The sequence below is a fragment of the Salmo trutta genome, chromosome 2, assembly GCF_901001165.1.
Source record: "Salmo trutta chromosome 2, fSalTru1.1, whole genome shotgun sequence".
Classification (NCBI taxonomy): domain Eukaryota; kingdom Metazoa; phylum Chordata; class Actinopteri; order Salmoniformes; family Salmonidae; genus Salmo; species Salmo trutta.
The window spans coordinates 46,522,533-46,658,830 of NC_042958.1; the positions used below are offsets into that span (position 1 = coordinate 46,522,533).

General features: G+C 42.3%; 6 protein-coding genes and 1 pseudogene across 9 annotated transcripts; 5 read left to right on the forward strand and 2 right to left on the reverse strand.

Moving 5' to 3' along the window:
• The first annotated feature begins 10,759 nt into the window (after positions 1 to 10,759).
• On the forward strand, positions 10,760 to 16,697 carry LOC115155961 (CDGSH iron-sulfur domain-containing protein 1). 2 transcript variants are annotated; one of them, XR_003868172.1, is made up of 4 exons: positions 10,760 to 10,972; positions 14,122 to 14,324; positions 14,601 to 15,510; positions 15,621 to 16,697. XR_003868172.1 is itself a non-coding variant. In XM_029703094.1 (3 exons), exons 1-3 carry the CDS (start codon positions 10,942 to 10,944, stop codon positions 14,688 to 14,690), a joined length of 324 nt encoding a protein of 107 aa, XP_029558954.1. In that variant the 5' UTR covers positions 10,760 to 10,941; the 3' UTR covers positions 14,691 to 16,697. The 2 variants fall into 2 exon arrangements, 1 of the variants encoding a protein (XP_029558954.1); XM_029703094.1 differs by having other exon boundaries at positions 14,601 to 16,697.
• A 5,035-nt stretch (positions 16,698 to 21,732) lies between these two features.
• On the reverse strand, positions 21,733 to 29,392 carry LOC115155967 (adenosine kinase pseudogene; annotated as a pseudogene).
• An 8,040-nt stretch (positions 29,393 to 37,432) lies between these two features.
• cnrip1b (cannabinoid receptor interacting protein 1b) lies at positions 37,433 to 47,380 on the forward strand. The gene is made up of 3 exons (XM_029703121.1): positions 37,433 to 38,209; positions 40,333 to 40,477; positions 45,971 to 47,380. The coding sequence occupies exons 1-3, from the start codon at positions 38,037 to 38,039 to the stop codon at positions 46,133 to 46,135; spliced, it is 483 nt and encodes a 160-aa protein (XP_029558981.1). The 5' UTR covers positions 37,433 to 38,036; the 3' UTR covers positions 46,136 to 47,380.
• Positions 47,381 to 49,035: 1,655 nt separating this feature from the next.
• On the forward strand, positions 49,036 to 84,424 carry LOC115156000 (calcineurin subunit B type 1). 2 transcript variants are annotated; one of them, XR_003868174.1, is made up of 7 exons: positions 49,036 to 49,262; positions 69,069 to 69,108; positions 78,103 to 78,279; positions 79,679 to 79,738; positions 79,989 to 80,173; positions 81,793 to 82,731; positions 82,771 to 84,424. XR_003868174.1 is itself a non-coding variant. In XM_029703166.1 (6 exons), exons 1-6 carry the CDS (start codon positions 49,260 to 49,262, stop codon positions 81,838 to 81,840), a joined length of 513 nt encoding a protein of 170 aa, XP_029559026.1. In that variant the 5' UTR covers positions 49,036 to 49,259; the 3' UTR covers positions 81,841 to 84,424. The 2 variants fall into 2 exon arrangements, 1 of the variants encoding a protein (XP_029559026.1); XM_029703166.1 differs by having other exon boundaries at positions 81,793 to 84,424.
• An 86-nt stretch (positions 84,425 to 84,510) lies between these two features.
• pno1 (partner of NOB1 homolog) lies at positions 84,511 to 89,166 on the reverse strand. The gene is made up of 7 exons (XM_029703153.1): positions 88,862 to 89,166; positions 88,331 to 88,480; positions 88,160 to 88,243; positions 87,546 to 87,606; positions 86,884 to 87,001; positions 86,700 to 86,770; positions 84,511 to 85,020 (listed from the first exon to the last, which is right to left on the reverse strand). The coding sequence occupies exons 1-7, from the start codon at positions 89,060 to 89,062 to the stop codon at positions 84,953 to 84,955; spliced, it is 753 nt and encodes a 250-aa protein (XP_029559013.1). The 5' UTR covers positions 89,063 to 89,166; the 3' UTR covers positions 84,511 to 84,952.
• A 201-nt stretch (positions 89,167 to 89,367) lies between these two features.
• dnaaf10 (dynein axonemal assembly factor 10) lies at positions 89,368 to 105,304 on the forward strand. 2 transcript variants are annotated; one of them, XM_029703131.1, is made up of 8 exons: positions 89,368 to 89,703; positions 90,112 to 90,212; positions 92,630 to 92,760; positions 95,907 to 96,008; positions 96,258 to 96,373; positions 100,580 to 100,714; positions 103,840 to 103,937; positions 104,321 to 105,304. In XM_029703131.1, the coding sequence occupies exons 1-8, from the start codon at positions 89,518 to 89,520 to the stop codon at positions 104,526 to 104,528; spliced, it is 1,077 nt and encodes a 358-aa protein (XP_029558991.1). In that variant the 5' UTR covers positions 89,368 to 89,517; the 3' UTR covers positions 104,529 to 105,304. The 2 variants fall into 2 exon arrangements, with proteins under 2 accessions (XP_029558991.1, XP_029559000.1); XM_029703140.1 differs by lacking the exon at positions 89,368 to 89,703 and adding an exon at positions 89,785 to 90,035.
• An 8,228-nt stretch (positions 105,305 to 113,532) lies between these two features.
• Positions 113,533 to 118,090, forward strand: LOC115156009 (nuclear nucleic acid-binding protein C1D). The gene is made up of 5 exons (XM_029703183.1): positions 113,533 to 113,637; positions 114,356 to 114,498; positions 115,982 to 116,048; positions 116,202 to 116,257; positions 117,295 to 118,090. The coding sequence occupies exons 2-5, from the start codon at positions 114,361 to 114,363 to the stop codon at positions 117,691 to 117,693; spliced, it is 660 nt and encodes a 219-aa protein (XP_029559043.1). The 5' UTR covers positions 113,533 to 113,637; positions 114,356 to 114,360; the 3' UTR covers positions 117,694 to 118,090.
• The last annotated feature ends 18,208 nt before the right edge of the window (positions 118,091 to 136,298 follow it).

Here is a 136,298-nt window from a genome sequence, read left to right on the forward strand (position 1 = left end):
TGCTCTGAGAGTTATTCCAAGTACTCCCTGTTCCCAAACTTTGCATGTATGTTCTTATGATTGGATTAGACCTTACATTAGCCCCTGGTACTAGTCTGGATCATTGACTAAACCTTGGATTACCATTTCGTTATTTATTACCCCCAATAGCTTTTCAAATGTATTTTAAAAGTATGTCCCAATTTTACAGGTGTGTATCACAACTACTGATAAGATGAAATGAAGTGATGAAACACCTCAAGTCTCTAAACCAAGGGTGTCAAACTCATTCCACGGAGTGTCTAATGTCTTCTGGGTTTTCCTTTTAAATGTTGACCTAGACAACCCAGGTGAAGGGAGGAGCGAAAACCCCACAGACACTCGGCCCTCTGTGGAATGAGTTTGACACATGCTCTAAACAATGTCCTGGAAAGATGTCTGTAACTGAAGTCCCTGTGCTGTGAGAAGGCAGTATTAGGAAATGACGTTTCTCTTTGCTTCCAAAGCTCTAATTTGTTGAGTCTAGTTTAAATATAAAGTATTTTTCCTTTTTCAGTGGTCCATATGTTAAATCCATGTATTAGTCACACCTGAAGGCCACCTACGGGACGGCCCTTCAAGTTAGTGTTTTGGTATGTTAGTCTGGATCAATACAAAGCTCCTCTTCCTCAGTGTTTACACACTGTGTTTGCGTCTCGTGAATTGAGCCATCAAACATGTGTTATGTAAGAGCTCTGTTTGTACAGTATTGTGTACAGAGATATTGCTTGCCACAGCACAAGGACAGCAATTACTTCATGCCCATACTAAAGCGCTATTGAGTGATTGGCATTAAAGCAGAAGTCTTAGAGTTTTCCCTTACCAGCTCATTACAGTGTTGTTAATGAACAGGAGTTTGATCTCTGATAACAGAGAACATGCTATGCAGTAGCTTCGGTGTTGATCTCTTTAGGTATAATGTCCTAGCAATGCTGCAAACTCTGCCAATAACCCAAAATGAGTAAGTGGTTGTTCAAAGCTGTTTTGTATTGTTAAGAATTATGCAAAATTTGCTCTGAGAATCCGGTTTTATCTTGAGTGAGTTTCTTCTGCTCGAGTCCTGCTGAATTTGAAGGAAAAAAACAGACTTTTATTCTGGAAGGTTTTAGAGGATGGACCTTCTATCATTGATCTGAATGTACACGGAGACCTATAAATATATCCACCAGCAGTCTCTGCTAATGAAATGTCTAACCTGATGGTTATTTACGGTGTGTAAGGCTGCGTTTATACAGGCAGCCCAATTCTGATCTTTTGCCCAGTTATTGTCAAAAGAGCTGATCTGATTGGTCAAAAGACCAATTTAGTGGAAAAAGATCAGAATTGGGCTGCCTGTGTAAATGCAGGCTTAGTGCTTAACTCTCTTGCTTAAGAAAAATGACAGGAAAAGGAACACAAAATATTCTGTGTGCAATGTGTACGTACTGAAATTGACATTTTGTTTCTAAAAGGAATAAAATTGTACAGCTATAGAGATGTGTCAATTGGTGATTCTTGATGCTGTCAGGGAGAGGGGGGGTTTGGTGATATTTGATGCTGTCAGGGAGAGGGGGGGTTTGGTGATTCTTGATGCTGTCAGGGAGAGGGGGGGTTGGTGATTCTTGATGCTGTCAGGGAGAGGGGGGGTTGGTGATTCTTGATGCTGTCAGGGAGAGGGGGGGGTTGGTGATTCTTGATGCTGTCAGGGAGAGGGGGGGTTTGGTGACTCTTGATGCTGTCGGAGAGGGGGGTTTGGTGATTCTTGATGCTGTCAGGGAGAGGGGGGGTTTGGTGATTCTTGATGCTGTCAGGGAGAGGGGGGGTTTGGTGATTTTTGATGCTGTCAGGGAGAGGGGGGGTTTGGTGATTCTTGATGCTGTCAGGGAGAGGGGGGTTTGGTGATTCTTGATGCTGTCAGGGAGAGGGGGGTTTGGTGATTCTTGATGCTGTCAGGGAGAGGGGGGGTTTGGTGATTCTTGATGCTGTCAGGGAGAGGGGGGTTTGGTGATTCTTGATGCTGTCAGGGAGAGGGGGGTTTGGTGATTCTGGATGCTGTCAGGGAGAGGGGGGGTTTGGTGACTCTTGATGCTGTCAGGGAGAGGGGGGGTTTTGTTCAGATGGGAAAACATTTGTGGAGATAATAGGTGTTGGTTGCAACCTATAAGCATAATCACATTTCTCAGAGTATCAAAAAATATAGTTTCTTGCTTCTGTATTTCTACACTTCTGTTTTGTAGTCTTCGAGAAGTATGTTGATTTTTGAGGAAATCTAGTTTCACGTTTTAGTACAAGTGAATTCAGAAAGAGTGGGACATCACAAACTGGGACAGCTTAATCCTGGTGGGTTTATTTCTGAAGAGTTTACGCAGGGCTCTGGTTCTTGTAGTACTGTTACTAGTGCATTTCTGTCTTCTGAGTGACATCTATCCAACCTATTAGCCCAACACATGATGCACATCTAAAATCCTCAGATGTTTCCTAACCACACAAACTGGTCTTGAATTGGGGTACAATTAGGACTATAATAATGGTATCCCAGTTTATGTAAGCTGCTGTCCCAGTCTACCAAATGCAAACTGAAAATATGGATTGTGACTCGGTGTACACAAATAGGTGTGTCGTGCCTCCTGTGAATATGATAACATTATTTTGTGTGATTATAGGAAACATCTTGAGGATTCCCGAAATGTGTTGTGCTATGTTGGATAGGTGTCTGAAGAGATTAGAGGACGGATATGCAGAAAGTGTCCCATTTGATTCTCAATTCAGCCTCAATTCGGTATTTGACGTTCTCGTCTTGCTCTGTGAGTTGGCCAGTTGAAAAAGGCCAAAAGTCAAAACGTTTTGCTTTTAACAAAGAATCTTTTTTATTTCATTCCATTTTCCGCCAAGAGTTGCTGAATCTCTTTTCTACTTTAGTTGGTCAGGTCAATGCAACGCTACAACAGAAGATGTCATTCCATGAGTCAATTGCAACCAACAGGAAGAATTTATCACACAGCAGCAGGCTAGCTCTAGATTTCTTCACACACTACTAACGGGAGATTATTACATGCACCTGTGTGTTAAAACAGACTTGCAACCAAAAACCCCCAAGAATAAACCTGCAGATCAGTTGATCTTGTGTTTTTTACCATGTTAAACATGTTACAGTAGATACCAAACATCTACATCTAGGTTCTCTACCCAATGAAATATCGGAACAGTGAAAAAAAACAAGGCTGGTAATTAATCAGACAATTATTGTAAGAATATAGGATTATATTTCATACAAACCTTTTAATCTTATACAATTATTTAATCTTAAATGTCAACACATTAGAATATAATTGTGACACATTAGAATATAATTGTGACACATTAGAATATAATTTGTCATTTTAAATACTTTGTTTAGACTAATTTAATGAAAACAGATTATATTAAGTCAATCACTTGGCTTGATTTAGTTACCAGTTTTAGATTTAGACAGTTCAGGGATACTTCCTACTGTAATGAAACTGGCAGGGAGCAGGCCTCGAACCCTCGACCTTCTAGCCCGAAGTCCAGCACGCTATCGACTGTGCCCCAAAAGCATGCTCATGCGGCAGAGTCAGTATCCGTGCTTATGAACCCAGGGTCGTTACACTACTTTTGATAGTTAAAGTATAGTAGTAAGGATACCAACACAACTTTACATTCAGAAAATGTGTAAATCAGAGGGAATTACACATCAGCACACTAGGGTTTCCCAAACTCAGTCTGAGGGCCCCCCTGGGTGCACGTTTGGTTTTGCCCTGGCACTACAAAGCTGATTCAAATAGCCAACTCATCATCAAGCTTTGTTTATTTGAATCAGCTGTGTAGTGCTAGGGGAAAAAAAAAAAGATCTTCAGCTCCCTCCACAGATTTTCTATGGGATTAAGGTCTGGAGACTGGCTAGGCCACTCCAGGACCTTAATGTGCTTCTTCTTGAGCCACTCCTTTATTGCCTTGGCCATGTGTTTTGGGTCATTGTCATGCTGGAATACCCATCCACGAACCATTTTCAATGCCCTGGCTGAGGGAAGGAGGTTCTCACCCAAGATTTGATGGTACATGGCCCTGTCCATCGTCCCTTTGATGCGGTGAAGTTGTCCTGTCCCCTTAGCAGAAAAACACCCCCAAAGCATAATGTTTCCACCTCCATGTTTGACGGTGGAGATGGTGTTCTTGGGGTCATAGGCAGCATTCCTCCTCTTCCAAACACGGCGAGTTGAGTTGATGTCAAAGAGCTCCATTTTGGTCTCATCTGACCACAACACTTTCACCAGTTGTCCTCTGAGTCATTCAGATGTTCATTGGCAAACTTCAGATGGGCATGTATATGTATTCTTGAGCAGGGGGACCTTGCGGGCGCTGCAGGATTTCAGTCCTTCACGGCGTAGTGTGTTACCAATTGTTTTCTTGGTGACTATGGTTCCAGCTGCCTTGAGATCATTGACAAGATCCTCCCGTGTAGTTCTGGGCTGATTCCTCACCATTCTCATGATCATTGCAACTCCACGAGGTGAGATCTTGCATGGAGCCCCAGGCCGAGGGAGATTGACAGTTATTTTGTGTTTCTTCTATTTGCGAATAATCGCACCAAATGTTGTCACCTTCTCACCAAGCTGCTTGGCGATGGTCTTGTAGCCCATTCCAGCCTTGTGTAGGTCTACAATCTTGTCCCTGACATCCTTGGAGAGCTCTTTGGTCTTGGCCATGGTGGAGAGTTTGGAATCTGATTGATTGATTGCTTCTGTGGACAGGTGTCTTTTTTACAGGTAACAAGCTGCGGTTAGGAGCACTCCCTTTAAGAGTGTGCTCCTAATCTCAGCTCGTTACCTGTATAAAAGACACCTGGGAGCCAGAAATCTTTCTGATTGAGAGGGGGTCAAATACTTATTTCCCTCATTAAAATGCAAATCAATTTATGACATTGTTGACATGCGTTTTTCTGGATATTTTTGTTGTTATTCTGTCTCTCACTGTTCAAATAAACCTACCATTAAAATTATAGACTGATCCTTTCTTTGTCAGCGGGCAAACGTACAAAATCAGCAGGGGATCAAATACTTTTTCCCCCCACTGTATGTTCATCTATCAAAGGGTGCTGTCAGATCATGAAGTGATTGGGACCATCGTCACAACAACCAGCAGAACTGAAGCATGTCTCAGAGACAAGTTTCTGAACATGTTTGTTTTGGTGACAGTGTTGCTGGGTCCGTTTGTCAAATGTGCTCCAAATATCTTCCAGACTACTGCCGTTTACTTCTAATAAAATAATTTGTATTCTCTTACATCCTGTGTTTTGAAGATTCCTATGGTAGTCCCTGGTGCAGATTCACGAAAAGAATGGTAAATTATCCTCGTTGAACTATCGATCCATATAAACATGAATGAAACCTTGTATGATTTTCTATAGATGACGATGATGATTTACTGTGCATTCGGAAAGTATTCAGACCCCTTGACTTTTTCCACATTTTGCTACGTTACAGCCTTATTCTATTCCCTCCTCAATCTACACACAATACCCCATAATGACAAAGCGAAAACAGGTTTTTAGAAATTGTTAAAAAACAGAAATAACTTATTTACATAAGTATTCAGACCCTTTGCTATGAGATTTCGAAATTGAGCTCAGGTGCATCCTGTTTCCATTGACTATCCGTGAGATGTTTCTACAACCTGATTGGAGTCCACCTGTGGTAAATTCAATTGATTGGACATGATTTGGAAAGGCACACACCTGTCTATATGAGCTCCCACAGTTGACATTGCATGTCAGAGCAAAAACCAAGCCATGAGGTTGAAGGAATTGTCCGTAGATCTCTGAGACAAGACTATGTCGAGGCACAGATCTGGGGAAGGGTACCAAAACATTTCTGCAGCATTGAAGGTCCCCAAGAACACAGTGACCTCCATCTCCAATGTGTTGGAGGAAACACAATTCAACTGACAACCGATGTCAGCCTGTAGGCGCCCAGCCCACCACATGGAGTCGCTAGAGCACGATGAACCAAGGAAAGCCCCCCGGTCAAACCCTCCCCTAACCCGGACGACGCTGGGCCAATTGTGTGCCGCCATATGGGACTCCCGGTCATGGCTGGTTGTGACACAGCCTGTGATCGAACCCCAGGCTGTAGTGACACCGCAACACTGCGATGCAGTGCCTTAGACTGCTGCGCCACTCAGGAGGCCCCTGGCCTCCATCATTCTTAAATGGAAGAAGTTTGGAACCACCAAGACTCTTCCTACAACTGGCCACCCGGCCAAACTGAGCAATCGGGGGAGAAGGGCCTTTGTCAGGAAGGTGACCAAGAACCCTATGGTCACTCTGACAGAGCTCCAGAGTTCCTCTATGGAGATGGGAGAACCTTCCGGAAGGACAACCATCTCTGCAGCACTCCACCAATCAGGCCTTTATGGTAGAGTGGCCAGACGGAAGCCACTCCTCAGTAAAAGGCACATGACATCCCACTTGGAGTTTGCCAAAAGGCACCTAAAGGACTCTCAGACCATGAGAAACAAGATTCTCTGGTCTGATGAAACCAGAAATGAACTCCCTGGCCTGAATGCCAAGTATTACGTCTGGAGAAAACCAGGCACCGTTCATCACCATCCCTACGGTGAAGCATACATGTTTCAGGATCGAGGGAAAGTTGAACGGAGCAAATTACAGAGAGATCCTTGATGAAAACCTGCTCCAGAGTGCTTAGGATCACAGACTGGGGCGAAGGTTCACCTTCCAACAGGACAATGACCCTAAGCACACAGCCAAGACAATGCAAGAGTGGCTTCGGGACAAGTCTCTGAATGTCCTTGATTGGCCCAGCCAAAGCCCGGACTTGAACCCAATCGAACATCTCTGGAGAGACCTGAAAATGGCTGTGCAGCGACGCTCCCCATTCAACCTGACAGAGCTTGAAAGGATCTGCAGAGAAGAATGGGAGAAACTCCCCAAAAACAGGTGAGCCAAAGTTGTAGCGTCATACCCAAGAAGACTCGAGGTTGTAATCGCTGCCAAAGGTGCTTCAACAAAGTAATGAGTAAATAGTTTGAATACTTATGTAAATGTAATATATATATATATATATATATATATATATATATATATATATATTTTTTTTTTTATTTTTTTATATAAATGTAATAACATTTCAAAAAACATGTTTTTGCTTTGTCATTATGGGGTATTGTGTGTAGGTTGATGAGGGGTGAAAAATTCTTTCAATCCATTTTAGAATAAGGCTGTAACGTAACAAAATGTGGAAAAAGTGAAGGGGGTTTGAATACTTTCCGAGTACACTGTACAGGCATTGACTTCAGGACCATGGATAGCACTGGGTCATTTGAAAGTGGTTTCTACAGACCGTACTGAGTACTCCCAACCACACTTTTACCTCTGCACATGAAATAGTTTCTTTCCATATAAGCCAATATGAAAATAACTAGGCCTGCAGTGTATTGCATTGTGGCCAATGGAATGGGTGGAGAAAAAAGCCAGCAACACTCCATATTATTCAGAGCCTCATATACTGTATCCATTCTACAGACCCTACTGAGTATTCCCTATAACACTTTAACTGTGGCACCCAGAATAGTTTGTGCTGTATAAGCCAATATGTATTCCACATATATATACACACAGTTGAAGTCGGAAGTTTACATACAATTTAGCCAAATACATTTAAACTCAGTTTTTCACAGTTCCTGACATTTAATCCTAGCAAAACTTCCCTGTTTTAGGTCAGTTAGGATCACCACTTTATTTTAAGAATGTGAAATGTCATAATAATATTAGAGAGAATGATTTATTTCAGCTTTTATTTCTTTCATCACATTCCCAGTGGGTCAGAAGTTTACATACACTCAATTAGTATTTGGTAGCATTTCCTTTAAATTGTGTAACTTGGGTCAAACGTTTCAGGTAGCCTTCCACAAGCTTCCCACAATAAGTTGGGTGAATTTTGGCCCATTACTCCTGACAGAGCTGGTGTAACTGAGTCAGGTTTGTAGGCCTCCTTGCTCGCACACACTTTTTCAGTTCTGCCCACACATTTTCTATAGGATAGAGGTCAGGGCTTGTGATGGCCACTCCAATACCTTGACTTTGTTGTCCCTAAGCCATTTTGCCACAACTTTGGAAGTATGCTTGTGCTCAACGTCCATTTGGAAGACTCATTTGCGACCATGCTTTAACGTCCTGACTGATGTCTTGAGATGTTGCTTCAATATATCCACATAATTTTCCTACCTCATGATGCCATCTCTTTTGTGAATTCCACCAGTCCCTCCTGCAGCAAAGCACCCCCACAACATGATGCTGCCACCCCCATAATTCACGGTTGGGATGGTGTTCTTCGGCTTGCAAGCATCCCCCTTTTTCCTCCAAACATAACGATGGTCATTATGGCCAAACAGTTCTATTTTTGTTTCATCAGACCAGAGGACATTTCTCCAAAAAGTACGATCTTTGTCCCTATGTGCAGTTGCAAACTGTAGTCTGGCTTTTTTATGGCGGTTTTGGAGCAGTGGCTTCTTCCTTGCTGAGCGGACTTTCAGGTTATGTCGATATAGGACTCGTTTTACTGTGGATATAGATACTTTTGTACCTAGTTCCTCCAGCATCTTCACAAGGTCCTTTGCTGTTGTTCTGGGATTGATTTGCATCTCTAGGAGACAGAACACATCTCCTTCCTGAGCGGTATGATGGCTGCGTGGTCCCATGGTGTTTATACTTGCGTATTATTGTTTGTACAGATGAACATGGTCTTGGCTGATTTCTTTTGATTTTCCCATGATGTCAAGCAAAGAGGCACTGAGTTTGAAGGTAGGCCTTGAAATACATCCACAGGTACACCTCCAATTGACTCAAATGATGTCAATTAGCCTATCAGAAGCTTCTAAAGCCATGACATAATTTTCTGGAATTTTCCAAGCTTTTTAAAGGCACAGTCAACTTAGTGTATGTAAACTTCTGACCCACTGAAATTGTGATACAGTGAATTATAAGTGAAACAATCTGTCTGTAAACATTTGTTGGAAAAATTACTTTTGTCATGCATAGTAGATGTCCTAACCTACCTGCCAAAACTATAGTTTGTTAACAAGAAATTTGTGGAGTGGTTGAAAAACGTGTTTTAATGACTCCAACCTAAGTGTATGTAAACTTCCAACTTCAACTGTATATATATATTTTTTTTATACTTTAATTTAGACAGGGGGTCACTATTGAGACCAGGGTCTCATTCTCAGCCCTGTGAACATGAACACACAATTTCACCTTTATTTAACTAGGCAAGTCAGTTAAGAATAAATTATTATTTACGATGACGGCCTACCCCGGATGGTACTGGGCCAAATGTGCGTCGCCCTATGGGACTCCCAGTCACGGCCGGATGTAATACAGCCTGGATTCAAACCAGGGACTGTAGTGACACCTCTTGCACTAAGATGCAGTGCCTTAGACCGCCGTGCCACTCGGGAGCACGAGGATACAGCCAGTACAGAGAGAGGGTCTGCAAATTGTTGGATCTCTAATTAATACAGGAGCTGAGGTACTGCTTTTTATTTTTTTTAAAGTAGCCAATGCTGGGCCCTTCTGGTATTCAGAGACTCCCATCCAGAAAAGTTATATATATCCATATATATCAAATAATGTGATTTAAAAATATATGATCATATTTAAAACCCATACCGTGCTGTGAACAAGTATTTGCCCCTTTCTAATGTTCTCTAATGCATATTTTTTACACTAAATGTTATCAGATCTTCAACTAAAACCTAATACAACAGTAGATAAAGGAAACCTAAGTGAACAAATAACACAACAATTACATACTTATTTCATAAACAAAGTTATGCAACACCCAATTCCCCTGTGTGAAAAAGTAATTGCCCGCTTTACACTCAATAACTGGTTGTGCCACCTTTAGCTGCAATGACTGCAACCAAACGCCTTCTGTAGTTGTTGATCCGTCTCTCAGCTCGCTGTGGAGGAATTTTGGCCCACTCTTCCATGCAGAACTGCTGTAACTCAGCGACATTTGTGGGTTTTCAAGCATGAACTACTCGTTTCAAGTCCTGCCACAACATCTCAATTGGGATTAGGTCTGGACTTTGACTAGGCCATTCCAAAACTTCAAATGTGTTGCTTTTTAAAAATGTTAATTTAGACTTGATTGTGTGTTTTGGATCATCGTCTTGCTGCATGACCCAGCTGCACTTTAGCTTCAGCTCACAGACAGATGGCCTGACATTCTCCTGTAGAATTATTTGATACAGAGCAGAATTCATGGTTCCTTCTATTAAGGCAAGTTGTCCAGGTCCTGAGACAGCAAAGCATCCCCAAACCATCACACTGCCACCACCATGATTGACCGTTGTTATGAGGTTCTTACTCTGGAATGCAGTGTTTGGTTTCCACCAGGCATAACGGGACCCATGTCGTCCAAAAAGTTATACTTTTGGATCATCTGTCCATAGAACCTTATTCTAAGAGTCTTGCTCTAGCACTAGATCAATAGGGTCTGTAGAATATAGTTGTTTTTTTACATTCATTTTAAGCACCATTTCTCAATGTGCTACACCTTATAATATTATCTATTTTGTATAAAGTAGCAATTTTCTTTAACTTAGATTCTTCCCCTGATGTAGTTATAATTTTGTGACATTATTTTGACATTATGCACTATGCAAAAATGATTGATTTCGTCTCATACACATAGCGTTTTACCACAGACTTTAATTTTGAAGGCAAAGTCGTACAGCCGGTATTCTTAATGTTGCTGCCATAACGCTAATATAGTTAGCTGCGTGTTCACTTTTTCTAACTAATCTAAAATATGTGCCATTTACTACTCAGAATTTGAGCCATACCGATAGTTTGCTACACCTTTTCCACAAAACTGCCTTTGTTCAATCGTATAGTTACAAGCCATGAGTTCCAACAACGTTTCCCTGTCAAAAGGTAAATATGCCATGCTAACTAGCAAACAAGTTGAAGCTAGCTAGTGCTAGCTAGCTAGCTAACGTTACGTGCTTAGCTACGAAAACTGTTGTTATTTAGCAATATTTCAGAAAAATTTGAGCTAGTTTATGACATTGGTTAATGTAATCTGTAAAAGTTTTGACGGTGGCATAATAGCTAGCATGCCTGTAATTTCGTAAGACTGCGACCTTGACTTGTTGCCTCCTGTTTTGGCTAGCCAGGCAGTCACTAAAGAGTTCATAACCCTTTCCCCATAAAAACAAATATTAACGTGCTAGAACTGATGCGTGACAAAATGCTCTGGAAAACGGTTTACATTTACTTTACATCAACTCGCTCGGAAGAGGTGGTTTTAACTAAATTATAATTTTATTTCGACTTTGTTTCTGGAAAACCGTATCAAGCGAGTTAAGGGTTTTGCTCTGGTAATTATCGAGCGCTGCGCCATTGGATATTTTTAGTGGAAGTTATGGAGCTCCCTCTTGTTATTATGGGGAAAAGTTCACAATGAAACGGACATTAAATAAGAGCAATGATACATTTGCATCTGGCCATCACATTAATTTCGATGCCATTCTAGGCTATAATAGCCTGCATTTGATACAATAAATATTTTGGAATGGAATTTTGGAATCACCAGAGTCATTCATTGCAAATCAATTTTTGGCACTTGTGTATCCTACCTGGAGCTGGCAAAGGACTTAATAAAAAGCCTATAACTTCAGTTTATTGCTTATTGCTGTTGTAGCCTTCTGTTATTATGCGATTATTAATGCTCACGTTTAGTTCATTCAATTGGAAGTTATCAATTGTGATCATGGTCACAGCTCGCCTCTATTGAAATTTCCCGAACAGCTGTTGGAATGGTTGCATTAGATTGACAGAAACAAGTCAGTCAGATTAGGTTAAAGTAAAAAGCCAAACACTGGTTGTTGTTGACAAGCTTATTCAGTTCATATTCATATTATTCATATTTGATTCAGTGATTGAAATTAAGACCCCATCATCAGTAGCCTCTTCCAGCATTAATTTATAGGCTATTAGGCAATACAAGCACTTCTTACCTCGAAATCGCCTCGCTATTCAGGTTGAATAAATGAGTCTGTCAATTTGATAAATTGTTCAGTTTAGTAAACATGTTGCCTAGACTATTGTAGGCTATCTCAGGGTTTCCCAAAATCTGACCTGAGATTTTGAGATCCTCTGTCCTGAGACACTCAAACTCATCATGTCGGATGTATTTATAGTTATGCGAAAAAAGGGGTTACAGTTAAATCAACATCCATTGATGGAAAATGATGTGGCGAATTATCTTTTCTCCTGCAACATTTAGAATTTTATGTCGCTACAGGTTAAGTCGACATTCCTTCTTAATTTCGCTCGATAACGTTATAGAAAAGGGTTCATATGAGGCCGAGAAAAGTATTTCTCTGTAAGGCAGGGTTTCCCAAACTAGGGGTCGTGACTTGATTTGAAATGGGGTCGCGAGAGAAAATGTGTGCACGGTTCATAGAACCGGGCTTATGCCGGTATCCTGTAGCTTCTATGTGAGGTTGTAATAAACAGAGCGGTTTCTGTTTTCTTCCAACAAATGTGTCTTTTGAATGGTTTATGCTACAAAATATTATGACCCCACAACTGAAATGTAAGATTCTCAGGAACACATACATACGCGCTCTACTATGCCCACAACCCATTAGAACTGAGTGGACAAGACCAGGTAATAAATCAGACTGGGGTGAAAATAACTTTTACACAGAAGATCTTACCACATCATCTTCTGAACTTCCCAATACCTTTCAGATGCATTTCAGTCACTTCAAACCATACCTCCTTCAGAATGAAATATTACTGTCAATAGTACCAGGAGCCTGCCTCCCGAGTGGCGCAGTGGTCTAAGACACTGCATCGCAGGGCTTGAGGCGTCACTACCTACAGACCCGGGTTTGATCCCAGCCTGTGTCGCAGCTGGCCGTGACCAGGAGAACCATGAGGCGGTGCACAATTGGCCCAGCGTCGTCCGAGTTAGGGGAGGGTTTGACCGGCCGGGATGTCCTTGTCCCATTGAGCTCTAGCAGCTGGCTTCTGAGTTAAGCGAGCAGTGTGTCAAGAAGCAGTGCAGCTAGGCAGGGTCGTGTTTCGGAGGACGCACGGCTCTCGACATTTGCCTCTCCCGAGTCTGTACGGGAGTTGCAGCAATGGGACAAGACTGTAACTACCAATTGGATGTCACAAAATTGGGGAGAAAAATGGGTAATAAAATAAAAATACCAGTAGCCACAGCAGCCATTATGGAATGGCACATTGCATTGAACAAAGGAGCTGATTGGCTGACCCTGCCATTCTAAAATGGCTGTGGTGGCTACTGGTAACTAGCATGAGGATGAAAAGGGCAGTTTTCCAGGAAAACTAGCAGTATTTCGATCTTCTCGATGCATCAGTGTGGATAAAGATAAAATGTGGAGTACAATGGCATGTCCCATCCCTGCATCGAGGTGTTTTTCGACCCCTATCTCGCCCCGGCTCCACGGTGCCCAAATGATTGCGTTCCGACCTCCGTGCATCTCAGTGTAAGCAAGCGTAACGGAAGGGTGGGTATCTTCTGGCAAGCAGCAACCATTCCATTCCATTAAATGTATCAACGTTAAAGCAAGAAAATGTGACTACTGCAAGGTATGGATTCTTTACAGAATCAATGCAATACATTAGAATTTAATCTTCTTATTAAAGTGTGGTTGGAGCCCTACCTGAACTAGATACTGGATCAGAGTCTTAAGTATTTAAAACATGTTTACATTTATTTAACTAGGCAAGTCAGTTAAGAACAAATTATTATTTACAATGATAGCCAACCAAAAGGCCTTCTGCGGGACGGGGGCTGGGATCAAAAATAAAAATGTAGGACAAAAAAACACATCACGACAAGAGAGACACTACAACACTACATAAAGAGAGACCTAAGACAACAACACATGACAACAACACGGTAGTAACACAACATGGTAGCAGCACAAAACATGGTACAAACATTATTGGTCACAGACAACAGCACAAAGGGCAAGAAGCTGGAGACAACAATACATCACGCGAAGCAGCTTGTCTTAAGTTTCTGTTTTTTTGTTTTACAGCTGAATTGGTGGCAGCCATTGGCGTGACTGCAGGAGCTACAGCTGCGGGCATCCTCCTTTTCCAGTACTTCACCAAGGGGTCAGGGATCAAGCCCAAGGTCAACCTGGACCTGCAGAAAGACGACCCCAAAGTTGTGCATGCTTTTGACATGGAAGATCTCGGGGACAAGGCGGTGTACTGCAGGTGTTGGAGGTCCAAGAAGGTAGGCTCGCTGTCGATCTGATACGCTTTGTTTGATTTCCGTTTGGTGGAAATGAAGCAGAGAGAAGTATTAAGAATTGGTTCCTATACATGAGTCATGTCTTAACCACTAGAAATACACAGACACGGCATGGGAAGATGTGGTTGTGAGGAATCAGCCAACTAAAACAGACTGTAGGCTAGTAAGGAAATGTTATTACTTGCATTTTTTGAGCAGGAACAAGGCAAAGAATTTTAAGATGTATGTAGTATATTCTAACAACTTTTCTGGCCCTAGTTTCCCTACTGCGATGGCGCTCATGCTAAACATAACGAGGAGACGGGGGATAACGTCGGTCCCCTCATCATGAAGAGAAAGGAGGCCTGAACAATCAATCAATCAATCATCCATCCATTTGATTCCATGACTGCTGCTGCTAACATACGGATGCCAACAAGTGCTCTTCACTACAGGAAGGATGGCAGAGGTTGACTTGACACGTGTACACTTGGTATTTACTCCCAAATTGAATGGTAACAGTCATTACATTACTCTATGTTAATAACCAAATAATCACTTTTTTGGTTGTAATTTATTGATTGATCGAAGCAACAGGACCAAACAGTTATACAATTTTGTTGAAATTACTTGTAATAATACCTAGAATGATGGTAGATAATTCCAGTGTGATTATCGAGGAAACAGGGCTGTGGAAGTACTGTAAAATAAAGTGCAAGGCTGGTTGTATTTATTTAATTGAGCTTTGGTCTCTGTGCGTTATGTGATTTTAATAATGCAAAGACTTGCTTGTATGTTTGATCAATGTCTGCCTTCCCCATTTTTTTCTTTTTTTTATGCCATAGAGATGTATAGACATCACAACGTTGTATCCGTCCCATTATGGCGTCTGTGAACACAAGGGCAGCGCCATTGAGGCCATCTCCATTTTGAAGTAGTTCATTTTCTTCTTCTACTACTTCTATGAGTTAGTAAACGAACTGAAAAGGTGTATACTCCCATCTGGAGTGTGTTGTTTGAGCAGGTATAAAGCCAGGGTTGGTGATTTTACTGCCACCAGCAGTGTGTTGTTTGAACAGGTATAAAGCCAGGGTTGGGGATTTTACTGCCACCAGCAGTGTGTTGTTTGAACAGGTATAAAGCCAGGGTTGGTGATTTTACTGCCACCAGCAGTGTGTTGTTTGAACAGGTATAAAGCCAGGGTTGGTGATTTTACTGCCACCAGCAGTGTGTTGTTTGAACAGGTATAAAGCCAGGGTTGGTGATTTTACTGCCACCAGCAGTGTGTTGTTTGAACAGGTATAAAGCCAAGGTTGGTGATTTTACTGCCACCTGCACTTATGGAATGTTTACTCCCGAGTATAATTCATTGGCTGATCCTTCCTCATGACTTGGATGGAATTATGTGATCCTTCCTTAACCCATAGGAAGTCGACTACTTCAAAATGGTGAAAGTCCTCAATGGCACTGCCCATGCTAAAACAGACTTTTGGGATAGAAGAGTCCTCTATCATTCTGTATGGTTGATACTCAGGAGTTTTTCCTGACCACGGGACCTGATCAGGGATATCTCTGGACCTTTTATTGGAAGCCATAACTAGGTACTTTACATAGTTGTAGTCCATATAACCATAACTAGGGCCCAGAGGTTTTCCATGGTCAGGTCATGTGGTTAGGAAAAATGTCTGGTCCTACTGAAGCATTGTCAAGGAAACGGTGAGGTTTGATTTGATTGTTTTGATTCAACTTGTGAAATCAAATTGTGTAAATGGTGTCAATTTTCAATGTATTTGGGAGATAAAGGTTCTGCAGGTTTCTTAGTTGGAGATGAATCATTGGGAAGGATTGCTTTGTTGCCCTAAGTTTGTTAACGCTGATGTAACAAGTCTAAACTTGTTCTATACCACATACCAATTGGATTCCTGGGTTGTGTTCAGTAGGCAAGAAACATTTGTGGAATGTAGTGAAACTAGGAGGTAGCTGACTTGAACGTGATAAATACTCAGTTTTGTTTTTAAAAAGGTTTCGCTACGGTTTACCCTACTGATCACAGCCCTGTACTAAACACGTTTAGTAGCTGAATCTGAACTTTTCATGCAGCACTTCTACCAACCAGCTTATTCATTCACACCCAAGGGGTGCACATTTAGGTTTTTGCCCTAGCATTGCACAGCAGAATCAAATAATGAACTTAACATCAAACTTAGATTATTTGAATAATCTGTGTAGTGCCAGGGCAAAAACCAAAATGTGCACCGGGGGGAGACCTAAGAATGTGTAGGTAGTGTCTACTGTCTGTGTGACCTCTGATTTCCACAATATGTGATTTCATCCAAATCCATCACTTATTTATCAATAAAAACTATATCGATGTTCCTCTAGTGCTAGATGGTGTGTTATTTCCAAATGCTGTGAGCCACTTCACACCAAAGTAATGTATTAGACTGAACCTTTCAATTCAAATCAAAGGGACTTAATGGAAGGAATATGAAGTGTGAATATGAAGCCTATTCCTCTCCCCAAGCGGTGTGCTCATTCAGAACTTTGTCTCTGGCTGATGTGTAGGCATTGGTGATGCAGAACTAGATCAAATTCTTTCAAATGTGCTACACTTTATTAGGTACGCCTTGGTAGCCTACAATCATTACAATGGAAATAGATGTGAAAGCGGAGTCTTGCCTTGACGACCAGTTTCAAAACCAAGGACAGCAACAAGTTCTTTTGACCTATGATTTGAAACTTATTGATTCACTTTTAAATCTCTATTTCTGTGTGTGTGCGATTGTGGGCATGGCATGCATGGGTAAATCTGAACACTGTCTTTTTATTACATTTTTAACGTTTTTTTTACAGTTGGTGCAAGTTGAAATATAATGAATGGTATAAGGGTTAATGATAACTACAGATGGAGTTAATTCAACGGTCTCTATATCCAACCCTTAATGGTGCCCCTCTTAGGTTCATTTAGATACAATAAACAAATATTTTATTTTTTATTTAACCATTTATTTTACTAGGCAAGTCAGTTAAGAACACATTCTTATTTACAATGACGGGCCTATCGGGGAACGACAGATTTTTACCTTGTCAGCTCGGGGATTCGATCTAGCAACCTTTTGGTTACTGGCCCAAAGCTCTAACCACTAGGCTACCTAAATCAGATCAATTAATTTTTCTAGTAATTCATCAGTAAATTATCTCTAATATTAATTAGCCAAAAGTCACAACGTCGTTGCGTTGGTTATTATAGTTCTGGTTATTATAGTTCTAGTTCTGGTTATTATAGTTCTAGTTCTGGTTATTATAGTTCTGGTTATTATAGTTCTAGTTCTGGTTATTCTAGTTCTGGTTATTATAGTTCTAGTTCTGGTTATTATAGTTCTGGTTATTATAATTTTAGTTCTGGTTATTATAGTTCTAGTTCTGGTTATTATAGTTCTGGTTATTATAGTTCTAGTTCTGGTTATTATAGTTCTGGTTATTATAGTTCTGGTTATTATAGTTCTAGTTCTGGTTATTATAGTTCTGCTTATTATAGTTCTGCTTATTATAGTTCTAGTTCTGGTTATTATAGTTCTAGTTCTGGTTATTATAGTTCTAGTTATTATAGTTCTAGTTATGGTTATTATAGTTCTAGTTATTATAGTTCTAGTTATGGTTATTATAGTTCTAGTTCTGGTTATTATAGTTCTGGTTATTATAGTTCTAGTTCTGGTTATTATAATTATAGTTCTGGTTATTATAGTTCTGGTTATTATAGTTCTAGTTCTGGTTATTATAGTTCTGGTTATTATAGTTCTAGTTCTGGTTATTATAGTTCTGTTATTATAGTTCTAGTTCTGGTTATTATAGTTCTAGTTATTATAATTATAGTTCTGGTTATTATAGTTCTAGTTATGGTTATTATAGTTCTAGTTATGGTTATTATAGTTCTGGTTATTATCGTTCTAGTTCTGGTTATTATAGTTCTGGTTACTATAGTTCTAGTTCTGGTTATTATAGTTCTGCTTATTATAATTATAGTTCTGGTTATTATAGTTCTGGTTATTATAGTTCTAGTTATGGTTATTATAGTTCTGGTTATTATCGTTCTAGTTATGGTTATTATAGTTCTGGTTATTATAGTTCTAGTTATGGTTATTATAGTTCTAGTTATGGTTATTATAGTTCTGGTTATTATAGTTGTGGTTATGGTTATTATAGTTCTGGTTATTATCGTTCTAGTTCTGGTTATTATAGTTCTAGTTCTGGTTATTATAGTTCTGGTTATTATAGTTCTAGTTCTGGTTATTATAGTTCTGTTATTATAGTTCTAGTTCTGGTTATTATAGTTCTAGTTATTATAATTATTGTTCTGGTTATTATAGTTCTAGTTATGGTTATTATAGTTCTAGTTATGGTTATTATAGTTCTGGTCATTATAGTTCTGGTTATTCTGGTTCTGGTTAAATATAATGAAATTTCATTATATTTAACCAGAACCAGAATAACCAGAACTATAATGACCAGAACTATAATAACCAGAACTAGAATAACAATAACCAGAACTATAACAACCAGAACCAGAACTATAATAACCAGAATTAGAACTACAATAACTAAAACTATAATAACCAGAACTACAATAACCAGAATTAGAACTATAATAACCTGAACTATAATAACCAGAACTACAATAACTAAAACTATAATAACCAGAACCAGAACTACAATAACCAGAATTAGAACTACAATAACTAAAACTATAATAACCAGAACTAGAACTACAGTAATGGACAACTGGAATCTTACGAATAAGCCACAAATTAGAAGGAAGAATTTGATGGACATATAGTTGGAGGCGGCGTTTCAGGTAAAGCTTGAAGAAAGGTTGATTGGTCCAATATCGAGACAGTTTTGTTGTTAGACAAAATATGTTAACTCGTAAAAAAAATTGTAAAATCATTAAAAAAACTACTACAACCAAATATTTTACAGAATTCAACATTTTTTATTTACCTTTATTTAACTAGGCAGGTCAGTTAACCATTCTTATTTTCAATGACAGCCTTGGAACAGTGGGTTAACTGCCTTGTTCAGGGGCAGAACGACAGATTTGTACCTTGTAAGCTCAGGGATTTGAACTTGCAACCTTTCAATTACTAGTCCAACGCTCTAACCACTAGGCTACCCTGCCACCCCACATGTTCAACTCAGAACCAAATCTGCCACTTGTTCCATTCAAAACATTTTAAAGCTTTTACTATTAATTCATTTTCTCCTATTAATTAGAAACACAATTCCAATAAAATTACTGAATTAAGAGATTCATTATTAAATATATTGTTTTATTTAACTAGGCAAATCAGTTAAGAACAAATTCTTATTTTACAATGACGGCCTACCCCGGGCCAAGCCCTCCCCTATCCCGGACGACACTGGGCCAATTGTGCGCCACCCTATTGGACTCCCGATTACGGCCGGTTGTGATACAGCCCGTAATCGAACCAGGATCTGTAGTGACACCTCTAGCACTGAGATGCAGTGCCTTAGATCGCTGTGCCACCCGGGAGCCACAAATATGAGGAAATATAATTACTACTGAATCACACTGAGAATATTACTACTGTTTTGACATTGCTATTGAGAGTACGCAGTATGTTACAGAACATCCTGCCAAAGCAGATAGAATTAGATAGTCACACAACATATGATTTCTCTGAAGATACGAGAAAATATTCCAATCTAGCTTAAACATACATATATCAGTTAAACATACATATACTATCAATACATTTTCTTCAATTAAAAACACAATTCCTAGAAAATGACTGATTTAAGAGAAAATTATTATAAGGTAAATGAAATGACTACTTAATCAGAATGAGAGTATAATATTGTTATTTTAATGTTATTATTATATATATGTTTTTCATTTAATAAAACATTTTCAAATCATTTATGTAATTTTAATTTGTCAGTTCAAGGCATCGAACTGAAACAGTTGACATAAAAAAAAGCATACACATGAGACGTGCTTACTTCTGCCCTAGGCCTCACACACCAAGTCCCACTTTTACAAACCAAACATTTGCACAAGTAAGCACGTCTCACAGAAAGGCGTTTCCACCACCATTACTGGCATAATTGTTATGACACTATACACAGCCTGTTATAACAGTTTGTGTTTTTGACCAACTGAAATGTGTTAATTAGCCAATGTCTACAGGCTACACCTCCTAATGTTACATTTAAATATTTCGTAAAACAGACATAAAAATCACTTCAGACTCAAGGTTGTGACACATTTACAAAGTGCATAGAGGCCTTACACATTTACAAAGTGTACAGAGAACTTTAAGGTTAAGGAATCTGTTCGGTTTTACAACAAATCTGACCTGCAACAACACTTCTCCACTTTAATAAGCCTCCAGTCATAATCAAACAATCAGTAAAGAAAATGAAATCTAAATGATAATGACACTGCCCATCTTATTTTTAGGCACAGTCTCCTTAAAGACCCAGTGCAGTAAACATTAAGTTTTTCATGTGTTTATATCATATCGCACAACAGCTGATGAAACTACACTGTAAAAGTGTGACAACATTTGATCAGTGTTATTTCCTTATAGTTGCTGATTGAAAATCAAATCTACACAGGAACTTCTAAACAACAGGTTTGGATGGGCGGGAGTTTCGGCTTTCCATGGTGACATCACCAAACATGCTGTAAATTAGTTAATAGACCAATAAGAAAGAGAGTTCTAAACCTCTCTGCCAATAACAGTTGGTTTTCAGTTTTCCCCTCCCCACTCAGACCACTCCCAGACAGTCTTTGCAACATTTTAGCTTGACAAATAGTTTTTTTGTTGCCCAAAAGTGATTTTTTTGCACATTTTAATGGAATCTATTACAGAAACCACGTTTCCATCCGCAGTTGTTATGCGAATAAAGTCATACCGTATAAAAGAAAATCACAACAGCTGTTTTGGTACAATTTTACAAATGGCGACAGATCATTTTTTTCGTTCGACATGGAGGGATCGTTTTGTATCGGTAAGATTAATTATGCCAGAAATGGTGGTGGAAACGCCTTTCTGTGCAAATATTGATATAATAACCATCATATGAAAGTAAACTTGGAGTCATGCGATGTTATGGTGTTTGGTCCTCTCACTACCATACAGTTTATTAGGCTACAGAGGAAATAAGTTATGACGAACTTCACAAGTTATGACGAACTGCACTGAGATATTGATGCTCCTTTCCAGCAAATATCGAGGGTTTTATTCTGGTGACATAATGATTGATGCTTGACTGCCATTTGACAAATACAAATATTTTCCATAATAATCTCATCATGTAGGTAGCCTACTTACACTGTATCTGCCAGCTGTTGGCTAGAGAGCACGTGCCAAGACCAGAGTGGACACATTGAACTTTAGATTTTTATTTGGGTTTATGAAAACTTATGTGAAAAAGTACATTTTGTGTACACAATGTCAGTGCTTCCCAACCCTTGTCCTCCAGTTCCCCCAACAGTAAACAGGACTGGTCCTCCAGTTCCCCCAACAGTAAACAGGACTGGTCCTCCAGTTCCCCCAACAGTAAACAGGACTGGTCCTCCAGTTCCCCCAACAGTAAACAGGACTGGTCTTCCAGTACCCACAACAGTAAACAGGACTGGTCCTCCAGTTCCCCCAACAGTAAACAGGACTGGTCTTCCAGTTCCCCCAACAGTAAACAGGACTGGTCCTCCAGTTCCCCCAACAGTAAACAGGACTGGTCCTCCAGTTCTCCCCCAACAGTAAACAGGACTGGTCTTCCAGTACCCCCAACAGTAAACAGGACCAGTCTTCCAGTACCCCCAACAATATACATTTTTATTGTAACCCTGGACCCGCACACCGGTTTCTGCTTGTCAGCTAATCATCAAGCCTTAATGAGTTGAATGAGGTGTGTTTGTCCAGGGCTACAAGCTTCCAGTTGAAGAGATTGAACGGGATCTTAAACACTTACAAATTCGTAACATACCATATGAATTGCAGAAAGAAAATTAAAATTCAAGACGTAACATATCACACGAAATGGGTGACGTTGTACACAATTGTGCACAATTTTCAGGAACCCGTTTTGGCTCGTGAGCACGACTTTCAAAACTACAGTCTGATATGATACAAAGCCTTTATAGCATCTCTTTAACTGTGAATCAGGAAGTATTAAGTAAGTGCCATCAGGCTAACTGAGTCTACAAAGGGCAGTTGACTTGAGCCGAGTCAGTAAGGGAGGCAGTAGAATGTCAGTATAAACAGATCTGGTGTGGGTGTGGCCCAAGCCACCTAGTGAAGGACAAGAAGAACAGGCACAGAAGTCTGGTTGCAGAAAGTCAAGTGAAGGAGGGATGAAAGCATGAATGGATGGATGGATTGGATGAAAGCATGGATGGATGATTATGAAAAAGGGACGGGGGGCCCTGGTTCGGTTAGTTGGGATGGTGAGGGTCAGGGTGGATCGGGTAAGAGGTCAGAGGTTAAGGTTAAAGGTCATCAGTGGAAGTCTGGTTTGTGAGGGAAGGTACATCCTGTGTGTCTGATGGTGACGTTGGCAGCGTAGTGTCCTGCTTTCACACATTGTTCCAATGTCTTATCCTGGACCAACTCTGACAAGAATCCTCCTACAAAGGCATCACCGGCTCCATTTGTGTCCACAATGTCCTTCTGCTCAATCTGCAGAACTTGGAACGTCTCCAACTTGTCACCTCCTTTGGTCATGATGGTTTCGTCCTTCCCCTGAGTAAAGACAACGATTCTCAGTCTCTTCTTGTTGACTTTGGGCAGAGTCTGGGCCTTCCTAGCAATCTCCTTAATGTCCTCTGTCTCAAAGCCTTGCTCTTTTGAAAACGTGGCTGCCTCCGTCTCATTGCCGAACAGCACGTCTACGTAGGGCATGACCTCCATGAGGGCATCTTTGAAGTACTGGCAGATGAAGGGAGCAGAGAGGTTCAGAGTGAACAGCTTGTTGTTCTCAGATGCGTGTTTGGCTACTTTCAGTATGGACTCCAGAGACACCGTCAGGAAGAAGCCAGCGATATAAAAGACTTTGGCTTTCTCCACCAGTTTCCAGTTCTCCTTCAAGTCCAGATGTTTGTCCTTCTTATAATAGTTAGCTGCTGCTAGATTAGCTACCATAGACCTGTTGTCCCCGGTGATGCACACGGCGCAGGTCCCTGTAGGCTCTTCTGTCTGCTCATAGTAGTGGGCGTCCACGTGGACCTCCTCTGCCTTCTGCTTCAGAATCTCCCCAAACTTGTCCTCCCCGATACAGCCGAAGAACGTACACACCTTCTGGGGCTCCTGGATCATCCACTGGGCTACCTTTATAGAGTTCTGAGTAGATCCTCCGGCATGATACTCTACTTTAAACTTGAAAATCTCTTCAAACAATGCTTTGTGCTTGTCCTCCGCCAGAATCTGGTCGTTGGCCTTCAAACCGTACTTCTCCAGGAAGTCCTTGTCCACAACGGCTGAGATGTCTAGAAGGGGGTTCCCCATCCCGAACAGAGAATTAGGGCTGAGTTTGGTCAGGGTTTTCCTCTCTGGAGTTTTCCTCTTAGGAGTTTTCCTCTCTGGAATGTTCCTCTTAGGAGTTTTCCTCTCTGGAATTTTCCTCTTAGGAGTTTTCCTCTCTGGAATTTTCCTCTTAGGAGTTTTCCTCTCTGGAATTTTCCTCTTAGGAGTTTTCCTCTCTGGAGTTTTCCTCTTAGGAGTTTTCCTCTCTGGAATTTTCCTCTTAGGAGTTTTCCTCTCTGGAGTTTTCCTCTCTGGAGTTTTCCTCTCTGGAATTTTCCTCTTAGGAGTTTTCCTCTCTGGAATTTTCCTCTCTGAAGTTTTCCTCTCTGGAGTTTTCCTCTCTGGAGTTTTCCCCTCTGGAGTTATCCCCTCTGGGGTTTTCTTAATTTTCTTGGCTCTTGACGCCATGGTTCTGAAGGAGCACACTGCAACCTCCTTGAGGAAAGATAGGGATATCAAAAGATTGTAACATTATTATTGAGTATATGTTGTAGAATATTATCTCAGTGCATATAGAAAGTCACACATGATCTGTGAATAGATTCCACATCTCTTGTACCCAAATGCAAAATATTACAGGCATTATTTATTTAACAGCCAAAGTCAGCAAAAAAAGGAATTTCATACTTTTTTCAAAGTGTAATTGTTCTCAGTCACATTCTCCCATTTTTGTATTCAACCCAATTTGAATGATTTATAATTTTCCAGCAAAATAATTTATCAACCTTTTTTAGTTGTTTTGGAGGGGATCAATCTCTGTAATGACCTTGTGTTGTAAATGATCTTCGACCGGACTGCCTTTTTGTAATCCTAAAAACACTCTACTTTACCGGCGTCATCCAATATGGACCAAACACACACAACACAACCAATATCTACATGTGTGAGCCCTCTGTTCTTATTCTTTTGATTCCTTTATTTCCATTCTCTCTTGTTTTTCTGTGTATATCTTTCTCTCTCCGTTAGCCACCTTTTGAAATGATTCTTGCTTGCTCCTTTATATTTTCCAGTGACCGAGTACGAGCCAGAAGCGTGGTTTGGCCTCTGTCCGCTCACCTTCGATGAGCAGATCTATGTACTCTGCATTGGAGAGTGGGTTGGGCTTCGAATCGATCTCTTTCAGTCTGGCTAAATACTTTGCTGATTCCTCAATAAGAGACAATACTACATCCTACAGATCTTCCTACTCCTTTTCTAGATTTGCGATTAACTGCTTCTACCCCCAAGCCATAAGACTCCTGAACAGCTAATCAAAGGGCTACCCAGACCCCTCTTTTATGCTGCAGCTACTCTCTGTTTATTATCTATGCATAGTCACTTTAACTCTACCTACTTGTACATATTGCTATTGTTATTTTACTGCTGCTGTTTAATTATTTGTTACTTTTATTTTTTGTATTTTTTTTACTATAAACATTTTTCTTAACTTCTTAAAGTATTGTTGGTTAAGGGCTTGTAAGTAAGCATTTCACTGTAAGCATTTCACCTGTTTCACCTGTTGTATTCATGTGACATCTTAGCCTTTGCAGCATTCTGGTACTTTTCTTTCATGTCATCCACTGTCTGCTTTTCTCTAAAAGTTGTATAGTCCCATTTGTACTTCTGAATCCACTCATATTTCCCTGAACGTACTGTGCAGAGTCTGTCGGTCATTGCCCAGCAGTCTTTCTTGTCATCATCATTTGGTATGTAACAGGGGTACAGACCGCAGTCTAGGCAGTTACTGTACAGCATTAATTCCTTTAGAAGTAGACAAGGCTTTAATTATCTATCTATCTATTTATATATATATACAGTTGAAGTCGGAAGTTTACATACACTTAGGTTGGAGTCATTAAAACTTGTTTTTCAACCACTCCGCAAATTTCTTGTTAACAAACTATAGTTTTGGCAAGTCGGTTAGAACATCTACTTTGTGCATGACACAAGTATGTTTTCCAACAATTGTTTACAGACAGATTATTTCACTTATAGTTGTCACAGGCGTCGAAAGGATTAGACCAAGGTGCAGCGTGTATAGTGCTCATCTTAGGATTTTAATGAACGCACTCAAACAACAAAATAATAGACGCCCAACAGTTCTGTCAGGTACAATCACTAAATGGAAAATAAACACCCACAAAACCCAAAGAAAAACAGGCTGCCAAAGTATGGCTTCCATTCAGAGACAACGAAAGACACCTGCCTCTGATTGGAAACTATACTCGGCCACACATGGAAAATGAAACATAGAAACAGAAAACTAGAACAAATGCCCCTAGAAACAAACCAACCCCAAAACACACAAAACAATCCCCCTGCCACGCCCTGACCATTCTACTATGGCAAATGACCCTTTTCACTGGTCAGGACGTGACAATAATTCACTGTATCACAATTCCAATGGGTCAGAAGTTTACATACACTAAGTTGACTGTGCCTTTAAAATGCTTGGAAAATTCCAGGAAATTATGTCATGGATTTAGAAGCTTCTGATTGATGTAATTGACATAATTTGAGTCAATTGGAGGTGTACCTGTGGATGTATTTCAAGGCCTATCTTCAAACTCAGTGTCTCTTTACTTGACATCATGGGAAAATCAAAAGAAATCAGCTAAGACCTCAGAAAAACAATTGTAGACCTCCACAAGTCTGGTCCAACGCCTGAAGGTACCATGTTCATCTGTACAAACAATAGTACGCAAGTATAAACACCATGGGACCACGCAGTCGTCATACCGCTCAGGAAGGAGACGCGTTCTGTCTCCTAGAGATGAACGTACTTTGGTGAAAAAAGTGCAAATCAATCCCAGAACAACAGCAAAGGACCTTGTGAAGATGCTGGAGGAAACAGGTACAAAAGTATCTATATCCACAGTAAAACGAGTCCTATATCAACATAACCTGAAAGTCCGCTCAGCAAGGAAGAAACCACTGCTCTAAAACCGCCATAAAAAAGCCAGACTACGGTTTGCAACTGCACATGGGGACAAAGATTGTACTTTTTGGAGAAATGTCCTCTGGTCTGATGAAACAAAAATAGAACTGTTTGGCCATAATGACCACCGTTATGTTTGGAGGAAAAATGGGGAGCTTTGCAAGCCAAAGAACACCATCCCAACCATGAAGCACGGGGATGGTAGCATCATGTTGTGGGGGTGCATTGCTGCAGGAGGGACTGGTGCACTTCACAAAATAGATGCCATCATGAGGATGGAAAATTATGTGGATATATTGAAGCAACATCTCAAGACATCAGTCAGGAAGATAAAGCTTGTTCGCAAATGGGTCTTCCAAATGGATAATGACCCAAAGCATACTTTCAAAGTTGTGGCAAAATGGCCTAAGGACAGCAAAGTCAAGGTATTGGAGTGGCCATCACAAAGCCCTGACCTCAATCCTATAGAAAATTTGTGGGCAGAATTGAAAAAGCTTGTGCGAGCAAGTAGGCCTACAAACCTGATTCAGTTACACCAGTTCTGTCAGGAGGAAAGGGCCAAACTTCACCCAACTTATTGTGGGAAGCTTGTGGAAGGCTACCTGAAACGTTTGACCCAAGTTAAACAACTTAAAGGCAATGCTACCAAATACTAATTGAATGTATGTAAACTTCTGACCCACTGGGAATGTGATGAAAGAAATAACTGAAATAAATTATTCTCTCTACTATTATTCTGACATTTCACATTCTTAAAATAAATTGGTGATCCTAACTGACCTAAAACAGGGATTTTTTTACTAGGATTAAAAGTCAGGAATTGTGAGTTTAAATGTTTTTGGCTAAGGTGTATGTAAACTTTTGACTTCTATATATATATAAATCTTTCCAGCGCTCTCCCTTTCAATAACCCCTCAGTGTGAAAGGGAACAACGCCATACTCTTATCCAGTGGAAACGTCATAAAATAGGCCTGTCTGATTACTTCTTATCCCTTGTGCAAATAACCTACAGCTGTGTCTGTCCAGAGCTCACTGGCTTAGGAAACTCTGAAGGCCCAGAATATTTTACACAATGTTGCAAGGAGCTTCAGGCAGACCCAAGTTAATAGTTGACACATTTTTTAAAGTTTGTTGCAGATAGGCCATGCGCTACCAATTGTGTAGCTCAGTTGGTAGAGCATGGCACCTGGATTGTGGGTTCAATTCCCAAGGGGGAAGAGTATGAAAAAAGTATACAAATGTATGCCCTCACTACTGTAAGTTGCTCTAGGCAATAGTGTCTGGTAAATGTAGCCGATGTATAGATTATTTATTTTTATCAGGATATTTTCTACCTGCAGGCTGCAATGTTTTTATTTGTTGGCTTTATGGTCTATTTTCACATCGTTGGCAATGGCAATAGAAGTTACTTCTTAGGTTTGTATCATATTATTCAATGATTTTGCGATACCTTATTATAAATTAAATGAAACTTTTCCATGAAAATGTGCATATGAAAATCATAACTGGCACGAAGATCGGTAGAAATGGTGAGATAAATTGGCAGGCCGACTCGCCCTTTAACCTATTACCTGCAACTTCAGGAGAGTAATGGCAGAATCTGAGAAAGCCAGTAGAAGAGGGCGGAGATCACCAAGACAGATTACGTTTTTTCTTCTTCTAGTTAACTAGATCTCTGGCTCCGTCTTAACTAATGTGTGTCTTATTTCATTAAACAGTGAGCTTAAAGCATCAGACAAGCTCAATGCATATATAGTTGATTTTCTTAAAACAAAGGTTGTCTCTATATATGGAAAAATACACGTTTCGATTGGTCGAAAGAACAGACTACTTTTGGTCGCCAATATTTTTTTTAGTCTTGGACAGCCCTACTGTTATTTTTGCTATGATTTAATTAACTTATTTCAGTAATTTGAGTGTTTTTTGTATAGTTGTCTAGTGTTGGTGGGGCATATTATCCAGTTTTAATGTTATTCCTGAATGATAAATATAATAGTGTATTTTTAACAGAGCTGAGATTTACTTTGAAGTGCAAAGTGTAGGAATTAATACAGGTATGATGTAGACTGACATAGTGGCATTGCAGGAGGATTGGAATTCCTTCAACCAAGAGGTTGTTAGTTCAAATCCCAGGTGAGGAGATGAAGTGTGAACAATGCATAAAAAGTTAGCATTTGCAAACAGTGGCAAGGTAAACCAGAACATGGCCTGCTGTCATACCTTGTCCATAGACTACTTACAGGGTAAGGAAATCAATTTGGATGAAATAACACTTTAATCAAACATACGGTATATCTGTATCTGTACTTAAGAACAAACACCTTCACAAGGCATAAATAATATTTATATCATGAATAATGATAAAGTTGATTGGTACTCACCAGCGTTCTGTTCCTGAGCTATAGCGTTAGTAGAATGAATGATGAGTCTACTGAAGGATGAGAATGTGTGCTCTGTCTTTTATACCATCTTTCTGAAACAGGGAGACAACCCTCTTCTACCTATGCAACAGCTCCGTTGACGTTGGCTCACATGCTTCAAAAGCATGGATGATAACCAGGATGATAGTGGCGAGTGATTACTAAGACATGTAGTTTCGTTTTTGCAGGGTCAATACTAGTAAATGGGCCGACTTGCTAGTCGTTATGCTTTTCTTGCTATATAAGCCAGGTTGAAGGTCGCTGAATCATACAAATTACACAAGTTAATTGGGGCCACTTGGCACACGTCTACAGGTAGAGGAAACAAAGGACTGATGAGTGTGGTGGTGAGGGCGGGGGGTCTTATATGGCTTGGTAAATCAGTTTGAAGGCCACATTGTGAGCAGCACAACATAATTAACATAATTTACGAAACAAACATATGAAGATTTGAAGAAGACTATTTATTTAGCATTCCCCAATTTTTCAGCAGCCACCCAGTACCACAGACACCACCCAGGTACCACAGACACCACCCAGTACCACAGACACCACCCAGTACCACAGACACCATCCAGTACCACAGACACCACCCAGGTACCACATACACCACCCAGTACCACAGACACCATCCAGTACCACAGACACCACCCAGTATCACAGCCACCACCCAGGTACCACAGACACCACCCAGTACCACAGACACCACCCAGTACCACAGACACCACCCAGTATCACAGACACCATCCAGTACCACAGACACCATCCAGTACCACAGACACCATCCAGTACCACAGACACCACCCAGTACCACAGACACCACCCAGGTACCACATACACCACCCAGTACCACAGACACCACCCAGTACCACAGCCACCACCCAGGTACCACAGTCACCACCCAGTATCACAGACACCATCCAGTACCACAGACACCATCCAGTACCACAGACATCACCAAGCACCACAGACACCACCCAGTACCACAGACACCACCCAGTACCACAGACACCACCCAGTACCACAGACACCATCCAGTGCCACAGACATCACCAAGCACCACAGACACCACCCAGTACCACAGACACCAGCTCTAACACCCTTCACCTGTCTAATCCCGGGGGCTTTTGCCTGATGCAGTGTTCAATGTTCCGTGCCAGCAAATGAACGCTACATTAGTAGGATACAAACCGATCATTAACGTGAAAGATAACCTTAATTAAAGAGAAAAAATACTGAGTAACTTGCAAAATCAGAATGGAATATAGAATAAATTATTGTTGACTTGGTTAGAACAAAAATGTGTTTTTCTGCCTTCGAAAATGTGTCTTCTATGTTGTGAGCAACAGGGTCAGCCGCTGAATGGAGAGCTATTTTTGGGGTTAAGTACCTTGCTCAAGGGCACAACGGTAGTGGATGGTGGTAATAACCTGACACCAGCAGCCCTCCAGTAGCCAGTTCAGTCAGGGGTTGGGAAATAGGAATACAGTAGTAGGCTACAACAAAATGTAGTTTAAGAGGGAGTATCACTCTCAACCAGCATGACCACCACATGACAATCTAGTTGCTGCAAGCCTTCCCCTCCCTCAGAAACACACCATGAAATTGAAAAAAAACAAGTCTTTCAAGTTGATGACAGTTGGCCTGACAGTTGGCCTGTTGTTCGAAGAAGGTAGGGCAGGACTTTGGCACATGGTGCAATTAAGTTTTGTTTATTGGAGCTCTCCTTTTTTTCCATAAATCAGATGACTATAGCAGGTGGAGACTCCTTTACCCTGATTAGTTTGTGACTGAACAATACAATTCTAATCTGCCAAGGCCACTATTGGCCCAATCCCAGACCTCAGATGTTTTTATCCAAAGCGACTTACAGTAAGCAGTATGTGTGCATACATTTTAATATGGGTGGCCCCAGCAAGTAAACCCACAACCCTGGTGTTGCAAGATGCCATGCTCTACCAACAAATTAGAATACTACTAAATAAAGGTCAAAAGTTCCAGGATGTTGTCTGTCTGCCATCCAGCACACCACTGCACCTTCACTGGCCAGTCATCCCAACCCTAACCTGAGAACACCACTCCCTGCATCCCTGCACCATGAAAGCCAGGGCCTCAGGTGGAGGCAGGAGTACTCTCACATACAGTACACAAGGGGAGCAATATTGAACCCATATATTTTGAACTGCATTAAAAAAGTAGTACCAATGGTGTTTCAATGGGTGAGCATGCCTTTTGGCAACATTTGGGCTGCAATACCACCTTGATACAGTACATTGGGGCTTCTGTTCTTTAGATATTTCCTCAAACCAGATATATGGAATTGCCAAAATATTTAAATATTTTAAAAAATGTATGTATGTATATATATATATATATATATATATATATATATATATATATATATATATATATATATATATATTTGTTTAAATACACAACAAATATATATAAATTAGAAAAAATACGATAATAAAAAAAAATACGATAATAAAAAAAAATACAATAATTAAAAAAAATACTAGAACAAAATAAAATAATAGTAATCAAAATAACAACAAAAAACTAAATACTAACAAAAAAATTAAAAATATATATATTGGGAATTGCATTCAGACACTAGTTGTGAATGTGCACTAGATGGCATAATTGGTCCTGAAATAAATCTCCTCTTAAACAATATTCATTCCCAGTGCAATAAGAAAATAACATTGGTATTATGTTTAAGGGTCAAGCCAATATAGTTTCCATGCAGTATTGCTGTCTACTATGACCAGTCTGGCCACACAGAATGGAGAAGCTTTGGTGTGTCATGTGTGATGTAGTACACACACGATAGTGTTCATGAACCCAGATCAACTAATCACTTAGTTAAAAGATCTTCTGAAATCCCAGTGCAGAATACTATCATGAGCTACACATGTAACTCAAACTATTATGGAAATTGAGGATTTTCATGTCAATTAAAGATCTTTTGCAGAACTCATTTTAGGATGACAACATCACGGCCCCTTAATCCCAATGGGCCCGTTTTCACAAAGACTCTCAGAGTACTGTAGGAGTGCTGATCTAGGATCCGTTTTCTCTTCTAATTCATAATGAATTGTATATTTTTATTTAACTAGGCAAGTCAGTTATGAACTAATTCTTATTTACAATGACGGCCTACCAAAAGGCCTCCTGCTGGGAAAGGGGCTGGGATTCAAAATAAAAATAAATTCAATAAAAATACAGGACAAAACACACATCACAAGAGAAACAGCACAACACTATATAAGGAGAGACCTAAAACAACAGCATAGCATGGCAGCAACACATGACAACACAGCATGGTAACAACACAACATGACAACATGGTAGCAACACAACATGGCAGCAACACAACATGGTAACAACACAACATGGTAGCAACACAACATGGTAGCAACACAACATGGTAACAACACAACATGGCAGCAACACAACATGGTAGCAACACAACATGGTAACAACACAACATGACAACATGGTAGCAACACAACATGGTAGCAACACAACATGGTAACAACACAACATGGTAGCAACACAACATGACAACATGGTAGCAACACAACATGGTAGCAACACAACATAACAACATAGTAGCAACACAACATGGTAGCAACACAACATGGTAACAACACAACATGGTAGAAACACAACATGACAACATGGTAGCAACACAACATGGTAGCAACACAACATGACAACATAGTAGCAACACAACATGGTAGCAACACAACATGACAACATGGTAGCAACACAACATGGTAGCAACACAACATGACAACATGGTAGCAACACAACATGGTAGCAACACAACATAACAACATAGTAGCAGCACAACATGGTAGCAACACAACATAACAACATAGTAGCAGCACAAAACAGGGTACAAACATTGTTGGTCACAGACAACAGCACAAAGGGCAAGAAGGTAGAGACAACAATACATCATGCAGAGCAGCCACAACTGTCAGTAAGTGTCCATGATTGAGTCTTTGAATGAAGAGGTTGAGATAAAACTGTCCAGTTTGAGTGTTTGTTGCAGCTCGTTCTAGTCGCTAGCTGCAGCGAACTGAAAAGAGGAGCGACCCAGGGATGTGTGTGCTTTGGGGACTTTTAACAGAATGTGACTAGCAGAACGGGTGTTTTATGTGGAGGATGAGGGCTGCAGTAGATATCTCAGATAGGGGGGAGTGAGGCAAAAGAGGGTTTTATGACCAGCGGGTCTTGCGACGGGTATACAGAGATGACCAGTTTACAGATGAGTATAGAGTGCAGTGATGTGTCGTATAAGAAGCATTGGTGGCAAATCTGATGGCCGAATGGTAAAGAACATCTAGCCGCTCGAGAGCTTCCTTACCTGCCAATCTATAAATTACGTCTCCGTAATCTAGCATGGGTAGGATGGTCATCTGAATCAGGGTTAGTTTGGCAGCTAGGGTAAAAGAGGAGCGATTATGAAACCAAATCTAGATTTAGCATTAGCCTGCAGCTTTGATATGTGCTGAGAGAAGGACAGTGTACCGTCTAGCCATACTCCCAAGTACTTGTATGAGGTGACTACCTCAAGCTCTAAACCCTCAGAGGTAGTAATCACACCGGTAGGGAGAGGGGTATTCTTCTTACCAAACCACATTACCTTTGTTTTTGAGGTGTTCAAGGTTAAGGGCAGAGAAAGCTTGTTGGACACTAAGAGAGCTTTGTTGTAGAGTGTTTTACACTAAATCCAGGGAGAGGCCAGTTGAGTATAAGACTGTATTATCTGCATATAAATGGATGAGAGAGCTTCCTATTGCCTGAGCTATGTTGTTGATGTAAATTGAGAAGAGCTTGGGGCCTAGGATCGAGCCTTGGGGTACACCTTTGGTGACAGGCAGTGGCTGAGACAGCAGATGTTCTGACTTTATACACTGCACTCTTTCAGGAAGGTAGTTAGCAAACCATGCCAAAGACCCCTCAGAGACACCAATACTCCTTAGCCGGCCCACAAGAATGCAATGGTTTACTGTATTTGGCCAAGTCATAAAAATAGCAGCACAACATAGAATCAAGGGCAATGGTGACATCATTGAGGACCTTTAAGGTTGCAGTGACACATCTGAGCGGAAACCAGATTGCATACCAGAGAGTATACTATAGACATCAAGAAAGCCAGTCAGTTGATTATTGAAAAGTTTGTCCAACACTTTTGATAAACAGTGCAAAATAGAAATATGGCTATAACAGTTATGATCAGCTTGATCTCCCCCTTTAAATAAAGGACAAACCGTGGCTGCCTTCCAAGCAATGGGAACCTCCCCAGAGAGGAGAGACAGGTTAAAAAGGTCAGAGACAGGCTTGGTGATGATAGGGTCAGCAACGTTAAAGAAAGTATCTTAACCATCTGACCCAGATGGGGTCAAGTTTAAGGAGCTCCTTTAGCACCTCGGACTCAATGACCGCCTGCAGGGAGAAACTTTGTAGCGGGGCAGGGGAAAAAGAGGCTGTTGGACAGGCAAGGAGGCATGGCTGAGTCAAATAGGAATCCTGACTGATTGCTGATTGCCTGCAATGACAACAAGCTCAGTCCGATGATGCTGTGACACACCGCCCCAGACAATTACGGACCCTCCACCTCCAAATCGATCCCGCTCCAGAGTACAGGCCTCGGTGTAACGCTCATTCCTTCGACGATAAACGCACATCTGACCATCACCCCTGGTGAGACAAAACCGCGACTCGTCAGTGAAGAGCAGTCCTCATGCTTCCTTGCAGCATGCCTAAGGCATGTTCACGCAGATGAGCAGGGACCCTGGGCATCTTTCTTTTGGTGTTTTTCAGAGTTAGTAGAAAGGTCTCTTTAGTGTCCTAAGTTTTTATAACTATGACCTTAATTGCCTACTGTCTGTAAGCTGTTAGTATCTTAACGACTGTTCCACAGGTGCATGTTCATTCATTGTTTATGGTTCATTGAACAAGCATGGGAAACAGTGTTTAAACCCTTTACAATGAAGATCTGTGAAGTTATTTGGATTTTTACAAATTATCTTTGAAAGACAGGGTCCTGAAAAAGGGACGTTCCTTTTTTTGCTGAGTTTAGGTTGCCTAGCCACCCTGAGTTTTCTAAATAAAGCAAATTTAATCAAATTCACATTTTCCTCTTAACACAAAAAAATAAGCCTATTTTAGGCTATAAATACATGATGTTACTGCTTCGTTTCCCCTAGCCAGAGGGGACCAGAGTGCATAGGCTTCTCTAGGTTCTCTGCAGCTGTGGTTGTATTCATTAGGCTACAGTTGATCAGACTGAAGCACAGATTAATTGTGCACGAGTTGACAAACCATGAAGTGAATAAAAACTGTTAGGGCAAATGCCAGCTCACCCTGCTGTACAATAGATGGAAATAAATCTCCACATAATGCTACAAATTAAGAAACATATGCTACAAATGATAAACGCAACGTTTGCTAAAAATGAAGAAACGTAAAGCATGCTACAAATGAAGAAACGTAACGTATGCTACAAATGAAGAAACGTAACGTTTGCTACAAATTAAGAAATGTAACGTATGCTACAAATGAAGAAACGTAATGTATGCTACAAATGAAGGAATGTAACGTATACTACAAATGATAAATGTAATGTATGCTACAAATGATAAACGTAACATATTCTACAAATGATAAACGTAATGTGTGCTACAAATGAAGACACGTAACATATGCTACAAATGATAAACGTAATGTATGCTACAAATGATAAACGTAATGTATGCTACAAATGATAAACGTAATGTATGCTACAATTGATAAACGCAACGTATTCTACAAATGAAGAAACATAGTGTATGCTACAAATGATTAATGCAAAGTATGCTACAAATGAAGAAACGTAACGTGTGCTACAAATGAATAAACGTATGCTACAAATGATAAACGTATGCTACAAATGAAGAAATGTATGCTACAAATGAAGAAATGTATGCTACAAATGAAGAAACGTATGCTACAAATGAAGAAACGTATGCTACAAATGACGAAACGTATGCTACAAATGAAGAAACGTATGCTACAAATGATAAACGTATGCTACAAATGAAGAAACGTATGCTACAAATGAAGAAACGTATGCTACAAATGTAGAAACGTAACGTATGCTACAATTGAAGAAATGTATGCTACAAATGATAAACGTAACGTGTGCTACAAATGAAGAAACGTATGCTACAAATGAAGAAATGTATGCTACAAATGAAGAAACATATGCTACAAATTAAGAAACATATGCTACAAATGATAAACATGTGCTACAAATGATAAACGGATGCTACAAATGAAGAAACGTATGCCACAAATGAAGAAACGTATGCTACAAATGAAGAAACATATGCTACAAATGAAGAAATGTATGCTACAAATGAAGAAATGTATGTATGCTACAAATGAAGAAACTAAATCTATGGCCAAACCCTACTGTACCTCAGAGCATGGAGAAGCGGGGGGGAATACTGATCTCAAATGTATTTGTATTTGTGTCTAAGAGAGTCCAATGCTGTCTGTGTCCAGATAAGGTCTCGCCTGCGCAGGTCACTATTGATTAAAGCCTGGGTGGATGATTAGCAGTTTTCTCGACTACAAGAGCAGATTTTTCTACAACACTAGTCTTTTCTTTTGTCCACTCTGGTCTCCCAGGGCCTGGCTGTCCTCTAGTCCACTCTGGTCTCCCAGGGCCTGGCTGTCCTCTAGTCCACTCTGGTCTCCCAGGGCCTGGCTGTCCTCTAGTCCACTCTGGTCTCCCAGGGCCTGGCTGTCCTCTAGTCCACTCTGGTCTCCCAGGGCCTGGCTGTCCTCTAGTCCACTCTGGTCTCCCAGGGCCTGGCTGTCCTCTAGTCCAATCTGGACTCCCAGGGCCTGGCTGTCCTCTAGTCCACTCTGGTCTCCCAGAGCCTGGCTGTCCTCTAGTCCAATCTGGACTCCTAGGGCCTGGCTGTCCTCTAGTCCACTCTGGTCTCCCAGGGCCTGGCTGTCCTTTAGTCCACTCTGGTCTCCCAGGGCCTGGCTGTCCTCTAGTCCACTCTGGATTCCCAGGGCCTGGCTGTCCTCTACTCCAATCTGGATTCCCAGAGCCTGGCTGTCCTCTAGTCCAATCTGGACTCCCAGGGCCTGGCTGTCCTCTAGTCCACTCTGGTCTCCCAGGGCCTGGCTGTCCTCTAGTCCACTCTGGTCTCCCAGGGCTTGGCTGTCCTCTAGTCCACTCTGGTCTCCCAGGGCCTGGCTGTCCTCTAGTCCACTCTGGTCTCCCAGGGCCTGGCTGTCCTCTAGTCCACTCTGGTCTCCCAGGGCCTGGCTGTCCTCTACTCCAATCTGGACTCCCAGGGCCTGGCTGTCCTCTAGTCCACTCTGGTCTCCCAGGGCCTGGCTGTCCTCTAGTCCACTCTGGTCTCCCAGGGCCTGGCTGTCCTCTAGTCCACTCTGGATTCCCAGGGCCTGGCTGTCCTCTAGTCCACTCTGACAAAATGCAGGTTTATTTTTTCTCTACAAGGCGTTGTTGTTTAGAACGAATCTTCTATCTTTGTCTCATTAGATTGCATGTATAGGAGGATTATGTGTGTGTACATGGGATTACGCGCTAGGGCAGTGAAAATGACTTTAGGCTCTGCCTTCTGCCGTGAGTTTTTACATTGTAAACCCGTGCTTTCACGTCACAACAATATTCTACATCAATCGTTCTGTTGGAATTCAGCGTGCGGCCGCGGTTTCACATCTGCGCTTCTCTGTTGTTCACTCAGGTAGGATTGGATTTGAGCACAAACGCATACTTCAACAAGAATGGCTATCGCAGTCGTCAAGATCGGAATTTCATTGAAAATGCTACCAAATAACAGTGCCGTATTCTTCAAATCGGACGGTGGGAGATTTGGCCAAACCAGGACGATTAAATTGCTAACGGGGTCAAAGTACAAGATTGAAGTGGTTGTCAAACCTGGGGCTGCAGAGGCAACGTAAGTATGGTTGGGGGGAAATGTTTACAGGCGCCCGCGCATCAGGCAATATAATGTCTATCCACTTCAATAGGTTCAATTGTGACAATTTCTCTGTTGAGGAAATCAACATTCTGTCACTGTCCATCACTGCCTGTTTATGTTTTTGCTCCGTTTTTTTATACTAACTCAGTGTTTCACAGTGTGAAGAATATAATTCGGCACATTCTCTTGGCAAAGATCACAACCCGTGGATATTATGTCGCTGCTTTAATCTAATCTAATTTAATTTATAGGTTAATTAAATTGGTAATTGAGAACATTGATCAGACACAAGCCGTAGGAGGTTGTGTTTCGATGTTGGAGTAATGTGAGAGGGTGCGCGTTTAGAGTTCCCACTAACGTTAGATGGTCAAACTGCAGTCTAAATTGGCAAGGCCTATATCGTAGCCTACAAATGTATAAAAACAAGAATACGTTTTTCTGGACTTAATTTAAGCTAAGGGTTATGCATAAGGTTAAGAAGTTTGGTTAAGGTTAGGGTTTGGTTCAGGTTTGTGTCCGGTAGGTGCAGGGAGACAGAAGTCGCTGCCAGATTGTGTCAAATCCACTACCGATTCAATTCTAATTTTATTTGTCACATGCCGAATATGTGTAACGTTAAGATTTTACCAAGAAATGCTTACTTACGAGCCATTTCCAAACAATGCAGAGTTAATTAAAGTAAGAAAAATTGGCAAAACAAATGTTATGTAACAGTAACACAATAACATTACAATAACAAGGCGATATACAATGAGTACCAGTACCGAGTCAATGTGCAGGGGTACGAAGTAATTTAGTTAATTTAAGTAATATGTACATGCATGTAGGGGTGAAAGTGACTAGGCAATCAAGATAGATAATAAACAGATTAGCAGCCGTGTCAGTGTAGTATGTGTGAGTGCATGGGTATTGAGCCAGTGCAAGAGAGTCAGTACAACAACAAAAAAGTGGGTAATACGCAAATAGTCCAGGTGGCCATTTGATTAAATGTTCAGCAGTCTTATGGCTTGGAGGTAGAAGCTGTTTAGGAACCTTTAGGTCAAATACATGCCGTGCGGTACCGCTTGCCTTGCGGTAGCAGAGAGAACAGTCTATGACTTGGATGGCTTGAGTTTGACAATTGTTAGGGCGTTCCTTGCTACCCTCTTTAGCGCCTTACGGTCAGATGCCAAGCAGTTGCCATACCAAACGGTGATGCGGCCAGTCAAGAGGTTCAGCTGTAGTTTTTGAGGATCTGAGGGCCCATGCCATATCTTTTCAGCCTCTTGAGGGGGAATAGGTGTTCTCCTGCCCTCCACACAACTGTGTTGGTGTGTTTGGAGTGGACCATGATACAGTAGGTCCTTAGTGATGTGGACACCTAGGAACTCTCTCGACCCGCTCCACTACAGCCCCGTCGATGTGAATGGGGGTGTGCTCGGTCATCCGTTTCAGGTAGTCCCCGATCAGCTACTATATCTTGCTGACGTTGAGGAAGAGGTTGTTGTCCTTGCCTCCAGTTTTGTTTATTCCATGTGTAACTCTGTGTTGTTGTATGTGTCGAATTGCTATACTTTATCTTGGCCAGGTCGCAGTTGCAAATGAGAACTTGTTCTCAACTAGCCTACCTGGTTAAATAAAGGTGAAATTAAATTGAAAAAAAAAATTCAATTAGGCTTCCAGCATGTTTGACAGAGACCAGCATGGTTGAAGGCTAACTAGTTTTTTTGCGCAGTTTCTACAGTAGTTGGCTAAACATGCACTCAAATGTGTTTCTGTATTTGGTTTTTCATTCCTGTCTTTGTAATTTATCATTCCATTTATTATGGAATGATAAATTACACTGATCTATCTTTCACCTGTCTATCCACAGCCCTTCATCCATCCATTCCTTTGACTGATTCATCTACAAATAATAATGAGTAGTTACTTATGATGCAAGGTGATTTGTAGGTCAGTCATTCGGCAGTATCCTGCACTGTCGGCTACAATGTCAAACAACACCAGTGTCGCCAATCTCCCCCCCCCTTCGCCCAACCCCTGCCCAACCCCTGCCCCAGTCAAGTGATCACAAAAGTATTGTCTGTGATGTAACTGTTATGGTCCTGTCCTGTCCTCAGCACTATGAGTGTAGGCGGAGTCATCTTCCCCTTGGAGCAGAAGTCTAGAGACCCCCAGTCTGTAGTCTACACTGGCATCTACAACACAGAGGGCATGACTCACACCAAGAGTGGAGACAGACAAGCTGTACAGATCAGCTTGCAGGTAATAAAGGCAAATTATAACATGACGACAGGTATAGTCTTCCTGGGATTACAGACATAAAGTACTTTTACATGTTTTATTTTTATGAACAAGTAGACAAAACAATTGACCCTTCGCTAGGCCCCGCCCGCCTTGGTTACTGTTGCAACCTCAAACAACATTTTCCCAGAAAACCCAATTCCTCATTCAACTACTGGCGAAATCCCCTCACAGAGATCTCAAATTGTGTTTCTAATACACAATGAAATGAAACACAGACTACCTCTTGCTAATAAGGAAACTCTTGGATGTGTTGTGGTGGACTGTCATTACAATTACTTCACGGGAACCTAGTAAAAATATGTTTATAGTGTAGTTAGCCACTGAATGGCTCGCAATTCACCATGTCTGCATGTAGTCAAAGCTATAACCACTTTGGAGCTAATTAGTGCTCTCAAATCGTATCCTGCTGTCAACAGCAGATGGGAGTTGTATTCATAATATGCTAACTTAGCTAGCTAAAATAAATTTTGAGAAAACAAGTTATATTAAGTGGCTAGCTAGCTAGCGTTAGCAACGTTTGATGGTCAATGAGACAGAGCTAACCAGTTTATCTTGCAAACAATGTAACACAAGTATAATTTGGGATTAGAGAAATACTCTAACAGGCTCAGGAATGACAGTAACAAGTACTCCTGTTAGCAAGTACAGTAGAAAATAATTGAACAAACTGTTCAATTATTTAGCCATTTAAACATTTACTTTTTGAAGAAAACTCTGTTTTTGCTTTCGCCCTCATTGGCTTTCATGCGATTTAATTGTGAGCTTGTTATACATTGGAGCGCTGTGATTGGATGCCCAAAATTCTGGGGCGGGGCTTAGCAAAGGGTCAATTAACAAGTAGACAAAACAATTAACAAGTAGACAAGTTAATTCAGAGCAGTTCACCAGTCCCATTACAAATACCTTAAAACTTCAATGACTAGTTTGGGCATTTATTTGCTTAAATCACTGAACACATTTATTAGAGCTAAGCCAGCTTTTGCTCATTTGCATAGTTAATTGTTTAATTTCACCATTCTCTTCCGGCATTTTAAAATATTTTTTTTTCATTTCCTGCACTAATGTGTTATCATTACCCCACTGTTTCAAATTTTGTTTGTCTTAGTATGCCTCTATACTGGGAGGCTCATGCACATACCGATACTGTATGTCAATATCTGTTCTATGGGTGGGTGTGGGTGTAAGTGTGTCTGTGCATATGAATGGGAGTGTGCGGGAGGGTGAATATGACTATGTGTAGGAGGCCGGGAGTGAATGGATGTGTGGATGCATAGGGTATATGTTGCACTGCATGTGAATGAAGGAGAATGGATGAGTAAGTCGATGTATGAATTGGGTGTAAATGTGTCTGAGAAAAAGGGAGTAGGAGCTTCAAAGCCCTATAAAGGCATAGCGCCTAAAAGTACAAAAAAGTATTTGCTTTATGTTTTTTGTGTGTTCTCTGTTAAATGTTTGCTCAGCCTACATGTTCACATATTTTATATGTGTAATGTATACAATAACTTTGTATTTATACTATGACTCTTCCATATCCATGGGATGTCCACCGCCCTCATAAGACATAAGTCTGCTAAAATGTTTTATCTGGTTCTTCAATGACAGATGGAACAGACAAGGTTAACTTTGATTCTTTACAAATAAAGGCCAACAAAATCCAACTTATTACATGGAATGTGTACGGGCTTCATGATGGCAACAAAAAAAAGCATAAGGTTTTTGAACATTTAATTAGATTGTCAGCAGATGTGGTTTTCCTGCAAGAGCTACACCTCAAAAAAGGAGACATTGAAAATTTAAAGAGGAGCTGGGTTGGAGAGGCCTATACTGCCACCTACTGTAGTAACAGCAGAGGTGTAGGCATCCTGATAAATAAGAACACACCCTTTTCCCTTATATCCCAGCACACGGACCAAGAAGGACATGTTAAAATTTTTGATTGTACCTTAAATGGGGATAAATACACATTGATTTCATTGTATATCCCCCGCTGGGGTAAACCTGGTGTTTTATTTTTAGCTAGAATTCAAGCTATATTAGATCAAACCAAGACAATAACCATTTTTTTAGCTGGTGACCTAAATCAAGCATTTAGCAAGTTAAGTCAGACATAGCAATAAAAAAGGGAAATTCAAGGAGCTTCCAAAGAGACAGAAAAATATAATCTCTACAAATATTTTACAGGATACCTGGAGATTATTATTCCCAATGACAAAAGACTACCTCTTATTTCTCAAATTAAAAAAAGCTTTTTGAGAATTGACTACATTTTTATTTCCAAAAATGCACTCAACATTTTACTGGGTTCTTGTTATGTGAATTTCAGAATATGGAGCGCATCTTCAAGACTCAAAATGTATTAAATATGTGAATGAAAAAATAAACACCTTTACCATTACAAATTTAGACAGAGCGAAAAGCCAACCTCCGACATAATTTAGGATGCTTTTAAGGCATACATTAGGGGAATGATAAGCTCATACTTGGCAAAAGTTAAATCTGAGCCAACAACTACAGGTTAAACTCAAATATAGCATACTATTTAATGGCAAAAAATAAATACATGCCAAACCATTTATAATTTACAAGATAAGGATACAAGTGCTTTAATTAGGAACAACAAATCTATTAATAACAATTTTAAAAGCTTCTATGAAATCTATGACTCAGAATTAAGTAACAATTGGAATGATCCTGTAGCCTTCCTAGAATCATTAACCCTGTAGCAACTATCAGCTAAGTTCCCGTAAAAAAGAATGACAAAAAATGGAAATCGTCCAAAATGAAATATTAGCAACTGTTAAAACAAAGCACCAAGGATGGACGGCTTTCCCATTGAATTTTATTTGGGACAAAGTAGCGCCCTTATTTAATCAAATGACAACACACGTCAATCAATTCAGTGCTTCCGAGTTCCATGTATCAAACAGTTATTTCAGTTATATTAAAACCATGAAAATATGCAGAGTTTCTGCAGATTACAGACCCATACGTTTAATAAATTGCGACAATAAAATAATAACAAAACCCATAAGCAACAGAATGGTAAAAGTCTTACCAGTCTTGATACATAATAATCAAACAAGGTTTATTAAAAATAGACACTTACAAACAAATACAAATACATGTTTCAGTATAATACAATACGCTAAAGTACAAGATGTAGATTTATCAATAATTGCTGCTGATGCTGAAAAGGCTATCGTCCGGCTTGAGTGGCCTTTTTTATTTAACTTTGGAAGCATTTAACTTTCCAGCTGAAATAATACTTTTCATAAAAAATAATATATAAATATCCTAAAGCAAAAATATACACAAACAATACACTATCTGGTGAAATAGCTTTAGAAAAGGGCACGAGACAAGGATGTTCTCTCTCCCGCCTCCTGTTTGCCTTGGCAATTGAACCACTAGCAGAAAGAAATAGACAGCACCCAAACGTAACAGGTATCAGTATTGGTAAACATGAATATAAAATAAACTTATTTGCAGACGATATCCTGATATAATGAACTAATATTTAAAACTCAATGTCCCCCTTATTAAAAATAGTTTCGGAATACTCTAAAATCTCAGGATATAAAATGAACGTGGGAAAAAAACAAAAAAATGGCAATGGGAAAAAGAATAACTCATGATCCACAGCAATCCTTTAAGTGGACCATAACAAATATGAAATACTTAGGATGCTTAATAAGTGACAACAAACAAATATATAAAGATAACTTTATCCCATTACTCAACAATATGAAAGCAGATCTAATTAAATGGAACAATCTCCCCATAAATCTTACAGGTAGAATAAACCTCTTTAGAATGGCATGGCTCCCATTTATTTTTGCTAATGCCTATTACCTCACCAAAGACATTCTTTAAAAAAGTATATCCGGCCATAACAGACTTCATATGGGCAAATAAAATTCATAGAATAAATTGGAAATATGTCCCTAAATCTGAGTGTGGTTTTAACCTTCCAGATTTGGAATTGTATCAACTCGCCACCCAAGGCTTTTACTTGCAACATGTTGTTAAATGCACTAAAGAGGGACAATGGGTAATTATTGAAGATGCCGCTTGCTTTTCCCCAGAACATTTTCACGTGTCTGTTTTCAAAGGATGGAGCCACGAACTTGAACAACTTCATAGTTAAGAACGCTATAAAAATATGGAAGAAAGTAAAACAGATTCTACAAGAACCAGTATCACTCACTAAAAACACATCCCTATGGATTAATCCTTGGATAGCTTTTCAGAATCCACCGATAAATTGGCCCACATGGAAAACTAAATGCATAGAAACCGTAATTGACGTGATAATAGAAAATGTAATTATTTCCATGACAAGTTGTCTATTGTTTATGTCTATGCATGTTTTTGTTTATTGTAAAAAAACTACCTACATAAAACATTACAAAAAAATATAAAAAATATGCCTCTGTATCATATATCTGTATCATATAGCCTGGTCCCAGATAGGTTTGATATCTGCATCATCTAGCCTGGTCCCAGATCTGTCTGTGTGGTATAGCCAACTCCTATGGGCGTTGTCATGCCATGACCATAGGTGTTGGGGCAAGACAGCACAAACAGATCTGGAAACCAGGCTATGCATGATCTATATGAACACATTCACAACAATCCCTATAGCCCATTACACATATAGGATATTCATTATCAGCTGTCAACTGTTCATGATCCAAATCATGAGGAAAGCTCTGAAGCAGTGTGTCTGTTTATTATTATTATCATTATTATTATTATTATTATTTGTCTTTTCTTACTAGACATGACTTTGCTTATAGCTAGCTACTTTATTGAGTAAAAATGTACTAACTGTGACTGTGATAAGTGGTTCTCTCACCTAGTTACCTTAAGATGAATGTATTAAATGACTAACATGTCAATGTAAATGTATTATTTTTAGGGCTGTCGCACCTTCTTTAACCTCAATGTCAACTTGTTTTGACATCTCATTTGTTTTTTAGCTGTATAGATGATGTATTTTAGCTGTATAGATTATGTTTATTTTTTTAGCTGTATAGATTGTGTATTTTAGCTGTATAGATTATGTATTTCAGCTGTATAGATTATGTTTTTTATAGCTGTATTGATTATGTATTTTAACTGTATAGATGAGGTATTTTAGCTGTATAGATGATGTATTTCAGCTATATAGATTATGTTTTTTTTAGCTGTATTGATTATGTATTTTAACTGTATAGATGAGGTATTTTAGCTGTATAGATGAGGTATTTTAGCTGTATAGATGAGGTATTTTAGCTGTATAGATTATGTTTTTTTTTAGCTGTATAGATTATGTATTTTGGGATGTTTTCAGTGTATTTTGAACTCTTTCAGACAATTGCGAAGAGAAAAATGTGTGCACTAAAATGACAAAATGTTAACTTGAGTTAACTGATTAACTCTGACAGACCTAAATATTTCCCCTCCCAGTTCCCAGAGGTGGGCTCTTTTGAAGTGGTGTGGCAGGTGAAGTACTACAACTACAACAAGAGGGACCACTGCCAGGGGGGCAACAGTTTCAACAGCATCGAGTACGAGTGCAAACCCAACGAGACACGCAGCCTGATGTGGGTCAACAAGGAGCTGTTCGTCTGATGGACCAACCAACACAGACAGCACCAGGGTTGTGTTCATTAGGCACCAAAACGGAAGTTAACGTAGTGAAACTGGGCAGTACTACCTAAAATTACAAAAGCTGAAGAACATACGCACTTCCAGGTGCTTTCCGCAGGTGCTGGAGTTGTAGGCAAACTCAAGGAAAACAGAAAGGAAAACACCTCACCTGAAATTAGCCAATAAAAATGCCTGTTTTAGTTTTCCGTTGCAAAATGTTTTGCTACGGTGTGCCCTAATGAACACGACCCTGATGTCACTGAAATGAGAGATGGATGACAATCAGCTGCTGTGTGTTTCAGCTGTAGCCAGCGTGCAACCCCTCAAAGTGGATAATTTGCTGACTACTAGTGAAACTGTTAACCCAAACATCTTTTCCTCAGAGTCTGTTGTGGCATAATGTTCACCCTCAGGTGTATTCTGTTCCATGGAGTGCTTGTGTGTGTGTTATCTATGCATATCCATGAAGGCAGTATGTTAATATGTACACTGTATGTGCAGATGATGTGTGTGTTATAGTACTGTAATGAGCAGTCAGTGGTTTTTACTTTTTTTAAATTGTTTTAGCTTTTTTTGTTCAATTAAAATGTTCTCCCATGTGTCGTTTTCCCATGTGTCGACAGAGTACAAGTAGTATAGGACATCTGTAGAAGTGAGTGTTTACATTTAGAAGATTTTACAAAATATTTTGACAAATCCATGAAATTATCTTATTTTTGAATTGGGCGGATTTTGACTAATCAAAAATCGATCCTCAGAATATCATATTTCTGTAACAAGCTGTTAGCCAGCACTTATCTTATTTCTATCTTTATTTTTGTCAAATTAAAAGTGTTATTATATTAGTTGGGAAAACACTATCAATACTGAACAACAATATAAACGCAACATGTAAAGTGTGAGATCCATAGATTAGGGCCAGATTAGGGCCAGATTAGGGCCAGATTTGGGCCAGATTAGGGCCAGATTTGGGCCAAACTGCAACTCAGTAAAATGTTTGAAATTGTTGCATGTTTAATTTATTTTGTTGTTCAGTATATATTTTTTTAAACAATATAACTTACTATGAGATATGTAGCGAAAATGCAACAAAATGTTGTTTAGTTATCAGAGCACCGTGCAATGTTACAACATCTTTAATAGATTGTGGATATGTTTTTAATCTAAATCATTGTAGCTTTAACATTTTGTGGAGGTATTTGAATAGTAAATATATTTGGGAAGATATTTGTGTGCTTTTTTTGTCATTTGAATGCTAGGAAACAAACAAGTAAGTCTTAGGTTATTACTGTGTAATTACTATTTTCCCATGTAATTTCTTAATACCTGGACATTTCTATACCCTAAAATATAGTAAAGTTCAACCCAGTTAATTGTGGTTTTGGGTCAGTTGCTAATAATTTTTTATTAAAAAAAAAAAAAAAAAAAATCTTCTTAGGTTTACAGTCTAAGAAAACATGAAAGGAGCATGCTATGTATCCATCCATAGCTTCTGGTATGAGGTTGGGGACTTGCATGCCTTGGAAATGAAGTATGAAAACATTCTGCTGTGATGAATCTTGCATGAAAATGCACTCATTAAGTAGGTTGCCTAATAATGTTGTGGTCCTCTGTGGCTCGGTTGGTTGAGTACGGCGCTTTCAACACCAGGATTGTGTGTTTGATTCCCGCTGGGACCACCCATAAGATGAATACATGTGGCAGGCAGGTAGCCTAGTGGTTAGAACGTTGGGCCAGTAACCGAAAGGTTGTTAGATCAAATCCCCGTGCTGACAAGGTAAAAAATCAGTCGTTCTGCCCCTGAACAAGGCAGTTAACCCACTGTTTCCCGGTAGGCTGTCATTGTAAATAAGAATTTGTTCTTAACTGACTTGCCTGGTTAAATACATTAAAAAAATGTGTGACTGTATGTTTTTGGGGGTTAAAAGGCTCTGGTAAATGGCTGATATTATATATACACAGTGTGTTATATTAGACACTTTACATCAGCTCTACTGTTGGCTATGTGAGATTAGGCAGGATTTGTATTTTTAACATCTATTTAACTAGGCAAGTCAGTTAAGAACAAATTCTTATTTACAATGATAGCCTACCGCGGCCAAACCCGGACGATGCTGGGCCAATTGTGTGGCCGCCCTATGGGACTCCCAATCACGGACGGATGTGATACAGCCTGGATTCAAACCAGGGACTGTAGTGACGCCTCTTGCACTGAGATGCAGTGCCTTAGATCGCTGTGCCACTTGGGAGGATATGTGAGAACTTTAGGGGTCAATGCTGGATGATAAAGCCCATAGGACCCCCTGTCCCTAACGAAAGGGTTGGGGGGGACTGGACACGACATCCACAGGCTCCTGTCAAAGAATAGCGGTAGCCCAACAGTAGGTTTGGACAATGGGGATATTCTTGCATGCACTGCACAGTTTCCACCACTGAGTCGTGCACTTGTGCAAACAGACATGGGAGGAGTAAAATAGAGCCGAGTTCCCGGTTGTACTGTAATGCTAGTATTTTACGAGTTTCCCACTTGTTATGAACGTAACATTAATCCACAACATGGCGTTGAGGATGTGCTGAGATCTTCAAAATAAAAGTGATCTGTTTCACATAGCACTGAAGGGAGAGGAGTGTGCATGTGAGCTGTCCTTCCATTGCGCCCTTGAACATTGGCAGAACCCAATCTCTTTTTTTATTTTGGGGTAGGCTACATTGGAAGACTGGCAGTGGCTAGACCCAAAGCATGAATTGCAGTCTTTCCTTGTCCTTATACTGCTCTAAAGTAAGGAAACAAATAAGTCATGTTAAACTTTCCCTTTAAAACATATGGACTTTTATTTCGAAGTGTAGGCTGGTTGCTGGCGGGTCTCATCCCCCTCCACACCTACAGTGTCCCTCCTCCTCGTTACTGACCCGCCCTGCGGGTTTCCCTGTGCCACTGCAGTGAAACCGACGGTAAAATAGAGAGAGGATCTGGTTAAAAAAGTAAACAACAACCTGAATATCACGAGCGCCGTGTTTTGTAATAGCGAAACCCCATTTTTATATCGGTTTCTTCCCTTTTCGTTCACATCTCCGGGTCAACCTATTTCGTCATCCAACCGGCAATATGGTAAGCAAACGGCCGCGACTCTTATTGTTACCCACCAAAACGACAGAGAAACGCCACAGTAAATACAGTCAAATGTCTGCAGGTAGAGGGACTATAGCCTACCGTTTTTTGGACCGTTTGTTGTGTTATTACCGTGTTATATGTGTCGCAGAGTGAGAGGAGACCGTACCGCCCTCCCTCGCAAGGGAAGAGGAAACGCTTTCCTTGCCAATTGTGCCTGTGTTTATTGGGCAGTGCTATGGCCGAGATATGCCCTTCCCAGTCGTAACCCTGTCTACGCTGTTTATCCAGCGTTATGTTGCTATCCTAAAGTAGATAAGTCAACACTCTCTATCATAACATGTTAAAAAACCAGATTGTGCGACACTAGGAGATTTACATGTTCTGCTTTCATGTTGTTTCCCCTGACCGTGAGTGAGTGGCTATCTTGACCGATCTGTAGCCTACCTTAATTTGCTGTAATCTGCTTTATAAATAAGACTACATTGCATTTAGCAGGCAGGACTAGACATGAACAAATCAAGGAGAGGGGGTGAGAAAAGACCGAAGCATGTAGCCTTGGTGTTCAACAACCCCCTTTCATTTCGTCTTGCTACAGTGTGATTTAGTTCTGATCAAGATGACAAGGTAGCTACTGTCGTTCGCTCTAACATCTTTATTTAACCTTTATTTTAACTAGGCCAGTCAGTTAAGAACTAATTCTTATTTACAATGACGGCCTACCAAAAGGCAAAAGGCCTCCTGCGGGGACGGGGGCTGGGATGAAAAAGTAAAAGAAATTCAATAAAAAATATAGGACAAAACACACATCATGACAAGAGAGACAACACCACATAAAGAGAGACCTAAAACAACAGCATAGCATGGCAGTAACACATGACAACACAGCATGGTAGCAACACAACATGACAACAACATGGCAGCAGCACAACATGGACACCTGCTCGTCCAACATCTCATTCTATAATCATGGGCATTAATGTGGAGTTGGTCCCCCCCTTTGCTGCTATAACAGCCTCCACTCTTCTGGGAAGGCTTTCCACTAGATGTTGGAACATTGCTGTGGGGACTTGCTTGGGTGTTGTTGGGTGATAAGGCCTGGCTCGCAGTCGCTGTTCCAATTCATCCCAAAGGTGTTTGATGGGGTTGAGGTCAGGGCTCTGTGCAAGCCAGTCAAGTTCTTCCACACAGATCTTGACAAACAATTTCTGTATGGACCTCGCTTTGTGCACAGGGGTATTGTCATGCTGAAACAGGAAAGGGCCTTCCTCAAACTGTTGCCACAGAGTTGGAAGCACAGAATCATCTAGAATGTCATTGTATACTGTAGCATTACGATTTCCCTTCACTGGAACTAAGGGGCCCGAACCATGAAAAACAGCCCCAGACCATTATTCCTCCTCCATAAAACCTTACAGTTGGCACTATGCATTGGGGCAGGTTGCGTTCTGGCATCCGTCAAACCCAGATTTGTTCGTCTGACTGCCAGATGGTGAAGCGTGATTCATCACTCCAGAGAACACGTTTCCACTGCTCCAGAGTCCAATGGCGGCGAGCTTTACACTACTCCAGCCAACGCTTGGCATTGCGTATGGTGATCTTAGGCTTGTTTGCGGCTGCTCGGCCATGGAAACCCATTTCATGAGGCTCCCGACGAACAGTTATTATGTTGACGTTGCATCCAGAGGCATTTTGGAACTCGGTAGTGAGTGTTGCAAATGAGGACAGGTGATTTTTACACACTACACGCTTCAGTACTCAGTGGTCCCATTCTGTGAGCTTGTGTGGCCTACCACTTTGCAGCTGAGCCGTTGTTGTTCCTAGATGTTTCCACTTCACAATAACAGCCCTTACAGTTGACCGGGGCAGCTCTACTAGGGCCGAAATTTGATGAACTGACTTGTTGCCACATTGAAAGTCACTGAGCTCTTCAGTAAGGCCATTCTGTGGCCAATGTTTGTCTATGGAGATTGCATGGCTGTGTGCTCGATTTTATACACCTGTCAGCAACGGGCGTGGCTGAAATAGCCAAATCCACTAATTTGAAAGGGTGTCCACATACTTTTGTATATGTATTGTAGATCATTTTAGGCCAGCCAACAGGCTACCCCATCGATGGAGGCTACACGGCTAGGCTACTCTGGGTTGTGAGTGACTGAGGTGGGTGAAAGGAGGACGGCGGCACTTGCTTAAGCGTGAATGTCCTGATATAGGGACCGGACCGTATGCTGCCTAGCAATCGAGCACCACCCACATACATACATATCGACTGAGCGCTACCCGGGTAGCACTAAACTAAGAGATAAAAGACGTGGCTAATCACCAGCACAAGTCATGATTCATCCTGCCTGGATGCCTGGAGACGCTCCCTGTGTGGTGCCAGTCAGTGCATGTCTGCCCACTCACACAGGATTTATTAGCATAACTGTTGCATTGCTTCTAGCGCAAGGAGCTAATACAATTGTGAACAGGCCTATATGATCTCATGAGTCCAGGTAAACTAATGAAACATGCACCTCTGGACAAATCTTGGCTATAGTCTGATAACTGTGCATTGAATGGGTTCTAGAACAAGGAGCTAAGGTTGCATTTACACAGGCAGCCTGATTCTGATATTTTGCCACTTAATTGGTCCATCAGATCAGCTCTTCAGTCACTTAATTGATATTTTGACCAATCAGATCAGATCTTTAGCCACTAATTGGGCAAAAGATCAGAATTGGGCTTCCGGGTGTAAACGCAGATCTCTTGAGTCCAGGTAGCCCAATGAACGGTGTTTGGAACTCGGTTGGAACCATCCGTTCTTGGAAATGTGATTTTTTTTTCAATGAGCTTTGAAGACCTCCTGTCTAAAAGGTATCAAACAGTCCAACTGGCAATCAATTGATCAACCCTGCATCTCAGCATTTTCACAGTCTGGCCAAACATAAGCCAGTATATACCATCTAGAGCTAGCTTTTACAGTCACGGTGCCTCGTGTAGGCCTTATCACCTCTGTGCCTCAGACTTGGACTTTACACTCAGGCAGTTTATTCTTAATACATACCAAATCCCTCTTGACCACCCACCCAAACCCTACCAGTACCGTCCACACCATCCACCAACTCTGACAGAAGCATCAGATGGAAGGATGAGCTGGTTTGCAACCTTTCTTCAGGAGTATAGTTTGACACCCTGCCCTAAACACACACACACACACACATAAGAGGATTAGCTAGTGAGAGTATTTAGCCTGCTGATATTTAGATTATTCTTTTCAGATTAGCACGTAATCCGTCCACACAGTGTTTCTCTAGCTCTCTTCCATTCATGTGGTAGCAGCCAGGAATCATGTTCTGACTGGTGCTGCTACAGACAATTCATTGAGACAAGAGGGCCAAAATAATACCTCAACGATGGCCAATGGTAACTATTCAGTAAAACAAATCAAGCAGGTTAGTTGTAATCAAATGAGTCATTATAGTAAAGTAAGAATGGTGCTATTTAGTAGTCTCACCGTAATGCTTTGATCCAACGTGACATACGGTAGGTAGTCCATGCATACATTTTAGTGTGGCGACCCCGGCGGGAATCGAACCCACGACCAACAGGCAGCCCAACTCTGATCATCTTCAACTAACTGGTCTTTTTACCAATCAGATCAGGTTTTTTTTTTTTTTGCCAATATTTGGACAAAATATCAGAATTGGGCTGCCTGTGTAAACGCAGACTTAGTTTCAACTTCCAACCCCCAAAGAAGTGCTTGAAAATCAGTCTAATCAATATACATGCTCTCTGCATTAGTTAGTCTAACATATCATCTGTGTAAATACATTTCCCGTGTGTACTGGATGTCAGGCCAGGTGGTGAGTGTTAATGGCGATAATTATATATGGAAGTTGGCCCTGCATCTGCTTACAATATTATCTTAGAATTGGCATGTGTAAAATACAATACTATATGAGATACGGTGAAAACGGGAGATTATTTTGGCGTTCGTTTTTGAAGGCCTGATTGTGATTTGGATGACACGACTCCTGCTTGTTTGGACTGGCATAGAAATAACAAGGAGAGTTAGACCAGACACACATCCTCTCCCTAGTGGTTCCCTTTATCCAGATAGTTATCTCTTCTAATTAGCTAGGCTTTGTTTGCTGAACCAGCTGAACCAACAGTGTTGCCAGGTTGTTAATCATGCAATACGTGTGTTTTGTGCTGTGTGCTAATTGATTCTGAATGAAACATACATTATTGATGAGAAAACACAGTCTCGATCGCTCTCCATCGCGCTCGCTCGCTCTCTCCATCTCTCGCTCTATCAATCCCTCTCTCGCTCTCTCTGTCCCCCTCTCCATTACTCTGCCCTCTGAGAGGCTTCATTTACATTTTAAGCGGCATATTAAGATGTGAGCTTAATTAACACAACTTGTTTATTGACGAGAGGAGAAACAAAACAACCAGCCATGTTATTTCTGACACAACCAGCTGCGTAGCCTAGCGGTTAGAGTGTTGGACTAGTAACCGAAAGGTTGCTAGATCGAATCCCCGAGCTGAGAAGGTAAAGATCTGTCGTTCTGCCCCTGAACAAGGCAGTTAATGCACTGTTCCTAGGCCGTCATTGAGAATAAGAATTTGCTCTTAACTGACTTGCCTAGTTAAATAAAGGTAAAAAAAATAAACAATTCTGACACAGAAGATGTTACTTCTGACACAGAAGATGTTACTTCTGACACAGAAGATGTTACTTCTGACACAAGATGTTACTTCTGACACAGAAAATGTGTTACTTCTGACACAGAAGATGTGTTACTTCTGAAACAACCAAACGGCAGAGAGTTGACCTGAGGCCTAAACTTAGTAACTCTATAATCCTAAACACTCCCAATCTCCTTTCCTGTAGGCCTAAACCCTTACCTCACTCAACCTGTATTTATTTGACCAGTGTGGGCTACATACGCCCAGAGCACTTTTATAAACAGACTTTTATTTAGAAAATAGTTACATCATGCTTTGCCACATGTCTTGGAATGAGACTGACCTTACCTCCTATGGCTAAACTAGCATTCCACATAATTCTATACATCCTAAAAATAGCTCTCTTTTATTAATGGATGTTAACCTTTATTTTGAAAACAGGTCTAGTTGCGTGCGTCGCCACGTCTTTCGAATGGGATTGATGCTGTCCGTATGACAAAGTGTTATGTATGTAATGTATGTAATGTATGTAATGTATGTAATGTATGTATGTATGTATGTATGTATGTAACACCATGGAAGTAGCCAAGTTAGCGTTGTGTTGTTCTGAGAAAAGGGAAAGTCAAATTCTAATAGTCTAATCCCATGTAGCCCCTTGCTCTTCGCTGCTAAAATACCTTAGCAGGTCTGGACAGGAGGTAACACTGCTTCTCAGAGGGAACACCGTGTGTGTGTGTGTGTGTGTGTGCGTTAAGGCAATTTACATACAGTTAAAACATTACACTTCACAACACATCTACAATACAAAATTCATAGTGTGTGTGTGTGTGTGTCTCTTCACAGTCCACGCTGTTACATAAGGTCTAGTTTTATCTTTTTCTTTAAATCTGATTTTACTGCTTGACTGAGTTACATGATGTGGAATGGAGTTCCATGTTGTCATGGGTCTATGTAGTACTATGTGTCTCCCATAGTCTGTTCTGGACTTGGGGACTGTGAAGAGACCTCTGGTGACATGTCTTGTGGGTTATTCATGAGTGTCTGAGCTGTGTGCTAGTAGTTTAAACAGACAGCTTTCAACATGTCAATAGTAGTGATGAAGTCAATCTCTCCTCTACTTTGAGTCAGGACATGCATATTATTAATGTTAGCTCTCCGTGTACATTTAAGGGTAAACTGTGCTGCTCTGTTCTGGGCCAATTGTAATTTGCCTATGTCCCTCTTTGTGGCACTTGACCATATGACTGGACAGTAGTCCAGGTATGACAACACTAGGGCCTGTAGGGCTTGTTTTGTTGATAGTGGTGTCAAGAAAGCAGAGCAGCACTTTATTATGGACAGACCTCCCTATCTTAGCTACCGTTGCATCAGTATTTTTTGACCATGACAGTTTACAATCCAGGGTTAGACCAAGCAGTTTAGTCTCCTCAATTTGCTCAATTGCCACATTATTCATTACAATATTTAGTTGAGGTTTAGGGTTTAGTTAATGATTTGTCCCAAATACAATGCTTTTAGTTTTTGAAATATTTAGGACTATCTTATTTCTTGACACCCATTCTGAAACTGACTGCAGCTCTTTGTTAAGGGTGGATTTCAATTGCTGTGGTATCTGATGTGTATAGTGTTGAGTCATCAGCATACATAGACACACAGGCTTTACTCAGTGCCAGTGGCATGACATTTAGTAAAGATTTTTAAAAAGAAAGGGGCCTAGATAGCTGCCCTGGGGAATGCCTGACTCTACCTGGATTATGTTGGAGAGGCTTCCATTAAAGAACACCCTCTGTGTTCTGTTAGACAGGTAACTCTCGATCTACGATATAACATGGGATGTAAAGCCATTACACAAACGTTTTCCAGCAGCAGATTTTGATCGTTAATGTCAAAAGCTGCACTGAAGTCTAACAAAACAGCTCCCACAATCTTCTCTCAGCCAATCATCAGTCATTTGTGTAAGCGCATTCCTTGTCTGTTTTTTAATTTACCACCGTGAAAAAGCATTGTATCTGCTGCCAGTGACTGGAACGAATTGAAGAAGTTGCTGAAGCTGGAGACTTACATTTCCCTCACTAACTTTAAACATCAGCTATCTGAGCAGCTAACCGATCGCTGCAGCTGTAAATAGCCCACCCAATCTACCTACCTCATGCCCATATTGTTTTTATTTACTTTGCTGCTCTTTTGCACACCAGTATCACTACTTACACACCATCATCTGATCATCATCATCTGCTCATCTATCACTCCAGTGTTAATCTGCTAAATTGTAATTACTTTGCTACTATGGCCTATTTATTGCCATACCGCCTCATGCCATTTGCACACACTGTATATAGACTTTATTTTTTTTCTATTGTGTTATTGACTGTACGCTTGTTTATTCCATGTAACTCTGTGTTGTTGTTTCTGTTACACTGCTTTGCTTTATCTTGGCCAGGTCACAGTTGTAAATGAGAACTTGTTCTCAACTAGCTTACCTGGTTAAATAAAGGTGAAATAAAAAAATAAAAATAAAAACACAATTTTGTCCAAAAGTGTTGGTAACTGATTGGTCGGCTGTTTGAGCCAGTAAAGGGGGCTTTGCTGTTCTTAGGTAGTCGAATGACTTTTGCTTCCCTCCAGGCCTGAGGGCACACACTTTCCTGTAGGCTTAGATTGAAGAGATGGCTAATAGTGGTGTCATGCCTACTCCCGCTCCGACGCTTGACGTCGCCGGTCTACTAACCACCGGCCCTGTCAAACGTCATTACGCACACCTGTTCACCATCATTATGCACACCTGGACATCATTATTTCCTTGATTACTCCCCCTTTATTTAGCCCTCAGTAGCCATTAGTCACTAGGTGGTATTGTTTTGATTCACATTCTGTACGCGTCTTATGTTTTGTTTATCTGCATTTATTCATTCTTAAACTCACCTTCTGCACCTGCTTCCTGACTCCCGGCATATACGTAACAGTGGCAATATCGTCCTCAGTAATTTTCCACCGAAGTTGTCAGACCGAGGTGGCTTGTCATTGTTGATAGACAGCAGTAATTCTTTCACCTCGTCCACATTCACTTTACAGAATAGAATTTACAATGCTTGTCTTTTATAATTTGGTCAGTTATGCATGGAGGTGTAGGTTCAGAATTTATTGTTGGCATGTCATGCTTAAGTTAGCTAATCTTGTCAATGAATAAATCATTAAAGTAGTTGGCAATATCAGTGGGTTTTGTGACGAGAGGCATCTGATTCAATGAATGATGGAGACAAGTTCGCCTTTTTACCCAACATGTTCATTTAACCAATCAGAGTCTAAGCCCTGTCTAAGCCAGGGGATGGGGGGGGGTTCTACTAAGCTATATGGAATTGTTTTAAGAAGACACTAAGCTATATGGAATTGTTTTAAGAAGGTCATACCAAGGATCATTTAGCTAATTTTTATATTTTTATTTTTAGTCCCCTGGAAGTAAAAATTAAAAATAAAAAAATAAGCAAAACAATGATTTGATTAAAAAAACAATTTTAATAGTAGGTTTATTTGAACAGTGAGAGACAGAATAACAACAAAAAAATCCAGAAAAACGCATGTCAAAAATGTTATATAATGATTTGCATTTTAATGAGGGAAATAAGTATTTGACCCCTCTGCAAAACATGACTTAGTACTTGGTGGCAAAACCCTTGTTGGCAATCACAGAGGTCAGATGTTTCTTGTAGTTGGCCACCAGGTTTGCGCACATCTCAGGAGGGATTTTGTCCCACTCCTCTTTGCAGATCTTCTCCAAGTCATTAAGGTTTCGAGGCTGACGTTTGGCAACTCGAACCTTCAGCTCCCTCCACAGATTTTCTATGGGATTAAGGTCTGGAGACTGGCTAAGCCACTCCAGGACCCTAATGTGCTTCTTTTTGAGCCACTCCTTTGTTGCCTTGGCCGTATGTTTTGGGTCATTGTCATGTTGGAATACCCATCCACGACCCATTTTCAATGCCCTGGTTGAGTGAAGGAGGTTCTCACCCAAGATTTGACGGTACATGGCCCCGTCCATCGTCCCTTTGATTCGGTGAAGTTGTCCTGTTCCCTTAGCAGAAAAACACCCCCAAAGCATAATGTTTCCACCTCCATGTTTGACGGTGGAGATGGTGTTCTTGGGGTCATAGTCAGCATTCCTCCTCCAAACATGGCGAGTTGAGTTGATGTCAAAGAGCTCCATTTTGGTCTCATCTGACCACAACACTTTCACCAGTTGTCCTCTGAGTCATTCAGATGTTCATTGGCCATTCTTCAGACGGGCATGTATATGTATTCTTGAGCAGGGGGACCTTGCGGGCGCTGCAGGATTTTAGTCCTTCTCGGCATAGTGTGTTACCAATTGTTTTCTTGGTGACTATGGTCCCAGCTGCCTTGAGATCATTGACAAGATCCTACCGTGTAGTTCTGGGCTGATTCCTCACCGTTCTCATAATCATTGCAACTCCACGAGGTGAGATCTTGCATGGAGCCCCAGGCCGAGGGATATTGACAGTTCTTTTGTGTTTCTTCCATTTGCGAATAATCGCACCAAATGTTCTCACCTCTCACCAAGCTGCTTGGCGATGGTCTTGTAGCCCATTCCAGCCTTGTGTAGGTCTACAATCTTGTCCCTGACATCCTTGGAGAGCTCTTTGGTCTTGGCCATGGTGGAGAGTTTGGAATCTGATTGATTGATTGCTTCTGTGGACAGGTGTCTTTTTTACAGGTAACAAGCTGCGGTTAGGAGCACTCCTTTTAAGAGTGTGCTCCTAATCTCAGCTCATTACCTGTATAAAAGACACATGGGAGCCAGAAATCGTTCTGATTGAGAGGGGGTCAAATACTTATTTCCCTCATTAAAATGCTAATCAATTTATAACATTTCTGACATGCGTTTTTCTGGATATTTTTTTTGTTATTCTGTCTCTCACTGTTCAAATAAACCTACCATTTAAAATTATAGACTGATCCTTTCTTTGTCAGTGGGCAAACGTTCACAATCAGCAGGGGATCAAATACTTTTTTCCCGCACTGTATATACTGTACTTCCATTCATTTTTCCAACTGGTACCGGCGGAGCTTCAGACAAGTTTTGTGAGGCCTGTGAGCATCCTAGAGCAAAATATGTACAGTACATGTTCATGAGAGTCTCACCTTTGCACAGAGCGGCTCATATTAGGGGGTCATATTAGAGTCTCGCCCGGACGGTTTGGATGCTACAGACACAGATCGGCTGTACCGAATTCAGATGAGTTTCCTGACACTTGAGGAGGTCATAGAGCAAAAAGGAGAACACCATCGTGTTCGTGAGAGTCTCGTTTTTCCATAGAGGGTCATAATAGGTTGTAGGCTAAGTTTGTAGACTGTTCGGACGATACAGACTGATTTTCAGGAAGTCACATGGTCTGACAAACACCTCTCTAGATCTGTCACCTTTCTCTCCAGATGTAGAAGTGTTACATAGGCTGTGCAGCCAGTCTTATTTGTCATTCCTTTTGCTTGTTCTGCCGTTATTTATAATACAAGTAGATAGTCTGAATGACTATCTGAGGAATTCTGCCCCACATTGTAACAAACCAGATAAAAGCCTGTTGTGTTTTAAATGGGTGGAATGTACACCAATGAGCAGTTCTGCTGCGTTTGTGACAGATTTCACACCAGAGGCTTTGCACACACACACACATCTCTCTCTTTCTGCTCAAATCAAATGTATTTATATAACCCTTCGTACATCAGCTGAAATCTCAAAGTGCTGTACAGAAACCCAGCCTAAAACCCCAAACAGCAAGCAATGCATGTGAAAGAAGCACGGTGGCTAGGAAAAACTCCCTAGGAAAAACTCCCTAGAAAGGCCAAAAACCTAGGAAGAAACCTAGAGAGGAACCAGGCTATGAGGGGTGGCCAGTCCTCTTCTGGCTGTGCCGGGTGGATATTATAACAGAACATGGTCAAGATGTTAAAATGTTCATAAATGACCAGCATGGTCAAATAATAATAATCATAGTAGTTGTCGAGGGTGCAACAAGCACGTCCGGTGAACAGGTCAGGGTTCCGTAGCCGCAGGCAGAACAGTTGAAACTGGAGCAGCAGCATGGCCAGGTGGACTGGGGACAGCAAGGAGTCATCATGCCAGGTAGTCCTGAGGCATGGTCCTAGGGCTCAGGTCCTCCGAGAGAACGAAAGAAAGAGAGAGAGAGAGAATTAGAGAGAGCATATTTAAATTCACACAGGACACCGGATAAGACAAGAGAATACTCCAGATGTAACAGACTGACCCTAGCCCCCCGACACATAAACTACTGCAACATAAATACTGGAGGCTGAGACAGGAGGGATCAGAAGACACTGTGGCCCCATCCGATGATACCCCCGGACAGGGCCAAACAGGCAGGATATAACCCCACCCACTTTGCCAAAGCACAGCCCCCACACCACTAGAGGGATGTCTACAACCACCAACTTACCGTCCGAAGACAAGGCCGAGTATAGCCCACAAAGATCTCCGCCATGGCACAACCCAAGGGGGGGCGCCAACCCAGACAGGAAGACCACGTCAGTGACTCAACCCACTCAAGTGACGCACCCCTCCCATGGACGGCATGGAAGAACACCAGTAAGCCAGTGACTCAGCCCCTGTAATAGGGTTAGAGGCAGAGAATCCCAGTGGAAAGAGGGGAACCGGCAAGGCAGAGACAGCAAGGGCGGTTCGTTGCTCCAGCCTTTCCGTTCACCTTCACACTCCTGGGCCAGACTATACTTAATCATAGGATCTACTGAAGAGATAAGTCTTCAGTAAAGACTTAAAGGTTGAGACTGAGTCTGCGTCTCTCACATGGGTAGGCAGACCATTCCATAAGAATGGAGCTCTATAGGAGAAAGCCCTACCTCCAGCCGTTTGCTTAGAAATTCTAGGGACAATTAGGAGGCCTGCGTCTTGTGACCGTAGCGTACGTGTAGGTATGTACGGCAGGACCAAATCGGAAAGATAGGTAGGAGCAAGCCCATGTAATGCTTTGTAGGTTAGCAGTAAAACCTTGAAATCAGCCCTTGCCTTAACAGGAAGCCAGTGTAGGGAGGCTAGCACTGGAGTAATATGATCACATTTTTTGGTTCTAGTCAGGATTCTAGCAGCCGTATTTAGCACTAACTGATGTTTGTTTAGTGCTTTATCCGGGTAGCCGGAAAGTAGAGCATTGCAGTAGTCCAGCCTAGAAGTAAAAAAAGTATGGATTAATTTTTCTGCGTCATTTTTGGACAGAAAGTTTCTGATTTTTGCAATGTTACGTAGATGGAAAAAGCTGTCCTTGAAACAGTCTTGATATGTTCTTCAAAAGAGAGATCAGGGTCCAGAGTAACGCCGAGGTCCTTCAGTTTTATTTGAGACGACTGTACAACCATCCAGATTAATTGTCAGATTCAACAGGAGATCTCTTTGTTTCTTGGGACCTAGAACAAGCATCTCTGTTTTGTCCGAGTTTAAAAGTAGAAAGTTTGCAGCCATCCACTTCTTTATGTCTGAAACACAGGCTTCCAGCGAGGGCAATTTTGGGGCTTCACCATGTTTCATTGAAATGTACAGCTGTGTGTCGTCCGCATAGCAGTGAAATTTAACATTATGTTTTCGAATGACATCCCCAAGAGGTAAAATATATAGTGAACACAATAGTGGTCCTAAAACGGAACTTTGAAGAACACCGAAATTTACAATTGATTTGTCAGAGGACAAACCATTCACAGAGACAAACTGATATCTTTCCGACAGATAAGATCTAAACCAGGCCAGAACTTGTCCATGTAGACCAATTTGGATTTCCAATCTCTCCAAAAGAATGTGGTGATCGATGGTATCAAAAGCGGCACTAAGATCTAGGAACACGAGGACAGATGCAGAGCCTCGGTCTGACGTCATTAAAAGGTAATTTACCACCTTCACAAGTGCAGTCTCAGTGCTATGATGGGGTCTAAAACCAGACTGAAGCGTTTCGTATACATTGTTTGTCTTCAGGAAGGCAGTGAGTTGCTGTGCAACAGCTTTTTCTAACATTTTTGAGAGGAATGGAAGATTCGATATAGGCCGATTTAGTTTTTTATAATTTCTGGGTTAAGATTCGGCTTTTTCAAGAGAGGCTTTATTGCTGCCACTTTTAGTGAGCTTGGTACACATCCGGTGGATAGAGAGCCGTTTATTATGTTCAACATAGGAGGGCCAAGCACAGGAAGCAGCTCTTTCAGTAGTTTAGTTGGAATAGGGTCCAGTATGCAGCTTGAGGGTTTGGAGGCCATGATTATTTTCATCATTGTGTCAAGAGATATAGTACTAAAACACTTGAGTGTCTCCCTTGATCCTAGGTCCTGGCAGAGTTGTGCAGACTCAGGACAACTGAGCTTTGGAGGAATACCCAGATTTAAAGAGGAGTTCGTAATTTGCTTTCTAATGATCCTGATCTTTTCCTCAAAGAAGTTCATAAATGTATTACTGCTGAAGTGAAAGCCATCCTCCATTTGCGAATGCTGCTTTTTAGTTAGCTTTGCGAAAGTATCAAAAATAAATTTCGGATTGTTCTTATTTTCCTCAATTAAGTTGGAAAAATAGGATGATCGAGCAGCAGTGAGGGCTCTTCGATACTGCACGGTACTGTCTTTCCAAGCTAGTCGGAAGACTTCCAGTTTGGTGTGGCGCCATTTCCGTTCCAATTTTCTGGAAGCTTGCTTCAGAGCTCGTGTATTTTCTGTATACCAGGGAGCTAGTTTCTTATGACAGATGTTTTAAATTTTTAGGGGTGCAACTGCATCTAGGGTATTGCGCAAGGTTAAATTGAGTTCCTCGGTTAGGTGGTTAACTGATTTTTGTCCTCTGATGTCCTTGGGTAGGCAGAGGGAGTCTGGAAGGGCATCAAGGAATCTTTGGGTTGTCTGAGAATTTATAGCACGACTTTTAATGCTCCTTGGTTGGGGTCTGAGCAGATTATTTGTTGCAAACACAATAAAATGGTGGTCCGATTATCCAGGATTATGAGGAAGAACATTAAGATCCACAACATTTATTCCATGGGTCAAAACTAGGTCCAGAGTATGACTGTGGCAGTGAGTAGGTCCAGAGACATGTTGGACAAAACCCACTGAGTCGATGATGGCTCCGAAAGCCTTTTGGAGTGGGTCTGTGGACTTTTCCATGTGAATGTTAAAGTCACCAAAAATTTGAATATTATCTGCTATGACTACAAGATCCGATAGGAACTCAGTGAGGAACACTGCATATGGCCCAGGAGGCCTGTAAACAGTAGCTATAAAAAGTGAGTGAGTAGGCTGCATAGATTTCATGACTAGAAGCTCAAAAGACGAAAACGTCATTGTTTTTTTTTGTAAATTGAAATTTGCTATCGTAAATGTTAGCAACACCTCCGCCTTTGCCGGATGCACGGGGGGTATGGTCACTAGTGTAACCAGGGGGTGAGGCCTCATTTAACACAGTAAATTCATCAGGCTAAGCCATGTTTCAGTCAGGCCAATCACATCAAGATTATGATCAGTGATTAGTTCATTGACTATAACTGCCTTGGAAGTGAGGGATCTAACATTAAGTAACCCAATTTTGAGATGGGAAGTATCACAATCTCTTTCAATAATGGCAGGAATGGAGGAGGTCTTTATACTAGTGAGATTACTAAAGCGAACACCGCCATTTTTAATTTTGCCCAACCTAGATCGAGGCACAGACACGGTCTCAATGGGGAAAGCTGAGCTGACTACGCTGACTGTGCTAGTGGCAGACTCCACTAAGCTGGCAGGCTGGCTAACAGCCTGCTGCCTGGCCTGCACCCTATTTCATTGTGGAGCTAGAGGTAGAGCCCTGTCTATGTTCGTAGATAAGATGAGAGCACCCTCCAGCTAGGATGGAGTCTGTCACTCCTCAACAGGCCAGGCTTGGTCCTGTTTGTGGGTGAGTCCCAGAAAGAGGGCCAATTATCTACAAATTCTATCTTTTGGGAGGGGCAGAACACAGTTTTCAACCAGCGATTGAGTTGTGAGACTCTGCTGTAGAGCTCATCACTCCCCCTAACTGCTCTGGCTCATTTGCACAGTCAGGCTTTGGTCTATGTCGGAAGTCACTGTAACATTCAGGCTTTGGCCTATGTCACTGTCTTGTTTCAAGCAAGCAAATGCAGAAGTGACCAGACCTGGGTTCAAATACTATTTAGGGGGACTTGTAGACGCAGTACCAGACCTGGGTTCAAATACTATTTAGGGTGACTTGTAGACACAGTACCAGACCTGGGTTCAAATACTATTTAGGGTGACTTGTAGACACAGTACCAGACCTGGGTTCAAATACTATTTAGGGTGACTTGTATACAGTACCAGACCTGGGTTCAAATACTATTTAGGTTATTTTAAAGACATTTGGCATGAATTTGAAAACACTCAAAAACACAGTGTATTTTCAAATACCCAAAAATACTTCCATGTGTTTTAAAGAGATTCTCCGCTACTTTTGTATACTTTCTAGCCAGTAGTTCTGAAAGTAACGCTCACGACACAAAAGTGGTCCCCGAAAATGGTGTACTACAATCAGTGTAGATGAACAGGAGGATGCCGGTTAGAGAAGGATTTTTAAGCCTTGAAACAGTTGACATGTATTGTGTATGTGTGCCATTCAGAGGGTGAATGGGCAAGACAAAATATTTAAGTGCCTTTGAATGGGGTATGGTAATAGGTGCCAGGCGCACCAGTTTGTGTCAAGAAATGCAACGCTGCTTGGTTTTTCACGCTCAACAGTTTTCCGTGTGTATCAAGAATGGTCCACCATCCAAAAGACATCTAGTCAAATTGACAACTCTGGGAAGTATTGGAGTCAACATGGGCCAGCATCCCTGTGGAACGTTTTCGACATCTTGTAGAGTGCATGCCCTGACGTATTGAGGACAAAAGGGGGGGGGGGGGCTCAATATTAGAAAGGTGTTCCTAATGTTTGGTATACTCTGTGTATATACAGTACCAGTCAAAAGCTTGGACACACCTACTCATTCCAGGTTTTTTATTTATTTGTACTATTTTCTACATTTTAGAATAATAGTGAAGACATCGAAACTATGAAATAACTGACATGGAATCATGTAGTAACCAAAAATGTGTTAGAAGAATCTCAAATATATATTTTGATTTATTTAAGAAGCCACCCTTTGCCTTGATGACAGCTTTGCACACTCTTGGCATTCTCTCAACCTGCTTCATGGGCTCCTGAGTGGCGCAGCGGTCTAAGGCACTGCATCTCAGTGCTTGAGGCGTCACTACAGACCCTGGTTCAGCGGTCTAAGGCACTGCATCTCAGTGCTTGAGGCGTCACTACAGACCCTGGTTCAGCGGTCTAAGGCACTGCATCTCAGTGCTTGAGGCGTCACTACAGACCCTGGTTCAGCGGTCTAAGGCACTGCATCTCAGTGCTTGAGGCGTCACTACAGACCCTGGTTCAGCGGTCTAAGGCACTACATCTCAGTGCTTGAGGCGTCACTACAGACCCTGGTTCAGCGGTCTAAGGCACTGCATCTCAGTGCTAGAGGCGTCACTACAGACACCCTGGTTCGAATCCACCCTGGTTCGAGTCCCATAGGGCGGCGCACAATTGGCCCAGCGTCGTCCGGCTTTGGCCGGTGAAGGCCGTCATTGTAAACAAGAATTTGTTCTTAACTGACTTGCCTAGTTAAATAAAGGTTAAAATAAATAAATAAAATGAGGTAGTCACCTGGAATGCATTTCAATTAACAGTGTATGCATTTGTCTTTTGTCTTGCCCATTCACCCTCTGAATGGACAAGACAATCCATGTCTCAATTGTCTCAGGTTAAAGAAGCACTTTCAAGCCTTGTCTCCTCCCCTTCATCTACACTGATTGACATGGATTTAGTGACATCTAGTGACAACAATGAGGGATCACAGCTTTCATCTGGATTCACCTGGTCAGTCTAACATGGAAAGAGCAGGTGTCATTAATGTTTTGTACACTCGGTGTATATATTTTCTGGGACCAAGTTAAAAAAAAATTAAACAAATTTGTTGGAGGGATTACAGGTACAATTTCAATTCATTTATTCAGTTTATATAACATGTACCCGTGAGCTGCCACTCAAAATAAATAAAAAGTATGAAATACATAGACAGAAATGATCATTCGGATCAAAAAGGAAAAAATTGTTATGTAAAGAAAAATAAACAAAAAGAGGCCTATACAGTTAACATGTCAGAGCATAAACTATACCATGAAGTCCAAGGACCTGTCCATACATCCCCGAAGTAGAAGTGTGATGAGGCATATATCTGGGGAAAGGTATAGAACAATTTCTAGAATGTTGAAAGATTCCAAGAGCACAGTGGTCTCCATCATTGGGAAATTGAAACATATGGAAGTACCTAGACTCTGTCTAGAGCTGGCCGTCTTGGTAAACTGAGCAACAGGGCATATGGAAGTACCTAGACTCTGTCTAGAGCTGGCCGTCTTGGTAAACTGAGCAACAGGGCATATGGAAGTACCTAGACTCTGTCTAGAGCTGGCCGTCTTGGTAAACTGAGCAACAGGGCATATGGAAGTACCTAGACTCTGTCTAGAGCTGGCCATCTTGGCAAACTGAGCAACAGGGCAAGGAGGACCTTGGTAAGGGAGGTGACCAAGAACCCAATGACCACTCTGACAGAACTACAGAGTTCCTTGGCTGAGATGGGAGAACCTGCCAGAAAGACAAGTCTTTACAACACTTCACCAATCTGGGCTTTTTGGGACAGTGGCTAGATGGAAGTCACTCCTGAGAAAAAGTCACATAACAGCACGCCTGGACTTTGCAAAAGGCACATACATGTAAGACGTAAGGCAAAAGTTTCTGTGGCATGATCATTTTTTTTTAACTCTTTGGCCAGAATGCAAAGCACAATGTCTGGAGAAAAGCAGGCACAGCCCATCACCCGTCTAACACCATCCCTACTGTGAAGCATGGTGATGGCAGCATCATGCTATGGGGATGCTTTTCAGCGGCAGGGACTGGGAGACTGGTAAGTAATAAATTGGGCCAAATACAGGCACATCCTTAAAAGGAATCTGCTTCAGAGTGCAAACAACCTTAGACTGTGGTGAAAAATGGACGTTCCAACAGGACAATGACCCCAAGCATACAGCTAAAGCAACGCTGGAATGGCTTCAGAACAAAAATGTAAAAGTCCTTTGGTGGCCCAGCCAAAGCCCAAAATTGTATCCCTTTGAAAATCTGTGGAAAGACTTGAAGATTGCTGTTCACCACTGCTCCCCATCTAACTTAACAGAGCTTGATAAAATCTGCAAGGACGAATGGGAGAAAATCCCCAAATCCAGATGTGCAAAGCTGATACAGACATACCTAAACTGACTCAAAGCTGTAATCTCCCCGCCAAAGGGGCTTTTACAAAGTATTGCTTCGGGGGTGTGAATACTTATGTAAATGAGATATTTCTGTATTTCATTTTCAATCAATTTGCAAACATATATTTAATCAATTTTGAATTAAGGCTGTAACACAACAAAATGTGGAATAAGTCAAGGGGTATAAATACTTCCTGAAGTTACTGTACATGTATATTCATATGCTGGATGTTTCTCATTCTGATAAGCCTTAAATTATACATTTTGGGGGGAGGGGGGGGATTATTGCACTTTTTGCTAGATATTACTGCACGGTTGGAGCTCGAAACATAAGCATTTTGCTGCACCTGCAATAACATCGGTAATACTGTGTACGTGACGAATAAACTTTGATTTGATTTGATGGCTCAGTTTGTAGAGTATGGCGCTTGCAATGCCAGGATTTAGGATTTGATTCCTGGGACCAACCATATGTAAAATGTATGCACAAATGACTGTAAGTCGCTTTGGATAAAAGCGGCTGCTAAATGGCATATCATTTTACTAGCTAGCTTGCCTGTTGTCTTTAGCCTTCTTTTGACCTCATAACACAACCAGGAAAGATTAATTATGGCCACGTTGGGAGTCATTTGGGTTGTCACTGAGTTGTAGCTGTTGCATATTGATGTGTGTGTGTGAAGTGAGCTTTGTGGAAATGCTAATATAACGAATGATGATAAATGCTCATTTTTCGTTTTTTTTTGTTGTAAAACATTTTGCTACCGTGTGCCCTTATGAACACGAACACATGTTGTTGCTCTAGTCCCTGGGAGCGTTGACTGCAATTACAAGGATGCGTATTAACCTCCATTTTGAGATAGTAGCACTGGGAAAAGCTAGCAGTAGATCCTCTGCTAGCTTTTAGGACAGCAGCTGAGCTACAGCCTTCCCTGTAGCTCAGTTGGTAGAGCATGGTGTTTGCAATGCCAGGGTTGTGGGTTCGATTCCCACGGGGGGCCAAGTACGAAAAAAAAAAAAATGTATTAAATGAAAATGAAATGTGTGCATTCACTACTGTAAGTCGCTCTGGATAAGAGCGTCTGCTAAATGACTAAAATGTAAATGTAAAAAATGTAGATCCTCTGCAGTAGATCCTCTGCAGTAGATCCTCTGCAGTAGATCCTCTGCAGTAGATCCTCTGCAGTAGATCCTCTGCAGTAGATCCTCTGCAGTACAGTCTGAAAGACCTGAAAAGAATACATCATAATGAATGAATCCCAATGGTTTCCCATGTTTGACCAGTATTTCCGTTTTCATAACGCAAACATGTCTCACCTCTGTCTCCTGTATTTCTCACCTATTGTCTCCTGTATTTCTCACCTATTGTCTCCTGTATTTCTCACCTATTGTCTCCTGTATTTCTCACCTATTGTCTCCTGTATTTTTCACCTCTGCCTCCTGTATTTCTCACCTATTGTCTCCTGTATTTCTCACCTATTGTCTCCTGTATTTCTCACCTATTGTCTCCTGTATTTCTCACCTATTGTCTCCTGTATTTCTCACCTATTGTCTCCTGTATTTTTCACCTATTGTCTCCTGTATTTTTCACCTCTGCCTCCTGTATTTCTCACCTATTGTCTCCTGTATTTTTCACCTATTGTCTCCTGTATTTTTCACCTATTGTCTCCTGTATTTTTCACCTATTGTCTCCTGTATTTTTCACCTATTGTCTCCTGTATTTCTCACCTATTGCCTCCTGTTTCTCCTCTTCAGGGAAATGAGGCAAGTTACCCCCTGGAAATGTGCTCGCATTGTAAGTATATTTGATTTACTAACTAACTGCCATTCTTTGTCAGGCATCAACATCAGAAAATGGAACTATTCTCACTCACCTCCGCTCTCTGCTTGTCTGAGCTTGCTTGCGGTACCTATTTCCTCAGACTATTCAACATTATAACAGAGCTTCATACGCTCAAATGCAACCCAACAAAAAGACAGCATATATAGATTAGACTAACACCACACAGAGGAGTTCTCCCAGGCTTTCTGCTGGAGCCAGGGACACACTTAGGGGTGACTCAGGGACACACTTAGGGGTGACTCAGGGACACACTTAGGGGAGACTCAGGGACACACTTAAGGGTGACTCAGGGACACACTTAGGGGTGACTCAGGGACACACTTAGGGGTGACTCAGGGACACACTTAGGGGTGACTCAGGGACACACTTAGGGGAGACTCAGGGACACACTTAGGGGAGACTCAGGGACACACTTAGGGGAGACTCAGGGACACACTTAGGGGAGACTCAGGGACACACTTAGGGGAGACTCAGGGACCCACTTAGGGGAGACTCAGGGACCCACACAGGGACAAGCAGGCAGCCCAACAGTAGTTGCCGTGGTAGACCGAGGATAAGCAGGTGTTTGACCCTGACCTGTGGCGAGCCGAGACCGAGGGAGGACTTCACCAGTCCGGGATATTTCCAGCTTCGCAAGACCCGCCCCCTCCCTCCTCCCCACAGCCCATGCTCCACCCCCAATGAAATGCACAAACGCACACACGCATAGCACTAGCAACAGTCAGTGCCTGTATGCAGCCTCCCAAAATAACCAATGCCTGCTTGTTGGAGTTCCTTGTTGCTAGGGGTTTCCCAGAGCCATAGAAACGTTGTTGAGGAGAGGGAGGGGGGAGAGGGAGAGGGAGAGGGAGAGATTCCATTACAATGGTTTATAAGGAGGCCAGGACACCCACTCCCATAGTTTTTTTGAGGTGTCAGCCTAAAGTTATTGTATAAGAACTGTTCTACTGAATGATGTAGCCTGCAGTCCAATGAGTTTGTAGATATTTAATGTAGAGTTTGCTGCACAACAGAATCCCTGTAGGGAGCATTACATGCTGCTGTCCTAGCCATTATCCATCCACTAGCCTTCATTGCATGCTGCTGTCCTAGCCATTATCCATCCACTAGCCTTCATTACATGCTGCTGTCCTAGCCATTATCCATCCACTAGCCTTCATTACATGCTGCTGTCCTAGCCATTATCCATCCACTAGCCTTCATTACATGCTGCTGTCCTAACCATTATCCATCCACTAGCCTTCATTACCTGCTGCTGTCCTAACCATTATCCATCCACTAGCCTTCATTGCATGCTGCTGTCCTAGCCATTATCCATCCACTAGCCTTCATTACATGCTGCTGTCCTAACCATTATCCATCCACTAGCCTTCATTACATGCTGCTGTCCTAACCATTATCCATCCACTAGCCTTCATTACATGCTGCTGTCCTAGCCATTATCCATCCACTAGCCTTCATTACATGCTGCTGTCCTAACCATTATCCATCCACTGGCCTTCATTACATGCTGCTGTCCTAGCCATTATCCATCCACTAGCCTTCATTACATGCTGCTGTCCTAGCCATTACCCATCCACTAGCCTTCATTACATGCTGCTGTCCTAACCATTATCCATCCACTAGCCTTCATTACATGCTGCTGTCCTAGCCATTATCCATCCACTAGCCTTCATTACATGCTGCTGTCCTAACCATTATCCATCCACTAGCCTTCATTACATGCTGCTGTCCTAACCATTATCCATCCACTAGACTTCATTACATGCTGCTGTCCTAGTCATTATCCATCCACTAGCCTTCATTACATGCTGCTGTCCTAACCATTATCCATCCACTAGCCTTCATTACATGCTGCTGTCCTAACCATTATCCATCCACTAGCCTTCATTACATGCAGCTGTCCTAACCATTATCCATCCACTAGACTTCATTCTGTTGCACTAGAATCCCTCCCCCTCCACACCACACAGACAACCTCATTGGCTCAATAAAAAGCCATTATGCTAATAGGGTTGGTGTCATGTGTTGGCCTGGCAGCATAAGTACAAGGCTGCTCATTTTAAAAGTACACACACACACCCCCACAGACACACGGGTCTAATGGACAAAACGATGATGTAATCTTTCTGTGTGGTGAGATTAATGTACTGCTACAATGCATTGGGCAACAGTTTCTTTCTTCTCTGAAAAATGAAAGCCAGGAGCTGTGTGTGTGGGAGCGACCGTGTGCGGGAGCTGTGTGTGCGGGTGCGACCGTGTGCGGGAGCTGTGTGTGTGGGAGCGACCGTGTGCGGGAGCTGTGTGTGCGGGTGCGACCGTGTGCGGGAGCTGTGTGTGTGGGAGCGACCGTGTGCGGGAGCGACCGTGTGCGGAAGCGACCGTGTGCGGAAGCGACCGTGTGCGGAAGCGACCGTGTGCGGGAGCTGTGTGTGCGGGAGCGACCGTGTGCGGGAGCGACCGTGTGCGGGAGCGACCGGGTGCGACCGTGTGCGTGTGCGGGTGCGACCGTGTGCGGGTGCGACCGTGTTACCATGCATACCAGGGTTTTTTCCAGTAATAGCCGGCTTTTGGCCGATACATTTAGTTATTTATTTTTTGAAAAGCCAATAAATAAAATTGACTCCCGTCCAATTGTCCGGGAAAAGAAGAATGAAAAAAAACAATGAATTTGGGATCTATCATCCCACAGTTTGTTTTGAAATATTTTTCTTGACAAGCTGATGTTTTAATCATTTAGCAGACGCTCTTATCCAGAGCAATTAGGGTTAAGTGCCTTGCTCAAGGGCACATCGACAGATTTTTCTCCTAGTCGTTTCGGGGATTCAAACCAGTGACCTTTTTAGTTACTGGCCCAACACTCTCAACCACTAGGCTAGCTGCGGCCCCTGACCAATAGAATAGATCAACTTTTTCTTCTATGGGGGACAGTAGATTGACAGGCTAGTGATTTTGATGTTGGTTACTTGTCTTGTTGTCTGAGAAAAAGTTCATGTGGACAGTCATTCAAACATCTTCAAAGTGCTCATCAGAATTAGGTAAGAATTACCGCACATCATTGCATCCTAGACGTGCATGTACTGTTATTATGAATTACCATCATCTAAATGGGATTTCTGTCATTCTGAGCACTGTGGGTGGACGTCCTAATCAGGTTACTCACCCAACGCATATGGGTCCGGTCAATTTTAAATGCTGCCGGTCAGATGTTCAGCTGATATGTCTATTTATGTCTGTGTGTGTCTCTCTGTGTGCTCATGTCTGTGTTTTGTTTGTGTGTGTGTGGTTTGGGGGAGCTAGCAGCAGGTTCCTGTTGCCTAGTAACACAGTTAAAAGTTAATCCAGTATTGATGAGCAAATGGTCTCTTTCTGCTGTGTGGAGTGTCATCATAATGATCTTAGTCACTAAGGAGGCCGTCCCTCCAAGCAGGACATCATTAGCATATCTCAAAGAGACTATTCAAAATGTGGACTGCATTTCAGTAAGGGCTTCTGATTAGCAATCCTATGTCTTGCCTTGTGTATCAGACATCAGTCATCATATAGTATTAGGATCCCGAGTGGCACAGCGGTCTAAGGCACTGCATCTCAGTGCAAGAGGGGTCACTACAGTCCCTGGTTCAAATCCAGGCTGTATCACATCCAGCCCTGATTGGGAGTCCCGCATTCCTAGTACAGACTTTAACTAACAGTCCAGTCTACTATTCCTAGTACAGACTTTAACTAACAGTCCAGTCTACTATTCCTAGTACAGACTTTAACCAGCAGTCCAGTCTACTACTCCTAGTACAGACTTTAACCAACAGTCCAGTCTACTACTCCTAGTACAGACTTTAACCAACAGTCCAGTCTACAACTCCTAGTACAGACTTTAACTAACAGTCCAGTCTACTATTCCTAGTACAGACTTTAACTAACAGTCCAGTCTACTATTCCTAGTACAGACTTTATCTAACAGTCCAGTCTACTACTCCTAGTACAGACTTTAACTAACAGTCCAGTCTACAACTCCTAGTACAAACTTTAACTAACAGTCCAGTCTACTACTCCTAGTACAGACTTTAACCGACAGTCAATCAATCAATCAAATTTATTTATAAAGCCCTTTTTATATCAGCCGATGTCACAAAGTGCTGTACAGAAATCCAACCTAAAACCCCAAACAGAAAGCAATGCAGATGTAGGCTAGGAAAAACTCCCTAGAAAGGCAGGAACCTAGGAAGAAACCTAGAGAGGAACCAGGCTCTGAGGAGTGGCCAGTCCTCTTCTGGCTGTGCCGGGTGGAGATTATAACAGAACATGGCCAAGATGTTCAAATGTTCATAGATGACAAGCAGGGTCAGATAATAATAATCACAGTGGTTGTAGAGGGTGCAACCGGTCAGCACCTCAGGAGTAAATGTCAGTTGGCTTTTCATAGCCAATCATTCAGAGGTCGAGACAGCAGGTGCAGTAGAGAGAGTCCAAAACAGCAGGTCCGGGACAAGGTAGCACGTCCAGTGAACAAGTCAGGGTTCCATAGTCGCAGGCAGAACAGTTCAAACTGGAGCAGCAGCATGACCAGGTGGACTGAGGACAGCAAGGAGTCATCAGGCCAGGTAGTCCTGAGGCATGGCCCTAGGGCTCAGGTCCTCTGAGAGAGAGAGAATTAGAGGGAGCATACTTAAATTCACACAGGACACCGGATAAGACAGGAGAAATACTCCAGATATAACAGACTGACCCTAGCCCCCCGACACATAAACTATTGTGGCATAAATACTGGAGGCTGAGACAGGAGGGGTCGGTAGACACTGTGGCCCTGTCCGCCAAACAGGCAGGATATAACCCCACCCACTTTGCCAAAGCACAGCCCCCACACCACTAGAGGGATATCTTCAACCACCAACTTACTACCCCGAGACAAGGCAGAGTATAGCCCACAAAGATCTCCCTCACGGCACGAACGCGAGGGGACCGCCAACCCGGACAGGAAGATCACGTCAGTGACTCAACCCACTCAAGTGACGCACACCTCCTAGGAACAGCATTGAAGAGCACCAGTAAGCCAGTGACTCAGCCCCCGTAATAGGGTTAGAGGCAGAGAATTCCATAGGAGAGAGGCGAACCAGCCAGGCAGAGACAGCAAGGGTGGTTCGTCACTCCAGTGCCTTTTCGTTCACCTTCACACCACTGGGCTAAACTACACTCAATCATAGGACCTGCTGAAGAGATGAGTCTTCAATAAAGTCTGCATCTCTCACATGGGTAGGCAGACCATTCCATAAAAATGGAGCTCTATAGGAGAAAGCCCTGACTCCAGCTGTTTGCTTAGAAATTCTAGGGACAGTAAGGAGGCCTGCGTCTTGTGACCATAGAGTACGTGTAGGTATGTATGGCAGGACCAAGTCGGAAAGATAGGTAGGAACAAGCCCATGTAATGCTTTGTAGGTTAGCAGTAAAACCTTGAAATCAGCCCTAGCCTTAACAGGAAGCCATCCACTTCCTTATGTCTGAAACACAGGCTTCCAGCGAGGGCAATTTTGGGGCTTCACCATGTTTCATCGAAAATGTACTGCTGTGTATCATCCGCATAGCAGTGAAAGTTAACATTATGTTTCTGAATTACATCACCAAGAGGTAAAATATACAGTTGAAGTCGGAAGTTTACATACACTTAGGTTGGAGTCATTAAAACTTGATTTTCAACCAGTCCACAAATTTCTTGTTAACAAACTATAGTTTTGGCAAGTCGGTTAGGACATCTACTTTGTGCATGACACAAGTCATTTTTCCAACAATTGTTTACAGATTATTTCACTTATAATTCACTGTATCACAATTCCAGTGGGTCAGAAGTTTACATACACTAAGTTGACTGTGCCTTTAAAAAGCTTGGAAAATTCCAGACAATGATGTCATGGCTTTAGAAGCTTCTGATAGGCTAATTGACATCAGTTGAGTCAATTGGAGATGTACCTGTGGATGTATTCAAGGCCTACCTTCAAACTCAGTGCCTCTGCTGCAGGAGGGACTGATGCACTTCACAAAATAGATGGCATGATGAGGGAGGGAAATGATGTGGATATATTGAAGCAACATCTCAAGACATCAGTCAGGAAGTTAAAGCTTGGTCGCAAATGGGTCTTCCAAATCGACAGTGACCCAAAGCATACTCCCAAAGTTGTGGCAAAATGGCTTAAGGACAACAAAGTCAATGTATTGGAGTAGCCATCACAAAGCCCTGACTCAATCCTATATAAAAATGTGTAGGCAGAACTGAAAAAGCGTGTGCGAGCAAGGAGGCCTATTAACCTGACTCAGTTACACCAGCTCTGTGAGGAGTAATGGGCCAAAATTCACCCAACTTATTGTGGGATGCTTGTGGAAGGATACCCGAAACGTTTGACCCAAGTTAAACAATTTAAAGGCAATGCTACCAAATACTAATTGAGTGTATGTAAACTTCTGACCCACTGGGAATGTGATGAAAGAAATAAAAGCTGAAATAAATAATTCTCTACTATTATTCTGACATTTCACATTCTTAAAATAAAGTGGTGATCCTAACTGACCTAAGACAGGGAATATTTACTAGGATTAAATGTCAGGAACTGTGAAAAACTGAGTTTAAATGTATTTGGCTAAGGTGTATGTAAACTTCCGACTTCAACTGTATAGTTGAACATATATGTATGTATAGCTGTACAGTCTACTACTCCTAGTACAGACTTTAACCAGCAGTCCAGTCTACTACTCCTAGTACAGACTTTAACCAGCAGTCCAGTCTACTACTCCTAGTACAGACTTTAACCAGCAGTCCAGTCTACTACTCCTAGTACAGACTTTAACCAACAGTCCAGTCTACTACTCCTAGGACAGACTTTAACCAGCAGTCCAGTCTACTACTCCTAGTACAGACTTTAACCAACAGTCCAGTCTACTACTCCTAGTACAGACTTTAACCAGCAGTCCAGTCTACTACTCCTAGTACAGACTTTAACCAACAGTCCAGTCTACTACTCCTAGTACAGACTTTAACCAGCAGTCCAGTCTACTACTCCTAGTACAGACTTTAACCAGCAGTCCAGTGTACAACCTAATAGTGGTGTCAGCCAGACTCAAACACATGATGTCACCTAATAGTGGTGTCAGCCAGACTAAAATACTCAATTTGGAAGAAGGGACAGTTTACTGTAAGTGTGAAGTAGCAAGGCATAAATTAAAGGAAAATTCCCTCCAAAAACTATCTTTTGGTATTTGTTTCATTAGTCCATTGTTGACACAGTCCCAAAATGTTTTGGTTTTCAGCAATCAAGTTTTCAAGTTATGTAACTTTTCAAATTTAAGAATCATCCCTGTATGATGTAAAACACAGCATCGTGTGATGTAAAACACAGCATCGTGTGATGTAAAACACAGCATCGTGTGATGTAAAACACAGCATCACACGGAGATGATTTCTGTATTTTGAAAGTTACATAACTTTAAAAAACACTTAATTATCAGGTAGAACAGGAATATGTGAATAGCCCTGCATTAGGGGATAATCTCAGTCCCACACACAGAAATATCATAACATAATCTACTGTATCTGTGTACTGCAATCTAGTTAACCACTTTCATTAGGCCTAAACAAATGTAAGTTAGTACATCGTCAATATATCCTTCTCTGAGAAAAAGTAGTGAGAGACAGATGGCACAAGGCAGATTTGTTCCCCGGAGATCAGGCTGTGGAGTGCATGCAGCAACTGCTGCCTCTATACTCGTATACCACTCACACAGTCATCCCTCTAGCTTCTGTTTAGTCATCAGGCTAATGCATGGTGGCGTCGTCCAACCCAAAATGCACACACACATCTCTCTCTCCCTTTCTCTCACACTCATTCCATTTCTCTCTGGCTCATAGCTTTCTGCAACAGCTAAGTCTGTTCTCTCTCCTCTCTCTCTCTCTTTCCTACCCTCCCTCAGTTTAACTCCCCCCTCCTCTCTCCCGCTCTCTCTCTCTCTCCATTCTCTGAGGTTTGTCTAAAGATGAATAGCTATATCTGACTATCGGTAGTACAGATTAGAGTAGTATTGTGGGTGGGGGTGGGGGGTAGACCGGTTCACGTGATCATGGCGTGTCTGAATAAGCTTATACTGTAGTTAGTATCTATGTTATTACAAGGCTTACCCCATGCTACTGTGAGAGGGGACAACAGAAACTAGGTGGGATCAGTACTCTCTGTAATGGCAGGAGCTCACAAGGCACAGGGCAACAAGCTCTCCTCGGGGACGGGGACAGCTAGGGCTGTTTGTACTACCCACATCGACATGGCCAACAACAGATGTAAGTTCACTCAACTGGAAGATTTCAGGAAATGTTTGTGTAGTTAACTTGATCTTTTGTTTTTTTCCCAGCCTGTGTTTTAAAGGCACTGTTGCCGTGTCGGGTCTGTTGCCGTGTCGGGTCTGTTGCCGTGTCGGGTCTGTTGCCGTGTCGGGTCTGTTGCCGTGTCGGGTCTGTTGCCGTGTCGGGTCTGTTGCCGTGTCGGGTCTGTGTAGGTGGGGAGGAAGAGCGTAGTCCTCGCCTACATACCGTCATTAGAGCACATTATGTGTGTGTGTGGGTACAGGGTTTGCTGGGTGCCTACCTGCATAGATCTACCCGTGTATGTGTTAATGTGTTGCGTGTCTATATTCCAGGAGATCTAGGTAAGCTGACGGCTACTTTTAATGACGAAGGTTTTTACTTGCAATGACTGTGATACTGTATGTGGTGGTCTTGCCTACGTTGGTTGAATACACTGACTGGAAGTCGCTCTGAATAAGTGTCTGTTAAATAATTACCAAAATGTAATGTCTCCACTCATGTAATTTTGTTCATGATCCCTCTCTCTCTTTTCTCCTGTCTCGCTCTCTCTCTTTTCTCCTGTCTGTCTGTCGGTCTATCTTTTCTCGTCTCTCTCTCTCTGTCCCATCCAGTCGATGCTGATGAGATTAAGCGGCTGGGAAAGAGGTTTAAGAAACTGGACCTAGATAACTCCGGGTCCCTTAGCGTGGAGGAGTTCATGTCTCTGCCTGAACTCCAGCAGAACCCTCTGGTTCAGAGGGTCATCGACATCTTCGACACCGATGGAAACGGAGAGGTGGACTTCAAGGGTAAGCCAGAGTGCAAGAGTAGGCTGTCCCAGATCTGGTGTTTCCTTCTATAGCCTGGTCCCAGATCTGGTGTTTCCTTCTATAGCCTGGTCCCAGATCTGGTGTTTCCTTCTATAGCCTGGTCCCAGATCTGGTGTTTCCTTCTATAGCCTGGTCCCAGATCTGGTGTTTCCTTCTATAGCCTGGTCCCAGATCTGGTGTTTCCTTCTATAGCCTGGTCCCAGATCTGTTTGGGACAATTTTTACTGGTGAATAAATGCTTGGGACCAACAATGTCTTTGAATTTAAGCTCATTTGCTGAAATCAAGGCCAATAATATCAGGGACATCAGTGTTGGTAAACAGGTCTATTGTCCTCCTGTCTGAGAATGTCCCAGCACAGTACATGGTGGCCTACACTAGAGGGGTATAATACAAACCAGGATCAATGAGCTGTCCAGAAAATGAATTGTCTGAAATAACTTTTGATTTTTTTAGAAAGAAAAGCTTGATATGGGCATTGTTTCATTGACTCAACAACCAAACACACACATATCTAAGTTTATCTTTCTTAATTAACCGGAAGATCTATATTTATTTCTGTCTGTTCATCAAAGTTAGCTGGCTAACTCATTGATCCTGCTTCCTGATAGTTGTTGGTTGAAAATACAATCTACACTGGACCTTCTAATCAGCAGGTTTCCATATCACCAGGCAGTAAATTAATTAATAGACCAATAAGAAAGAGAGTTCTGAACCTCTCTGCCAATAACAGCTAGTTTTGTTTTCCCCTCCCCACTCAGACCACTTCCAGACAGTCCTAGCAAGAATCTTACTTGAGAAATAGCTATTTTTGCACATTTTAATGGAAATCATTAGCGTAAGGTACTTAAATGTTACCCAGAAATTATTTTATATTGATATAAAATGGCTGCATTGGGACTTTAATCACATTGCATGATTAACAAAAGGATCTTGATGACCAGGGAGAGAGGTTGGGACTTTGGCCTGGACTGGTTTAGACTTCCAGTGTTTCTCTTGGCCTACTCTGCCTAACAGTACCTGCAGAGACAGTAGTAACACTTAACGCAGGACAGTCAGCACTAGATAGCCTAGATTCCATCCGGATACAGCACGATTTACATTTTAAAGATCATTTCCGATTGAGCCGACATATCCATCGTTTACCGTGAATGCGGTCTCCGCGAAAACATTGCCTTTAAAAGTTGCATAGAGGAAAAGGGGCATTCTGATTTAATATAGCCCTAAGTATGGATTGTAGTAGTTTGCTACTGAGATTTTATTTGAACTTATGAATGCATATGTAGTGTATTTGATCACTCCGATTTATAGAAAATTATTGCGTACAGTATAAGAAGTCAAATATTGTCTGACTCTAAACCATCTCTCCCCTCCATCAGAATTCATTGAGGGAGTCTCACAATTCAGTGTCAAGGGGGACAAGGAGTCAAAGCTTCGCTGTAAGTAGACAAATCTACTCCATCTCCACTACATCCATACACCTCTCACCACGCAAAGTTAAATGATCTGATCTACAAAGACAAAACCCATCCCCTGTCCCCCACTTGCCAAAGTAGAAACAGAATGCCTGATAGCATCAAGGATGAGGCTTTCTCCAAAATATAAAACCAAAAGGTCTGTGTTCAGGATCGCTGACTTAACTACACATCCTTCCACGTTTCTCTCCCCCCTGACCCCCCTTCCCTCTAGTCGCCTTCCGGATCTACGACATGGACAAGGATGGTTACATCTCCAACGGGGAACTCTTCCAGGTGCTGAAGATGATGGTAGGAAACAACCTGAAGGACACACAGCTGCAGCAGATCGTGGACAAGACCATCATCAACGCAGATAAGGACGGAGACGGCAGGATATCCTTCGAAGAGTTCTGCTTAGTAAGTCTGGGGTCGTGGTGGCTGGGGAACTGGGGTCGTGATGGCTGGGGAACTGGGGTCGTGGTGGCTGGGGAACTGGGGTCGTGATGGCTGGGGAACTGGGGTCGTGGTGGCTGGGGAACTGGGGTCGTGGTGGCTGGGGAACTGGGGTCGTGAAGGCTGGGGAACTGGGGTCGTGGTGGCTGGGGAACTGGGGTCGTGAAGGCTGGGGAACTGGGGTCGTGAAGGCTGGGGAACTGGGGTCGTGGTGGCTGGGGAACTGGGGTCGTGGTGGCTGGGGAACTGGGGTCGTGGTGGCTGGGGAACTGGGGTCGTGGTGGCTGGGGAACTGGGGTCGTGATGGCTGGGGAACTGGGGTCGTGATGGCTGGGGAACTGGGGTCGTGAAGGCTGGGGAACTGGGGTCGTGAAGGCTGGGGAACTGGGGTCGTGGTGGCTGGGGAACTGGGGTCGTGGTGGCTGGGGAACTGGGGTCGTGAAGGCTGGGGAACTGGGGTCGTGGGTGGCGGGGGGTTAAAAGGATACTGCAAGATGCTACCGTACCTGGAGACTTTAGCCAGTTAGCATTGGCTCGCGAAACTACCTCTAACTTCCTTCATACTGCACGCAGAAGACATTTTCCAGAATTGTGCAACCCTATTGGGGGGTAACTCCAGTTCTGGAGGGCTGTTATGGTTGATGGCTTGTCCTACCCAGCTCTAACACACCAGAGGGCTTATTCAGTGGAGGGTAATGTTATGTATAGAGCATGATTCTAGCCCATTTCACTATGAAAGTTCTGTATTCTGTTTCACTCTTCTGAATAAGCTATATTTGGCACATATTTCTCTAAGGCAGCGGTTCCCAAACTTTTCCGTTCCGGGGACCACCAAATCACCGTCAATAGCTCTCGAGGATCACCATTGGCAGTAAAATGTTGTACATTTTAGCAGTGAATGTAACAAATTACAGGCCTATTATTATTATTATTATTATTATTATTATTATGAAAAGTAATGTCAAATTGCTTATAATACAATTAATACTCCCAACTGTTATTTTCTTTGGAAGAAAAAAATCTATTTGTATTTAATTACATTTTTTATAAAAAAGAATTGGCTGAGCACAGGTTGGAAACCACTGCTCTAGAGTCCTGAACTGAAACACTGTTTTTGTGGGAGTATTATCTTCAGGACAACTCAGAATGTTGGACCATGGTTATAATTGGTTTGTGCTGGAGCAGCCCAAGGTTGTCGTGAAGGGATTGTGTGACTTCATTTGAAGAGACTCATTCATTAAAATAGCTGAGAGTGTAGGACAGTATTACAGAAAAGACAAGGGGTTAACAGGATACTGTAGTTATTCTAGTGTTAAGGGGTTAAAAGGACACAGTAGTTATTCTAGTGTTAAGGGGTTAAAAGGACACAGTAGTTATACTAGTGTTAAGGGGTTAAAAGGACACAGTAGTTATTCTAGTGTTAAGTTGCCTCTCTTAGTTGGAAACATGTTGCATGATTTTGAATTCTGCTAATTTAGCCAATAGCATTAAGAATCAATCTGTTCCAGCCTGCTTTTACTCTAGAACTGGAATTAGAACTACAATAAGAACTATTTGGTTCTGTTCCTTCTCTCTTCCCCTAGGTGGTGGGTGGCCTTGACATACACAAAAAGATGGTGGTAGATGTGTGAGCCTGTCCCTCCGCACCTCTCCCCCCCTCGCTTTCTTCTCCATCGGTCTCTGAAGATCTGCTCAAGACGTCTGGCAAACACTTTGTGTATTTCAATGGAAGTATTCTCTCTCCCCGTGAAGCCACTTTTTTTTCTAAACAAACCACAAGCTTCACGAAGCCAATTTAGTTGTGTTATTGAACTCCGATCCTCTCAATAACCTGAAGGACAGCTATCCTCGTTTGTAAGAGCATCCCAGTTTGAGGGAGGGAGGAGAAAGTTTGGCTTGATTATATTTTGTCACATTTTTTTTTGTAATGTTAATTTTTTAATATTTATTTTCGTTCTGGTCTCTTTTTTTATAGACAAGTATATCTATAATGTTTCTTTTGTGGGGAAATGTGTCGTTATCTGAGGTGTTGCGTTAAATAATATACTTGATTTCGGTTCCAATTCAAAACGTAGGGTATAAAGTGCCAACCAGGACATATCGTATTGTTAAGTATCCACCATTGCTGTCAGTGATGGACTGGTCTGTGATGAGTCAAACGCTCGCTGCATGATCACTAATGGTTAGATGCTAATTTAATTTTCAAAAATAAACAGCAGTTTCTTTTGCACTGTTTGACTCTTGAGCAGGTTGGATTAGATCAATTAAACCAATTGACTCTTGAGCAGGTTGGATTAGATCAATTAAACCATTTGACTCTTGAGCAGGTTGGATTAGATCAATTAAACCATTTGATTCTTGAGTAGGTTGGATTAGATCAATTAAACCATTTGATTCTTGAGCAGGTTGGATTAGATCAATTAAACCATTTGACTCTTGAGCAGGTTGGATTAGATCAATTAAACCATTTGATTCTTGAGCAGGTTGGATTAGATCAATTAAACCATTTGATTCTTGAGCAGGTTGGATTAGATCAATTAAACCATTTGATTCTTGAGCAGGTTGGATTAGATCAATTAAGCTTCCGATCACATTAAACATAGAATACCTGTTGGAAGCTTTGTGATGATGTTTTATTTATGCTGTTGGAGATTATTATTCTAAACGTAGAGATAGATGCCAAGAAAGTGATGTCTTTGTATACTTATGTATTTTACTTTAACGACACGTTTTTACGTTGAACCATATGACAATCCCCCAATGCAAAGTAAATGGGCGGCAGGTAGCCTAGCAGTTAGAGGCGAGCCAGCAACCGGAGGGTTGCCAGTTTGAATCGCGGGTCTGACGGGAAGTGAGCTGGTAACCGGAGGGTTGCTGCTGGTGTCAAATCCTATATGGCATAACCTGCCGTTGTACCCTTGAGCAAGACCCTTAACCCCCCCACAGGCGCCGTAGTATGGCAGAGTCCCCTGCTCTAACCTCTGTGTGTGTCTTGGGATAAAGTCAAATGTTCTGTTGCACCTTGTGTACAATTGGATGAATAAAAGGATCTTGTACAGCTTGATCACTCAAGTTGAAAAAATCTCTTACCATGGACCATCTATGTATTTGTATTTTATTAAGAACTGAGGAATATCCTAAAATATCCAGATGAAAGAATGTCTTGAGTTATTGAGGGAATATAGAATGTTATGGTATCTTATTGAGACTCAACTGCAGGCAGCATTGTAACTGTATATTAGGTCAATGTCTGGTCATCTTCTTAGTAGAGGCTGCAGCAGCCAATGTCAAAACCACCCATGAATAGTACAGGGTTCTTTCTAATGCAACAACGGAGTTACTCGTAAACTTTTGACATGATCAATGGGAATACTGTACATTTGAGAGTACATTAGAAAGTTGAAGAACCTATCACGATCGCCTCGTCGGTCCTCTCCCTCCATGGTATTCACAATAGGTAGATTGACCAAACCGTAATTTAAGGTGAAATGGGCATCCCGTGAAAATAATCGTAACAAAATGGTGGCGGGTTGCATTTTAATGATTCGATAGTTGGTTTGGAAACCATTGTTTTTATTGAGATGTCTCAAATGCCTCCCTGCTCCCTATATAGTGCACTACTTTTTAACCAGGGCCCATAGCTCAGGTCAAAATGAGTGCATCACATAGGGCACAACCCATGTGGCTTTGCTTGGGCCTATGTTTGCATGATTTTCGTTGTGCATGTAGATGAACCATTTAAATAATCCTCGTTAAACACGTGAATGGTGAGGTCAGTAATTATATTTAATAATCTACTGGGAAACATATTGGATTTTGCCCAACTTTGTTAAATGTTCACATTATGAGCAGTAATCCAAACAAACTGAACTACATGTTAACTTTGTATTTTCCCCCCGGATCAGCGAGATGATGCTTCTATTCCAGTAAAAATCTGGTCCCAAAGTCAACCGCCACTCACTGTACTCGGCACTGTTTTGTATAGAAGCTTTCCATTCCGTCGTCTATATAGGTCAGACTTTAGTTCTGCAAGTACTATTTTCTTTGAAGGGGACTCGGTGCTTTTTAGTTTGTGTGGAAACTGAAACGGTTAAGTTTGACTAATAGTTATTTTCCCCTTTCTCTGCATGCTGCATCTGATGCCGTGGGACTGTTGGATACTTGATATTGTATGAAAATAAAAAAAATAAACAAACACAAACATTTTAAGCACAAGTTGTGTGATCACTTTGTTTCCCTGGTGTGTTGGGGGTTTCTGGGTCAATTTGGCACTTTAGTCTCACAGAAAACTAAACAGTTTCACATTAGGGTTTCTGCATTTTTATTTACATTAACTCAACTTTTCACTTTGATATGGTGTAACAATTAATCGTTGGCCTCAAACAATTTGTTAAGATTTTATTTAAATCAAACAAATCCAAAAGACAATTAGGAAAAAGGGGCAAATCATTTACATGCAAATATCCCCTGTGGGAAGAGACAGGCCGGTCCAGATGTGTAAGGCAGGTAGGCACTCCCCAGATCAATATGTCCAGCTTCAACAACAAAAGTCCTGGAAGATGGCAGGCAGGCCCACATCCAAAAAGCACCTCAGGAGTGCTGATCTAGGACCAGGTCCACCCACCCATATTACCTTATTCATGTTTTAAAAAGGCAAAACCGGTCCTAGATCAGATCCTACTGAGAATCTTGGTGAATACCTAACTTACATCAGGCGATGAGAATATAAATCCATGTGTGACTTTAGAATCTCTCTGCTGTCCTGCTGGCCACGACCCTGATGTTACCGTACACCTTAGAAGGGGGACTTCCTGTACGGGGAAATAGACATGTATAATATCAATAATACACTACCAGTCAAAAGTTCACACCTACTCATTCAAGGGTTTTATTTTAACCATTTTCTACATTGTAGAATAATAGTGAAGACATCAAGACTATGAAATAACACATGGAATCATGTAGTAACCAAAAAAAGTGTTAAATCAATATTTTACATTCTTCAAGTAGCAACGCTTTGCACTCTTGGCATTCTCTCAACCAGCTTCATGAGGTAGTCACCTGGAATGCATTTCAATTAACAGGTGTGCCTTGTTAAATTTAATAGTGGAATTTCTTTCCTTAATGTTTTTGGGCCAATCAGTTGTGTTGTGAAAAGGTAGGGGTGGTATACAGAAGATAGCCCTATTTGGTAAAAGACCAAGTCCACATTATGGCAAGAATTACTACATGATTCCATGTGTTACTTCATAGTTTTGATGTCTTCACTATTATTCTAAAATTTAGAAAATAGTAAAAACAAAAAGAAAAACCCTGGAATGAGTAGGTGTCCAAACGTGACATATATAAACATAAATAATATGCTATTTAGCAGATGCTTTTACTCAAAGCCACAGTTATCTTTGCATACACTACTCATATGGGTGACCCGGGAATCGAACCCACAATCCTGGCGTTACAAGCGCCATGCTCTAAACACTTTTGTGTGGCATTGCCTAAAACACTTCCCATTTTAATACACGGGACTTGGGCAATGGTGAGACGTGATTATATGACTAATTCACATGGCCAATAGAGTGGGGGTGTGGAGAAGCTCCACCGATCCTTCGTGTCTGGAAGTAATTTAGTCCTTGGTGCGCTGCTTTCTCTTGTCAATTAACTCATGACATTCCTGGATTACTCATTATATTAATAAACGTGATTTATTTAACAAATACGAGTCAATTTAAAAAAGGTTAAGGGTACAAGACTGTACATATCTGGATGTCTTGGCAAAATCACTACATATCCCATCGAGCCAAGCAGGGAGAGGCTGCACGTTGTCAGTTCCAAGACCAGTCAGAAATGTCCAGCTAATCCGACGCCAATGGATCTCAAAACTTAACTTGTATCCGAGGTAAGTAGCAATGAAATCCTTCGCCACCGTCGTCTTACGACAGATATTTCAAACCATTCATGACTGTACAACAAAACAAATAATTGAAGTTTCTTTCCAGATAATTTCTTAGTTACATAATAGTAAAGGAGTTTTGCAGTTGAGGATGCGGTATTTATGAAGTTTGGCAATGAGGACGAAAACTAGCATAGTTTAGCTATCCAGCTAGTTTAGCCATCCAGCTAGTTTAGCCATCCAGCTAGTTTAGCCATCCAGCTAGTTTAGCCAGGGAAAACAAACTCGGGCCTAGTTCGCATGTGAGCCCAGCCGGGCGCACATGCACACAAACTAATTCAAGAGACAGTTTGTATGCCCTGATATCAGGAGCTGGCGGCGATAAGTTTGATGAAACAATTCAGAGAAACAATAAATCAGATGACTTATATTTAAGGTAATCGAATCAATATTCAATCCCGAAATCAGCTGTAACTGTCAATATTAAAACAAAGCTTAAGAAGACTGAGTGAAACCTGAAAATGAATGGTGTCGCTTCCAGACACGGTATACTCCTCTTCCTCATCACCACTCTAACTTCCACATCTCTTTCAGTCTTACCTAAGATGAGGTTGCATATCGCTGTCCGTGCCATCTTAATATTCTGGAAAGATCCTAATATGTGTACTTTTCTGTAAAATATTAAGGACACCAACAAAAAAGGCCATGATTAAACCATAAATAGTCTGAGTGTAGACCTAGAATTCTAACGTACATCATAACATGGCGCCATAGCACTACTTACGAGTCTGCCAGAACAATCCTGGTCTTGGTCACATTTTCAATGGTGAATTTTGTTTTGCCTCCTTTCCCTGCTATCCTCCCAATAGCTCTGGACAAATGGTCTCCTTTCAGTGGTTTTACTGCCAACGAAACAGAAAAAAGTTAATGCACTTTAAATGCACTTAATATGGGCAGAGACCGTGCATACTTATTTGACAGTGACAATGTACATCAATCAAAAGTTCTGGAAATGTGCCATTTTTAGCCAGCTGGCTAGTTTTCATCTGTAGTCCCGGGGCACAAAATATTAAAAAGGTTCTAAAAAAGGTAGGACTGGTTTTACTGACAATAAAAATGATTAATTGAAAGAAAGAACCAAGAGCCAGAGAAAAATGTGCACTTAGTAGTGAAAAGAGCTTGCATACTACAAACAGGGATGAAATTAAGATAACACGCTAGCCCAAGGCTAGTACTTTTCAGACCGGCTAGTAGAAAGTGTGCCTAACCAGCCCGATGACTAGTGAAATGTTGTCTTTTCAAATATCGCATGGAACAGAATGTCACCGGGCAAGTACACATCGTGGTTTACAAGCCTGGCTGGCCATTCAATTCCATTCCTGACTACAAATATTGTAGGTTGTAAAGGTAGAGCATAACAGTGCTGCCAAGTAGGCCCTTAGTTACCATCTGTGACATCAAAGGTTTCGAGGAAAAGTTCATCCAATCTGATGAGAGCAAGGGCATCCTGGGGAAACAGACAAGGTGTTGTTTAGATTCAACAGAACAGGGGAGTTGTATTGTCAATAGACATTAGGGTTAATTAATAGCCTATATTTAAACTAAACTTTAGAGGCCTCCCAAGGGAAAGCGAGACAAGGTGTCAGATTCCTTTTATATGATAAACAGTGGGGTTGTATTCTCACTAGACATTAGGCTTTAGGCCTAGTCAGCATGTTTAGAGTAAAGACTACTGCATGCTAGTGGATCTAGTAGACTTCCAGGCATTGCGCTAACGCTAGTTAGCAATGGCTCACGAAACTGCCTTAACTCCACGCAGTGACAACTGGTATCCATGAGTTCATCTGACTCTGGGTACGTAGAAAAACGTACCCATAATTGCCATAATCTCTCACTATCCCTTTAAACATATTTGACTTGAAAGAAGGGAGATGGCCTGTACTTCTCACTATGTCAATATAGAGCAGAGATAGTAGAGTGCTGCTGGATGAATGGATCCTTCACATTTCATCACCCCAACAAGATAATGCCTTCCTTTCTCAGAAGGTGCTGCTGCTTACCTCAACCTGGAATCCTAGAACAAAGGCTCGGACGAAGTCTGCAGCTCTCGTGAGAGAGCCAATGTCCTGTGTGTCTTTACAAGTCTGAAATGAAAGACACGTTCTTACTAAGGCCTACTTTCTAGACACCAATAAAAATAAAAGCCACTCAGGTAATCTCATTGCACTTACTTTAATTTCCACATTTCTAGTTTTGAGGTTGAATCTGACTTGGAGCTGTAGGTTCTCGACAATGGGTGTGAATATCTTCAGCCAGTTCTCCTTCAGAGGGGTATACCTGTGGGCCGGGACAGCAACCTTACGCATCTCATCAGAACCACCCTGAAACAAGGAGACAAAAAAAATAGGACAGTGGAAATGTCATCGCAACTTCTCACAGTGGTATGTGCAGATTGTGTCCATTGGTAGCTTCAACAGTTTCATGACATTGTTGTGTAGCCTACACTAGAAGAAAACCGCACTGACTGACTAAAATGTAGTCTTGTGAGACAGTGACACTTAATATTAGTGCGGGGTGAAGGCTTCCATTTAGGCAGTGTAAGAACAATCATAGCAAAAGCGTGACATTGCGCAAGTGCAAGACCCAGACCTTACACGGGACGAGAAAAATGTTCTACCCGAACAGGCAAAGTTCAAGCTAAGTGTAATAATTCAGTAAGAAATATGTACTCATATATATATAACATGTTGGATTTACTTTACCTTAAGTTTGTCGCCTGAAATAGGTGGAAACTGAGGCCGCTTGCATGCTACGGAGTCCTCAGCCTCCATTTCGACTCCATCCATCTCGCGTTTTCGCTTCGATGTCTTCTTTGATTTCACCTTTACGAACGCTTCTGTTGTGTCTTCACTGTCCATAGTAGTAGCAACTACCTCCGTTGTTGGATTATTATCAGTGTCCATAACGAATTGCTTTTTTTAACAGTAAATAAAGCCAAAATGTTAGGAGAGGTACATGAAGTTATACACGAGGTTGTTCCCGTGTTTTGGAAAGGACCCAAAGTCTGTTCAACACGCGCCTGAGTGCAGTGTATAATTCTGTATGGGTAAAAAAAAAATATGTTTATATGGCATTATATATATATTCATGTCTGCTAGGGAATAGTATGTAATGATTTGGAAAATAAAACGACATTCACAAGTATTCAACAAATATATTGTCTTTGATATTTTTCATCAGGCTAAAATGTAGGCAGCACTTTGTGGCCTTCCATGTCGTTCGTTTTGCTACAAAATCGTGTTGACAAGTTGCCGAACCAAAAAATAAGCTTGCTATTATATTGTCAGAAAATCTATATATCTTTCATTATTAGTGCACGTAACATTTTCATCGTCGTTATTGTCATTCCAGGGAAGAAATGTCGACGCCATTTGAGAAGCCACAAATTATAGCTCACGTTCAGAGAAGTTTGAACTACACAGTGTTTGACAGCAAATGGATTCCTTGTAGTGCAAAGTTTGTCTGTCTGGGAAACTATGCAAGGGGCACCGGAGTGATGCAAATATACGAGGTGGAACATGGAGAGGTTAAACTCATAAAAGAGGTAGCTAATTTTGTATTGTTTGTGCTTTGTTTTCGAGCTAGTTCAAGCTTTTAGCTAGCTACGTTAGCGTTCTAGTTTTGTTCTAGAAAAGTAGTTCGGTTACCTTTTGTTACCATAGCAACTAGTAACACAGGGACCCCTGTCCGTCTGTGATACTGCAGCAGCGATTGTAGCTAGATTGGTTTCTACTGTCACTTGACTGTTGTTAACAGTGCCATGTCAAAAACAAACATACACGAATAGCAACCATGCATGTTCATGTTGTTATCCGTTGCATTCGTTTGGACCCTAGCGAGAACTATTTGGAGCCCCTGTTTCCCAAAGACAAGAAGGTAACCTTTTTTAGGTAATCCATCTAATGAATTTCAGTAATGGACAAGCATAACAATGTCCTGTTATCTTTCACAGATCGAGAAAGCAAAGCCCATCAAGTGTGGGACATTCGGGGCCAGCTCTCTACAACAAAGACATATAGCAACTGGGGACTTTGATGGAAATCTCAATATATGGTAGCCTATTTATTTACCAAGTATCTGAAAAGACATATCACATGTCTTGTCAAATAGATTTACCCTACCACCAGCATGTGCTGCTATACATCATAAAAGCTATCCCTAATAAGGACATTGGTAACAGCGTGTCTAGACGCCTTGTCCCAAGTCTGTTTGTACTAGCCAACTCCTTTGCGACCACATAGGAGATTAGGAGATGGTGGCTATACAGCATTAACAGATCTGGGATCAGGCTATGTGTCTGTTAAGTCAAATTAAATGCTGTTTGTCACATGCTTTGTAGACAACATGTATAGACTAACAGTGAAATGCTTACTTCCGGGTCCTTTCTAACAATGATGAGTTAAAGATGAGAGAAAAAAAAATTGAAATAGTGACAAGGAATAAATACACAGTGAATACTGAATACAAATAATATGGCTGGCTATATATATATATATATATATATATATATATATATATATATATATACATACATACATACATACATACATACATACATACATACATACATACATACACTGCTCAAAAAAATAAAGGGAACACTTAAACAACACAATGTAACTCCAAGTCAATCACACCTCTGTGAAATCAAACTGTCCACTTAGGAAGCAACACGGATTGACAATAAATTTCACATGCTGTTGTGCAAATGGAATAGACAACAGGTGGAAATTATAGGCAATTAGCAAGACACCCCCAATAAAGGAGTGATTCTGCAGGTGGTAACCACAGACCACTTCTCAGTTCCTATGCTTCCTGGCTGATGTTTTGGTCACTTTTGAATGCTGGCGGTGCTTTCACTCTAGTGGTAGCATGAGACGGAGTCTACAACCCACACAAGGGGCTCAGGTAGTGCAGCTCATCCAGGATGGCACATCAATGCGAGCTGTGGCAAGAAGGTTTGCTGTGTCTGTCAGCGTAGTGTCCAGAGTATGGAGGCGCTACCAGGAGACAGGCCAGTACATCAGGAGACGTGGAGGAGGCCGTAGGAGGGCAACAACCCAGCAGCAGGACCGCTACCTCCGCCTTTGTGCAAGGAGGAGCACTGCCAGAGCCCTGCAAAATGACCTCCAGCAGGCCACAAATGTGCATGTGTCTGCTCAAACGGTCAGAAACGGACTCCATGAGGGTGGTATGAGGGCCCGACGTCCACAGGTGGGGGTTGTGCTTACAGCCCAACACCGTGCAGGGTGTTTGGCATTTGCCAGAGAACACCAAGATTGGCAAATTCGCCACTGGCGCCCTGTGCTCTTCACAGATGAAAGCAGGTTCACACTGAGCACGTGACAGTCTGGAGACGCCGTGGAGAACGTTCTGCTGCCTGCAACATCCTCCAGCATGACCGGTTTGGCGGTGGGTCAGTCATGGTGTGTGGTGGCATTTCTTTGGGGGGCCACACAGCCCTCCATGTGCTCGCCAGAGGTAGCCTGACTGCCATTAGGTACCGAGATGAGATCCTCAGACCCCTTGTGAGACCATATGCTGGTGCGGTTGGCCCTGGGTTCCTCCTAATGCAAGACAATGCTAGACCTCATGTGGCTGGAGTGTGTCAGCAGTTCCTGCAAGAGGAAGGCATTGATGCTATGGACTGGCCCGCCCGTTCCCCAGACCTGAATCCAATTGAGCACATCTGGGACATCATGTCTCGCTCCATCCACCAACGCCACGTTGCACCACAGACTGTCCAGGAGTTGGCGGATGCTTTAGTCCAGGTCTGGGAGGAGATCCCTCAGGAGACCATCTGCCACCTCATCAGGAGCATGCCCAGGCGTTGTAGGGAGGTCAAACAGGCACGTGGAGGCCACACACACTACTGAGCCTCATTTTGACTTATTTTAAGGACATTACATCAAACTTGGATCAGCCTGTAGTGTGGTTTTCCACTTTAATTTTGAGTGTGACTCCAAATCCAGACCTCCATCGGTTGATAAATTGGATTTCCATTGATTATTTTTGTGTGATTTTGTTGTCAGCACATTCAACTATGTAAAGAAAAAAGTACTTAAGATTATTTCATTCATTCAGATCTAGGATGTGTTATTTTAGTGTTTCCTTCATTTTTTTAAGCAATATATATATATGAGTACCAGTACTGAGTTGTTGTGCAGGGGTACTGTACATATAGGTAGGGGTAAAGTGACTGGGCAGTATGTGTGTCGGTGTGTGGGTAGAGTCCAGTATGTGTGGGTAGAGTCCAGGATGTGTCGGGGTGTGGGTAGAGTCCAGGATGTGTCGGGGTGTGGGTAGAGTCCAGTATGTGTCGGGGTGTGGGTAGAGTCCAGGATGTGTCGGGGTGTGGGTAGAGTCCAGGATGTGTCAGAAGCAGTTCCTGTTGGTTCCAGACTTGGTGCTGTGGTACCGCTTGCCGTGCAGTAGTCATCTGATCCTGATATCCCATTGTCTGTCTGTAGGAACCTGGAGGTGCCTGATGTGTCTGTGTACTCTGTGAAGGCCCACAAGGAGATCGTGAACAGCATAGATGGTGTCGGGGGCCTGGGGATCGGTGACGGGGCCCCCGAGATCGTGACTGGGAGCAGAGATGGTAATTATTATATATATTTTTTTAAGATGACTTTTAATCCTGAGGGTGTGGCTAGGATTCTTAGGCAAGCACTCGTAGGATGCTGTAGTAGAACATGGAATACAGACAGAAGTCATAAATGCAATAACATCAACTGAGTTTTAGTTTCAAGTACAGGATACACATGGTGTACAGTGTACACCGTCCAACTAAATGCTTTCACGCAGGTTCTTTCTCGACAACCCAATAACAATAAGAAATAATAAAAGATAAGAATACCAACAAGTAAATGGCTCAGTAGAATAGAATAAACATTTCAGCATAAATATAATACAGGAAGGCACAATTTTATAGTACAATATTTACAGTGCCTTCAGAAAGTGTTTACACACCTTACATTTTTCCAGATTTTGCTGTGTTACAAAGAGGGATTAAAATTGATTAAATTGTCATTTTTGGTTGGTCAACGATCTACACAAAATACTTTAATGTCAAACTGGAAGAAAAATACTAACATTTGTAAAAATAATAATAATAACTCATCTTGATTAGATAAGTATTTAACCCCCAGAGTCAATATGTGTTAATCACCTTTGGCAGTGATTATAGCTATGAGTCTTTTTGGGTAAGTCTCTAAGAGCTTTGCACACCTGGATTGTACAATATTTGCACATTATTATTTTTTTAAAGTCATCAAGCTCTGTCAAGTTGGTTCTTGATCATTGCTAGATAGCCATTTTCTAGTCTTGCCATAGATTTAAGGCGATTTAAGTCAAAAATGTAACTTGGTTACTCAGGAACATTCAATGTCGTCTTGGTAAGCAACTCCAGTGTATATTTGGCCTTGTGTTTTAGGTTATTTTCCTGCTGAAAGGTGAATTTGTCTCCCAGTGTCTGTTGGAAAGCCGACTGAACCATGTTTTCCTCCTAGGATTTTGCCTGTGCTTAGCTCTATTCCGTTTATTTTTATCATAAAAAAACTCCCTAGTCCTTGCCGACGACAAGCATACCTATAACATGATGCAGCCACCACCATGCTGGAAGGTATATGGAGTGTACTCAGTGATGTGTTTTGATTTGCCCCAAACATAATGCTTTGTATTCAGGACATAAAGTTAATTTCTTTGTCACATTTCTTTGCAGTTTTACTTCAGTGCCTTAATGCAAACAGGATGTATGCTTCCTTTTCACTCTGTCAATTAGGTTAGTATTGTGGAGTAACTACAATGTTGTTGATCCATCCTCAGTTTTCTCCTATCGCAGCTATTTCACTCTGTAACTGGTTTAAAGCCACCATTGGTCTCATGGTGAAATCCATGAGCGGTTTCCTTCCTCTCCGGCAACTGAGTTAGGGAGGACGCTTGTATCTTTGTAGTGACTAAGTGTATTGATACGTCATCCAAAGTGTAATTAATAACTTCACCATGCTCAAAGGGATATTCAATGTCAGAATTGTTTTTATTTTTTACTCACTGACCAATAGTTGCCCTTTGTGAGGCATTGGAAAACCTCCCAGGTCTTCGTGGTTGAATCTGTGTTAGAAATTCACTGCTCGACAGAGGGGATAATTGTATGTGTGGGGTACAGAGATTAGGTAGTTATTCAAAAATCATTTTGAACACAATTATTGCACACAGTGAGTCCATGCAACTTATGTGACTTGTTAAATAAAGTTTTACTCCTAAACTTATTTAGGCATTCCATAACAAAGCGGTTGAATACTTATTGACAAAACATTTCAGCTTTTAATTTGTAATTCATTTGTAAATGTTTTGAAAATGCATAATTACACTTTGACATTGTGGGGTATTGTGTGTAGGCCATTGAAAAGAGATGTGCTCTCTTTAATCTATGTTAAATTAAGCCTGTAACAACAAAATGTGGAAAAAAGTCAAAAGGTGTGAATATTTTCTGAAGGCCCTGCACACATGTTTTGGGGGAATGTTTAAATTGCACAGTATTTAAGTTGTGCAGTGTTTAGCAATAATAAATAACAGTCTGGTAGCTGTGTGTGTGTGTGTGTGTGTGTTTGTCTGTGTGGGTGTGTCCATGAGTGAGTGTATGTGCAGGTGGTCAGTCCAGTTCAAGTGCTAAGCAGTTTGATGGCTTGTAGATATAAACTGTCATTGAACCTGTTGGTATCAGACCTCATGCTCCGAAAACGTCTGACACCTACTCAGCGTCTCACAAAGACACGGCGGTTGGAACGAAAAATCTTACATTTGGACTCATCAGACCAAAGGAGAGATTTCCACCGGTCTAATGTCTGTTGCTCGTGTTTCTTGGCCCAAGCAAGTCTCTTCTTTTTATTGGTGTCCTTTAGTAGTGGTTTCTTTGCAGAAATTTGACCATGACGGCCTGATTCACGCCGTTTCCTCTGAACAGTTGACGTTGAGATGTGTCTGTTACACGCCTTCCTTTCCTGTGGCGGTCCTCATGAGCCAGTTTCATCATAGCGCGTGATGGTTTTTGCGACTGTACTTGAAGAAACTTTAAAAGTTCTTGACATTTTCCGGATTGATTTACCTTCATGTCTAAAGGTAATGATGGACTGTCGTTTCTCTTTGCGTATTTGAGCCATAATATGGACTTGGGTCTTTTACCAAATAGGGCTATCTTCTGTATACTACACCTACCTTGTCACTGATTGGCTCGAACGCATTAAGAAGGAAAGAAATTCCACAAATTAACTTTTAACAATGCGCACCTCATAATTGAAATGCATTTCAGGTGACTACCTCATGAAGCTGGTTGAGAGAATGCCAAGAGTGTGCAAAGCTGTCATCAAGGCAAACGGTGGCTACTTCGAAGAATCTCAAATATAAAATATATATTTGGTTACTACATTATTTCATGTGTTATTTCATAGTTTTGATGTCGTCACTATTATTCTACAATGTAGAAAATAGTTAAAGAAAAACCCTGCAATGAGTAGGTGTGTCCAAACTTTTGACTGGTACTGTACTTGTATCTCGCTTTTACTCAAGTGTTTCCTTTTAGTTTGTCAGTTGCTTGTGTATTCCTCAATGTTGATGGACGAGTCCTGGATGGATGAATTTAACATGTTCCAATCTGTATTCTCAAAACAGTCCTGCAAAGCCGGTATCTTACGTGAGGCATCATAATGTGTTTAATGTTATCCCTGCTGTCTGTTTTCTGTCTTCCAGGGACAGTGAAGGTGTGGGACCCCAGACAGAAGGACTCACCTGTGGCTAACATGGAGCCAGGGGAGGGGGAGGCCAAGAGAGACTGCTGGACCGTAGCTTTTGGTACATATGACAGAAATGCTAGCATAATGGTAACCCATGGTTTCCCATGCTGCGTCGCTCCTGTCACTTCACTCACCTGCGCTCATCTCAAATCTGCATTGGGCTGCAGAATTAATAGATCTCATGTTGTCCTTCGCTTACAGAATTTAGCAAAGCATAGGTCCTAAATGTCCAAGTTACTACATTTTAAAATCCCATCATAGTGATCAGTTAACCCAGCTAAGGTCCGTTTGACCATTTCTTTCCCAGGCCATGCCTTCAACGACCAGGACCGCTGTGTGTGTGCTGGATACGACAACGGAGACATCAAGCTCTTTGACCTCAGGAATATGTCTCTCCGGTGGGAAACCAACATTAAAAATGGGGTGAGGCCAACTGAAGATACCAATAGCCGGTTTCTTTAACCCAGATTAAAGGGAAAGTGCAAGATTTTGGCAATAAGGTATTTTTCTATTTACCCAAAGTCTGATTAACTGATGGGTACCAATTTTATGTCTAAGCGTGCAGTGTGCTAGCAGTACCTGTATACCTCCAGTTATTGTGCTAACGCTAGTTAGCAACAGCTCGCAAAACTACCTACAACCTCCTTCATAGTGGATACAGAGACATAAAAATGGTATCAATGAGATAATTTGACACTGGGTAAATAGAAATTGGGGCTGGCTTCCTGGACACAGATTAAGCCTGCTTCTCAACTAAAATCTTGCACTGTCCCTTTAAACCCAGTTCTTTTCTGAAATGCACTTTCAATGGGGATTTTAGTTGAGAAGAATGATTAGGTTCTGTTCTATCCGCATCCAGGAAGTTCAGCTTTACAGCGTGATTGAAATTTAAAGGCGATGTTCCCACTTTAGCGGAGACTACATTCAGGGTAAACGCTGCATATGTCGGCTCAAATTGGAAATTACCTTTACATCACGGAATCTATAACGTTTCAGCTTTACAGACTGAATAGAGCCTTTAATCTGTGTCCAGGAAACCAGCCCTATATGTCTGGAGAATGATATGGTAGTAGTGGTCTAAACCTGCTTTTCAGTATCGATATTGACACAGTAACATATGGTGACTATGAAAAGCCAACCTTTATATACATTAAAGGTCCAGTGCAGTCAAATCAGTTTTTTCTGTGTTTTGTATCATATTGTACAACAGCGGATGAAACTAACACCTGTAAAAGTGTGAAAAATGTTGATCATTCTTATTTCCCGATAGTTGCTGGTTGAAAATACAATCTACACTGGACCTTCTAATCAGCCTGCTTGAATGGGTGGGAGTTTGTGATTGTTTAGTAGACCAATGAGTTCCAAACCTCTCTGCCAATAACAGCTAAGTTTTCCCCTCTGATTTTGCAAGAAGCTAACCACATAGCTAGATAAACCAAATGCACAACTGTAGCGCATTCAGCACATTTTAGACAGTTCATTTAATAGTTATAAGATATCTAGTTGGCAAACATTTGGTTGTGAATTCCATACAGTAACTAGGCCACCTGGCGCCTGACGCACAACAGTGAGTGACTCACGATGCTCCGGTCTCTCGTCATTGTAAACAAACGTGACTGGGGACAACCGGTAAGTTTCAGAATGAAAAATTATGTAACAGGTCAAATGAAGGCAATCTCATAACCCAGTGCACAAGCTGACTGCAGGTATTGACTTAAAAAGTCAAAATTAACATTAAAATATAATAAACATAAATAGAAAATCAAAATACCCCAGTATACCGCCCAAGCCTAATTTCTACCTCTACATTGGACATTTTTTAAATGTTTTTCCTGGATAATTGTTGTTGTGTATGTAGTATTTCATGCTCTTATACATCTCTGTATTCTACAAGGGCCCATTTCCCCCCCCCCCCCTCTTTCAACACTGAGACCCAAGGAAGGAAAAAGTACATTTAATATATTACATGTATACTTAAATACACTACAAATGACCAGAATTTACTTCAGATACGAGATACTAGAAAAGTACCTCTGTACGTATGCTTTACACATACTATCGTTTCACTTCAGTACACTTATTAAAACTGTACTTTAAATTAAGTCTTTTAGTATAAGGATGGGGGGGGGGTGATAGTGAGAACGCTGGGTGACATCCTTAACTTTGTTTTTATAAAAGTGCAATTAGTGCTGTGTTCACATCTCTCCTAAAGTAACCTTTGTGAAAGACTGTAATACTTTGAGGTTTCATCTTTTAGAAAGGACTTAATCTGGCTTGATGTGGGTTTACAATAGGAGATGTACAGTTCTTTAAGGAAGTGGGAGTAACTAGATCAATTTGGGTTCTGATTTAGTAATTTCAGTTTTAGATTTAATAATTGCAAAATCAGCTAATTGATCATTACTGCGTAGCTTGTTGTCCAGTGCTGGGTCGATTACCATGGAAGTAATGGTTGAGTCTTACTCAATGGATGGTAAATTAAGTTTAATTTATGAGAAAGATTTAAGTGATTCTTACATTTTTTTTGTAGATTGATTTCCTCTTCTAGCTTAGTTCGTGCTGTTTCCAGGTCATGCCCATTGTCCACTGTCTAAACTCCACTTTAGTTGAGTAGGTATCCACTTTAAAAGTGAGCCGTGCAAAAGACTCAAGAGAAGTCGTGGTCCCGTGTGGCTCAGTTGGTAGAGCATGGTGTTTGCAACGCCAGGGTTGTGGGTTCGATTCCCACAGGGGACCAGTACGGAGAATTTTTTTTAATGAAATGTATGCATTCACTGCTGTAAGTCGCTCTGGATAAGAGCGTCTGCTAAATGACCAAAATGTAAATGTAAAATGTACTATATGTTCACAATCATTACCCTGCAATACACTGATGTACACAGTAATGGAGCACAATGACCTTCCATGCTGTTGCTTTTAGGGGGTAGATCAGCTTTAATATTGCAGATAGCTTCTATTAATGTAATTTTCTTCATAATTTCCAATTCCCCATACTGTCCATTCAGAAGTATTCAGACCCCTTGACTTTTCCCACATTTTGTTACGTTACAGCCTTATTCTAAAATGGATGAGGGAAAAAAACAAATCCTCGTCAAATCGACACACAATACCCCATAATGACAAAGCGAAAACAGGTTTAGACATTTTTGCAAATGTATTAAAAATAAATACCTTATTTACATAGGTATTCAGACCTTTTGCGATAAGACTCGAAATTAAGTTCAGGTGCATCCTGTTTCCATTGATCATCCTTGATGTTTCTACACCTTGATTGGAGTCCACCTGTGGTAAATTCAATTGATTGGACATGATTTGGAAAGGCACACACCTGACTATATAGGGTCCCACAGTTGACAGTGCATGTCAGAGCAAAAACCAAGCATAGAGGCCGAAGGAATTGTTCTAGCGCTCCAAGACAGGATTGTGTCGAGGCACAGATCTGGGGAAGGATACCAAAATATTCCTTCAGCATTGAAGGTCCCCAAGAACACAGTGGCCTCCATCATTCTTAAATGGAAGAAATTTGTAACCACCAAGACTCTTCCTAGAGCTGACCAAACTGAGCAATCGGGGGAGAGGTGACCAAGAACCGGATGGTCACTCTGACAGAGCTCCAGAGTTCCTCTGTGGAGATGGGAGAACCTTCCAGAAAGACAACCATCTCTGCAGCACTCCACCAATCAGGTCTTTATGGTAGAGTGGCCAAATGGAAGCCACTCCTCAGTAAAAGGCACAGTTGGAGTTTGCCAAAAGCCACCTAAAGGACTCTCAGATCATGAGATCCAAGATTCTCTGCTCTGATAAAACCAAGATTGAACTCTGGCCTGAATGCCAAGCGTCACATCTGGAGGAAACCTGGTACCATCTCTACAGTGAAGCATGGTGTTGGCAGCATCATACTGTGGGGATGTTTTTCAGTGGCAGGGACTGGGAGACTAGTCAGGATCAAGGGAAAGATGAACGGAGCAAAGTACAGAGATCCTTGATGAAAACCTGCTCAGGAACTCTGACTAGAGCGAAGGTTCACCTTCCACAGGACAACAACCCTAAGACACAGCCAAGACAACACAGGAGTGGCTTCGGGACAAGTCTCTGATTGTTCTTGATTGGCCCAGCCAGAGCCCGGACTTGACCCCTATCAAACATCTCTGGACAGACCTGAAAATAGCTGTGCGGCAACGCTCCCCATCTAATCTGAAAGAGCTTGAGAGGATCTGCAGAGAAGAATGGGAGAAACTCCCAAATACAGATGTGCCAAGCTTGTAGTGTCAAACCCAAGAACACTCAAGGCTGTAATCACTGCCAAAAGTGCTTCAACAAAGTACTGAGTAAAGGGTCTGAATACTTGTATAAATGTCATATTTCCGTTTATTTTTATTACATTTGCAAACAATTCTAAAAACCTGTTTTTGCTTTGTCATTGTGGGGTATTATGTGTAGATTGATGAATAAAAAAATCCTACCAAGGTCATTCGTCTGCCAGGAGCTGAAGTTGGTTCTGCTGAGGTCATTTCTCTCAGTGCTAGGAGCTGAAGTTAGTTCTACTGAGGTCATTTCTCTTGGATGGCTCGGCTGTCCACTCCAGGGACTCCAGTGCCTGATTTATCTTCTTTTATCACTGTCTGGCAGGTATGCCATGTGGAGTTTGACAGGAAGGATATCAACATGAACAAGCTAGTGGCCACTTCATTGGAGGGGAAATTCCACGTCTTTGACATGAGGACCCAGCACCCCACCAAGGGTTTCGACTCTGTCTCCGAAAAGGTAATTAGCCGAATGGAAGGCAAGAAAAGTGTCAAAGGTTATTTTTCATCCCCTGGTGGTGGTGAGTCAGTTGTGGTTATGGATGGGGGGGAGAGAATTATTTTGAATGTTTTCACAACTGGATCTGTGTGGCAGCCATGTTTTTCTTACATGCTCATGTCCATGAAGCTGCATGCCAAAGATCACATAAGGCCGGTGGAGAGAGAGGGTGGCTTTTTCAATCGTTCCTCCATGAAATGAAAACACTCTTGACAAACTTACGTTAAAGCCCTGGGCCCAGATTCACAAAACCTTAAAAGTCTTACTGCTATTTTTTTTCCTTAACTATAGAGGTGTGAAGAAAGTTAAGCAAAGTTGCTATTCCTCAATAAGGTTACTGGAAATATTCTTAAGGTTTATCCTATGACTGTTCCTAATAAAAGGTTTAGAAGAAATGGGATTCTTGAAAAATAATGCTTTAGGATTTCTTCTTGGAAATGTACTTAACTTTAGGACTGCTAAACCCTTGTCGTGTGACATCTGGTTACATTTGTAACCATGAACATTTTCTTACGCCACACTGTCAGACAGTTGGCTACCGGACAGTTAATACAACAAGAAAACGAATTAAACGCACATTATCTAGTTAGCCATTAACAATATATTACAATATTCTAAAGTGTTAAATAGCTAGCGATAGCTCGTCAATTTCCAACGACGAACTTGGCTAACTTATGTGGGGTCGCGTCAATTCAATCTGGTATTGGAATAAAACAGTTAACACAGAGTAACTTCTGATTTCTTTGTACTTTAATTAATGCAAACATATTTATGGTAAATAATATGTTCGTATATACGGGCTCGCTGTGTCACCACGCAGGGCAGACAGAGAACTGAGTTACACATCCTTTGCTTTTCATTAAACACTCTGACAGAGATAGTTCCCACTCACTGCTGGCCTGTCAGAGGGAGGATGAGCGTGGTTTAAACTTACTCATCCTATCGTTGGCGTGCAGGTTGGTCCCAACCTCGAGACGCCTCCTGTTGCCGGGCGTAGTTATTATCTTTGGCAGTCGATTTATCTTGTGACTGCACAATGCACAGTTCTCTAAAACCCCGACACCCCTCCGCATATACATTTCACCCATATCCTGCCCTGATCTTTTAACAAGTTCTTCCATATCCCTGATTTACAGCATCTGCATTCTTTCCATATGACTCAACATCCCATGAGCCCCTTCCTCTCACACAGCAGTATGCTCTTATCATATAGAGTATAAACTTTATATTATAGCATGGCTTCTTTGTTATATTATATAGGTTATGCAAACAAATAGTTGGTCAAACCCTAACACTTATCTAACGTTAATGTCGTTAGCTATGTTGGCTAATGTCATTACGAGCTAGCTACTAGTAGCTAACTAACTTACCGGTCGCGCAGTCTCTACCACCATCTCTCTTATCATGAACAACACCTTATCCTTCAGCTGGTCCACATGAATGGTGGATACCCCCCTCCCAGTCTTCTTCAACTCCCTGCTTCTCTCAGCTCCCTTCTTCTTAGCAGCCAACTTGACGTCGGACTACTTTTCTTTTCACGGCGTCGCTGTCCCTTGCCATACCCCAACGGCCGAGACAGACTCGGCCACTCTAGCACCTTCCTCTCTAGCACGAGTCTCCTCAACAGCAATCTTTTCCTGGCTGATATTTCCTCCACCATCACTTCAAGCTCTTGTTTGCTGAAGTTTTTATTGCGCTTTCCTTGGTTATCCATTTTTTGGTTTTGATATAGCTATAATGTATGAAAAATAACATTTTGTTTTTGTGTATAAAGGGTTCGTTCGCGAGCCAACTAAAAATATATATTCTCGAGACATAAAGCAGATAAATAAATGGAAATATCAACACTTTGTTATAGTGGGCCAAATCCTATCATCCCTGTCACAGGCCTATTTATTGGTTTCAATCACATCACTAATGGCAATGGCACATAAGATATTTACAAAGTTCTTAAAAATATATATATATTTGCGAAGTTCCTAAGAAAACTATGAATTCCTAAGAACATTTTGAGGAAATGCACTTACGAACTCTTATGAACTTCTTATTTTTTTTCCATAAAAAAACCTAAGTTATGTTTTGTGAATCCGGACCCTAGTTGTGTCCCAAATTGCACTCTTTCCACTATATAGTGCACTACTTTTGACCAGAGAAAACCTTTGACCTCTGTGGGTAGCCTTGCGGTTTGACCAGAGCTCTATGGGTAGCCTTGCGGTTCCAGCGTTGGGCCTGTAACCAAAAGGTTGCTTGTTCGAATCCAGGACCCGACAAGGTGAATATAGGTGGATATACCTTTTGAGCAAGACACTTAACCCCAATTTCTCCAGGGTCAAACCCTGGCCATGACCCCACTCTCCAAGGGTGTCTGTCACAGGGAGAGTTGGGATGTGCAATTTAATTACTTTTTCATTTTTTTATTAAAAAAACTATTTCCAATTTACACATGCATATTAATACACACTAGCACATGTATGAAATAGGACAAATATAAAACACCCACCAAAGTATTATTTTAACCGGAGCCCTTTGGGACCTGGTCAAAAGTAGTGCACTTTATAGGGATTAGGGTACGATTTGTGACGTGACCCTGGCTCTGTTCGTCTGGTGTTTTGGGGAGATCAGAGAGGACTTTGCCTCCATACCTCTTTAAAATATTTGTGTAGTTCATTGAGCGATCAACAGTCGGCACATAAATATATCTAATCTCATTTTGGATGGGATTTGAAGGTTGGCAGTGCTTTTCAATCCACTTAGATTGTTGAGTTGTTTCATGCCCCTTCCCCTAATCAAAGTTGTTGGGTTGTACATCTGCCACTGACATGGGATATTACTAACCTTTGGCTGAATATATGCTACTAGACCTTTTGGTTTGAACTTGCAATCACAGAAATAGAATGACCACCCATTAACTTGAATGCGAATCCCATTCTATGAATTATATTTCTATGCTTGCAATATCCATTTTAAAAATGTTTAGATTTGGGTATGTCATTTTAGGTGAATTTTATTTTATTTTAAAGGGGCTAATCCTTAAGAGGATTAGCACATTGTTTTGTATGTAATGGATTCTTTCAATTTCATCCCAGGCCCATAAATCGACGATCTGGCAAGTGAGACATCTGCCCCAGAACAGAGACATCTTTATGACAGCAGGGGGAGCTGGAAACCTTCATCTATGGAAATAGTAAGTAACTTTATCAATTCTTCACTAACTTGGTCAAATGGATTTCAACCCATAACCTCAGAAACATGTCTCTATAATGGTAAACTAACATCAAACATGGTTAGTTAAGACTCAAAATCAATGCTCCTTACTCCTGGTTTTGGAGGGACACTGCTGGTACAGTGTGTGGTCTGAATCCTAATTTGAGATTAACATGCATAATTGGCATCAGTGCATGGTATGTGAAAGTCTGAGTTATGTGCTTTTATCTCAAGTTACATGTAGGATTTATCCCTGAATGAGTCTAGACTAGTGTGTAGATGCATCCTTGATTCCCGCTGCCTTTGACCTGTTAACAGTGAATGCCCTGCTCAGAGGATTTACTCTCTTTGTCCTGTTAACAGTGAATACCCGGCTCAGAGAAGTAAGAAGGACTCAGATGAGGTGGACATGGGCGTGGCCGGCACTGTCAACCTGCTGCAGAACGTCACTCTGTCCACCCAGCCAATCGCCAGCCTGGACTGGAGCCCCGACAAGCAGGGTCTGTGCGTCTGCTCCGCCTTTGACCAGTCCGTCCGTGTCCTCATCGTGACCAAGCTCAACCGTGTGTGAGGTGTACAGAGTACCCCTAGGCGCTGATCTTGGTTCAGTTTTGCATTCCCCCCAGATGGTGAGGGGGTACATCAGAAGCAGATGTATGATTAGCAAAGTAATGTCGGTGAGGAAGAGGTGAACCCCAGCAGGACTGTGACCCAACTAGCTATCTATCTTCAAGGCCTGCTATTCCAAGTTAAAATGACTAACAGAATACCCAGTTGGCCTCCACGGATGGCAGTGAGAAACTCCTTGTAATTCAGTAGAAGCGATCTCTCACTCTCTCTAGTGTCCCTCTCTCTATCTCTAGTCACCCTCCCTCTCTCATCTCATCAAACAGTTTCTATTGAGTCACACAGAGGATTTTGTGGAACTCAATATCCTTTGTTTCTCTCTCTTCCATCCCTCCAGCCATCCTTTCTCCTGTTCAAACTGTGTGTAGCCTACATTTACATTTACATTTAAGTCATTTAGCAGACGCTCTTATCCAGAGCGACTTACAAATTGGTGCATTCACCTTATGATATCCAGTGGAACAACCACTTTACAATAGTGCATCAGCCTATGTTTCTAATGGCAGGTTGATACTCTGAACAAAATGCTTTGCTAACTGAAGTTAGCATATTTTGCTGCTTGAGAAAAATGGTTGTGGTCTTTATCTTTTACTAGGCAGGGTGTGTTTGATTGGCGCATGCCTCCAGTTTTGCCTAGAAATGTTCTTACTGTGACTTTGTTATAAAACACCCTACTGGGGATGACTTGTTCCAGATTAAAATGGCCTTTTTGAGAACTAGTATTGTCTTATTGCTTTGGAATTTTAATACTCAAGTCTGTGACCTAACTTTACATGTAAAGTGTTGCAAAGGTTACCATGTTTCATGAGCTGAAATAAAAGCTTGCAGAAATGTTCCATATGCAAATTTGTTTACATCCCTGTTAGTGATCATTTCTCATCTGCCAAGATAATCCATCTACCTGACAGGTGTGGCATATGAAGAAGCTGATTAAACAGCATGATCATTACACAGGTGCAACTTGTGCTGGGATAATAAAAGGCCACTAAAATGTGCAGTTTTGTCACACAACACAGTGCTACAGATTAGACTTTTAATGAGTGTGCAATTGGCATGCTGACTGCAGGAATGTCCACCAGAGCTGTTGCCAGAGAATTGAATGTTCATTTCTTGATCATAAGCTGCCTCCAAAGTCGTTTCAGAGAATTTGGCAGTACGTCCAACCGGCCTCACAAATGCAGACCATGTGTAACCATGCCAACCCAGGACCTTCACTTCCGGCTTCTTCACCTGCTGGATCGTCTGAGACCAGCCACCCGGACAGCTGATGAAACTGAGGAGTATTTATTTCTGTGATAAAGCTCTGTTGTGGGGAAAAAACAAATTCTGATTGGCTGGGCCTAGCTCCCCAGTGGGTGGGCCTATGCCCACCCATGGCCCCGTCCCTGCCCAGTCATGTGAAATCCATAGATTAGGGCTTAATGAATGTATTTCAATTGACTGATTTCCTTATATGAACTGTAACTCAGTAAAATCGTTGAAATTGTTGCATTTATATTTTTGTCTAGTACATATTTTTTTTGTCTGGACCAGCGGTCCGTATTGACCTTGTTCTGGGTCCGGATCCAGACCGCGGCCCGTCTGGTGAGTATGGGTGTACCACAGTGTGCTGACCTGAGTGAGGGCCGCAGGGCCAGCCCAGTCTGGAGGTGCTGAAATACCTCCCTACGACTCTTCTGTCGCAGCAGCAGATGCCCCACATGAAGGTTGTAGTCCCAGAAGTCTTGGCTCAGCGACCAGGTACCTCAGCAGGGCCCGTTGGATACAGCTCCCCCCCGATGATTCTGTTTCATGTAATGTATGTGAATGGGGTTGTTCCTCAGAGAGCCAGGTCCTGTGATCTCAGTGCCAGTCTAATCTATCTGTCTAGAATGTCAGTCCCACTGACTAGAAATCATCATGCATGTAGTGTCATTACATTAACTTAATATAAACACAGCAAAAAAAAGAAACGTCCCCTCACTGTCAACTGCGTTTATTTTCAGCAAACTTAACATGTGTAAATATTTGTATGAACTTAAGATTCAACAACTAAGACAAGTTCCACAGACATGTGACTAACAGAAATGGAATATTGTGTCCCTGAACAAAGGGGGGGGGGGGTCAAAATCAAAAGTAACAGTCAGTATCTGGTGTGGCCACCAGCTGCATTAAGTACTGCAGTGCATCTCCTCATGGACTGCACCAGATTTGCCAGTTCTTGCTGTGAGATGTTACCCCACTCTTCCACCAAGGCACCTGCAAGTTCCCGGACATTTCTGGGGGAATAGCCCTAGCCCGCACCCTCCGATCCAACAGGTCCCAGACTTGCTCAATGGGATTGAGATCTGGGCTCTTCGCTGGCCATGGCAGAACACTGACATTCCTGTCTTGCAGGAAATCACGCACAGACAAGCAGTATGGCTGGTGGCATTGTCATGCTGGAGGGTCATGTCAGGATGAGCCTGCAGGAAGGGTACACATGAGGATGTATTCCCTGTAACGCACAGCGTTGAGATTGCCTGCAATGACAACAAGCTCAGTCCGATGATGCTGTGACACAACGCCCCAGACCATGACGGACCCTCCACCCCCAAATCGATCCCGCTCCAGAGTACAGGCCTCTGTGTAACGCTCCTTCCTTCAACGATAAACGTGAATCCGACCATCACCCCTGGTGAGACAAAACCGGCACTCGTCAGTGAAGAACACTTTTTGCCAGTCCTGTCTGGTCCAGCGACGGTAGATTTGTGCCCATAGGTGACGTTATTGCCGGTGATGTCTGGTGAGGACCTGCTTTACAACAGGCCTACAAGCCCTCAGTCCAGCCTCTCTCAGTCTATTGCAGACAGTCTGAGCACTGATGGAGGGACTGTGCGTTCCTGGTGTAACTCGGGCTGTTGTTGTTGCCATCCTGTACCTGTCCCGCAGGTGTGATGTTCGGCTGTACCGATCATGTGCAGGTGTTGTTACACGTGGTCTGCCACTGCGAGGACGATCAGCTGTCCGTCCTGTCTCCCTGTAGCGCTGTCTTAGGTGTCTCACAGTACGGACATTGTAATTTATTGCCCTGGCCACATCTGCAGTCCTCATGCCTCCTTGCAGCATGCCTAAGGCACGTTCACGCAGATGAGCAGGGACCCTGGGCATTTTTCTTTTGGTGTTTTTCATAGTCAGTAGAAAGGCCTCTTTAGTGTCCTAAGTTTTCATAACTGTGACCTTAATTGCCTACTGTCTGTAAGCTGTTAGTGTCTTAACGACCGTTCCACAGGTGCATGTTCATAAATTGTTTATGGTTCATTGAACAAGCATGGGAAACTGTGTTTAAACCCTTTACAATGAAGATCTGTGAAGTTAATTCGTAAAAATCCAGTTATCTTTGAAAGACAGGGTCCTGAAAAAGGGACGTTTCTTTTTTTGCTGAGTTTGTCTTTGTAACTGTATGTATGGTGTCTCTGATCTTGCCTGCATTCTTGGAGAGGAAGATGCAAGGGTCTGGATGAAGTCTGCCTTGCCCAACTGGCCCTGCTCTTTCAGCTAGTGGTACTCTGTGTCCAGGTTCCTGTAGCTGGTTCTCTATGGTAGGCGTGCCAGGATGTCTTCCTGACGTGCCGTGGACTTGGCACTGCTCAGGTCCTCACCGTCGCCATCAGACTGGAAGAGGAAGAAGGGCGGCGGGTAGCCTAGCGGTTAAGAGTGTTGGGCTAGTAACCGAAAGGATTGCCGGTTCGAATCCCCGAACCGACTACGTGAAAAGTCAGTTGTTATACCCTAATTGCTCTGGATAAGAGTGTCTGCTAAATGACTCAAATGTAAGAAGAAGAAATGCACTGATTCATATACATATTCAAATTTGTTATGTTCTGGAATAAAGGGTGTGTTTTAAAGGGAATCATTCAAAAATGCTTTGGATTGCTTATGTCTACAATGATGTACTTTAGGATGATAATCTACTGCAGGCCCTGCGGTAGATTAGCATCCTATAGAGGGGGTGTACTTGTACATCAAGCTGCCTCGAACTACAGAATCAGGAGGTGGGCTCCTGCTGTTCTAGCTCCTCCATCCATACTTCTCTGTTGAATAGTGTTGTTTCTCCAGGGCCATCTCCAGGAGGAGGTGGAGTCCTGGGTCTTTGGGCTTGAGCTTGATGGCTGAGGTATAATGGATGGCAGCCTTCTCCAGACCGTCCAGAGGAAACTGACCATCTTCACCTGGTAGTGGTTTCTTTGCAGCAATTCGACCATGAAGGCCTGATTCACGCAGTCTCCTTTGAACAGTTGATGTTGAGATGTGTCTGTTACTTGAACTCTATGAAGCATTTATTTGGCTGCAATCTGAGGTGCAGTTAATACTAATGAACTTGTCCTCTGCAGCAGAGGTAACACTGAGTCTTCCTTTAAAATCAAACTTTATTTGTCAAATGCACCAAATACAACAGGTGTTGTGAAATGCTTACTTACAAGCCCTTAACCAACAATGCAGTTCAAGAAAGAAAGTTTTTCAAGTGTTCTACTCCGCTAGCCAGCACCTCGCCTAAATAGGTGTGCGTTTCTTCCGCCTCTAGATTAAGAAAATATTTACCAAATAAACTAAAGTAAAAAGTTACAATAAAATAACAATAACGAAGCTATATACTGGGGGTACCGGTATCGAGTCAATGTGCGGGGGGTACAGTTAGTCGAGGTAATTTGTACATATAGGTAGGTGTTGTTCAGGGGGTAGAAGCTGTTAAGGAGCCTTTTGGTCCTAGACTTGGCGCTCCGGTACCGCTTGACATGCACTACCTTCTGTAGAGACATACAGTCAGATGCCCGAGCAGTTGCCATACCGGGGGGTGATGCAACCGGTCAGGATGCCCTCAATGGTGCAGCTGTAGAACTTTTTGAGTATCTGGGGACCCATGCCAAATCTTTTCAGTCTCCTGAGGGGGAAAAGGTGTTGTCGTAACCTCTTCACGACTGTCTTGGTGTGTTTGGACCATGATAGTCTGTTTGTGATGTGGACACCAAGGAACTTGAAACTCTCGACCCGCCCCACTACAGCCCTGTTGATGATAATTGGGGCCTGTTCAGCCTGCCTTTTCCTGTAGTTCACGATAAGCTCCTTTGTCTTGTTCACATTGAGGGAGCGGTTGTTGTCCTGGCACCACACTGCCAGGTATCTTACCTCCTCCCTATAGGCTGTCTCATCGTTGTTGGTAATCAGGCCTACCACTGTTGTGTCATCAGCAAACTTAATCATGGTGTCGGAGTCGTGTTTGGCCACGCAGTCGTAGGTGAACAGGGAGTACAGGAGGGGACTAAGCACGCACCCCTGAGGGGCCCCAGTGTTGAGAATCAGCGTGGCAGACGTGTTGTCACTTACCCTTACCTCCTGGGGGCGGCCCGTCAGGAAGTCCAGGATCCAGTTGCAGAGGGAGGTGTTTAGTCCCAGGGTCCTTAGCTTAGTGATGAGTTTTGTGGGCCCTATGGTGTTGAACGCTGAGCTGTAGTCAATAGCATTCTCACATAGGTGTTCCTTTTGTTCAGGTGGGAAATGGCAGGGCTGCCCAACCCTCTTCCTGGAGATCTACTGTCCTGTAGGTTTTCAGTCCAACCCTAATTTAGCCTGTCTGATTCAGCTAGTTAAGGTCTTGTTGAGCAGCTAATAAGTAAACTCAGGTGTGTTAAATTAGGGTTGGGCTGAAAAGCCAACAGACGGTAGATCTCCAGGAAGAGGGTTGGGCAGCCCTGGTCTAGGGTATCCGGGATGATGCTGTTGATATGAGCCATGACCAGCCTTTCAAAGCACATCATGGCTACCGACGTGAGTGCTACGAGGCGGTAATCATTTAGGCAGGTTACCTTCGCTTCCTTGGGCACAGGGACTATGGTGGTCTGTTTGAAACATGTAGGTATTACAGACTCGGTCAGGGAGAGGTTGAAAATGTCAGTGAAGACACTTGCCAGTTGGTCCGCGCATGCTTTGAGTACACGTCCTGGTAATCCGTCTGGCCCCGCTTTGTGAATGTTGACCTGTTTAAAGGTCTTGCTCACACACTACCCACTACTGCGACCTGTATGCTCTCATTGGCTGGCCGTCGCTACATATCCGTCTCCAAACCCACTGGCTCCAGGTCATCTATTACACCTACTTTGGCTGCCTTTCCTTCCAGTTCTCTGCTGCCAATGACTGGAACGAATTGCAAAAGTCACTGAAGCTGGAGACTTACATCTCCCTCACTAACTATAAGCATCAGCTGTCAGAGCAGCTTACCGATCACTGCACCTGTACACAGCCCATCTGTAAATAACCCACCCAACTACCTCATCTCCACATTGTTATTTTTTTGCTCTTTTACACCCCAGTATCTCTACATGCACATCATCATCTGCACATCTATCACTCCAGTGTAAATTGTAATTATTTCGCCACTATGGCCTATTTATTGCCTTTCTACATTTACACACACTGTATATAGATGTTTCTATTGTGTTATTGACTGTACGTTTGTTTATCCCATGTGTAACTCTGTGTTGTTGTTTTTGTCACACTGCTTTGCTTTATCTTGGCCAGGTCGCAGTTGTAAATGAGAACTTGTTCTTAACTGGCCTACCTGGTTAAATAAAGGTGAAATAAAAAATGTAAATTAAAATCGGCTACCAAGAGTGTTATCACACAGTCATCCGGCACAGCTAGTTTTCCCATGCATGCTTCAGTGTTGCTTGCCTCGAAGCGAGCATAAAAGGCATTTAGCTCGTCTGGTAGGCTCGCGTCACTGGGTAGCTCGCAGCTGGGTTACTCTTTGTAGTCCGTAATAGTTTTCAAGCCTTGCCACATCCGACGAGCGTTAGAGCCAGTGTAGTAGGATTCAATCTTAATCCTGTATTGACGCTTTGCCTGTTTGATGGTTCGTCTGAGGGCGTAGCGGGATTTCTTATAAGTGTCTGGATTATTGTCCCGCTCCTTGAAAGCGGCAGCTCTAGCCTTTCTCTCGATGCGGATGTTGCCTGTAATCCATGGCTTCTGGTTGGGATATGTACGTACGGTCACTGTGGCGATGACGTCGTTGATGCGCTTATTGATGAAGCCGATAACTGAGGTAGTATACTCCTCAATGCCATTGGATGAATCCCGGAACATATTCCAGTCTGTGCTAGCAAAACAGTCCTGTAACGTAGCATTCGCGTCATCTGACCACTTCCGTATTGAGCGGGTCACAGGAACTTCCTGCTTTAGTTTTTAATATAGACTTGGTATTTTACCAAATAGGACTATCTTCTGTATACCAACCCTACCTTGCCACAACACAACTGATTGGCTCAAACGCATTAAGAAGGAAAGAAATTCCACAAATTAACTTTTAACAACCTCATGAATCTAGTTAGAAGAATGCCAAGAGTGTGCAAGGCTGTCATCAAGGCAAAGGGTGGCTACTTTGAAGCAACACATTGCTTGGCAAGCAACATTTAACATTAACTAGCTAGCAATTCAATTATATCTAAGCTACATGACATTAACTCAGAGCTTTAATATCTAAAACGATTCTTACTTTGGTCAGTCACACTGCATGTTGTGGTGGCAAGCTAAAGGCCCTGACTAGCTAACTAGCTGTGTTAGCTAGCTCGATGAAAACTCTTGCTTGCAGGCTGTTGAATAAAATATCTTCTTCTTCTGTCACCTGCCAGGTGAAAAACCTATTTCAAATCAATGTATTTATTAAATAATCAAATAAAATGCCGTTATCCATTTTTTTTATTTAACCTTTATTTAACTAGGCAAGTCAGTTAAGAACAAATTCTTATTTACGATGACGGCCTACCCCGGCCAAACCCTAACCCGGACAACACTGGGCCAATTATGCACCACCCTATGGGACTCCCAATCATGTCCGGTTGTGATACAGCCTGGAATCGAACCTGGGTCTGTAGCGACACCTCTAGCACTGAGATGCAGTGCCTTAGACCCCTGCGCCAGATGGATAATGGATGCCATATGATGGATAATGGATGCCAGATGGATAATGGATGCCATTATCCATCTGAAGAAAATTCTAAATTGCAATGGGCCTTGGCTGTTCTGTCAGTTGACGGTGGGCTGGGGACAGGGTTGGGGAACCTCCAGGGTAGGATTAGAATACCCCTGTGTTATAGTAACTCTGTAGAGGGCGGTCAGAGTGACAGGACATTCATACTAGACCTGCTCTTTCAGATCCCTAAAGCCACAGCCATGGGATTCTGCTCTTGTGTGACCAGCACATATTACATCTGGAAGAGGTTTGAAAAGAGAAATGTTTTAATCCATTAGGCCTCATTGAATAGTTGATGTATCATTAGCTAAAGTACAAAGATTTACCAAAGGTTTCCATACACATTTTGCTGATACTGTAGCAGTTTATGTGTAATCATCTTACCTGAGAATTGCTGCCATCTGCTGATATGACCTTGATACTGACGACAGTTTCTCCAACATTCAATGGGGAACGATTTGGAATCACTTTCTCCATTCACTGAAACACTCATGTTTTTATCATTAGAATATCACTTTAATTTCTTAAGGTTATGGCTATCCTCCTCTCATTTGAGTAGGTAATCATAGATGTTTGTAGAAAATGTAGGTTGTAGTTGACCATGCAATATTTCTAGGAGATGTCATAATCGGCTACCACCTCTATCTCAACCCCATTCAAACCTTAATTTATTTTGATGGAATTTGAACAATCACCACACAGCTGAAAAATAAAAATGCATTGATTTGCAAGAGCGTGAAGAACAAATTATGGCTTATGTCCACAGTGTAGAATATTTTACAGCGTTTCCCCCGACACTCACTGTTTATGTTGGAAACCATAATTTATTATGCCATTGCCAACTAAATGAATCACATTCTACTAACTTTATTTTTAAAATAGCCAGGATAGCCACTCATAATATGCACTTGAGCGATTGAATGTACATTTTGTTTTCTGCAATCCATCACAGTAGAGGGCGTTATTGAGCATCGGTGCATTGTCGATAGGCGAAACACAAAACATAGAAGAAGAGAATGTTTCCGCTTATGTATTTCCGGTTGGACTACAACGTGTGGCGAAACAGGTAGCTAGCTTCTCATTATTACAGTAACCAGATTAAATAATAGACACTATTCAACAACGAGTAGTTAACGGAGTGTTGCGGGGGGCATTGTCATTGACAGGAATAAAGTGTTTTCGTTGAGCCGTAGCTTGCTTAAATGCTAGCTAGCCAGCAATAAGCTAGCCAGCAATCAGCTAGCCAGCTAGCCAGCAATCAGCTAGCCAGCAATCAGCAATAAGCTAGCTAGCAAAAAGCATGGCTATTTTAGCCACATTATCTACGATATTGCTTCGCCTCTTCCTATTCATCTTGGCTACATCAAAGCAGGTGGTATAGATGGGTTGGTTTAGATTGTTGTTGACGTTTAAAGTATGTTCCGTCTCCAATGTTTATTGAAAACATAAATAAAGTACTATATATTGAGTATTACATGAATCCTATCAATTTGGATGCAATGAAATTATATTTCAACAAAATAATGTTGCAGGAATGCTGATATTCTGTTTAACAACCAAAATGATTTAAGAACATTATGAGATGGTGGGTGTCAAGCCTCTTTTCTTGTTCTTTTTGAGGTGGAACGACTCATGGTATCATTAGTAGCTAGCTAGCGACCTTGTCTAGTGTGTACAGTACACTCACTACTTTAAGTCTATCTGGATAAGAGCATCTGCTAAGTGAATAAAATGTACTGTCTATCTATCTAGTTAATGTCAATTGTCTTTCACAATCTCCCCAGACAACATGGCAGAGGACATCCCTGTGGAAGACTACCCTACTGAGATTGAGGAGCAGCTCACAGGGTTTGAGTCATCAGTCGGTGCTGTCAACAACATGGTGCAGACCATCCTATCCATGCCAAGAAATGAGCTCGTGCAAAAAGTATGTTTTCAGACAGACAGGGTAGAAGGACTTGGTATTGAGTTTTCTGAAGTCCTGCGGTGTATTCAGCCGATTACCGCTTAAGAACCAAACGAGGAGAGACCTAGCTGAATTTGTCCTACAGAAACTATAGTTTGATGCAAAACTTTCTGTTTTGTAGTAAACGGTTTTGTCGCAAAAAGTTTTGCAACAGTATTGGCGTAATGAATACACCCCTGATTATTGGGAATGTCACTGAGTCGGTCACATATTGAAACGAACAGAACAGCAATATTTAGACCTGTGCTGTTAAACCCTCACCACTTAAGAGGTTTAATTACACTACTGAACTGGCACCCTGCTCAAATCTACAGCTCCGGGTCATATTGTCTACAAGGCAGCATAATGCATGCTTCAGAAACAGGCTACACCATGTATCTTCTATAAAATATAGTTGTTTGAATTCTCAAACTATACTGAACAAAAATATCAACGCAACATGTAAAGTGTTGGTCCCATGTTTCATGAGCTGAAATAAAAGATCCCAGAAATGTTCCATAAGCACAAAAAGCTTATTTTTCTCCAATTTTGCGCACAAATTTGTTTTGCATCCCTGTTAGTGAGCATTTCTCCTTTGCCAAGATAGTCCATCCACCTGACATGTGTGGCATATCAAGAAGCTGATTAAATGGCATGATCATTACACAGATCCACCTTGTGCTGGGAACAATAAAAGGCCACACTAAAATGTGCTGTTTTGTCACACAACACAATGCATGCAATTGGCATGCTGACTGCAGGAATGTCCACCAGAGCTGTTGCCAGAGAATTGAATGTTAATTTCTCTACCATAAGCCGCCTCCAACGTCGTTTTAGAGAATTTGTCAGTATGTTCAACCAGCCTCACAACCGCAGACCACGTGTAACTATGCCAGCCCAGGACCTTCACTTCCGGCTTCTTCACCTGCAAGATTGTCTGAGACCAGCCACCTGGAAATCGGATGAAACTGGAGTATTTCTGTCTGTAATTGAAGCCCTTTTGTGTGGAAAAACTCTGATTGGCTGGGCTTGGCTCCCAAGTGGGTGGGCCTATGCTATGGTTCAACCCCTGCCCAGTTATGTGAAATCCATAGATTAGGGCCCAAGGAATTTATTTAGACTGATTTCCTTATGTGAACTGTAACTCAGTAAAATCGTTAATTGTTGCATATTGTGTTTATTTTTGTTCAGTATAGTTTTCCTTCAGAAGGCAGATAAATCATGTGTGTTTTCTATCAAACACTTATTCATGTGAAAACGGAACACTAACTCATTACTGATTGACAATAGGCTACATCACTTAGTTTTGAGCCAATTTCACCGGTGGCTTGAGCGGAGCTCCCAGCTCATGCCCGGGTTGCAGCCTGGTTACAAAACGAATGCAAATCACTTTTAACTCTGCCTACCTATCGAACTGGGCGAGCTAAAACGAACCCTCTCAATGTGTCTCTTGTTTTCTTAATAGCTGGATCCTCTGGAACAAGCCAAGCTGGACCTAATGTCTGCATATAGCCTCAACTCTCTTTTCTGGAGTAAGTGTGCTTCATGTTCCTGCACGCAAATCCAAGTTAATATTGTAAAGTTATATCCAGTCTGCACCTTTTTATGGGGTGTAAAGATGTTGAAATGACTTTCACCACAACACTCCCCATGTTGAATTACAGTGTCATTCTTGTTGTTTACAGTGTACTTGGTCACACAAGGAATAAACCCCAAAGAACATGCAATCAAACAAGAGTTGGTAAGATATTACATTTTTACCCTGAAGAGATTTCCACTCATCCCACCCTATTTTGTTCAGTCAATTGTCAACTTGCATAACCTGCATTCAACACCCCACATACAGTGTACAAAACATTAGGAACACCTGCTCTTTCCACGACAGAGCATGTTTACACGCACACTAATAATTCAATATTAAATTATGGCAGAAGGCCGAGTATGGCATAACATTAGCCATGTAAACACCTTACTCTGCTTATCTGTCATGGAAACAGCAGGTGTTCCTAATGTTTTGTACACTATGTATGGTTATAATCGAAGTAAGCATACTCCGATTAAAACACATTTTCGGCATTTATCAAAAGTCCCATCCGTAACCTGATTTCAGATGTCCATGTAAACATGATTGTTAAGGAAATCGTTCTTCTTGCATAGCATGTAAACATTTTCAACAAGCTATTATATTAAGCTGACTATCCACAATAATCATATTGTTTGCATGTAACCGTGGTCATAGACTGACCAGGTGAATCCAGGTGAAAGCTATAATCCCTTATTGATGTCACTTGTTAAATCCACTTTAATCAGTGTAGATGAAGGGGAGGAGACAGATCAATGAAGGATTTTTAAGCCTTGAGACATGGATTGTGTATGTGTGTCATTGAGGGTGAATGGGCAAGACAAAAGATTTAAGTGCCTTTGAATGGGGTATGGTAGTAGGTGCCAGGCGCACTGGTTTGAGTGTGCCAAGAACTGCAACACTGCTGGGTTTTTCACGCTGAACAGTTTCCTGTGTTTATCAAGAATGGTCCACCATCCAAAGGACATCCAGCCAACTTGACATAACAGTGGGAAGCATTGGAGTCAACATGGGTCAGCATCCCTGTGGAACGCTTTCAACACCTTGTAGAGTCCATGCCCCGACAAATTGAGGGCAAAAGGGGTGTAACTCAATAATAGGAAGGTGCTTTTTATTTTGTACACTTGGTGCCTACTGTAGATAGGTGACATAATATTTTTATTTCTAAATCCTTTATTTTCTTGTCACCTGACTAGGAGAGGATCAGGACATATATGAACCGTGTGAAGGAGATCACGGACAGGAGGAAAGCAGCCCGTCTGAACAAAGCAGCTATGTCTCGCTTCCTCAGGAACGCATTGTGGAAACTTGAGGAAGGGAGGTCAAAGGACACGCCGGGTTGTGCCCCCCAGGACACGCCGGGTTGTGCCCCACAGGACACGCCGGGTTGTGCCCCGGGTCGTTCCCCCCAGGACACGCCGGGTCGTGCCCCCCAGGACACGCCGGGTCGTGCCCCCCAGCACACGCCGGGTCGTGCCCCCCAGCACACGCCGGGTCGCGGCCTCCGCACTCCGGGTCGCGGCCACCGCACTCCAGGTCGCGGCCAGCACAAAAGCTTTGATGGCCATCAGTCAAAAGGACCCAAACTCAGCTGAGAGGAGGTAGTGCAACACCAGGGGCTGTTTCCTTGCTGGCCTCTACCACATTTCCTTGGCCCCCTTTTCTATGTGCATCTGTCTGAAAGGACCTGATAGGTGCAAGCAGCACCTTATCACTTGTTACCATGGACACGTGACTCATGAGCCACTGGTGTTTTTGTAATGAACACACACATACACATTTTTTTGTGCACAAATAGAAGTTCATCAAATTGTTTTAGTTTACTTTCACTCTTCAAACATTTTAAAGAAGTCATTGTCATAACATCAGATAAAATGTCTGGATGATCTAGATGTTCTACCAGCCCTATTATCTTAGACTAGAACGATACTTTTTATATGCATCTGTTTAATTTCTGTTTCAACTGACAACTATAAAGTCTTTATTGATACACGGTACTGTTCATTCTGGTAACACCTTACATCCTCCTTCTGTAGGGCCCTCTGGGCCATCTTTATCCGGCGGCGTTCCAAATGGTACCCTTTTCTCTACATAGTGTAGAACTTTTTGATCAGAGCCCTATGGGGAAACAGGTTACCATTTAAGACACTACCTGTCTTAATTTATTACATTCTGCAACAAATGAGTTTGTCCCTATAATCAAGCTCAGGAAGTAGGGACGGTTCCCCAGGAATGACATCTTTTCCACATCTTTTCTCTTCTCACCGTCTTTGGTCCAGGGACGTTTGTTTAGCAGAGTTCTGCATCTCTTTTCCTTTTCCACTGAAGTGTTGATTCTACGCCGTTGAAAGAAGTATCACAGCGGTCTAAGCAGTGTTAGAGGCATCACTAAAGACCCTGGCATCCATTATCCATCTGGCGCAGGGGTCTAAGGCACTGCATCTCAGTGCAAGAGGTGTCGCTACAGACTCTGGTTCGATTCCAGGCTGTATCACAACCGGCTGTGATTGGGAGTCCCATAGGGCGGCGCACAATTGGCCCAGCGTCGTCCGGGTTTGGCCATCATTGTAAATAAGAATTTGTTAGTAACTGACTTGCCTGGGTAAATAAAGGTTAACAAAAAAAAAGAAGCTTTCAGCCTGCCTCACGAATGGTCCAGGTCACATACAAACCATTCCCTATGAAGTGCACTACTTTTGACCAGGCCCCAATAAGGAATAGGGTGACATTTGTGATGTACCATTCTGCCCATAGGGCCTTTAGTACATACCAGCATATTGGAGAAAAATGGATCCTCCCCAGCCCTCCATGTACTCAGTTTAGAAGCTAATCAAAAGGGGACAATCACGCTTCCCCACAAGTTTGGTTGGTGCGTAAAACCTCTACATTTATATAAGCAAAAAGGTGTGACAGGTCTGCGCTAAAAGATGTGTAAATCTTAATTAAAAAATATATATTTTCAATTGCGTCAGGGATGTGGACTAGCGGTTAACAGTGTTGAACCAGTAACTTAAAAGTTGCTGGTTCGAATCCCAGAGCCGTCTAGAGGAAAAATCTGTTGTGCACTTGAGCAAATCACTTAACCTTAATTGCTTCTGTTAGTAGCTCTGGATAAGAGTGTCTGCTAAATAACTTAAATGTAATAGCACACAGACATTTTGGCTTTGCATCCGTCTCCTACATCAGGTCACTAACCAGAAAAGAAACGGCACGTGGAACGACATGAGGTAACAAGCTCCATTCTGGTTCTGCTGTGTTTATTTACCCAGTCTGATCTGAATCAACGCTAAGCTAGCTATACTGTACTGGCAGAGAGGAGGGTTAGGTCAGAGAGCAGAGAGTGTTTTCACTCGTATGGACTTTCTGTATTGAAATAATGTAGAACTACCTTAGACAAACGTCAACAAACGTGGGAGGCTATTGACCTGGCTGAGAAGTAAATCGTTGCATGGGCCAGTGTACTTTAAGGAGCCTGTCCAAATGGCAACCTCTTAGAAAAAAAATATTGGAACCAAGACCTAAAAATAACTGATATTGGCTCAAGATGGAAGGAATGTTGAACATAACTAACAAAATTACAATGAACGAAAATGTACACTTAATCCAATATAAATTAATTTATAGAATGTATTCTACAAAATCCACTACTTTACAACACAATGGCAGAGTCATGTCTTAAGTAGAAAACTAACAATGACTCCATAATCCATGCTTTCTGCTATAAAGTTAAGTAGTTATGGGCAGAATTAGAAAGTTGGCTGTCAGAAGTATTACAACGTAAATTTACTTTTAATCCGTCTGTCTGCATATTTCAAGACGTCATATAAGGGTGCAGCGAGATACAGGTGGGTCTGGCCAGGAGTGAGAACAGGTGGGTCTAGCCAGGAGTGAGAACAGGTGGGTCTGGCCAGGAGTGAGAACAGGTGGGTCTGGCCAGGAGTGAGAACAGGTGGGTCTGGGCAGGAGTGAGATCAGGTGGGTCTGGGCAGGAGTGAGATCAGGTGGGTCTGGCCAGGAGTGAGAACAGGTGGGTCTGGCCAGGAGTGAGAACAGGTGGGTCTGGGCAGGAGTGAGAACAGGTGGGTCTGGCCAGGAGTGAGAACAGGTGGGTCTGGCCAGGAGTGAGAACAGGTGGGTCTGGGCAGGAGTGAGATCAGGTGGGTCTGGGCAGGAGTGAGATCAGGTGGGTCTGGCCAGGGTGAGAACAGGTGGGTCTGGGCAGGAGTGGGAACAGGTGGGTCTGGGCAGGAGTGGGAACAGGTGGGTCTGGGCAGGAGTGAGAACAGGTGGGTCTGGGCAGGGTGAGAACAGGTGGGTCTGGGCAGGGTGAGAACAGGTGGGTCTGGGCAGGGTGAGAACAGGTGGGTCTGGGCAGGAGTGAGAACAGGTGGGTCTGGGCAGGAGTGAGAACAGGTGGGTCTGGGCAGGAGTGAGAACAGGTGGGTCTGGGCAGGGTGAGAACAGGTGGGTCTGGCCAGGGTGAGAACAGGTGGGTCTGGCCAGGGTGAGAACAGGTGGGTCTGGGCAGGAGTGAGAACAGGTGGGTCTGGGCAGGAGTGAGAACAGGTGGGTCTGGGCAGGAGTGAGAACAGGTGGGTCTGGGCAGGAGTGAGAACAGGTGGGTCTGGGCAGGAGTGAGAACAGGTGGGTCTGGGCAGGAGTGAGAACAGGTGGGTCTGGGCAGGAGTGAGAACAGGTGGGTCTGGGCAGGAGTGAGAACAGGTGGGTCTGGGCAGGAGTGAGAACAGGTGGGTCTGGGCAGGAGTGAGAACAGGTGGGTCTGGGCAGGAGTGAGAACAGGTGGGTCTGGGCAGGAGTGAGAACAGGTGGGTCTGGGCAGGAGTGAGAACAGGTGGGTCTGGGCAGGAGTGAGAACAGGTGGGTCTGGGCAGGAGTGAGAACAGGTGGGTCTGGGCAGGAGTGAGAACAGGTGGGTCTGGCCAGGGTGAGAACAGGTGGGTCTGGGCAGGAGTGAGAACAGGTGGGTCTGGCCAGGGTGAGAACAGGTGGGTCTGGGCAGGAGTGAGAACAGGTGGGTCTGGCCAGGGTGAGAACAGGTAGGTCTGGGAAAGGTGAGAACAGGTGGGTCTGGGCAGGGTGATGTCGTTGATATTTGTATGTTGTCTTTTGTATGTGTATGTTTTGTAATGTTTGAAAAAAGTAAATGCATAAAATCTGTAAAAATAAATAAATTACCCGGTTGAAAAATAACTATCTGCATGGGAGGGTGTAGGTAAGGGTCGGGGAGGGTGTAGGTAAGGGTGGGGGAGGGTGTAGGTAAGGGTCGTGGAGGGTGTAGGTAAGGGTGGGGGAGGGTGTAGGTAAGGGTCGGGGAGGGTGCAGGTAAGGGTCGGGGAGGGTGCAGGTAAGGGTCGGGGAGGGTGCAGGTAAGGGTCGGGGAGGGTGCAGGTAAGGGTCGGGGAGAGGGCAGGTAAGGGTCGGGGAGGGTGCAGGTAAGGGTCGGGGAGGGTGCAGGTAAGGGTCGGGGAGGGTGCAGGTAAGGGTCGGGGAGGGTGTAGGTAAGGGTCGGCGAGGGTATAGGTAAGGGTGGGGAGGGTGTAGGTAAGGGTTGGGGAAGGGTGTAGGTAAGGGTGGGGAAGGGTGTAGGTAAGGGTAGGTAAGGGTGGGGAGGGTGTAGGTAAGGGTGGGGGAGGGTGTAGGTAAGGGTCGGGGAGGGTGTAGGTAAGGGTGGGGGAAGGTGTAGGTAAGGGTAGGTAAGGGTGGGGAGGGTGTAGGTGAGGATCGGCGAGGGTGTAGGTGAGGGTCGGGGAGGGTGTAGGTGAGGGTCGGGGAGGGTGTAGGTAAGTGTCAGGGAGGGTGCAGGTGAGGATCGGGGAGGGTGTAGCTAAGGGGGTGAGGGTGTAGGTAAGGGTCAGGGAGGGTGTAGGTAAGGGTCAGGGAGGGTGTAGGTAAGTGTCGGGGAGGGTGCAGGTAAGTGTCGGGGAGGGTGCAGGTAAGTGTCGGGGAGGGTGCAGGTAAGGGTCGGGGAGGGTGCAGGTAAGGGTCGGGGAGGGTGCAGGTAAGGGTCGGGGAGGGTGTAGGTAAGGGGGGGAGGGTGTAGGTAAGGGGGGGAGGGTGTAGGTAAGGGTCGGGGAGGGTGTACATTTACGTCATTTAGCAGACGCTCTTATCCAGAGCGACTTACAAATTGGTGCATTCACCTTATGATATCCAGTGGAACAACCACTTTACAATAGTACATCTATATCTTTTTCTTTGGGGGGGGTGCAGGTAAGGGTCGGGGAGGGTGTAGGTAAGGGTCGGGGAGGGTGTAGGTAATGGTGGGGAGGGTGTAGGTAAGGGTCGGGGAGGGTATAGGTGAGGGTCGGGGAGGGTGTAGGTAAGGGTCGGGGAGGGTGTAGGTAAGGGTCGGGGAGGGTGTAGGTAAGGGGGGAGGATGTAGGTAAGGGGGGGAGGGTGTAGGTAAGGGTCGGGGAGGGTGTACATTTACGTCATTTAGCAGACGCTCTTATCCAGAGCGACTTACAAATTGGTGCATTCACCTTATGATATCCAGTGGAACAACCACTTTACAATAGTACATCTATATCTTTTTGGGGGGGGAGGGTAGGGGGGGGGGGTTAGAAGGATTACTTTATCCTATCCCAGGTATTCCTTAAAGAGGTGGGGTTTCAGGTGTCTCCGGAAGGTGGTGATTGACTCCGCTGTCCTGGCGTTGTGAGGGAGCTTGTTCCACCGTTGGGGTGCCAGAGCAGCGAACCGTTTTGACTGGGCTGAGCGGGAACTGTGCTTCCGCAGAGGTAGGGAGGCGAGCAGGCCAGAGGTGGATGAACGCAGTGCCCTTGTTTGGGTGTAGGGACTGATCAGAGCCTGAAGGTACGGAGGTGCCGTTCCCCTCACAGCTCCGTAGGCAAGCACCATGGTCTTGTAGCAGATGCGAGCTTCAACTGGAAGCCAGTGGAGTGTGCCGAGGAGCGGGGTGACGTGAGATAACTTGGGAAGGTTGAACACCAGACGGGCTGCGGCGTTCTGGATGAGTTGTAGGGGTTTAATGGCACAGGCAGGGAGCCCCGCCAACAGTGAGTTGCAGTAATCCAGACGGGAGATGACAAGTGCCTGGATTAGGACCTGCGCCGCTTCCTGTGTAAGGCATGCGAATGTTGTAGAACATGAACCTACAGGATCGGGTCACCGCCTTGACTTTAGTGGAGTAGAGGACTAGAGGAGTAAAGGACTAGAGGAGTAAAGGACTAGAGGACTAGAGGAGTAAAGGACTAGAGGAGTAAAGGACTAGAGGAGTAAAGGACCAGAGGAGTAGAGGAGTAGAGGACTAGAGGAGTAGAGGACTAGAGGACTAGAGGAGTAGAGGACTAGAGGAGTAGAGGACTAGAGGAGTAAAGGACTAGAGGAGTAGAGGAGTAGAGGACTAGAGGAGTAGAGGACTAGAGGAGTAAAGGACTAGAGGAGTAAAGGACTAGTGGAGTAAAGGACTAGTGGAGTAGAGGACTAGAGGAGTAAAGGACTAGAGGAGTAGAGGACTAGAGGAGTAGAGGACTAGAGGAGTAGAGGAGTAGAGGAGTAAAGGAGTAGAGGAGTAGAGGACTAGAGGAGTAAAGGACCAGAGGAGTAGAGGACTAGAGGAGTAAAGGAGTAGAGGAGTAGAGGACTAGAGGAGTAAAGGACCAGAGGACTAGAGGAGTAGAGGACTAGAGGAGTAGAGGACTAGAGGAGTAGAGGAGTAGAGGACTAGAGGAGTAAAGGACTAGAGGAGTAAAGGACTAGAGGAGTAAAGGACCAGAGGAGTAGAGGAGTAGAGGACTAGAGGAGTAGAGGACTAGAGGAGTAGAGGACTAGAGGAGTAGAGGACTAGATGACCAGAGGAGTAGAGGAGTGAAGGACTAGAGGACTAGAGGAGTAAAGGACCAGAGGAGTAGATGACCAGAGGAGTAGAGGACTAGAGGAGTAAAGGACTAGAGGACTAGAGGAGTAGAGGCCTAGAGGAATAGAGGACTAGAGGACTAGAGGAGTAAAGGACTAGAGGACTAGAGGAGTAAAGGAGTAGAGGACTAGAGGAGTAAAGGACTAGAGGACTAGAGGAGTAAAGGAGTAGAGGACTAGAGGAGTAAAGGAGTAGAGGACTAGAGGAGTAAAGGACTAGAGGACTAGAGGAGTAAAGGAGTAGAGGACTAGAGGAGTAAAGGACCAGAGGAATAGAGGAGTGAAGGACTAGAGGACTAGAGGAGTAGAGGACTAAAGGAGTAGAGGACTAAAGGAGTAGAGGACTAGAGGAGTAAAGGACTAGAGGAGTAGAGGACTAGAGGAGTAGAGGACTAGAGGAGTAAAGGACTAGAGGACTAGAGGAGTAGAGGACTAGAGGACTAGAGGAGTAGAGGACTAAAGGAGTAAAGGACTAGAGCAGAAAAAGACTACAGGACTAGAGGAGTAAAGGACTAGAGGAGTAAAGGACTAGAGGAGTAAAGGACTAGAGGAGTAAAGGACTAGAGGAGTAGAGGACTAGAGGAGTAGAGGACTAGAGGAGTAGAGGACTAGAGGAGTAGAGGACTAGAGGAGTAGAGGACTAGAGGAGTAAAGGACTAGAGGAGTAGAGGACTAGAGGAGTAGAGGACTAGAGGAGTAGAGGACTAGAGGAGTAGAGGACTAGAGGAGTAAAGGACTAGAGGAGTAAAGGAGTAGAGGACTAGAGGAGTAGAGGAGTAGAGGACTAGAGGAGTAAAGGACTAGAGGAGAAAAGGACTAGAGGAGTAAAGGACTAGAGGAGTAAAGGACTAGAGGACTAGAAGACTAGAGGACTAGAGGAGTAGAGGACTAGAGGAGTAGAGGACTAGAGGAGTAAAGGACCAGAGGAGTAAAGGACTAGAGGACTAGAAGAGTAGAGGACTAGAGGAGTAAAGGACTAGAGGAGTAAAGGACTAGAGGAGTAAAGGACCAGAGGAGTAGAGGAGTAAAGGACCAGAGGAGTAGAGGACTAGAGGAGTAGAGGACTAGAGGAGTAGAGGACTAGAGGAGTAAAGGACTAGAGGAGTAAAGGAGTAGAGGAGTAGAGGACTAGAGGAGTAAAGGACTAGAGGAGAAAAGGACTAGAGGAGTAAAGGACTAGAGGAGTAGAGGACTAGAGGAGTAGAGGACTAGAGGAGTAAAGGAGTAGAGGAGTAGAGGACTAGAGGAGTAGAGGACTAGAGGACTAGAGGAGTAGAGGAGTAGAGGACTAGAGGAGTAAAGGACTAGAGGAGAAAAGGACTAGAGGAGTAAAGGACTAGAGGAGTAAAGGACTAGAGGACTAGAAGAGTAGAGGACTAGAGGAGTAGAGGACTAGAGGAGTAAAGGACTAGAAGAGTAGAGGACTAGAAGAGTAGAGGACTAGAGGACTAGAGGAGTAGAGGACTAGAGGAGTAGAGGACTAGAGGAGTAGAGGACTAGAGGATAGGCTGCGTCACTGGATTAATAGTGCTCTGAGAAGCTGTTCCACCCCCTTCCACTGAGCTGAAATGCCTGACGAGATGCCTGACATACTGCCTATGAGAGCCAAATAGCTTTTTGTAAGTCATTCTCATTATCTGTCTGTCATAATTATGGTTTGACTGATATGCCCCCCTTTACAGGAGATTGCTATAACAGTAATGGGGTCCAGAGACCTAATGGGAATGGCTGGCTAGAGTCCATACAGTCAGAGACATGGGAATGGCTGGCTAGAGTCCATACAGTCAGGGACCTAATGGGAATGGCTGGCTAGAGTCCATACAGTCAGAGACATGGGAATGGCTGGCTAGAGTCCATACAGTCAGAGACATGGGAATGGCTGGCTAGAGTCCATACAGTCAGAGACATGGGAATAGCTGGCTAGAGTCCATACAGTCAGAGACATGGGAATGGCTGGCTAGAGTCCATACAGTCAGAGACATGGGAATAGCTGGCTAGAGTCCATACAGTCAGAGACATGGGAATGGCTGGCTAGAGTCCATACAGTCAGAGACATGGGAATAGCTGGCTAGAGTCCATACAGTCAGAGACATGGGAATAGCTGGCTAGAGTCCATACAGTCAGAGACATGGGAATGGCTGGCTAGAGTCCATACAGTCAGAGACCTAATGGGAATGGCTGGCTAGAGTCCATACAGTCAGAGACATGGGAATGGCTGGCTAGAGTCCATACAGTCAGAGACATGGGAATGGCTGGCTAGAGTCCATAGAGTCAGAGGCCTAATGGGAATGGCTGGCTAGAGTCCATACAGTCAGAGACATGGGAATGGCTGGCTAGAGTCCATAGAGTCAGAGGCCTAATGGGAATGGCTGGCTAAAGTCCATACAGTCAGAGACCTAATGGGAATGGCTGGCTAGAGTCCATACAGTCAGAGGCCTAATGGGAATGGCTGGCTAGAGTCCATACAGTCAGAGACATGGGAATGGCTGGCTAGAGTCCATACAGTCAGAGACCTAATGGGAATGGCTGGCTAGAGTCCATAGAGTCAGAGGCCTAATGGGAATGGCTGGCTAGAGTCCATACAGTCAGAGACATGGGAATGGCTGGCTAGAGTCCATATAGTCAGAGACCTAATGGGAATGGCTGGCTAGAGTCCATACAGTCAGAGACATGGGAATGGCTGGCTAGAGTCCATACAGTCAGAGACCTAATGGGAATGGCTGGCTAGAGTCCATAGAGTCAGAGGCCTAATGGGAATGGCTGGCTAGAGTCCATACAGTCAGAGACATGGGAATGGCTGGCTAGAGTCCATATAGTCAGAGACCTAATGGGAATGGCTGGCTAGAGTCCATACAGTCAGAGACATGGGAATGGCTGGCTAGAGTCCATACAGTCAGGGACATGGGAATGGCTGGCTAGAGTCCATACAGTCAGAGGCCTAATGGGAATGGCTGGCTAGAGTCCATACAGTCAGAGACATGGGAATGGCTGGTTAGAGTCCATACAGTCAGAGGCCTAATGGGAATGGCTGGCTAGAGTCCATACAGTCAGAGACCTAATGGGAAGGGTTGGTTAGAGTCCATACAGTCAGAGGCCTATTGAGAATGGCTGGTTAGAGTCCATACAGTCAGACACATGGGAATGGCTGGCTAGAGTCCATACAGTCAGAGACCTAATGGGAATGGCTGGCTAGAGTCCATACAGTCAGAGACATGGGAATGGCTGGTTAGAGTCCATACAGTCAGAGGCCTAATGGGAATGGCTGGCTAGAGTCCATACAGTCAGAGACATGGGAATGGCTGGTTAGAGTCCATACAGTCAGTGGCCTAATGGGAATGGCTGGCTAGAGTCCATACAGTCAGAGACATGGGAATGGCTGGTTAGAGTCCGTACAGTCAGAGACATGGGAATGGCTGGTTAGAGTCCATATAGTCAGTGGCCTAATGGGAATGGCTGGCTAGAGTCCATACAGTCAGAGACATGGGAATGGCTGGTTAGAGTCCATACAGTCAGAGACATGGGAATGGCTGGTTAGAGTCCATACAGTCAGTGGCCTAATGGGAATGGCTGGCTAGAGTCCATACAGTCAGAGACATGGGAATGGCTGGCTAGAGTCCATACAGTCAGAGACATGGGAATGGCTGGCTAGAGTCCATACAGTCAGGCACCTAATGGGAATGGCTGGCTAGAGTCCATACAGTCAGAGACATGGGAATGGCTGGCTAGAGTCCATAGAGTCAGAGACATGGGAATGGCTGGTTAGAGTCCATACAGTCAGGGACCTAATGGGAATGGCTGGCTAGAGTCCATACAGTCAGGGACCTAATGGGAATGGCTGGCTAGAGTCCATACAGTCAGGGACCTAATGGGAATGGCTGGCTAGAGCCAAGAAAGGTAAAGACTTCAACAATTCCTTGGCACAGATCTTTCCCACAGAAGAACGGTTACCAAAAGCTCTGGAGTGGAATGGAGAAAATATCAAATCAAAGTTTATTTGTCGTGTACACAGATTAGAAGATGATAAAGCAGGTGCAGGGTGGTAGCCTGCTAGTGACAGTCTAAGGTTCAGGGCTGGGTACTGGGTGGTAGCCTGCTAGTGACAGTCTAAGGTTCAGGGTAGGGTACTAAGGTTCAGGGCAGGGCACCCTGGACAAGCAAAACATTTGCAGCAGCACAGGAAGTCCTAAAGAAAGTCAAGGTGACAACAGGTGATTGGTTTCCTGAAGGTGCCTACGTAGAGTCCATTGGTAAACACGTACTGTCTGCAGGAGAAGCAACACACTGGAAAATAACTGGTTGAATCAATGTTGTTTCCACGTCATTTCAACCAAATAATTCAATGTGATTATGTTGAATTAACAATTGGGTTTACAAAGAGTCATCAACATAAGGGAATTTAGTCTATTTGTCATCCAAGTGTTAATCTAAATCCAATGACATGAATTATTTTGTTAATTTCACGTAGAATTCATGTTAGTTGACAACTCAACCAAATGTAAATCAAAACTACACGTTGAAGTGATGTCAGTGCCCAGTGGGAAGGGACTGATATGATGGCTGTGAGTATCAACAAAGGGACTGATATGATGGCTGTGAGTATCAACAAAGGGACTGATATGATGGCTGTGAGTATCAACAAAGGGACTGATATGATGGCTGTGAGTATCAACAAAGGGACTGATGTACATAGCTGTGAGTATCAACAAAGGGACTGATGTACATAGCTGTGAGTATCAACAAAGGGACTGATGTACATAGCTGTGAGTATCAACAAAGGGGCTGATGTACATAGATAGCTGTGAGTATCAACAAAGAGACTGATGTACATAGCTGTGAGTTTCAACAAAGGGACTGATGTACATAGATAGCTGTGAGTATCAACAAAGGGACTGATGTACATAGCTGTGAGTATCAACAAAGAGACTGATGTACATAGCTGTGAGTATCAACAAAGGGACTGATGTAAATAGATAGCTGTGAGTATCAACAAAGAGACTGATGTACATAGCTGTGAGTATCGACAAAGGGACTGATGTAAATAGATAGCTGTGAGTATCAACAAAGAGACTGATGTACATAGCTGTGAGTATCGACAAAGAGGCTGATGTACATAGATAGCTGTGAGTATCGACAAAGGGACTGATGTACATAGCTGTGAGTATCGACAAAGGGACTGATGTACATAGATAGCTGTGAGTATCAACAAAGGGACTGATGTACATAGCTGTGAGTATCAACAAAGGGACTGATGTACATAGCTGTGAGTATCAACAAAGGGACTGATATGATAGCTGTGAGTATCAACAAAGGGACTGATGTACATAGCTGTGAGTATCAACAAAGGGACTGATATGATAGCTGTGAGTATCAACAAAGGGACTGATGTACATAGATAGCTGTGAGTATCAACAAAGGGACTGATGTACATAGCTGTGAGTATCAACAAAGGGACTGATATGATAGCTGTGAGTATCAACAAAGGGACTGATGTACATAGCTGTGAGTATCAACAAAGAGACTGATGTACATAGCTGTGAGTATCAACAAAGGGACTGATGTACATAGATAGCTGTGAGTATCGACAAAGAGACTGATGTACATAGATAGCTGTGAGTAACGACAAAGAGACTGATGTACATAGATAGCTGTGAGTATCAACAAAGAGACTGATGTACATAGCTGTGAGTATCAACAAAGAGACTGATGTACATAGATAGCTGTGAGTATCAACAAAGGGACTGATGTACATAGCTGTGAGTATCAACAAAGGGACTGATGTACATAACTGTGAGTATCAACAAAGGGACTGATGTACATAGCTGTGAGTATCAGAAAGCAATGGGACTGATGTACATAGCTGTGAGTATCAACAAAGGGACTGATGTACATAGCTGTGAGTATCAACAAAGGGACTGATGTACATAGCTGTGAGTATCAACAAAGGGACTAATGTACATAGCTGTGAGTATCAACAAAGGGACTAATGTACATAGCTGTGTGTATCAGAAAGCAATGGGACTGATGGCAAACCAAGAGGACAGAAAAACAAGATTCCTGTGGAGGCCAGGAGAATACGTAGAAACAGCAGACATGTCTGAGTAGACTGGTTAACTGAAGAGTCCTGTCTCCTACAGCTAGAATCCACTGAGATGGTAATATCGACTGACCAACTGCAAAGGCTTCCTGCAAGTATTATGCACACACACACACCTATACATTTAGGCTCTAATGTAATGTGGTGGTTAATTTCTGCATTACCAAAATGAGGAGAGTTCCAAACTTCACACACCAGTCAGAGTTATACTTAAACTACATTTTTAATAATAAGAGCTTTGCAAAAGCACTTGACTTTCAATAATGCGCCATTGAAAAGTGACAACAGAAAAGTACAAAGGTCTTTTATAGCCAAGATACACCCCTCTCAACGTACATGACGAACCACAGATATTAGGAACAGTTCACGAAGAAAGGCTTTTACTTGAGAGAGAAGTATCCCATTGCCAGATAGCATTCGCTATAAATTATCGTTCAGTTTGGTTCCTAAGACCAGGTTCTAATCCCGTTCCTGGTAGATAATAACCATGAAGGTTATAGTAGAGGGTCAGATAATAACCATGAAGGTTATAGTAGAGGGTCAGATAATAACCATGAAGGTTATAGTAGAGGGGGTCTGATAATAACCATGAAGGTTATAGTAGAGGGGGTCTGATAATAACCATGAAGGTTATAGTAGAGGGGGTCAGATAATAACCATGAAGGTTATAGTAGAGGGTCAGATAATAGCCATGAAGGTTATAGTAGAGGGGGTCAGATAATAACCATGAAGGTTATAGTAGAGGGGGTCAGATAATAACCATGAAGGTTATAGTAGAGGGTCAGATAATAACCAGGAAGGTTATAGTAGAGGGTCAGATAACCATGAAGGTTATAGTAGAGGGGGTCAGATAATAACCATGAAGGTTATAGTAGAGGGGGTCAGATAATAACCATGAAGGTTATAGTAGAGGGTAAGATAATAAAAATGAAGGTTATAGTAGAGGGTCAGATAATAGCCATTAAGGTTATAGTAGAGGGGGTCAGATAATAACCATGAAGGTTATAGTAGAGGGGGTCAGATAATAACCATGAAGGTTATAGTAGAGGGGGTCAGATAATAACCATGAAGGTTACAGTAGAGGGTCAGATAATAACCAGGAAGGTTATAGTAGAGGGTCAGATAATAACCATGAAGGTTATAGTAGAGGGGGTCAGATAATAACCATGAAGGTTATAGTAGAGGGGGTCAGATAATAACCATGAAGGTTATAGTAGAGGGTAAGATAATAACCATGAAGGTTATAGTAGAGGGTCAGATAATAGCCATTAAGGTTATAGTAGAGGGGGTCAGATAATAACCATGAAGGTTATAGTAGAGGGGGTCAGATAATAACCATGAAGGTTATAGTAGAGGGGGCCAGATAATAACCATGAAGGTTATAGTAGAGGGTCAGATATAAACCATGAAGGTTATAGTAGAGGGTCAGATAATAACCATGAAGGTTATAGTAGAGGGTCAGATAATAACCATGAAGGTTATAGTAGAGGGTCAGATAATAACCATGAAGGTTATAGTAGAGGGGGTCAGATAATAACCATGAAGGTTATAGTAGAGGGTCAGATAATAACCATGAAGGTTATAGTAGAGGGGGTCAGATAATAACCATGAAGGTTATAGTAGAGGGGGTCAGATAATAACCATGAAGTTTATAGTAGAGGGGGTCAGATAATAACCATGAAGGTTATAGTAGAGGGGGTCAGATAATAACCATGAAGGTTATAGTAGAGGGTAAGATAATAACCAGGAAGGTTATAGTAGAGGGTCAGATAATAACCATGAAGGTTATAGTAGAGGGGGTCAGATAATAACCATGAAGGTTATAGTAGAGGGGGTCAGATAATAACCATGAAGGTTATAGTAGAGGGTAAGATAATAACCATGAAGGTTATAGTAGAGGGTCAGATAATAGCCATTAAGGTTATAGTAGAGGGGGTCAGATAATAACCATGAAGGTTATAGTAGAGGGGGTCAGATAATAACCATGAAGGTTATAGTAGAGGGGGCCAGATAATAACCATGAAGGTTATAGTAGAGGGTCAGATATAAACCATGAAGGTTATAGTAGAGGGTCAGATAATAACCATGAAGGTTATAGTAGAGGGTCAGATAATAACCATGAAGGTTATAGTAGAGGGTCAGATAATAACCATGAAGGTTATAGTAGAGGGGGTCAGATAATAACCATGAAGGTTATAGTAGAGGGTCAGATAATAACCATGAAGGTTATAGTAGAGGGGGTCAGATAATAACCATGAAGGTTATAGTAGAGGGGGTCAGATAATAACCATGAAGTTTATAGTAGAGGGGGTCAGATAATAACCATGAAGGTTATAGTAGAGGGGGTCAGATAATAACCATGAAGGTTATAGTAGAGGGTAAGATAATAACCATGAAGGTTATAGTAGAGGGTCAGATAATAACCATGAAGGTTATAGTAGAGGGTCAGATAATAACCAGGAAGGTTATAGTAGAGGGTCAGATAATAACCATGAAGGTTATAGTAGAGGGGGTCAGATAATAACCATGAAGGTTACAGTAGAGGGGGTCAGATAATAACCATGAAGGTTATAGTAGAGGGTCAGATAATAACCATGAAGGTTATAGTAGAGGGTCAGATAATAACCATGAAGGTTATAGTAGAGGGTCAGATAATAACCGTGAAGGTTATAGTAGAGGGTAAGATAATAACCATGAAGGTTATAGTAGAGGGTCAGATAATAACCATGAAGGTTATAATAGGGGGTCAGATTATAACCATGAAGGTTATAGTAGAGGGTCAGATAATAACCATGAAGGTTATAGTAGAGGGGGTCAGATAATAACCATGAAGGTTATAGTAGAGGGGGTCAGATAATAACCATGAAGGTTATAGTAGAGGGGGTCAGATAATAACCATGAAGGTTATAGTAGAAGGGGTCAGATAATAACCATGAAGGTTATAGTAGAGGGTCAGATAATAGCCATGAAGGTTATAGTAGAGGGGGTCAGATAATAACCATGAAGGTTATAGTAGAGGGGGTCAGATAACCATGAAGGTTATAGTAGAGGGTAAGATAATAACCATGAAGGTTATAGTAGAGGGTCAGATAATAGCCATGAAGGTTATAGTTGAGGGGGTCAGATAATAACCATGAAGGTTATAGTAGAGGGTCAGATAATAACCATGAAGGTTATAGTAGAGGGTCAGATAATAACCATGAAGGTTATAGTAGGGGGTCAGATAATAACCATGAAGGTTATAGTAGAGGGTCAGATAATAGCCATGAAGGTTATAGTAGAGGGTCAGATAATAACCATGAAGGTTATAGTAGAGGGTCAGATAATAACCATGAAGATTATAGTAGAGGGCCAGATAATAACCATGAAGGTTATAGTAGAGGGTCAGATAGTAACCATGAAGGTTATAGTAGAGGGGGTCAGATAATAACCATGAAGGTTATAGTAGAGGGTCAGATAATAGCCATGAAGGTTATAGTAGAGGGGGTCAGATAATAACCATGAAGGTTATAGTAGAGGGGGTCAGATAATAACCATGAAGGTTATAGTAGAGGGTAAGGTAATAACCATGAAGGTTATAGTAGAGGGTCAGATAATAACCAGGAAGGTTATAGTAGAGGGTCAGATAATAACCATGAAGGTTATAGTAGAGGGGGTGAGATAATATCCATGAAGGTTATAGTAGAGGGGGTCAGATAATAACCATGAAGGTTATAGTAGAGGGGGTCAGATAATAACCATGAAGGTTATAGTAGAGGGTAAGATAATAACCATGAAGGTTATAGTAGAGGGGTTCAGATAACCATGAAGGTTATAATAGGGGGTCAGATAATAACCATGAAGGTTATAGTAGAGGGTCAGATAATAACCATGAAGGTTATAGTAGAGGGTCAGATAATAACCAGGAAGGTTATAGTAGAGGGTCAGATAATAACCATGAAGGTTATAGTAGAGGGGGTCAGATAATAACCATGAAGGTTATAGTAGAGGGGGTCAGATAATAACCATGAAGGTTATAGTAGAGGGTCAGATAATAACCAGGAAGGTTATTGTAGAGGGTCAGATAGTAACCATGAAGGTTATAGTAGAGGGTCAGATAATAACCATGAAGGTTATAGTAGAGGGGGTCAGATAATAACCAGGAAGGTTATTGTAGAGGGTCAGATAATAACCATGAAGGTTATAGTAGAGGGTCAGATAATCACCATGAAGGTTATAGTAGAGGGTTAGATAATAACCAGGAAGGTTATAGTAGAGGGTCAGATAATAACCATGAAGGTTATAGTAGAGGGGGTCAGATAATAACCATGAAGGTTACAGTAGAGGGGGTCAGATAATAACCATGAAGGTTATAGTAGAGGGTCAGATAATAACCATGAAGGTTATAGTAGAGGGTCAGATAGTAACCATGAAGGTTATAGTAGAGGGTCAGATAATAACCATGAAGGTTATAGTAGAGGGTAAGATAATAACCATGAAGGTTATAGTAGAGGATCAGATAATAACCATGAAGGTTATAATAGGGGGTCAGATTATAACCATGAAGGTTATAGTAGAGGGTCAGATAATAACCATGAAGGTTATAGTAGAGGGGGTCAGATAATAACCATGAAGGTTATAGTAGAGGGGGTCAGATAATAACCATGAAGGTTATAGTAGAGGGGGTCAGATAATAACCATGAAGGTTATAGTAGAGGGGGTCAGATAATATCCATGAAGGTTATAGTAGAGGGTCAGATAATAGCCATGAAGGTTATAGTAGAGGGGGTCAGATAATAACCATGAAGGTTATAGTAGAGGGGGTCAGATAACCATGAAGGTTATAGTAGAGGGTAAGATAATAACCATGAAGGTTATAGTAGAGGGTCAGATAATAACCATGAAGGTTATAGTTGAGGGGGTCAGATAATAACCATGAAGGTTATAGTAGAGGGTCAGATAATAGCCATGAAGGTTATAGTAGAGGGTCAGATAATAACCATGAAGGTTATAGTAGGGGGTCAGATAATAACCATGAAGGTTATAGTAGAGGGTCAGATAATAGCCATGAAGGTTATAGTAGAGGGTCAGATAATAACCATGAAGGTTATAGTAGAGGGTCAGATAATAACCATGAAGATTATAGTAGAGGGCCAGATAATAACCATGAAGGTTATAGTAGAGGGTCAGATAATAACCATGAAGGTTATAGTAGAGGGGGTCAGATAATAACCATGAAGGTTATAGTAGAGGGGGTCAGATAATAACCATGAAGGTTATAGTAGAGGGGGTCAGATAATAACCATGAAGGTTATAGTAGAGGGTCAGATAATAACCATGAAGGTTATAGTAGAGGGGGTCAGATAATAACCATGAAGGTTATAGTAGAGGGGGTCAGATAATAACCATGAAGGTTATAGTAGAGGGTAAGGTAATAACCATGAAGGTTATAGTAGAGGGTCAGATAATAACCATGAAGGTTATAGTAGAGGGTCAGATAATAACCATGAAGGTTATAGTAGAGGGGGTGAGATAATATCCATGAAGGTTATAGTAGAGGGGGTCAGATAATAACCATGAAGGTTATAGTAGAGGGGGTCAGATAATAACCATGAAGGTTATAGTAGAGAGGGTCAGATAATAACCATGAAGGTTATAGTAGAGGGGGTCAGATAATAACCATGAAGGTTATAGTAGAGGGTCAGATAATAACCATGAAGGTTATAGTAGAGGGGGTCAGATAATAACCATGAAGGTTATAGTAGAGGGTCAGATAATCATGAAGGTTATAGTAGAGGGGGTCAGATAATAACCATGAAGGTTATAGTAGAGGGGGTCAGATAATAACCATGAAGGTTATAGTAGAGGGGGTCAGATAATAACCATGAAGGTTATAGTAGAGGGGTTCAGATAACCATGAAGGTTATAATAGGGGGTCAGATAATAACCATGAAGGTTATAGTAGAGGGTCAGATAATAACCATGAAGGTTATAGTAGAGGGTCAGATAATAACCAGGAAGGTTATAGTAGAGGGTCAGATAATAACCATGAAGGTTATAGTAGAGGGGGTCAGATAATAACCATGAAGGTTATAGTAGAGGGGGTCAGATAATAACCATGAAGGTTATAGTAGAGGGTCAGATAATAACCAGGAAGGTTATTGTAGAGGGTCAGATAGTAACCATGAAGGTTATAGTAGAGGGTCAGATAATAACCATGAAGGTTAT

Bases quoted from the DNA above. Each gene is read 5' to 3' on its own strand.
- dnaaf10 (XM_029703131.1), top strand. From the start codon at position 89,518: ATGTCGACGCCATTTGAGAAGCCACAAATTATAGCTCACGTTCAGAGA. The intron at 89,704-90,111 runs GTAGCTAATTTT...TATCTTTCACAG, and splicing joins AGGTTAAACTCATAAAAGAG to ATCGAGAAAGCAAAGCCCAT. The intron at 100,715-103,839 runs GTAATTAGCCGA...ATTTCATCCCAG, and splicing joins TCGACTCTGTCTCCGAAAAG to GCCCATAAATCGACGATCTG.
- pno1 (XM_029703153.1), bottom strand. From the start codon at position 89,062: ATGGACACTGATAATAATCCAACAACGGAGGTAGTTGCTACTACTATG. The intron at 86,771-86,883 runs GTAAGTAGTGCT...AATATTTTACAG, and splicing joins AGGATTGTTCTGGCAGACTC to AAAAGTACACATATTAGGAT. The intron at 85,021-86,699 runs GTAAGACTGAAA...TTCCCCGTACAG, and splicing joins GATATGCAACCTCATCTTAG to GAAGTCCCCCTTCTAAGGTG.
- LOC115155961 (XM_029703094.1), top strand. From the start codon at position 10,942: ATGAGTTCCAACAACGTTTCCCTGTCAAAAG. The intron at 10,973-14,121 runs GTAAATATGCCA...TTTGTTTTACAG, and splicing joins CAACGTTTCCCTGTCAAAAG to CTGAATTGGTGGCAGCCATT. The intron at 14,325-14,600 runs GTAGGCTCGCTG...TTCTGGCCCTAG, and splicing joins GGTGTTGGAGGTCCAAGAAG to TTTCCCTACTGCGATGGCGC.
- cnrip1b (XM_029703121.1), top strand. From the start codon at position 38,037: ATGGCTATCGCAGTCGTCAAGATCGGAATTTCATTGAAAATGCTACCA. The intron at 38,210-40,332 runs GTAAGTATGGTT...TCCTGTCCTCAG, and splicing joins CCTGGGGCTGCAGAGGCAAC to CACTATGAGTGTAGGCGGAG. The intron at 40,478-45,970 runs GTAATAAAGGCA...TTCCCCTCCCAG, and splicing joins CTGTACAGATCAGCTTGCAG to TTCCCAGAGGTGGGCTCTTT.
- LOC115156000 (XM_029703166.1), top strand. The intron at 78,280-79,678 runs GTAAGCCAGAGT...CCCCTCCATCAG, and splicing joins CGGAGAGGTGGACTTCAAGG to AATTCATTGAGGGAGTCTCA. The intron at 79,739-79,988 runs GTAAGTAGACAA...CCTTCCCTCTAG, and splicing joins CAAGGAGTCAAAGCTTCGCT to TCGCCTTCCGGATCTACGAC.
- LOC115156009 (XM_029703183.1), top strand. From the start codon at position 114,361: ATGGCAGAGGACATCCCTGTGGAAGACTACCCTACTGAGATTGAGGAG. The intron at 114,499-115,981 runs GTATGTTTTCAG...TTTTCTTAATAG, and splicing joins GAAATGAGCTCGTGCAAAAA to CTGGATCCTCTGGAACAAGC. The intron at 116,049-116,201 runs GTAAGTGTGCTT...TGTTGTTTACAG, and splicing joins CCTCAACTCTCTTTTCTGGA to TGTACTTGGTCACACAAGGA.